A 132,613-nucleotide genomic window follows, 5' to 3' on the forward strand; every position below is an offset into this window, starting at 1 on the left:
GATTTGTAATGACCTTAACCACCTCCTATGATCCTAAAAATTCATACACACGTTCTTGGGGGCTGGTCCTAGACTCTGATGGGGTTTTTGTAATTGGGCGGGGCAAAATGGCTCAACGGCGCCCCCTTGAAGATTTAAAATACCCCTCTCCATATGGGTTTTTTTGGAATACAAAGATGAAAATCAGTACACATAAAGAACACTTCGGGACGCACAAAAAAGTCTCTTGACACCATGACCTCAACCCAGCAGGAAGTCAGCCATTTTGTTTTTGGCGGCCAAATTTGAGTGCTTTCCACCATTGGTATGCGGATGAACTCGTGCTAGGGATTTCACCCGATCGATTTCATATCTGGTGGACCTCACCTCAAGACCATGATGATCAAAAGTTATAACAGACTTTTCTCTAAGTTAAAGGGCGTGGCCTCTGTGGCTCGCCAAAGTTTGGTGGCGTTTGGTGAATTTGCCATGACATTTTGAATGGCTCTCACGTCCACATACTTTATCCAAACATCTTCAAACTTTATGAGCATGATCAGGGCTCTGCCCTGAACGCCTCCGTATGTCAAACTCCCGCCTTACTCGTGGCGTCCCCTGCTGGTAACAGGAAATGCCCTATTTTTACTCTGAAGTGTACTGCTCCTTAATAGTTGACACCATCGGCTTGGTTTCTGCTCTACAACCTTCCCAACTACTTGGTGAAGCTACATTATAAAGGCCGTGAAGCTGGGTGCAATGGCATCTGTGTGGCGGTGCGGCAACTGACGATCCCTCGCCGTGAAATTACGTTTGGATTTGTAATGACCTTAACCACCTCCTATGATCATAAAAATTCATACACACGTTCTTGGGGGCTGGTCCTAGACTCTGGTGGGGTTTTTGTAATTGGGCGGGGCAAAATGGCTCAACGGCGCCCCCTTGAAGATTTAAAATACCCCTCTCCATATGGGTTTTTTTGGAATACGAAGATGAAAATCAGTACACATAAAGAACACTTCAGGACGCACAAAAAAGTCTCTTGACACCATGACCTCAACCCAGCAGGAAGTCGACCATTTTGTTTTTGGCGGCCAAATTTCACTGCTTTCCACCACTGGTATGCGGATGAACTCGTGCTAGGGATTTCACCCGATCAACTTCATATCTGGTGGACCTCACCTCAAGACCATGATGATCAAAAGTTATAAGAGACTTTTCTCTAAGTTAAAGGGCGTGGCCTCTGTGGCTCGCCAAAGTTCGATGGCGTTTGGTGAATTTGCCATGACATTTTGAATGGCTCTCACATCCACATACTTTATCCAAACATCGTCAAACTTCATGAGCATGATGAGGGCTCTGCCCTGAACGCCTCCATATGTCAAACTCCCGCCTTACTCGTGGCGCCCCCTGCTGGTAACAGGAAATAACCTGTTTGTACTATGACGTGTACTGGGGAGAAGAGGAGAGGACATAGGAGGACTCTGGTACTCTTGGCTGCACCGGCTGCGACTCCCGCGGGTCGCAAGGGGTGCGAGGGCCCGTCATCGCTGCTTGCAGCTTTAATTATTATTATTATTTGTCCTCCCAAACAACTGCATTTTTCAACCCCTTCCCATGCTCTAAAACGCCTGAAATTTTGCACAGTCATCAGGTCTGGTGAAAAATTTGATATTTTGTGGTCGTTGTAAATGGGGGGGGCAAAATGGCTCCGCAGCGCCCCCTTGAAATTTTCAAAACCCCCCTCCCATTGGGCTTAGTTTGTCATAGGTGCATGAAAATTGGTACACATGTTGATCATACCGAGACACACCAAAAAGTCTCTTGACACCATGACCTCAACCCAACAGGAAGTCCGCCATTGTGGTCGGAAGTTGGCGATTTTGGCGAATTACACCATTGGTATGCGGACGAACTCGTGCTAGGGATTTCACCCGATCCACTTCATATTTGGTGGACCTCACCTCAAGACCATGATGATCAAAAGTTATCACAGAGTTTTCTCTAAGTTAAAGGGCGTGGCCTCTGTGGCCCGCCAAAGTTTGCTGGCGTTTGGTGAATTTGCCATGACATTTTGAATGGCTCTCACGTCCACATACTTTATCCAAACATCTTCAAACTTTATGAGCATGATCAGGGCTCTGCCCTGAACGCCTCCATATGTCAAACTCCCGCCTTGCTCGTGGCGTCCCCTGCTGGTAACAGGAAATGACCTATTTTTACTCTGAAGTGTACTGCTCCTTAATAGTTGACACCATCGGCTTGGTTTCTGCTCTACAACCTTCCCAACTACTTGGTGAAGCTACATTATAAAGGCCGTGAAGCTGGGTGCAATGGCATCTGTGTGGCAGCGCGGCAACTGACGATCCCTCGCCGTGAAATTACGTTTGGATTTGTAATGACCTTAACCACCTCCTATGATCCTAAAAATTCATACACACGTTCTTGGGGGCTGGTCCTAGACTCTGATGGGGTTTTTGTAATTGGGCGGGGCAAAATGGCTCAACGGCGCCCCCTTGAACATTTAAAATACCCCTCTCCATATGGGTTTTTTTGGAATACGAAGATGAAAATCAGTACACATAAAGAACACTTCAGGACGCACAAAAAAGTCTCTTGACACCATGACCTCAACCCAGCAGGAAGTCGACCATTTTGTTTTTGGCGGCCAAATTTCACTGCTTTCCACCACTGGTATGCGGATGAACTCGTGCTAGGGATTTCACCCGATCAACTTCATATCTGGTGGACCTCACCTCAAGACCATGATGATCAAAAGTTATAAGAGACTTTTCTCTAAGTTAAAGGGCGTGGCCTCTGTGGCTCGCCAAAGTTCGATGGCGTTTGGTGAATTTGCCATGACATTTTGAATGGCTCTCACATCCACATACTTTATCCAAACATCGTCAAACTTCATGAGCATGATGAGGGCTCTGCCCTGAACGCCTCCATATGTCAAACTCCCGCCTTACTCGTGGCGCCCCCTGCTGGTAACAGGAAATAACCTGTTTGTACTATGACGTGTACTGGGGAGAAGAGGAGAGGACATAGGAGGACTCTGGTACTCTTGGCTGCGCCGGCTGCGACTCCCGCGGGTCGCAAGGGGTGCGAGGGCCCGTCATCGCTGCTTGCAGCTTTAATTATTATTATTATTATTATTATTCCTCCCAAACAACTGCATTTTTCAACCCCTTCCCATGCTCTAAAACGCCTGAAATTTTGCACACTCATCAGGTCTGGTGAAAAATTTGATATTTTGTGGTCGTTGTAAATGGGGGGGGCCAAATGGCTCCGCAGCGCCCCCTTGAAATTTTCAAAACCCCCCTCCCATTGGGCTTAGTTTGTCATAGGTGCATGAAAATTGGTACACATGTTGATCATACCGAGACACACCAAAAAGTCTCTTGACACCATGACCTCAACCCAACAGGAAGTCCGCCATTGTGGTCGGAAGTTGGCGATTTTGGCGAAATACACCATTGGTATGCGGACGAACTCGTGCTAGGGATTTCACCTGATCCACTTCATATTTGGTGGACCTCACCTCAAGACTATGATGATCAAAAGTTATCAAAGGCTTTTCTCTAAGTTAAAGGGCGTGGCCTCTGTGGCCCGCCAAAGTTTGGTGGCGTTTGGTGAATTTGCCATGACATTTTGAATGGCTCTCACGTCCACATACTTTATCCAAACATCTTCAAACTTCATGAGCTTGATCAGGGCTCTGCCCTGAACGCCTCCATATGTCAAACTCCCGCCTTACTCGTGGCGTCCCCTGCTGGTAACAGGAAATGACCTATTTTTACTCTGAAGTGTACTGCTCCTTAATAGTTGACACCATCGGCTTGGTTTCTGCTCTACAACCTTCCCAACTACTTGGTGAAGCTACATTATAAAGGCCGTGAAGCTGGGTGCAATGGCATCTGTGTGGCGGCGCGGCAACTGACGATCCCTCGCCGTGAAATTACGTTTGGATTTGTAATGACCTTAACCACCTCCTATGATCCTAAAAATTCATACACACGTTCTTGGGGGCTGGTCCTAGACTCTGATGGGGTTTTTGTAATTGGGCGGGGCAAAATGGCTCAACGGCGCCCCCTTGAAGATTTAAAATACCCCTCTCCATATGGGTTTTTTTGGAGTACGAAGATGAAAATCGGTACACATAAAGAACACTTCCTGACGCACAAAAAAGTCTCTTGACACCATGACCTCAACCTAGCAGGTAGTCGGCCATTTTGTTTTTGGCGGCCAAATTTCAGTGCTTTCCACCATTGGTATGCGGACGAACTCGTGCTAGGGATTTCACCCGATCAACTTCATATCTGGTGGACCTCACCTCAAGACCATGATGATCAAAAGTTATCAAAGGCTTTTCTCTAAGTTAAAGGGCGTGGCCTCTGTGGCTCGCCAAAGTTCGGTGGCGTTTGGTGAATTTGCCATGACATTTTGAATGGCTCTCACGTCCACATACTTTATCCAAACATCTTCAAACTTCATGAGCATGATGAGGGCTCTGCCCTGAACGGCTCCATATGTCAAACTCCCGCCTTACTCGTGGCGCCCCCTGCTGGTAACAGGAAATAACCTGTTTGTACTATGACGTGTACTGGGGAGAAGAGGAGAGGACATAGGAGGACTCTGGTACTCTTGGCTGCGCCGGCTGCGACTCCCGCGGGTCGCAAGGGGTGCGAGGGCCCGTCATCGCTGCTTGCAGCTTTAATTATTATTATTATTATTATTAGGGCCCGAGCACCGAGTGGTGCGAAGGCCCTATTGTAATTCTAATTAGGGCCCGAGCACCGAGTGGTGCGAAGGCCCTATTGTAATTCTAATGTTTATTATTATTATTATTATTTGTCCTCCCAAACAACTGCATTTTTCAACCCCTTCCCATGCTCTAAAACGCCTGAAATTTTGCACAGTCATCAGGTCTGGTGAAAAATTTGATATTTTGTGGTCGTTGTAAATGGGGGGGGCAAAATGGCTCCGCAGCGCCCCCTTGAAATTTTCAAAACCCCCCTCCCATTGGGCTTAGTTTGTCATAGGTGCATGAAAATTGGTACACATGTTGATCATACCGAGACACACCAAAAAGTCTCTTGACACCATGACCTCAACCCAACAGGAAGTCCGCCATTGTGGTCGGAAGTTGGCCATTTTGGCGAATTACACCATTGGTATGCGGACGAACTCGTGCTAGGGATTTCACCCGATCCACTTCATATTTGGTGGACCTCACCTCAAGACCATGATGATCAAAAGTTATCACAGAGTTTTCTCTAAGTTAAAGGGCGTGGCCTCTGTGGCCCGCCAAAGTTTGGTGGCGTTTGGTGAATTTTCCATGACATTTTGAATGGCTCTCACGTCCACATACTTTATCCAAACATCTTCAAACTTTATGAGCATGATCAGGGCTCTGCCCTGAACGCCTCCATATGTCAAACTCCCGCCTTACTCGTGGCGTCCCCTGCTGGTAACAGGAAATGACCTATTTTTACTCTGAAGTGTACTGCTCCTTAATAGTTGACACCATCGGCTTGGTTTCTGCTCTACAACCTTCCCAACTACTTGGTGAAGCTACATTATAAAGGCCGTGAAGCTGGGTGCAATGGCATCTGTGTGGCGGCGCGGCAACTGACGATCCCTCGCCGTGAAATTACGTTTGGATTTGTAATGACCTTAACCACCTCCTATGATCCTAAAAATTCATACACACGTTCTTGGGGGCTGGTCCTAGACTCTGATGGGGTTTTTGTAATTGGGCGGGGCAAAATGGCTCAACGGCGCCCCCTTGAAGATTTAAAATACCCCTCTCCATATGGGTTTTTTTGGAATACAAAGATGAAAATCAGTACACATAAAGAACACTTCGGGACGCACAAAAAAGTCTCTTGACACCATGACCTCAATCCAGCAGGAAGTCAGCCATTTTGTTTTTGGCGGCCAAATTTGAGTGCTTTCCACCATTGGTATGCGGATGAACTCGTGCTAGGGATTTCACCCGATCAACTTCATATCTGGTGGACCTCACCTCAAGACCATGATGATCAAAAGTTATAACAGACTTTTCTCTAAGTTAAAGGGCGTGGCCTCTGTGGCTCGCCAAATTTCGGTGGCGTTTGGTGAATTTGCCATGACATTTTGAATGGCTCTCACGTCCACATACTTTATCCAAACATCTTCAAACTTTATGAGCATGATGAGGGCTCTGCCCTGAACAGCTCCATATGTCAAACTCCCGCCTTACTCGTGGCGCCCCCTGCTGGTAACAGGAAATAACCTGTTTGTACTATGACGTGTACTGGGGAGAAGAGGAGAGGACATAGGGGGACTCTGGTACTTGGCTGCGCCGGCTGCGACTCCCGCGGGTCGCAAGGGGTGCGAGGGCCCGTCATCGCTGCTTGCAGCTTTAATGTTTATTATTATTATTATTATTTGTCCTCCCAAACAACTGCATTTTTCAACCCCTTCCCATGCTCTAAAACGCCTGAAATTTTGCACAGTCATCAGGTCTGGTGAAAAATTTGATATTTTGTGGTCGTTGTAAATGGGGGGGGCAAAATGGCTCCGCAGCGCCCCCTTGAAATTTTCAAAACCCCCCTCCCATTGGGCTTAGTTTGTCATAGGTGCATGAAAATTGGTACACATGTTGATCATACCGAGACACACCAAAAAGTCTCTTGACACCATGACCTCAACCCAACAGGAAGTCCGCCATTGTGGTCGGAAGTTGGCGATTTTGGCGAATTACACCATTGGTATGCGGACGAACTCGTGCTAGGGATTTCACCCGATCCACTTCATATTTGGTGGACCTCACCTCAAGACCATGATGATCAAAAGTTATCACAGAGTTTTCTCTAAGTTAAAGGGCGTGGCCTCTGTGGCCCGCCAAAGTTTGGTGGCGTTTGGTGAATTTTCCATGACATTTTGAATGGCTCTCACGTCCACATACTTTATCCAAACATCTTCAAACTTTATGAGCATGATCAGGGCTCTGCCCTGAACGCCTCCATATGTCAAACTCCCGCCTTACTCGTGGCGTCCCCTGCTGGTAACAGGAAATGACCTATTTTTACTCTGAAGTGTACTGCTCCTTAATAGTTGACACCATCGGCTTGGTTTCTGCTCTACAACCTTCCCAACTACTTGGTGAAGCTACATTATAAAGGCCGTGAAGCTGGGTGCAATGGCATCTGTGTGGCGGCGCGGCAACTGACGATCCCTCGCCGTGAAATTACGTTTGGATTTGTAATGACCTTAACCACCTCCTATGATCCTAAAAATTCATACACACGTTCTTGGGGGCTGGTCCTAGACTCTGATGGGGTTTTTGTAATTGGGCGGGGCAAAATGGCTCAACGGCGCCCCCTTGAAGATTTAAAATACCCCTCTCCATATGGGTTTTTTTGGAATACAAAGATGAAAATCAGTACACATAAAGAACACTTCGGGACGCACAAAAAAGTCTCTTGACACCATGACCTCAACCCAGCAGGAAGTCAGCCATTTTGTTTTTGGCGGCCAAATTTGAGTGCTTTCCACCATTGGTATGCGGATGAACTCGTGCTAGGGATTTCACCCGATCGATTTCATATCTGGTGGACCTCACCTCAAGACCATGATGATCAAAAGTTATAACAGACTTTTCTCTAAGCTAAAGGGTGTGGCCTCTGTGGCTCGCCAAAGTTCGATGGCGTTTGGTGAATTTGCCATGACATTTTGAATGGCTCTCACGTCCACATACTTTATCCAAACATCTTCAAACTTCATGAGCATGATGAGGGCTCTGCCCTGAACGCCTCCATATGTCAAACTCCTGCCTTACTCGTGGCGCCCCCTGCTGGTAACAGGAAATAACGTGTTTGAACTATGACGTGTACTGGGGAGAAGAGGAGAGGACATAGGAGGACTCTGGTACTCTTGGCTGCGCCGGCTGCGACTCCGGCGGGTCGCAAGGGGTGCGAGGGCCCGTCATCGCTGCTTGCAGCTTTAATTATTATTATTATTCCTCCCAAACAACTGCATTTTTCAACCCCTTCCCATGCTCTAAAACGCCTGAAATTTTGCACACTCATCAGGTCTGGTGAAAAATTTGATATTTTGTGGTCGTTGTAAATGGGGGGGGCAAAATGGCTCTGCAGCGCCCCCTTGAAATTTTCAAAACCCCCCTCCCATTGGGCTTAGTTTGTCATAGGTGCATGAAAATTGGTACACATGTTGATCATACCGAGACACACCAAAAAGTCTCTTGACACCATGACCTCAACCCAACAGGAAGTCCGCCATTGTGGTCGGAAGTTGGCGATTTTGGCGAATTACACCATTGGTATGCGGACGAACTCGTGCTAGGGATTTCACCCGATCCACTTCATATTTGGTGGACCTCACCTCAAGACCATGATGATCAAAAGTTATCACAGAGTTTTCTCTAAGTTAAAGGGCGTGGCCTCTGTGGCCCGCCAAAGTTTGGTGGCGTTTGGTGAATTTGCCATGACATTTTGACTGGCTCTCACGTCCACATACTTTATCCAAACATCTTCAAACTTTATGAGCATGATCAGGGCTCTGCCCTGAACGCCTCCATATGTCAAACTCCCGCCTTACTCGTGGCGTCCCCTGCTGGTAACAGGAAATGACCTATTTTTACTCTGAAGTGTACTGCTCCTTAATAGTTGACACCATCGGCTTGGTTTCTGCTCTACAACCTTCCCAACTACTTGGTGAAGCTACATTATAAAGGCCGTGAAGCTGGGTGCAATGGCATCTGTGTGGCGGCGCGGCAACTGACGATCCCTCGCCGTGAAATTACGTTTGGATTTGTAATGACCTTAACAACCTCCTATGATCATAAAAATTCATACACACGTTCTTGGGGGCTGGTCCTAGACTCTGATGGGGTTTTTGTAATTGGGCGGGGCAAAATGGCTCAACGGCGCCCCCTTGAAGATTTAAAATACCCCTCTCCATATGGGTTTTTTTGGAATACAAAGATGAAAATCGGTACACATAAAGAACACTTCGGGACGCACAAAAAAGTCTCTTGACACCATGACCTCAATCCAGCAGGAAGTCAGCCATTTTGTTTTTGGCGGCCAAATTTGAGTGCTTTCCACCATTGGTATGCGGATGAACTCGTGCTAGGGATTTCACCCGATCAACTTCATATCTGGTGGACCTCACCTCAAGACCATGATGATCAAAAGTTATAACAGACTTTTCTCTAAGTTAAAGGGTGTGGCCTCTGTGGCTCGCCAAATTTCGGTGGCGTTTGGTGAATTTGCCATGACATTTTGAATGGCTCTCACGTCCACATACTTTATCCAAACATCTTCAAACTTTATGAGCATGATGAGGGCTCTGCCCTGAACAGCTCCATATGTCAAACTCCCGCCTTACTCGTGGCGCCCCCTGCTGGTAACAGGAAATAACCTGTTTGTACTATGACGTGTACTGGGGAGAAGAGGAGAGGACATAGGGGGACTCTGGTACTTGGCTGCGCCGGCTGCGACTCCCGCGGGTCGCAAGGGGTGCGAGGGCCCGTCATCGCTGCTTGCAGCTTTAATTTTTTTTTTTTTTTGATGAGTCTTTCATCAATCAGCTTGATTACAAGGGACGAGACAGGACCCAACCAGCTACTGCAAAAACCTTCTGGTCGTCTTGTCACCAGAAACTAACCTTTTGTTACATTCTTGATTATAATCAGCTCCAAATTTTAAAATCATAAATGCAAACAGCTCAGCTTTGACATTTAATTTCACTTCAAGGCTCACATGATACATTTAAAAGATAAAGACAGTGTCTGATACTGTGCTGAAATACAATATTAGACCTGGAACAATCAGTCATAGAAAAACAATAATATCAAACCTTATTCAGGAAGGAGTAAGAGCTTTGAATACTCTGTATGTGCTTGTGAATTCATACAATGTCGAGTACATGTCCCCGGTGCTTTGGCTGAGAGGCGACAGCAATGAGTCACAAGTGAGAAGTTAAGGTGAGGAGAGCTTCATCCAGTCAAATGTATTCAGGTGTAAAGTTGCCCTCAGGCCTTAAACACTGACTGTAAAGGTCAAGATACGTAACAATGCTTTTCAAAATGCAACCATGCAGCTTACCCTAACATGTTCATGATATACAGCAACGAGTTTGGGTATAAATCCATTCCATTCAGCTTAAATTAGTTTTAGATTTTTAGATAAATAAATGAAGAGATATATAGCTAAAACAATGAGTTAATTAATCAGTTAATCAATAGATAGATTATTTTTTGGTACTGGTAAGTCATGTAAATCTTCTAAAATATTTGTTTTTTATTTGTCTTATATGACAGTGAGCTGAACATCTTTGAGTTTTTGGAAAAATCGTCAACAGGCGGTTAGAAGATATCACTTTACACTCTTTGGGAAATTGTTATGAGAAGTGTTCACTACTTTCTGACATTTCATACATCAGTCGATCCATCGAAGTGTCACTTTTTGGTAAATGGGCTGCACTTATATAGCACTTTTCTAGTCGATGGTGCAACCATCAGGGGCAATTTGAGGTTCAGTATCTTGCCCGGGGACACTTCCACATGCTGACTGGAAGAGCTGGGGATCAAGCCACCCAGTCTACCTCCTGAGCCACAACCGCCCATGACGTTTTTAACATAATAGCAACAATATACCTGTTGTATAAATGCAAAAATGTGTACTGTACACGTTGATGAACTTAATGGTAACATGAGTAACTTTAGATCACAAAATATGGCCCCTGATGTGGGTAAGCTGTGAAGCTATATGATCCAGTTTATAAAAAAAAGTGTTTCCATGCATAATACCCTCATATCTAACTACACAACATATTAGAAAGATATAATTATGTAGCATGTGATGGTAGTGTAAGTGCATCCATACGTGTATGTGCATGCACAGAGCTTTAGCCTGGGGGCACCACAGATTAGGGCAGCCATAATTTGTCACAGACTGAGATCAGATTGTATGATGCAGAGTATGGCTGCAGTAATGAGAAGATAATTACCTGAGGCTGTGTAATCACACCACAACATGGAAACATCGGTAAATAATGAAGCAGATTTGATTTATGGCGGAATTTTTATATGAAAACAAAATGTGTGATTTGTTGTTTCTGGTATGTGTGTAAGGTTTGGTGCTGTGCTGAAAACACACTGAGGAAACAACTGGTGTTACTCATGGATGCATTTTTAGAGACAAATAAATCTAAAAAGAGCACAGAACAATATGCTCGGGTGCTGTCCTTATGATATAATCTTTCTCTGTCTGTCTCCGACATGTGATAAAATTTCCTCCTCTTCAAGGGCTCATCAGCACCTGATTGAATGGCTTCATCTCGCCTGTCTCATCTGTGTTTCTGTGAATGGAGGCACAGAGGATCACCTGTCAGGTCACAGCATGTGGTACCTGCCAGACTCCCTGCTTCAATTACACATTGTGTGTAAAATCTTTGAGCTATCGTGAAATTCCAAAAAAGAATAGTGTTTCAAGTAAGAATAAACAATTAAAAGTATTTCATTCTTAAAAATATCGATACATGAACAATATATATAATGTTTAAAGGGGGGGATTTTTAAAGAGGAGGTTACCAGGAGAGTCTGGAGAAATGTGGTATTGATTGAGAAAACCCCGCTTGCAGAATGATTAACAGCTTGACCCAGCTGAGCTTTGTGATCTAAATCATTCCCCTTTTGTGCTACAGTATATTTTGTTAATTGCCTCACAATTCGTGACCTACACAGTGTGTGGGCTGGGACTTTCATTGACCACATTTGGTTTACCCTCTCTCCTAAAAAAAGCTTCGACTGGTAAACAAATTTCAGTCAGTTTTACTAAAGGCATTTCCTGTTGCGCTTTCATTCAGAACAAAAGGCATCCGGATTGCAGTTTCCCTAAACATGAATTTTCCACAAATGATAGCAAAGGCTTTGCTTTTCTGAGGATTTAATCAGGAAGATTTGAATAGTAGAATTTTACACCAAGGACAATAAACTCTTATTAATACTATACAGCTTTGCTTAATGACAGCCAAAATGATTGAGCCTCACCTGGATGGTAAGTTTCCATCTGGGTATGAGATCTTCAAAAAGGGAAGCACCAAGTCAAAAAGAGAACTACATTGTAAGTGAAATGGTTCGTTGTAATTGTAATTATCTGTCTCAAACAACTTAATAATTGAATAATTGAATTCCATTTAGCTTTTTTCAGTTTTAGGTTGCTGCTATTGTTCATGCTGGCTCATATATCATGGGACACTTGAATAGAATTGGACCTCCATTAATCTTTAATCTTGCAAAACCGGTGTTGTTCCTACTATGACAGGCCAGGCTGTCTGTTGTGGAGAAAGCCTGTATTATGTGAATGATTTATTAAAAAAAAAAAAATAATAATCCTAATGCACCAAAGGTTTGTGTCAGAGATAACTTTGTGAAAAGCACAGCATAGAATTAATTAAGGTGTGAGACCAAAATTATGAGGTGGGTCCTCAGACTGCACTCAAGTCCTGTGTGGAGGTGTTTTGACAGCTGTGGTGGAGAGCACCATCTAAAGCCTGGTTCATACAAAACACATAACACAACGGACCAAAATCTCCCACAGGTGTTCAACTGGGCTGAGATCTGGTCATTGTGGAGGTCATAGCATAGGATTTACGCCATTATCATACCCATCAAACCACTTAGTGACCCCTGAATTATCATGAAGAAGAGGGGGCATTTTTATATGGGATGCCTTGCTGCCCCTTTGTGGTCAAATATGTACACATACACGTTCTGAATAGTATCACCACAATTGTATTGCATTGAAACCACAGCCTTAAAACCGTCGCCTCGGCAGCTGTATACCTTAAATTGAAATATTATTATTTTTTAAATTATTATTTAAAATATTAAACAGTAAGTGAGCTAACAGGGGAACTAGCCAAACGACATTCATAAATATTACAGCAGCATACGTCATCCTACCGACAACGCATGCGCAATACGGAGTGAAAACATACGCACTAACAACATGCTCAGCGTTACTAGTATCTAACTACTACATTAACCTTAACGTCGGAGAGATATGGAATACCTCGGAGGATATTATTAGAGCTCCGCAGTCAAAAAGAAACACTAAACCTAACGGAAACGGAGCTTTAGCGACAACGGAAGAAGAGAGAAGTGAAACCTCGCGTTTGGGCTGTAGTTTTTTTTTTTTTTTTTTTTTGAAGTTGCTCCAAACAGTTGTCAGACTCTGCGCACTTGCTTCCTGTTGTCAGTGAGGCGAATAGTTATCTAACAGCGAGGTACAATGTAAGAAGTATCGCGACAGGTTACTGAAAACAAGGGCAGGAAAACACCGTGGTTCACGACGTAAACAACCCAGCGGACCCCTCGCGTGTGTTTGTGTTAGTTTTCTACATGAGTCTGTCGGCAGGATGTCGCTGAGCTCAGGCGGTTGGACTCACACCCCTGGCTACACACCGGACCAGTCTGCTGCCCCGTCTAGTCACCATGGGGCCTCGCAGCCACAACTTGGCGGCCAAACCGTCCTCATTTCGGTTCGGGTGTCGGTGTGCCATTCTAGCATTCGGCCCCTGTGTCTTCCGGGAGCAGGTGATGAGTCACTCCGCCTGCAGCTCAGCATGGACCCGGGGAAATCCGGGGAATTCCGGCTGTCGCTCCAGGACAGCAGCGAGACTGGCCGAAGTGTGGTGAGTTCACAGCCGCAGGACAGCAGTTTTGTCTTTGGGAATGAACACTCTGTGTAATGAAAGATTTGACGTGTGAAAATATGGTGGCATACAAAATCAAACTTAAGTTTATTTATAGCGGTGGCTCCTGACCTTTCTGGCTTGTGATCAAGGCTGGATCTGCTAGGGGGCCCCCGGGGTAAAACGAAGTTGAGGGCCCCTTTTGACCTCTGTGTTCCTCAGATTTAATGTGCCTTTTGTATGTTTCCTGTTAAGACACCAATGAGGTAGTTTACAAAACAAAATATGGCAGTTTAATTATGTTTTGCATTTATATCTCTTTAAATCCATTACAAATGTATTTTGACATGTTTGTAATAAGTAAAGAAATGTATCAAAAGTTCAATGCAACTTTTATAAGACAAAAACAAAGTTTATTTCCCAGTGCACTAAACTAAAACTGGTTTAGTCTAATACAATACCTCTTCAGTAAATCTTACTTTCTTAAAGTTAATAATGTTTAGATTTTTCTTTTAGACACAACTTTACTGTCTTTTTTTGTCTGTGGTGCTGCTGCATTGCATTGCATTACTGTAAAAAGCTTTTTGAATAGTTAGTCTGCGCTAATTATAAATGGAATGGAAAATATTAGACACACATCACAGTATGATGCATTAAAATTCAGTGGCTTGGGAAAGTTCCATGCAAAGCCTCTATTGTTTTCCGTTAATTGCATTTTTTTAGTTAGTTCATATTTGTTCTGTTGTTTGAGATCTTCTTAGTTACGTACTGTAACAATGTGTGACTATATTTAAGTTTGTTACAATACAATGGAATATTAAAATGATGTTTTTACCAAACCATGTGCAAACATGCAGTGACACACATAGTTGCCATTTTGGCGTAACATAACCTGTGATTCATTTACCTTCCCTATTTCACCTTGCCTTTACCTAATCTCATTCTTGCTCTCTCTTCCTCTTGTTCCAGACCATCGCAGAGTTTGATTTGAGGACAGTAAACTATGAGGTGAAGTCTCCAAAGTGCCATGAACTGAGTTTGGCAGCACCTCCACATGACCGCATCAGCTTTAACTTCCGCTGTGAGCAGGAGGCCCATGAGTGGGCCACCGTGGTGATGTCATCCTTAAGAGAGGCACGTAAAGGTCAGTCACCTACCGTAACATGTACTCACATTTCTCTTAGATAGAAGCCAAAGAGGAAAGATGGGGAAAAGCTTGGATATTTTCTTGCAACAGGGTCATATGAGCATTTTCAAACCCACTTTTGTTGTGTATTCTCAAGTGGTGGAATTGATTTGCCCTGTAGTGAACTTAGCTTGTGCGAAATGAGCTTGGCGTACCAAACTGTTAAGTTATTTACTTTATGTGAACAGAAGAGCTTTTCACTGGCCCAGTCAATACTTGGGAATACCACTTGTGTCAAACTCAACCACTATAACAAAGCTTTATGTTTTTTAGTTTAAAGGGAATTTAAATGAATTTCTCTTACTTATATAATCTGACCTTTTTGCATGTATATAAGCAGTAAAGAAATAAGAAAAGTAAAGAAATAAGAGATAACAGATAACAGAAAGTGACACACTTGTAAATGCAATTGTATTGGTTATAAATCAACTTTTATAATCACTATGGGCCAACATCAGTTTGAGATTTATGTAGAACTGTGCCGTTTACAGCTGTGGATGACTATGGAAATCAGCAGCTGTAGCTGTAACACAACCCTAGCCCTTTAGTTGTCAACTATCTTAATATAGCTGAAAGTGCTGATGCAGGAACTTCCCCTGGGAATCTCCCTTCATAGGTAAACTGGGCTTAACCAGCTGAGTAGAGAACTTAAGAACAGATGCAGGACATGCATAAAGGATTATATTTTCTTCCTGGGCTGGGAGAAACCGAAGACACTTCAGGATGATATAAAGAATTGTATTGGGTACTCCACAGAATTATACTAGAACCATGTTGAGCTTATTTTCTAGCTAAAAAGTGCTTGTTAAACATTCTAGCTAAAAAGTGCCTGTTAAACATTCAAACTGACATAGAGAATGTGGAAGTTGGGGTGTAATAGACAAATTAGCCCAAGGGCACTAGAAACAGAAGCCTCTCTTTCAGATGATCTCATTAACACTTTAGTGGGAGCTGCTCTCGCTTTAGTTGTGGTCTAACTTAAATCTTTAAACCGTGAATTAGATGTATTGCATAGATGATCTCAGATAGATGAAATGAGATCACTGACAGCACCCAATGTCTCATTCAGATGGCTAAAAAAGTGAAAGATCTCAGTCTGAATGTTTCTTGTGTTTTCTGTTTAAACAATTTTTTTTTTCTGGTTTTCAACACTTTTCATTTGCAGTCGCCCCTCAAGATAATGGTCCACAGCCCCCAGTCGATGGTGTCCATCTTCACAACATGCTGGCCCTGCAACGAACAGGTATGTACACTGAACATCCTCTTGTTAATTTTGATTATTATCTGATGTAATTAATTAGCTCATTCGTTCACCCATTTTGCTCATTCATTCACTAAGTCGTTATGTGGCTCTGTAGTGGCTCTTTGGAGGTATGGAAGCATCCTCTGCGTGGGCCTGCCTGTACTGCATGTTCACCTGTGTGGGCTTGTCTGTGTTTCCTTGTGCATGTATGTATCCATCTGTAGAGGACACCTGCATAGAGCTGACCCGAGCCATAGAAGCAGGCGACATGCAGTCTGCTTCTTTCATTGCTGCCACGCTCGCCCGACAACATGCTGCGCTTAAGATTCAGCCCTTTTCCAAAGACTATGAAGACACAGAAATCAAGTAGGGACTTGCTTTCTAATTATGAATTTAACATGATTGATGGTTCAAGAATTGTTTTACATTTTAAAATGTGATATAAAGTATGATATAGATTTTTGGCTGATGGCTTGTATTTTGTGTTATTTAACAGTTTGGCTGTTGTAGTTGAAGATTCTTCCTCTTCCTGTTGTGTCACTGTGAAAGTTTTACCGCATATGACGACCGCAGCACTGAAACAACAGGTTAGTCTAAAGAATGTTTCTCCTACTAATTTTTCCTCTCACAATATCACTATTATTCTACCTTATCATTTACATTTCTTTCTTTCACTGTCATTCTCTCTTGTTTGCTTCTTTTTATCTTCTACCACCTCAGATGTTTCTTGAGTATGGCTTTCACCCACGGGTGCAGCGCTGGGTGATTGGCCAGTGCTTGTGCGCCAACCAGCGTTCCCTTGCCTCCTATGGTGTTCGTCAGGACGGTGACACGGCCTTCTTGTACCTCCTCTCAGCCCGTCATGCTCGCTTGACGCTCCAGGTCCTCCAGCAGGATCAGGAGAGCGCCCTTCTCCTTAGTCCTTCATCAGAGTCGCTCCCCACCCCTCCCCAGCCTTCTACCTCTGCAAACGGCCCCTTGTCTCAGGACAGGAGGCCGTACACCACTCTACCCTCTAGATTCCATACCAGCAGCAACACTGGTGAGTGAGGGCATTAATATGTGGGTTTGACTGATAGAAAACAGACTCAATAGAAAATGTAGGAATAGACCAAGTTAAATGTACTTTAATGTAGTAGGAGTGTATGTATCAAAGGTTATGTAACATTCACACACTAGGTTAATGGGAACTCGCATTCACTTGCAGATGGTACTGGCTGCTTGTTAAATTCCCCTTTATTCGTCTTAAATGTTTCAGGCGGCTCAGAGAGAGGACTCATCAGTGAGATCAGAGATCTCATCAACCTAGAGATGCCTCAACTCAGTGAAGCACTGAGCCCCAACACATCCTCCACCCAGGTAATTCACAGCAGCGATAATGTTGGCATTGCAATTATAGCATGTTTAAGTTTCTTTATAAACACACACTATTCAAAATTGTAGGTCCTTGGGTAAAATATGCCGTTTGATAAGGCAGAATGTGCGTTTCCTACATTGTGAAACATAAAAAATGTGTACTGAAAGATAAATAGCAAAGTTCAACTCGTAAGTTAAAAAAATAAAAGTGCTGATCTGTGTTTTCAGGGTTGGGCATGCCCCTCTTGCACTTACATTAACAAACCAACTTGGCCAGGCTGCGAGATCTGCAGTACAAACCGACCTGAGAGCTACGTCATCCCGGGGGGATACCGACCCGATGCGCTGGAACTCCGGCGCATCCAGCAAGAGAAGGAGGCGATCAGGCAGTATCAGCAGGTAGGAAATACACAATCGACTGAACATACCGTACACACACAGTCTTACATATACAGTCATACACCTGTATGCATGCAACAACAATTTGTGTCACCCATATATACTTAGAATAAAACCTCAGTATGAAAATTGAAGGTTTGGACATACCATTTACTCACAGTTACAGAGAAGGGTTACATCAAACAGGCTTAGGTCAGATGATATTATGTTTAAAAAAAATAAAAGGTTGCTAGGCAAAACAGGGTTCCAAATTGGGCAAAACATTCACAAAAATAATGAGAGGGAAATATGAAAATTGATTCAAAGCTGACATTTGAAACTTGCAGGCTCTCTCAGGTTGACTCTCTTCTCTTCTGTCTCTGTTTTTTTGAAGGAGAAAGGGAGAAGAGAGGTGCTGAGGAGTGCTGGGGCTCAAAACAACTCACTCCTGTATAACCTGGACCAGGACTACTGAACACACAGAGACACAGGCATACACACACTCAGTCACGTTCTGTTTCATTCACCGACAGTCTGAACTCGTTGCACTCTTCGAACACTCACTTTTAGATCACAGAAGAAATCATACACAACCCTACGTTTCTATGCATATCTACGTATATGCTTGAATTGAAAGCATATGGTACTGTTATTTCTAATATGAAGTTGAATGTAAGTTAACAAGCTCATGCACTGACACCACTGCACTCTATTTAAGCCTTATATCCAGCTAGTATTGGCCAAGTAAGCAATATAAGTGATGGTATGGGTGCATCCCCTGTTTCCAATGTTTTGCATGTTTACGATATCCTACAGTAGAGACACTGTATGAGAATAGACGATTTCACATTTTATGAAAATGTGCAGACACTGACATGGTGAAGGAAGACCAATCTTCTGATGCCATTATTTACATTTAATCTGATAAATATGGATATTCTTTTCTCACGTAAACAAATAATGAACTTATTTGGCCCTGGTGATAATGATCAATCAGGCTCTAATGATAAGACAATGAATTACTTTTTTTTTTTCTTTATACTGACCATCCTGCTGGATAATCGTGATCACTGTTGACTTTTTACATTGAGTGGCTTTTTGATGAACTCACAATGGGCAGAGGTTGCCACTAAATTGAATGTAATACCCTGGTTGATAATTTTGCACTGTCTGATTGTATATACTCTGTGAAACAGATAATAAAATGTTTATACACATCGTGTGTATCGGCATGTGTAAAGCATGCCTGCTGGTGTGTTTATGTATGAGTGAAAAATTGTAAAACTTTTTTTTTTTTTGATGTATTACCAATCTCACTGTGCCCCGATTAAAAAAAAAAATAACTGAAGAGAAGTTGTTTATGGAAAATGCCTTTAACTCTCCCAACAACACCACTCCTTGTCTCAGGCAAGGGAAGTGGAGCGCAGGGAGAATTTTGCACGGCTGGTGATGATGGATGGCCATGATCTGGTGCCTAACCCAGAACCTGTGGACTGTAGGATCTGCTACGTGGACCTGCAGCCTGGAGAGGGGGTCCTGCTGAGGGAGTGTCTTCACTGCTTCTGCAGGTAAGAATCTGGGAGGAATCTTTTAAATACCAAGTAGAAAGAGTGAAGATACACTCATGGTCAGTATCACTAAAATGTTGAGTAATTAAATATTTAAACATGTCATCTCTCCTGCATATTTTGCATTCATGCAACCCCATATCAGCACACTCCTACCAACATGTTTAATGGTTGGTACTGTAAAGTCACCTTGGTGGTCTTGGCCACATCTGATCCAAACAAATGGCAGCGTATACTGCCAACGCTCATCAGGCTTCTTTACATGCTCTTCTGTAAAGTTTGTTCTTGCAGCTTTGTGAGCAATGGTTTTCTTCTTGGTCGCCGTCTAGAGAGGTTGACTTCATCCAATGTCCTTCGCACTGTTTGATCAGTCACTGAAAAAACGTTTTCCAAAGATAACTGTGCCAATTTAGAAGCACTTTGACATGTCTTTTTCAATGTAAGGTTGCATAAATAGTGAATTGTGTGTGACATCATCTTTCCAGCACAACCACTGCACCTTCTGTTACTGGTATTATGGTTCTTTCTATACCTCCTAACCACTGCTGCAACTGTGTTTTGGCTTATGTGTAATCGTCTTCTTGCACTCTCTTCCGTCATTATAAAGTCTCACAATCAAGTTTCTTATTTGTTCATGCAGTTCCTTACTATGTGGAGCAAATGCCTTACACTTTAAATTAAAAATAACACAATTACTGTAAGTTGCTACATTTTTCATTCATTTAATGTTTTAGTGATTATTTTTTTTATTTGTATTTTTTGATTTTGATTAAATATCCTGGATGTTTCTCATGATTCAAACCTTTGTGTGTGTGTGTTTCTTCCCAGAGAGTGCTTACGCTCAGTCATCATGCTGAGTGAGGAACCCGAGGTGTCCTGTCCCTACAGAGATGACACATATTCCTGTGCCCGCTTTCTGCAGGAGAGGGAGATCAAAGCTGTGAGTTACACCAACAAATGTGTTTGTTCTGATACAGTACCATCTCTAACTGGTGTATTAGCAGCTAGTATTAGCATCCTAAAGCATCAGCGTGTTTTAATTTAGCAAGAAAATCTCCTTTCAGTACCGTCAGTTTCAGCCAAGAAACTGGAGCTACTGCTCCGCTACTTGTTTTCAGCCCAGTGTTTGACTTCTCTCCCTGTGGACAGCCTTTAGCTGCTCCAGCTGTGGTGAAGCAACAATTGCCCATATGGACACAGCTGCTAAATGTTAAGCAATAAAGTGTGATCCAAGCAGGACTGATGAAGACAGGCGGTGGTTTTAACTTAGTCTCTGTGTGAGGCGTGAAGTGCATTGTGGGAAAATGGCTTTGAAATATCACCCAGTCAAGCTGATTTGACAAAACATGTGGATTGGGTAAAAAGTCCAAGAGAAGAACTCTCACTCTTCAGAACATAATGTTTGAGTGTGGAAATCATCAATAATAAACTATATGTGTGTGTGTACGTGTGTGTGCTGTACAATACAGTGACACTGCTTGTATAAGTGTTCACTTACACAAGCAGTGTCAATGGAGATTACTGCAAACACCAGTACCATTCAAGAGAACAAAGACACCCCTTGTCCCATTGGTTTAGCCGATAGTAACCCATGACAGATTTACATCCAATATCCGGAAGCACTCAGCCTCACATATGTCAGACTTATGGAAATACCCCCATGCTTGAAATAACACACCAGCACATACAAGAATATAATAACTTGTAATAATATGAAACTAATACAAAAACATCATACTGCTGTCTCATGTTCATATATCATATGTAAAGAACAGATGTTATATAAGGATGTTTTCACAGTCTAATGCAAAATACTTTCACACCTGGTTTCGTGGCATTTGCAGTTTTCTTTCCTTTTCCGCTTTACAGTTAGTGCCGGCAGACGAGTATGAGCGCTGGCTGCAGAGAGGTCTCTCAGTGGCAGAGTCTCGATGCGAGGGCAGCTATCACTGCGCCACTCCAGACTGTCGGGGCTGGTGTGTGTACGAGGACACAGTCAATGTCTTCCACTGTCCTGTCTGTGGGAAACACAACTGCCTGATTTGCAAGGTAAGAATTATATATCCTATATACACAGAAATAATACAGTATTTTCCATAGTTTCTTGGAGACCCAGCTAGCCCTGGCCTGTCCACTCTCGTAATACCCCTTTTGTACCTCAAGAGGCAATAGCGAGTCACTGTAGTGTCCAGTCTGCCCTCAGTTCAAGATAAGAGGATGAAGAAGTAGTCCCTTTAAAGGCAGAAATGTTTGTCTTTATACATCACAGACTTTCACTGAAATTAAATCTACATTTTTTTTCTGTTTTTGTTTCTATGTTTCTCCAGGCTATCCACGAGGGTATGAACTGTAAGCAATACCAGGATGATCTTGCAGCTCGTGCCATAAATGACTCTGCTGCAAGGAGGACAACACATCTACTCAAGGTGAGCTGTACTAGACTCTTGTTAACATGTGTATGTTGTGAAGGAGAGATCTCTTCTAAACTGTCTGTCTCTGTTTTTGGAACTGCTATCCTAAATACAGTACAAGTGAATTTTATACATGGTATGGCCAATCCATGTCTAAGTGTAGAGATGTGTTGTAATCCAGAGATAGATGGCTGTGTGTACTGATCAAACCAATACTGGCATCTACCACGTCATCTCATATTCTCTGATTCTTCCTTTTGAACTTGTGTTCTCCATCTTACACTCACTTTCTGTCTCACAAACAGACTCTTGTGCAATCAGGGGAGGCAATGCACTGTCCCCAGTGTGGCATCATTGTGCAGAAGAGGGATGGATGTGATTGGCTGCGCTGCACCGTCTGTCACACGGAGATCTGCTGGGTAACCAGAGGGCCCCGCTGGGGGCCTAGGGTAAGAAATCCTTCCTTTGCCTAATTTCTTTTTTTTTTTTTTTTGCCCAAATCTATTTATCCTAGCTCCTACACCTTCCGGATTTATGAACAGTGATTTAGGAACCAAACATTTTTGGTCTTCTTCTGTGGAATGGTGGTATTATTCATTCATCTTGGTCAGACAGCTACTCATAAAAATGTATTTTCCCAAAATGTCATTTTTTCAACTCATTCTGTTCCTATCCAAGGGTCCTGGAGACACCAGTGGAGGATGTCGTTGCAACGTCAACAATCAGAAATGTCACCCTAAGTGTCAAAACTGCCACTAAGACACTCAAGAGTGGGCAGATTGAAAGAGGAAATGAGAGATGACTTAACTTGGAATAAACTATTCTCTAAAATAGGGGAAAGAAGACTGAGGAGTATAAAAATGTATATTTAAGCCAAAACTGACTTTGCAGGATTGTTACATACAGTGCATCCCGCTTGTTACAACTGGAGACATTCTCAGAAAATTTCTAACCATCACTTACTGCCAAAATATATTCACTTGGCTTTTCAGTATAATCAGACTGACCGGAATAATATCTTGACATTTAGCTCTGCTTCTCACAAACAACAAAATACAAGCTGTGTGATTTTAGCATAAATCAGTCGATCACAATTGACTGTAATGATGAGAAGTATGGTTGGAAGTATGCAGGGAAAGAGTATTAACTTTTTTTTTGTGCGTGGTGCCTTTTCAAAATGATTGCACTGCAAATGTAGCAATACAGATGTTTTGTCCTCTGTTTTGGTAGTTACATACCAGGATGCATTAAACTGAAGTGACCTTATTCTTGTGCACAAAAGCTGTAGCAGGGTGTTTGTGATGACATTTTTCTAGGAAAAGTGATAAAATCCTTGTTGTGTCCTTGATATGCAATTTTCTGCATTGACGTAGATTGTGTATGTTATATATTGTTAGTATGTATTTTGTGTCTGATAATGCCATTTCATGTGAGCCGTGTTACCAAAGACGTTTGAAATGAGTATGTGTCTGATCGTTAGTCTGATTCTGATTTGTTGTTTTTAACACCCAACCTAGAGTGGAACAAGACTGCGTTCTGTTTGTCACTTACAGGCTTCCGTATTTGACAAGAAGTGCAGGGGAGTAGAGGTCACAGAGGCAGTATCTCTACCGCACTGCTGACCAGCTGTGTATTGTATGGCAGCATTGTCAATAAATGGGACAGTGTATTGATTAATAGTCAAATATTCATTGTAATACTTGAATATTGTCTGTCTGGTTGATAAGCTCATACTCCCATTAAGGAACTAAAGGGTACACATGGTGATATTAGCCAGCACACTTAACTGCTTTTATAATGGTATGTGAAATGCTTGTATCCATATTGATATTTAGAATATTTTCTAATTCATGTATGCATGAATTTCTTATTCTTAGATGATCATGGATTTTCACAACATCATCACCTTAACTAGGATAAGAGCGAGTATCCTGACCACACCACTGCACTCTATGTTCACCATTTAAAAAATAAGATGCACTCCAAATACCACAGTATGCCCTCAACTACACTACTACCCCACGCTGAGAAGCCACAGAAAATTGTTCACTGTTACTTGTGTTCAAATGACAGCACTGTGTAGCTGATGTTCCTCTGTGCCTTAATGATCTATAAACAACCTTTAAACTCACAGATTCTTTGTGTGTGTTTTGATTTCTTGTTGGATGAATTTAAAAACTGCAAAACTGCGTCATCACGTCTTCCTGTTGCTGGAGTGACCACAGTTTGGGAAAGTGAAAGTTGGAGAACATCCCCGCCATGGGTGGCTATTTCAGCAGAATCAATTCAGTGATTGTGAGACCTTCCTTTCTTAGACAAAACAAGGAGAACATTATCTCAGTTAAGTCATCTGAAATCCCTTTTGGGGGATTTTTAGAAATACTGGCTTCAGTGTTACTAAGATCCTGACTATGGCCCTAAAACTATCCTGTATTCTAACTTAGATTTTTTGCTAATAATCCATAAATGTTACAATTTACCTTCTTTTAATACAAGGCATAGCATCTGCAAGTGTCATATTCAGGAAACCTGACCACTGCTTGACTTGAGACCTTGTAGCAAAAAAGTAACTATCAAAAACTTTATAAAATAATAAATATCATATCCATCATATTAATAAACAAAGAAATAAATAAATATATAAATCAATCAATTATGAAATAATTACTTTGGATAATAGCTGATGGATAAAAGGTGATTGGGGACAGCTATATATATATATATACAAGGTAACGAATTTATTTGTTTGTTTGTTTGTTTTTTTTGTTGTTTTTTAATGAAGCTTCTTATATTAAATAGCAGTTGTGCCGTCTGATGGACCCACTTTCACCCAGTTTCATTTAAGCATTTGAAAGAAACAGTTCTCGGCGCATGTAATGCTCCCAGCCACTTCCCTGTGAGCACAATTCACCTCAACCAGACAGCGCTGCTCAAATTTCAGACCACCGGCTCCTCGCAGCTGGGCGGAGTTTAAACTCCAGCTAGCGTCACATGCAGGCAAGAGACGGCTGCTTCGATGTGGTTACTGCTGTCGTAACGTGACCGAGCAGAGACAAGTGAAGTGAGGTGGATCTGACAGTCACCGGATTATCAAAGATTAACAGCGCAGCACCGGCGGACAGGTGAGTGTAAGATGTCAATGTCAGCCCTGTTTAGCTTTCCGTTGCTTCGAATCGGGCGATCTGCACGCTTCCCTGCACACAGACACAAGTGCACGGCTTGTAGCCACAGCACGCACACAGGAGCTGAGTCGCGTTGTAGCCTTATTGTAGAGGTAATTTCGATTGAATTGAGCCGGTGCATTTTTTTTTAATTCTCGTTTATACACTCTGTCATTGTTTGTTGTCTCTGGAAAAGTTCCTGCAGGATCCGCAGAGAGATGGAAGATGCGCTTATCTTACTTTATGGTGGCGGTCTGGTCAGTGATAATCCTGCAGGATTCCTCTGGGATTTGCATGTTTTTCAGTGATGCAATGTGCCTTTAAAGTTGCACGGCTTGTTCACTTTGTTTTAAAGTCACAGTAGCTTCTACATGTGTAAAAACGTAGAAAACTTATATAAATAGTAAAAAAAAATATGGACTAAGTATGTGACTACAAGGGCAGACAGGTCAAAAAAAAGGAGGGCTGGTTTACATAAGCTTGGTGGGGGTTGATTAGAAAGGGTTGTCACAGGCTTTCAAAGCAGTTTGTGAATGACAAGCATTTCTCCCCCTTTCAACAGGTATCTCACCTGGTCCCTTATCAGTGTTTACAGAGTGAATACAGTCAGTCTCTTTAATTCTTGTCTCACTGTTCTTTCTCAGACTCCACTCAGTCCCAGATTCAGGAGAAGCTGCTTTGTCTCTTTTCACTATGGCTGAGACTAAGGGGAAATTCGACTTTGCCATCGACCGGGGTGGCACCTTCACCGACGTGTTTGCCCGGCTGCCCGACGGTCGCGAGAGGGTCCTGAAACTGCTGTCTCGAGACCCCCAGAACTACAAAGACGCACCCACTGAGGGGATCCGCAGAGTCCTGGAAGAGGTGAATAGATGTATTGATACACACATACTGCAATATTAGAAAGCACTTTATAGTTATATTTAATTTCATCATTTCATGCAATGGGTTTGCTGGGATTAAAGGTTAGATGGGGGTTAAGAAATATGGGTGATGGTTGCCTGAAGCCTTAAAAGTTATGCAAGTTGTTACTGGAATGTTATTACAAATGTTATTAGAATCTGGATTTTGATTGGAAAAACTTTGGTGTGGTTGAGATTGAGATCTTCAAGAACTCTGTCTTCCAGCAAATAAAAATTGGGGCAATTTCTTTAAATTTTGAGATAACTTGTCTGATTTTGAGCACATGACATAAGAGTAAAATATGGGGATTATTAGATTGTGTATGATATATACATATTTGTATGCATTTGTTGACAGGAAACAGGGCGGGCCTTCCCTCGCGACCAGCCCGTAGACACCTCCCTAATTGGCTGGATCAGAATGGGCACGACGGTGGCGACCAACGCTTTGCTGGAGCGAGAAGGAGAAAGGACCGCTCTCCTGGTCACGAAGGGCTTCAAGGACCTGCTGCACATTGGCACACAGGCCAGGCCAAAGCTCTTTGATTTGGTTCGTAATTACCGTTTTCTAAAACCCAGGAGTATATGCATAAGTGTATAAATTTAAAGGTGAAGCGAGTGCAGACATTAACAGAAAAGCCAGCTTGTGAAAAAGTTCACAAATTATTTACTTGACCCTGAATTGCGAGTTTATCCCACCACCTGACCACAGATACCAACTCATATAGAAGCAGATCAGCATCCTTATGTATTTGTAACTGTTCTGTACATGGTGTTAAAGAGCGGCGTGGATACAGGGCTACTGTCCCTGTAACAGTAAAAACAACGGTTTTGTTATTATCTTGTGTTGCAGAGACTGAGGGCAAGTCTTGGAGTTTGCCCCCAGACCAGTTGTACCATTAGTGGTTTAAGTGGTCACCTGTTTTGAATTCCTGTAACCTGTGTGTGTGTGTATATTAACAGGAGGTTGCAGTGCCCGAGGTGCTGTATGAGGAGGTAATAGAGGTGGATGAGCGAGTCGTCCTTAGGCAGGATGGCTGCCAGCTGCCCAGGAAGGATCCCAAATGTATTGTCACAGGTGTGAAACACAACTGTATGTTCTCTTTTACAAGTGTATTCGAATTTCAAGATGTGGTAGAATCAGACACGTGTTTGCTTTGCATTTCTTTTTTTCCACTAAGTCTTTTAACAGCCGTCCATCACTTTCCTGTCTGAAGCATCTTAGCAACTATTTAATGAATTGCCATGAGTTTTTGTGCATTGTTTCTGTTGCAAACTGCAATATACTGTATTTTTTTGGTCTGCAATATAGGAGTGCAAGCTCAATCCACTTACCATACATGTGGAAAGCTGTTCTGTATGATAGCATTGCCAGATAGATTTCCTTAAATAATTTGAAGCAATGCGTGTGTGTGTGTGTGCTGGTCTTTCCCAGGCAGTACCGGGGATTCTCTGGAGGTGTGGAGGGAGCTGGATCTTGAGCGTGTGGAAAAAGACCTAAGAGGAGTTCTGTCTCGCGGGATCACCAGTCTGGCTGTCCTCCTGCTGCACTCATACACGTCAGTAGCACCGCTTGTTTCTGTCCTTTTAGGCACAGAGGCTTATTTACTCAAGCTACATTTAGTCATCTGTCTTCCTTTCACATCCAATCTCTCTGTGTCTGGAATAAGTTTGACTCTTGGGAGTAATGGAATGTACACTGATTATGTTAATGTAGTCTGGTGTCCAATTGCCTGCTTCTATATTATGCGTTGCCCACGTGGTTTACTCAGTGGAAGTTCAAGTTTTTCTGCCTCTTTCCTCCCTTTGCTTCAATTCTGCTCCCATTCTTTCAAATCCATTCACACCTGAATAAACATCTTACGGCAAGTTTCTAAAAATGAAAGCGAACAAAGAGGTTGACTTCAGTTGACTTAAAAAAGACACTTTCAGTAGTTAATGTTTTTTGCTTCATGCCACATGTCACAGACAAAGCACATGGATATTTCGAAGGCTTTTAAGTGAAAAGACAAACACAGTATACGATAGGGCGTTGGTGAAATTACATAAGAGCTTTATGTTTGACTTGCACTCCAGCTCCAGCCTCCACCCATTCCCTCTCTCTCTTTCTGTCTCTCTCTTTCAGATGGTCCGATCATGAGAAAGCGGTGGGCGCTCTGGCGCGTCGTCTGGGCTTCGCCCAGGTGTCTCTGTCCAGCGAGGTCATGCCCATGGTGCGGGCGGTGCCTCGGGGCTACACCGTCTGCGCTGACGCTTATCTCACACCCAAAATTCATCAGTATTTAAAAGGCTTCACCTCTGGCTTTAAGGGTGGTCTGAAGGTGTGTTCTGTGTGTTTCTCACATGTTGTTGTTGTGCTGAGGCCAAATACCTACCATGGAGGCATAAATCAGATCACTCGTGCCCTCCACCCTACAGAAAAGAGGAAGGATTTTCCAGATGTTCAAGCAGCTGGACGTCAGTATCAGACCCTGAAACAGAAATTGAAGTGATCTCTTATTTCCCTCTGAACTCAGGATGTGGACGTGTTGTTCATGCAATCGGATGGCGGTCTGACTCCCATGGAACAGTTCTGCGGTTCGCGGGCCATTCTGTCTGGCCCAGCCGGGGGTGTGGTGGGATACGCCATCACCTCTTATAGCCAGATGGAGAAAAAACCTGTGATTGGCTTTGACATGGGTGGTGAGTGAGGGGGAATGTTGAGGAGTTCTGGCTAATACTTTGAGCAAACACAGAATCCACCGGCTATGTGAGGAACTTCCTGCTATTGTTTTGAAGTTCTTTGTTGTACAGTTTACTGTTCATCTAGACTGTCTCAGATGTTGATTATTACACTTGATAGTTTCTGTATTTCCAACTTTTTAATGGGATTTGTTGTTTGAGTGCTGAAGCTAGTATTCAGTGTTTTTATTACAGCTTAAAGAAAAAGAAAACAAGAATCGAAGGGAAAAAAAAACACTTTTATAGACTTCAGTGTTTTTTTATTCTTATCGTCTTCCTGACTTGCTCTCTCTTCTTTGTCCCTCCAGGAACCTCCACAGATGTGAGCCGATATGCTGGCCAGTATGAGCATGTGTTTGAGGCTACCACAGCCGGAGTCACCCTGCAAGCACCTCAGCTGGACATCAACACCGTGGCAGCAGGAGGAGGGTCACGACTCTTCTTCAGGTCAGGGATGGGATGCATCAATGTGTTTCTGGCGTATTTTGATGAGATATTTTCGATAGGTCCAGTTCAATTTGCTGTTAGTCTGTCATCAAGAAAAGTAAATGTATTCAACAGAAGTTTTGAACAGTGACTTTTTAATTTATGCGCTCATCTTATTTCCAGTGGATCTTTAACTCACTGAGACACTTGTAATTAACATGTTAACATGCATAATTCCTTTGCCTCTTTCTTCCTGTTCTGTGACCTCCCTCCTTTCGCTATACTTGTCTTCTTCCTTTCCTTACCTCTCAGATCAGGGATGTTTGTGGTTGGACCAGAGTCTGCAGGTGCGCACCCAGGACCTGCATGCTACAGAAAAGGTAACAGACAGCTTGATTTCCTCTACCGTTCTCCACCTTTTCCATTTAATTTCTGTTTCAGCCTTCATTCATCCACGCAAAAAATCCTGCCATAGAGTGGGATTGGATTGATAATCAGATTTAGCTGTGTGAAGGCTTGAAACTGGCGCAAATCCAAGCTTCACATGATATACAGTAACTGCGGCTTGCCTCACAGTTCTCTGCTGGAGCTGTAATATGTGCTAACAAAAAGAAACTCGACTGACTCCATTGTTGACGTACCCTGTTGGAGAGTTGGGTAGTGGTTAGCTCTGTTCCTCCAGTGCCTTTCCACGGTTGTACTTGAACATTTATCATAGAATGACCTAAAAATTTTATTTTAATACAAGACTGAAATATCAATTAAGCATCTCACATAAATGCTGCCTTTTATAAACATGTACTTCGAACTACACAGTTCTGGAGAAACAGAATTAGAATTTATTCACTGGTGGATTTTTTTTTTCCTAGGTGGCCCTCTGACTGTGACTGATGCTAACTTAGCCCTGGGACGACTCCTTCCTTCCTTCTTCCCAAAGATCTTTGGGCCCGGTGAGAACGAACCTCTGTCCTTGGACGAGACCATGAAGCATTTCCGTCATCTCACCCAAGAGATCAACCTCTTCTTGTCTTCTAACCAGTCACAGGCAATAATATTTACTGAAATACTGAGTAGAACTCTAATTTTCATTTTGTTATAGAGTAATGATGAGGCTATTGGGTTTTTTTTATGTTTTCATTTGAAGGTTAGCGCAAATGGGGCTAACCACTCGCACAACAGCACGTTGCCAAACAGCCAATCAGAGATGAGCATGGAGGAGGTGGCCATGGGATTCATTCGTGTCGCTAATGAGGCCATGTGCCGGCCAATCAGAGCTCTGACACAGGTCATTTGGGTTGTTGCTCCAGCTTGTTGAAATAACAGCTCGACATTTGGTTAAGTGTGTGAGACATGTAAAAGTCATACTGGTCTTTCTCTCTCTCCCATCCCTCCCCCATACACTACTCCCTCATAGGCCAAGGGCCATGATACATCTCAACATGTGTTGGCATGTTTCGGGGGTGCAGGTGGCCAACATGCTTGTGCTATCGCTCGAGCCCTGGGGATGAAGACTGTCTTTATACATAAGTAAGGCTGACAGACTGTGTTTCAGTGTTGTTGTTGTGTGTGAGAATGAAGGAGTTTGCAGGTAAAACTTGTTGTTGTTTGCTGTTTTAGTAATTTGAAAGAAACCTGGCTGGCCTGTTTGCTAACAGTAGCAACAACTGTGTAAATGTGTGTGTTTTGCAGGTACAGCGGCGTGCTGTCTGCCTACGGTCTGGCTCTGGCTGACGTGGTGGAGGAGGTGCAGGAGCCATGCTCACTGCAGTATGAACAGCATTGTTTCAGCAAGCTCGACCAAAGGGTGGAGCAGCTCTCAAAACGCTGCCACGACACGCTTTGTGCACGTGGCTTCACCAGGTCAGCCCCCACAAAACACTACACACTTTGGGGTTAACCTCCTGCCTGTCGAGGTGGGTTAACCTACCCTACCTTTACATTGTTACCAGAACCACTGATATTCACTAAATACATGCATATTTAACATATAATGACACATTATATGTTAAATATGCATGTAACATATAATGACACATTATTTAAGTACACCAGGCTAAAGCAGTCTTGTTTTTCTTGTCCTCCTTCAGCAGTCAGATAGCTACTGAGGTTTTCCTCCACCTGCGTTATGAGGGCACCGACTGCGCTCTCATGGTTACTGCTGCCGGTCACCCCACCAACGCCCAGTCCTGTCGAGCTGGAGACTTCCGCAGTGCCTTCACCAAGCGGTAAGCTCTGTCTTCAGTAATTTCTTCACATATATCACCATACACTGTCCTCACTCAAAAGTGAATAAGTTATTGCCTCACACGCTGTGGCTCTTTCGTGCCTTATATTTACAGTGTGTAAGCAAATGCACCATTAAGTTAATGGGTCATTTTCCCATAGGAGATAGTACCAGTACTCATGGTTTCTTATTTTCCCTTTTGTCACACACCTCCTTTTTTTATTCGTAGTTACCTGAAGGAATTTGGATTCACCATTCCAGACAGACCTATCATGGTTGATGACATCAGAGTCAGGGGTTGTGGAAAGTCTGGTATCAAATCGGTTCATAAAGCAAAGACGGGACCCTGTCAGGCCAAACCTGTCACGGTATATGGACTTCAATTCACGCAAACACAAGCCTGAATATTTCATGCATGCATACACGCGTGGACTGGTCTGGAAACAGTTATTGTGTGGTTATTTTATCTCTGTTCTTCTCTGTAGATGACCAAGTGTTACTTTGAGGATGGTTACCTGGACACCAGTGTGTATCTATGGGAGGAGCTGCCATGTGGTCACAGCATCCAGGGACCAGCCATCATCATTGACAAAAACAGGCAGGCATTTTTCACTTACTATTGTTAATAGCTTTCAAATGAATCATGAGCAACTCTTTTTTTCATTATGGAATCTTTTTCTTAATATTTAAATTTGCTTCACTAAATTCAGAACATTGAAATCTGTTAAATATCATAAATTGATGCCTTTGAATTTATATTTTCAGATATCTTAAATGCAGTTGTCTGTTTTCACTACTTTACTTCCAATAGATTTTTTTACTTTCCTGCATTGAGTTTGATGTGAACTTGGTCTTTAAAGTGCTTCACACGGCAATACTGTCTGTATTTACTCTGCCTGAACAACTGTGCTTGAATACATGTATATAATTTCTCTATCAGCACCATCCTGGTGGAGCCGTGCTGTGAGGCCCGTCTGACAGAGGGGGGCGATGTTTGCATGACTGTAGGCTCTGACCCTCACTGTGCCCTCGGCACCGAGCTCAACACTGTGCAGCTCTCCATCTTCTCCCACCGCTTCATGAGCATAGCAGGTACATCAACAAAGAAAAGAGGGTGGAAAGGAGAGAATGAGGAAGACAGAAAATGTGGGAGCCTGGAGTGAAGTAAAGTGAAGTAGGGATTGTTCCATCTATCTTCCTCTACAGAGCAGATGGGCAGAGTTCTCCAAAGAACCTCCATCTCCACCAACATCAAGGAACGTCTCGACTTCTCCTGCGCCGTGTTTGGACCAGACGGCGGTCTGGTGTCCAACGCCCCTCACATCCCTGTCCACCTGGGTGCCATGCAAGAGACTGTGCAGTACCAGGTGAGGGATGTGTAGCGGTGCATGTTTCTGAGTGCGGTCACATTGCTGAGGGGTGACACAAAGGAAAGTTCCTTTTTCCTTTTTTCTCTTCGCAGATCAGATCACTGGGGAACAAACTGAAAGAAGGGGATGTGATTCTGAGCAACCACCCGTGTGCTGGGGGCAGTCACCTTCCAGACCTCACAGTCATTACACCAGTCAGTCTGTCTGGTTTTCTTTCTGCATCCTTGCTCTCCTACCTCTCCTTTCCTCTCCTATCTCTTTTTCACTGCCTTCTTTCTCCCTTTTCTCACCCCAGGTGTTTAGAGAAGGGGTGGGCCGGCCGGTGTTCTTTGTAGCCAGCAGAGGGCACCATGCCGACATCGGAGGCATCACTCCAGGCTCCATGCCCCCCCATTCCACCTCCCTTCAGCAGGAGGGTGCTGTCTTCACTTCCTTCAAGCTCGTCACTGGCGGGGTCTTCCAGGAAGAGGGTAAGAGATGAGGCGATGAGCTGACAATAGAAGTGAGAAACAAATGAAAGGAAGGAGCAGACATAACACAGAACTTTATCAACAAGTCAAGATAAAGAATCCTTGCTTCATTTTTTTTTCCAAATCATTTGTCTGAGAAGAGGTGTTTCTTTGCAAATACACTATGGATTTAACAAAGACCATACTGTACCAATCAATTTGCATATTAGAGTCAAGACTGAATATTTACTGTAATTTTATATGACATTCATTCATCACTTTCTTCACTCTTTGTCCCCATGGTGCTTTTCTCTTTGCCCCCCCCCCACTGCATTCCTCCCTCTGCGCTTCCTTCCTTCTCCATATCAGCTGTAACTGAAGCTCTGATGGCTCCGGCCCAGTACCCAGACTGCTCTGGGACTCGTAATCTCCATGACAACCTGTCAGACCTGCGGGCTCAGGTGGCAGCCAATCAGAGAGGCAGCCAGCTGGTGGGGGAGTTGATTGACAGCTATGGGCTGGCTGTGGTACAGGCCTATATGGGGTACATTCAAGTAAGTGTGGCTCCACGTGAAACAGTATTTTAAATAAATAAATATATAAATATATAAATATATAAATATATAAATATATAAATATATAGTTATATAGTTATATAGTTATAGTTATACTGAACAGTATTAGGTACTTGTGTTGTACTGCTACAGCCGTTGTGTGCTATTCTCCCAGAGTAACGCAGAGCTGGCAGTGAGGGACATGCTGAAAGACTTTGCACGTCGTCGACGGCAACAGACTGGCTCTTTGGAGGTGGAGTCGGAGGATTTCATGGATGATGGGACGCCAATCAGATTGCGAGTCCAGATTAATGAAGAAGAGGTAAGCAGAGGGAATCTCCGTGGGATCATTATAATTTTATGTTGAACAATATATTACAAACATTACTAGCTTGTATGCCAGACCATCAGTAAATATTTACATTAATTAAGTTTCAAAAACCTCTGTCATTACAGGGCAGTGCGGTTTTTGACTTCACAGGGACTGGGACAGAGGTGTGGGGGAACTGCAACGCTCCACGGGCCATCACCCTCTCTGCGCTCATCTACTGCCTGCGCTGCATGGTCGGACAGGACATCCCCCTCAATCAGGTAATGATGTTTTATTCTAGGAACCCATGGGTGGGTTCAAAGAACTTTAAAGTTTTGCTTGTGTGTAAAAATGGGTTCCAATAGCCAGTTCCAAAAGGTTTCAGTAAGGATGCAGATTCAGAACTGGATTCATATTCCATGACATTCTGTCGAAGTCTTTTGGCAGGCACACTTAATCAGGCAAGAAAATCTGTGATTTTTCACATCATTTAAAAAAAATTATGTATCTTTTACAGGGCTGTCTTGCACCGATCAAAGTCATCATACCCCCTGGCTCGATCCTTCAGCCCTCCCAGAATGCTGCTGTGGTCGGAGGAAATGTTCTCACATCCCAGAGAGTGGTTGACGTCATCTTTAAGGCGTTTGAGGTGTGCGCCGCCTCACAGGTAAGAAAGCCTGGATGTGTCCATTTCATGTCCATCAAATATTTAAAAAAAAACAAACCATTTTTGGTGGAGAAATTCTTATTTCATTCTTCTTGCCATCAGGGCTGCATGAACAACATTTCATTTGGCAGCGAAAGGATCGGTTACTATGAAACAGTTGCCGGGGGAGCGGGGGCCGGGCCAGGCTGGAAAGGGCGGAGTGGAGTTCACAGTCACATGACCAACACCCGCATCACTGACCCTGAGATTCTGGAGAAGAGGTGGGACATGAGTTCAAGTTTTAGTTAAAGAAATTTAAAGTATAAATTTGTTGTGCTGTTTAGTCAGTATGATTGATCTGTGCATTGGCCCCTGGTTGTCTGGTGTTCAGGTATCCAGTGATTTTAGAGCAGTTCTCTCTGCGGCCCGCCTCAGGAGGTGCAGGGAAGTACAACGGTGGAGACGGTGTGATCCGGAAACTTTTGTTCAGGAACAAAGTGGTTCTGTCTGTATTGACAGAGAGGCGATCCACTCACCCCTATGGCCTCCAAGGTAAACTCTCAGCTTTTGAACCTGCCTTTAGAAGTCCTCAGCAGTCATTTTCATATTTGTTTCCTTCTCTAAATTAGGTTATTTATAGTTTATTTTTTTAACGTGGTTTTGCATTTTTCCTTGCAGCTAGTAGTCTCTTTCTTTCTTTCTTTTTGTTTTTGGAAAAAACTTTGCCCTCACTTTCTTCCCTTGTCAGGGGGTGAGGATGGTGCAGCAGGGCTGAACCTGCTCCACAGGGCGGATGGCAGAATCCTCAACCTGGGAGCCAAAACCAGCGTCACCCTTCAGCCCGGGGTAAGACTGCACAATGTGAATGTGAAAAGAAACACTGTCAGAATAACAATAAGAGCACTACATATTCCAAATACAGGAAAGTCTTGCTGAGTTTTGTTATGCTGCATGAAAATGTTAAGCCGTAATGTGTAAGAGTACAAGGACTTTTTAAATTTTTATTTTGATTAGGTAACTGTTGGTGTTAAAAAGGCTGCAGAATGAGAAGGCAGGGCTGTTTATGTTCTGTGGTTCTGGTTTTCTGTTTTATAGATTGTCATTTGTTCCACCAATCATGTACAGCTAAGGTGACGGCACATGGCGCTGCATTAATTAGTGTTAATTAAGAGTGTTAGCAAATTGTAGGCCCCAACCTATTGCAGGCAGAGAAACGTAATATAAGCTAGCCTAGCATTTAGACTTAAGTTCCCAGTGCATATAGTAACTTGTGATATATTTCTGTTAATAGAAACTGAGAATTCAGCTACTGGATATCCTGTTTTATGTCTGTGTGTCTCCTACAGGACATGTTCTGCCTCTACACTCCTGGAGGAGGAGGATATGGAAAAGAAGAGGAAACCAGCAGCAGACCTCAGAGCAAGCGCAGGCGCTTGAATGAGGCTTTCCTTGAGAGGGGCAGCGTATTCGAATACCGTATGGCGCAGGAGGGAGTGTGAGGAGAAACAAGAAAGCGAAAGAGAGTTAAGCCAGAGGAGAGGAGGAGGAGAAACATGGGGAAATTACAGGAACACAAGCACAGAGAAAGGTGGAAAACACAGATGGAAAGATTCTTTGATATGAGCGAGGAAGGCAGTGGTAGCAACAATCGTATGGTCATACTATGAGAAATAAAGACCTAGACGTAGGCGAGCAAATTTTTTTTTTTACCAGTTTCTGCTCGTACTAACAGCATCAATAGTCAGCACCACAGGGACATGCAACATTCTTTTGCAGTACTATCTGTGTGCTAACAGATATTTCATAGACCTTTAACACAGAGAAGTGTCATATTTTCAGAGTTAATGAAAAATACTGTAACTCTGTGCTTCCATTAGCAGGCAGTGACTTAATACTAACAGCTCAGGTTAAAGTTAAACCTGTCTACAACAAACTATATATGGGCACCAAAATTGTTTCTGTGATTGTGTTGTTTGGTTAAGTGTAACATTCCTCTTGTTGCCTGGAATGTTTTTCTTGAGCGTGTTTAATAGTCCCATTTTGATAAAAACATATTGCAGGGTACATTTCCAAGAACCCGTATTTTATGGAGACCCCAGATCTGCCATTGTAAGTTAGACATAGTGTGTATTTTTTTGCCTACTGAATCGTTTTCCAGTTTTGACATTAGATAAAGTCGACCTGTTTTAACTTGAACAACCACTTATCTAACAACTCGATAACATGGTTACTCTTCTTCTGTTATTTTAACAGGACAGACAAATACACCCTGTTTCTACTAATGAGATTAGTCTCCTTTCTCTCTTTTTTCCCCTGATCATGTCTTTAAAAGAAAACAGTAGTTTCACATTTCCTGTGTAGGACAGGAGGAATCTGTTTATAAATTTAATGACTTTTGTGCAAAGATTTATCAAATCAAATTGACTAATTCAATGTAGCAGTTGTGATTTTGTTTGGTCAAATTGTCATCATGAACATCTATTTGGCTCATTCAAATATATGTATGAGGTTTGTAGAGGAGGATAATTCAGATAACATTCTTCTGCCTCCCAAGTGTGTGTTGTGTGTGTGTGTTTGGGGGATGGAGACAAAGAGGTGTCCCTTCCTCCCATCTCTTGGTCAGGAATGGTCGGGGAGCAGAGGATGGAGTGCAGGCATGCGTAGGCAGCTGATAAAGGGATAGCGGCCACAGCAGTGGAAGCAGCAGGAGGCTGACGGCTGTTGGACTGTTGATGTAAATCAGCTGTGGGTTTTTGTGTGTGTGTGTGTGTGCTGACAACTCCAATGCAGATACCATGGACTGTGGATCAAAGCTTGTTCCCTTGTTTGTGGATCACAATTCCTGTGTTAAAACAATCTATCATACTGGGAGGATATGAGACACGCTGTCCATTTCATGTTACTTGTACCTCTTTACATTATAGGCACTGAATGACCACAGTGCAAGGACAATGAAAGACATGGCAGGCTATTCGGGAGGTTTTACATTATGTTGTAAATTTCTCATTTATTTCTTGTGTTAAAACAGTCGTTGTTGATGTTGCTGCTTCAAGTTTGACCCTGTCAATTTCTTTGATGTTGCGATTCCTGTGAAAATAGGCAAATTCTAAGTCTTGGACCATTTACTATCCATTGATTTCTGGTAACACTAAGCATGTTAGTTGAATTGTACAGAACCACTATAGTCCAGCTTTAAAGACATAGGGCCAAGCAAATAAACCAGTCAGGACGAAACAATTGTTTCATTAAACATGCCTAAACCAAGTAACGTAAAAATGATAAAGTAGAATTCAGCATGCACCAAAGCAGAAGATTGTGCAGTTTCAGTTTAGTTATGGCTATATAATGAGCAGCACAGTTAAAATAAACAGCATTTTATTACATAACCTGTTAAACTCCATGATGCTCTTTTAATACTTTAACCCCTGAGCTGACTTTTAATTTCAGCTCAGCACTGTACAAACCTTTAACAAGAAAAAAAACTAATGAAACATTCACCTGTCAAGGTAGGCAGACATTTATAAGCAATTTCCTTTGGAAGATGATTATAATGACATTAAAATAGTGCAAATAACCAGCAGTGCAAAGTCCACAGGAAACCAGGAATGTACCAGCCTGAGGTAGTTACTGGTAGTAGACTGACTCCAGTTTCATGAACATATACAGCATTTTTACAGCTTGACTAGAATAAAAAATGGACACCATTTTTTATGCTAAACCTGTCATGTTCACAAACACAAAAACTGAAAAAAATTTTGAAAAAAGATTTGTAGCTGCAGAGGACCAATTCCAAACAGTTCAGACTGAATGGAATTTAAGACAGTAAAAACATAACAGTAAATGTCTTGTCCTGTATATTTAAGTATCTGAACAAACTAAAACCCACAAATAACACAAGTGTGTGGACACACCCTAACAAAGGATAAATGTTTTCACTGACATTATGCCACATTTTAACTACTTGTATTCTGTTTAAAATGATGGCAGGACAAAGGACTGTACCAAAAAAAAACCTTGCATTGGACACTGTAGGTAAAATTCAATACATTCAGGAGTCACAATAGGCAGACAACATTCAAAAGCAAAATTCATGTAAGAAAGCAAATTTGTGCCAATAAAAACAGTGCAAAATAACACATTGGCAGTGCAAAGAGCTTGAAGTAATACACACTCTACTTAACTGACAGACTGAGGTAGATACTTGTTTTGCTGTATAGCTGAGGTAGATTTGTTCCAAATGAAACCCTGTAATGTTTCACAGATTGCCAAGAAAGTATTTCTTTAAAAAAAAAACCTTGAGCTTGAAAAAATAAAACACTGGCTTTTCATCTTACTAAAAACATGAATCCATCGATAGTATTGTCTGCAGTTTAGCTTTGCCTTTGCATATTAGACAGCAGGCATGAATTTACTCCGTGGACCTCGATTAAACCTCACCCCCCTGCATTCTAGTGGTTTAGCATCTGTGCATGTTTGAGTGACAGTATTGCTCAGTTTGAGTGGCAGTAATTCAGAGTCAGTCAGTACTGAGGGTACCTGTTTAGGGGAGGCCCATTCTGCAGGGCGTACTGACTTGGTGGCTGATGATGTGAGTGAGAGTTCTGATTGGCTGGTGCTAGGACATCAAACACACTCTTATTTGGAGGCACAGACTGCAACATGTTGTCCAGGTCCATGATGAGGGGAGGGGCTTGGACTGAAACTCGTCCGCTGGGGAGGATGGGCCAATATGCATGACTTAAAAAATGACTGGGTGCTACAGGAGAGCCGCCATAGCCATAAAGAGGAAGTCCACCATGCAGCTGCATTAGAGGACCTCCGTTGAACCGCATACTGGGTGGGGCAACAGCATTGGGGGGGGCATATTTTGCATAAGATGTAGGGAGCTCCCATGGAGGTGCAACAGCCTCCCGTCTGGCCGATTTGTGCAGTGGTGGCCTGTAGTCCTCATAACCATCGGACCCTGCTTCACCATCTGGAGGAACACGCTTCCCAGACAGGGATACCCCTTTCCATTCTTCATCAGAGGAGGAGGAAGAGGTGGATGCTGGGCTGGCAGAGCTGGCAGAGGCACTACGTGCAGAGGACGCGTAGCGTGGTCGTGGAGGAGGAGAGGGTCGAGGGTGCTCCACCTCACCCCAGCAGTCTCTGGTAGTCACTTCCACATTCCCGGAAGCACTAGTTGGCCGTAGGCTGTGTAGCAGGGAGTCGATGGCAAAAGATGAGTCCAGCTTAGGTCGGAACAAGTCCTCCTGCGGCGGGGAGGGGTTTCTGGAGCGCATGGGAGGGAGGGAGGTCACCGGGTCAGAGGTTGGCTCAGATTCTGGCTTGTGTCCCTGTAAGATGTACGGGGCCAGATCCTGGGCAAAGATTGTCTCATCCTGGCGTGACACAGCTGTGTTCTGCCTCTTAAGGAGCTCCAGGGGAACACGGCTCAGCTCCACTGTCCAAAAATTGCCTTTGCCCTGGGGTTTACCTGGGTCCTTCAGCACCTACAGGTGGAGGGAGGATGGACAGTGAGATGAGTGCTTGGGTTGACAACCAACATACCTCTGACCATAGTTCCTTCAAGGCCACTGATGTGACACAAATTCAGGGATTTGTCCATTAAATTATTATAAAGTTTCAACATACAAACCTTCACAAAGCAGTCATAAGAGGAGAGGTTGTGTCGCACTGAATCCCGCCAGCCCTTGTAGTTTCCCTTGAAAAATGGGAAGAGGGTACTGATCTCCTTCAGGATCTAGATATAAAACCAAATAAAATCAGTATGGCTGCCTGTTCCTACATGAGCACAGAAGATGATGCTTCTCATACAGTGTTTTAGAACTTAAGATGATGTAATTAAGGCACAGTACTAACTAAATGCACAATGATTTGATGACTGATGAGATTACACAGATCTACCAGGGCTTAAAAGTCGATGTAACTGTATCTGTATACATTCAGATATTTGAAATCAAAATCAAGCAATGTGAATAGGTAAATCAAATGATTAAAATCGCATATACAGTTCCTTTACCAGCTTATCACTTTTCCTGTTACAGATCAGTGTCTGGTTTCACTGCAGTCAAACCTTATCAAAGCAAACCAAGAATGGTAGGGTTGGTGGCCACTCAAGTGTCACCAAGAGGTGGCTGGTTTGTGTCACTTTGTAAACTGTAAAACAGCAATCTGTCCATGCATTGTCAATGCGATTAATAGAAAAAAATATATAGATAATTCTTTTCATGATAGAAGAACACTACAGAACCTGGGAACTGAGTGATTGTCCTCAATAAAATCCAGTTGAAATAAAGTCAACACCATAAGCAGCACCGTGCCTAAAACACACCATGGACCATACACCAATCATAGTACTGTGCACTCATACACATTAACTAAGTATTTCCATAGTTACCTCAGATAATGTCAGTTTCTTCTCTGGGGATCTTTGGATGACCATAGCGATCATAGCAAGATATGAGTACGGTGGTTTTGGATACCGCTGATAGTTCTTCTTCTTCCCTTCGCTGGTGTTGTTTTTCTTCCTTTCATTGTTCCATGGGTCCCTGCTAATAGTTTCCTGTTTGAAGTGGGCATCTTGAGCGTTCGGGTATGATGAACCCGCCGGTACGGTTTTATCCATGAATGCCGTGGCGCTGGTGAGATGTTCGGGACGCGCGGTGAGTTTCTCCAAGCGCTGCGGCTGCTGGGGAACCATCTGAGCCGTGTGGTGAGGCCACTGTTGGGAAGGAGGGTTCCTCGTTACACCGCTCGTATGAAAACTCTGCTGCGCATTTCTGTGGAAGTCAAGTTGATGGTCGTGGTGTTCTCCAAGGTGGGACAGAGCGGGTGGTGCCAAGTGGCTCTGCTCCGGCCAGTGCTTTGTCATGCTGATCAGCCAAGGGGGGAAGATCGGCCCGCACGTTCGGACAGGAGTACGGAGAGGGGGAGGGAGGTCAAAGAGTTGGTCCTTAACTTCTGGCAGACTGCTGGCTCCAAGCTGACTCTATTTGAAGAGCAAACAATTAACAGTTTCATGTAAATCCCGCTGCGTAATCGAGGAGAGAATGACGCGTTATCTGAGAGCAGAATGACTGATCGCCCCGGGGGGTGGGCGGAGGGGGCTGAGGATGGTCAGTGTACGAGTAGGAGAGAGAGAAAGAAAGACACTAAATCTGTAAATAACTCTTAAGATAATATCAACATGCCACTTACAAGGCAGATTCCCGGTTTGCTTTGGAAACAGCGCTTAGAAGGTTTACGCACGGAAGCTTTCTGTAAAGTGCGTATTTGGGGAAAGTAATACACTTAAAACACACAAAGTTTATTTTTCAGCCATTCCAGAGACGAATGAACAATCACAGTCTTATTTTCTCTAAAAAAAAAACTAAACTAAACTTTAATATTTAATAAAACTGAGAACTTTCCTCTCGAGAGTGACATTTTGGCGCAGGGGCGAAAAGTAAAACTCGTGGGGGATGGGGTGTGGGTGTACAAGAAAGAAGTAATTTCGATTGAAGCTTACATGCAATCAACAATTTTTTGGCGAGCAATATACATTAGGAACGGCTAATATACAAACACTAGAAAGATGAGAAGTTGTCAAGTGCAATAATTAGGGAATCGTTGCTTTAAATGGGCTGCTTCAAATGAATCATCCGTCTTTGGAATTTATTTGAGATTGCGACAAATTCAAAGCATCTGAGTTTGTTTGTTTGTTTTTTTTTTTTTAGGTTAGTTAACTTTATTCCAAATAGCAAACCATGCATGTGCTAACTCCTCAAAAAGTTTTTTTCTAATTTGAAGTCAGTTCACAAATTTAAATTTGGTCAGCAGAAGCAGACTAAATAATTTGGAGGCATTACTGCAGAGCTCTGGGAGCGCGCAACAGTCGGGCGGGGGATATTGTGCGCGCAGTAGGGTCTCCCTGAGACTTTGCAGGATGGCATTCAGCGTTGAAAGACTAAGTTTCGGGAATGCATGTCTTTTGTTAAAGTTAACGCAGTGCTAATGTGCGAACCCTTGCTTCCCAGCAAGACAGTGAAAACAAGTTGGATTAGAAGGAACCCCCCAGAGGCAAGCTGGAGACTGTTCCTTCGCAGAGAAGCTGCTTAGCATGTGACGAAATCCAGGGGCCATTAAACACCATTTCTGGGTTTTCTGGCTGCTTACAAGCTGCAAAGTGTTGTAGTTGGGTAGGGCATTCACACCTAAAACAGCCCCCCCCCCCCCCCCCCCCATTGGAAACCGCCTCAAACAAAAACTTACTTCACTTAATCTGAGAATCAACAACCTCCAGCACCTTTCTAATATTGTGTCACATGCCATAAACTGACAGTAACCTCTAGAAGTGTATTTATTTAACCCTTTTAATTCGCCAACTGATATTACACCTGATAAGAAAATGAAACGCGGCTGTCTTGAATTCAGTGATTGTGCCACCAAGATGTGTCAGCAGAAAGACACAGGAAGTTTCACATTGCACGGCTCGCCTTAGTGATATCACACAATTTCAACTGTGCTGTCATCACGATGTTAATTCATATTCACGCAGTAAGCATGGCATTTAAATTACATCTGGCATACTGTGCAATTCCGTTTAAGTGCAGTCTATTTTATTTTTTGTTGTCTGGCACATAAACTCTGGCATCCTTTTCCTAAATAATTTCCCTGTGTGGAGGAACAAAAACTTACCAGGTAAATTTGCAGCTTTTGTAACTTTTGCACTAATACACAAACTGTTTGGGCTTGTTTTCCAGGTCAGAGGTCTTTCCTGACATGATGAGCAGCAGACCTCCTTCACCTGCTAGAAATTGCACGAGTAAGGTTCTTCTCTATTTGCCTCACACTGGTGCATGGTCAGAAAGTTTGCCCCCTCTAGTGGTTTTACTGAAAACTCAGTTTGAAGCCCTTTTCACTCAAATAATACACATCACAGTTTTCCAGAAGTCAGTCATTTAGATAAAAATAAATGTCCTAGTTCTCTTGATGCATTTTATTGTCAGTGAGAGATGTTTTTCCTACTCATGAGCTAGAAAACTAAACATGTACAGGCAAACTCCTCACCCACCATGCACAATGTTTAGATCCTAATTTACATGAGTCCTCACAGTGAAATACTCAGTGCCAAACACACTGATTTAAATACAAACTGCCAACCTATCTCTTCCTGTCTGCTGGAGTGCTAGTTAATAGGTTTTGCCTGGATTAGTGAGCCATGCATGAGAAGAATGGAAAACCAAATGAATAGGATAGCATCCAGGACAAGGCTGTTCACATAGGCTGATTGTGTCTGGACAAATCCCCCTCTAAGCTGTCCTGGATGCATCCCGATACTGAGATGGAGGCATGAAGTTTGGTTTCTCTGAGACAGAGAAAGTTCTTTTTACAGTTACTTAATTTTAACAATACATTTAAAAAATCAAAAGCAACATCTCTTTCCTGTAATAGTGTCCCAGTTCCTCCGGAGAGAGTCCACAGAACACACAGTCCAGCATTTTCCAAGGGACTTTTTTTTTCCAGCAGTTAAAAGTTCCAAGAGAAACAAAATAGAAACGTAAAACCCAAACTATGTGCACAAATAGGACTTAGACAGCTTGATACCACTAGAGGTTGATATTTAGCTAACTATTGATGTTTTCTTTGCTCTTTTGTTTGAAATCATATGGTGACATTTAGTAAAATCATTATGATTAAGACTGAATTATAAGTTAAATGAATGAAATATTTATTTCTTTATTTCATATATTTATATAATGCAGTAGTGCATATAATACAAGGGCTTCACATTATTGGATACACAGTGCATTTATAAAACACATTTAAAATAATTAAAACACTGGCAAACAGCATTAATATACAATAAAAGAGGATGGAATTATACAGATACAAGTGAGAGTTAGATGTTCCTGGGATGTAAAAGGAGTGTGTGTTCAGGCTTGCGTTGAGTGAATTGTCAAGAGAGAGAAAAACCACGAGAGAAAAAAACACCCCAACAGCTTTCTGTGAAAAGACTGCAGTGCATTCATATTTGTCAAACTAGATATCCTGTTGCTAAAACAAACTCTGGCACATACATAAGTGTACATACAAACACATCCTTTACATTGGACTTAAAAAAAAAAAAGCCTAAGGTGCTTTTACACTAAGGCACATCACACTGACTTGTTTTTACAAGGTTGGTGTGTTTTGTTTCCTTACCTATAAAAATTAATATATAGGTCATTGTTAAATTTTTTATTGTATTACTTTTATATTGATTACAAATAGTCTTTTTTTCTATAGTTTGCACAAGTATAGTGTCTAGCCCTTTTGCTGATACATGATAGCTCTGACGTCATATGGTACTAAAGCCCTAATGACTGCCCTCCTCAATATGAATTGCATTCAGTGCTGTAATCAAGGAACTGAATGCATGCAAGATGTCTATTCTACCAATTCGGATACCTTTTGAAGAGACAGAATAGAGCCTTATTTAGAAATCTGCCGGCATTGTATGTGAAAAGCATAGTGACGGTTTCATTAGGCCTTCATCCAGTGATACCTTCATTCTTTTGCTGTGTAAGGTAATATTTCATACATGTTGAGGACTGCGCTAAAGATAGTCCTTTGACCGAAATGTTCACTTTTATTCACATTTTCTCAATGTGTGTTGCTTTTCACACATGAAATAATTTTACTCTTTTTGCATCTTTAGAGCCACTTTTACTTTTTTGCCAGTGTGCAAGCTGCTTTCAATGAACAGGACTGAATATTTTTCATATGTAAGATGCACTGACCAAAGTTGCCTGTCCTGTTTAATGTCTAATAATTGTCCTTGAACTGTGTGCGTCTAATATTCATTCTACTGCAGAAGATTTTCTTTGGTATACCTACATTTTAATTGTGATGCTGCAGCACACTGCTATGGTGCTGGAAACGGTGACATAACAGCTTCATCAGCCACAAATATTTTGTTTTTGATCCATAAAAATCTCATTTTACAATCCAGTTTCTTTTGATCACTTTTAAACCCCTATTTCTAATCTTTTAACAACTTATTCTGCATCCATACCCCTCAGGTCTGGCAGCCAAATGCTGTGAGCTGTCACATACGTCCAGCCCGCAGACCTGCGCTAAGGTTTGCAGACTTTATCGCCCTCTGGTGGACTCTGTCCTGTGGGAGGAGAGGGCGCAGGTCCGGTTGTTATGGTGAAGCATTCTCCCTAAGGGCTGGCTGGAGCAGGAGCAGGGACAAGGGACAGCGGACAGCAGCTGATTCAGTTTCACAGCCGCAGACCTGCACAGGAGCCACCGCTGACAGTCAGCTCCACAGGTAAGATGTCTCCACGTTGTTTTCTATCACTTATATTATACTTTTCGCTCTATTCACTTAACTTGCGTTGTACCGTTTAATCTATCGTTGAGGCGACATAACATTTAATTCACTTAAACACTACTACGACTTTAAATGTCGTGTAGTTGATAAGTAAGCTAACCTGAGGCTAATGTAACGTTAGCACGACATAACATCAGTGGTAGCCGACTTTGTCGCTCCTCACCAGACTTCCTTACCATTTTTAACAATTAAGACTCAACCAGCTTGGATAAACTCGCTTGTGTTGACTTTATCTGCTACCGAGGCGCGATGAATGAAGCCAGGTAGCTTAAATGAGCTGCTTACGTTACCTGTCAGACTAGCCACCTGTTGAGCCCGTCTGTGGACCGCTAGGTAGGTTAGCTAATCTGCTGCTCACGGTTAATCCTTCACGGTAAGGGACAGGCGATAACTCTTCCGTTGTTGCTGTTAAAACTGTTTTTTTTTTTCAGCCGCCATTTACAGCGATTCCACCAAACGTTTAAAGTTAGTATTTACAGGACAGTTTATCGTTGAAGTTGACCTTTGTGGCAGACTGAACACATCACCGCTCCATAACGTAACAGGTAATAGGACAACAAGTGCAAAGTCTTGTAGGTGGACATAAATCTGTAAGACACTTATTACAGGCTACAGCTCATAGTTCATTGTCCAATAGATTCAGTGCGATCCAGGGCTATAGTTATATTGATTAATACTGTAAGCTAGGTGGACAAAGTAATATGAAAAGTAAAAATGAGTGTAATACAACAACATACTGTCTACCTCTAAACTTTACATAGAGTTTAATCAATTCGTCTTGGCATGCTTTTAATGAAAATTAAACAGCTTTAGCATCACATAAGCAAGGTAAATTACATTAGTTTGTACACCTTGTCTTGTACCAGCGCCCACTACATAGCACTACATGCTTGTTTTCCATCTCACAGTCACTTGCTGCAGGATATACTTTAGTCCACCAGCTATCTTACTTCAGCAAACTTATTAACTTAAATAAACTCACAGTCATTTATTCTTGTCATGCCAACCTTGCTGGTCTAGCTCACAAGTATTGCAACCTATGATCAAAGTACTTCTTCAAAAAGCATTTCCTTGGTATGTATGATCAAATATTTGCAGGTTTCACAATATAGACCAAGATTAACTTGCAGGCTCTTTGACACTCAACGTGACCATACACACACACACACACACACAGTCATAATACCAAGTCATGAAGTCAAGAAATAGGAGGAAATGCAGTACTTGTATTCTAGTGGACTATAACCCCTATGATCTTGCAAGGGGGCACGTTGACTGAATTTAAATTCGGTGTGTGCATCCTCATTTGCAGCAACTGAACAAGACAGTATACTGTAGAAAGACAGTGTGTAACTTGAGGTAATCATTATAAAAAGCTTTCATAATTGTCCCAACATATTTTTTTTTTTCCTACATGATAAGATAATTCCAACAGGCCAGATGACTCAAGCAGTTATTTAAAGGTCAAACTTTATTTGAGTTTGGCTCTCTGTTACATTCCTTTTCTTGTGCATACTCTCCCCCTTGTTTTTCTGCCTTTTCTTACTGAGGCATCATGTCTGTATGTTTAAATGTGAGAGATTCTGCGGGTGGATGTCATATACATCATCTCATCCTGTGGGTACCATTTAAAGATTCTTTATCCCTGTTTTTTCTCTCCACCTCCGTTCCTTCATGACATGACCCTACTTCCTGCTTAGGAGCAGTTGGTGGAGTTAGCGTAGGCTAGTCTGTCTGTCTCCTCCCCATCCTTCCTCCTCCTCATAGTCTCTTCTATCTCCACATTCTTTCCTCCACATCCTCTTTCCCTCTTTATCCATATCCTGTCCTCCAGAAAAAAAGCAGCAGCTCTTTCTGTTTGTCTGTATATTTTCAAAAATGTCTCTGCCTCCATTACACATTTACACATTTGTGTTTTCTTCTCATGGCCTCTTAACCTCTGCCTACTCTTGTGGCATTTCTGAGATTTCTAAGTGATTATATGGAGCAGCTCAAACCTTTACACATGACAGGACTTAATGTGCCCACCTCTTCTCAAATAGATCCCCCTCCCTCTCTCATTTGTAGTCATTCTTGTTCTGTCCTTCCTTCAAGGGCTGCAACTAATGTTCAGATTATTTTCTTCGTTAATGGAATAAATGTTTCGTCTACAAAATATCAGAAAAAAAAACATGGCCATCATATTTTCCCACAGTCCATGGTGATGTCTTCAAATATCTTGTTTTGTCCTACCAACAACTACGAAGTTCATTGACAAACCTTTTCAGCTCTGTTTTCCTCATAAGTGATATTTAAGTTGCAGTGTGGCAGAAATAAAGGCCTTTTCTGAATATTTGGCAGGCAGTTTAGGTCATTTGGCATTGTTTCACATTGCAGGCGGGATCATTCCTGAATCATCAAGCTGCATTGACTCAGCATTGTGTGTTTCAGTGAACGGGAAGGTCCTGCAGGTCACATCAAACAGCAAACTGGGCTGGTGGGAATACACAACAGCTGAACAATGTCATTCTGTGATGGCAAACCATTATTGCAGCACACAGCGCCGTCTGCCTTTTCCCGATGTATCCAGATTTAACGCTGAGTTTGAATTTTGGCTGTGTTTTCTGCTGTGTGCTTGTAAGTTCATAAGCTTTTACACTTAGGTACCACCCACTTGATGAATGTATGAACTTCTGTGTGTGTGTGCATACATTCACAGTAGTCTATTCATTCCAGCTGTTGAATGAAAGTTTATGTTCGTGAGCAGCTGCCGACAGCCCTTCCTGTGAGGTCATTAGGTGGAAAAAGTCAGGTCTACAAATGTTAGATTGATGCAGGGACATTTTTCTAAGCACGCTATATTTAGTCATATTTCTTGTTGTGTGCTTGTGCTGCCATGCCACAGTTTACAATATAAGTGACTTCACCTCATCTTTTCCTGTCTGTCTGTCTGGTCTCTGCCTGACTCAGAGAATCACAAGGCTGTTACACAGTTTAGCCACCAACAAATTCCCCATAGGTCACTGCATCCACTGATAGCAGACAAGAATTACTCAAATGGCCTGTGGTGGTTCAGTCTGTTGATTAGAACTAAATTTGCAAAGCACAGATGCATCCAGATACATCAATGAGGTAAGATCACAAAATCATAAATTAATGCAAATTGTTGCTGTATTTCTTCCTTTCATTACCCGCCATGACAGCGTGAATGATATTGTTCTCACCTCGTGAGTCTCTGTGTGTGTGCATGCTTCTATGCTTTCAGTTTGAGGTTAAGACTCTACAAAGTGAGGACATTTTTGCTAGCCTGCATTTTCTGACATGTCTTCAAAGGGCCGTTTAAGACTTGGTCTTAGTGTTTGTGTCAGAATTAGGTTTAGGTTAGGGTAAGGGGCTGTGGAATGCATTATGTCAAGGTGTGTATTCAAGTTTGTGTGTGTGTCATCATGGCAAAAAGTGGTCCTGGAGACATCTACTGTAGTGGGAACTACCACATAGGTGGGTTTGGGTACTTTGGCAGGTGTTTATATCTGTCTGTTTGTCCGTGGACAGAATTTGTCACAGCAATAGCATCAAAACCGTGCAAGGTGCAGCCACGAAACTTTACAGGTGTATAGTTGAGATCAAAGTAGAACGTCAACATGAAGACATGATCCCACTGGAAGATGATCTCTAGTCTCTTGCTTTTTGTTTCTTAGCAACTGACTCCAAAACATGATGTTAAAAATGTCACTTTAATCTTTGTTGTGCAACATTTGGTACAACAGCTAAGCTACAAGTAAGCCCAGTAAGGCAATACATTATTTACCAGTTACTGTTGATCTTTCACTCTTGCTCTAAGTTCATTGATGGTTAGTGAGGTAGTCTGTGACTATCTGAGCTTCCAGACTGATCTTCTTTTTCACCACACCCTGCCTTTTAGTTTTATTTGGTTACGTCCAAATAATGACCCCAAACTACACTGTCCAGGAGGCTACTTTCAGATTTGTCTCCACTCTCAGGCTCTGCAGCATATACTGAACTGAAAGGCTATAGTTAAGAGAGAGTAAAATTTAAAAAAAGAACACATGGCACTCTTGACTGTCTGTTGAGTATTGGTTTACACGGACAGAGTGCAGACAGTAGAGAGGAAGTAGGAGTGGTGACTGACATTTACTCGTAAGGGACTCCTTCGCTTAGCAGGAGTGTGTACTAACAAATTACTTAGATACACACTTGCAGCCTGCCTTCAGGTAGTTGTCATCTCAAGTCAGGATCAACCCCAGCTTCCGCATACTGCGTGTTATTTCTATTTTAATATATTAATTTGCTATATTTGTTTGATTTGCTGCCTAATTGTAAGGAACAAGCACTTATTTCTCTAATGCTCTTTTAATAGTAATGATAGGAACATACATGAGTTAGAAATGCCTTTGCTGGAGAGCTCCATTTCCACTTCAGTGCGGTCAGTGCCAGAAAGCAAGCACATGAATGTAACTGACTCTTCTAATACCTGTGACATGTGTATGTGCATGTAATCTTAGATATCTTAGATTGCTGACATTGTGAAATGTGTGGTGTACAGGGATGTTAAGTCATCCTGCTATGTGCACTCAACTATATGCACATAAAATATGCAAAATAGTCAGTTTCCCCTTTCTTTTAACCACCTTCATTCACTTAAGCTAACTTGTAAGCCCATGAGATGATACATCTTTAGTATACACACTGCTGAAAGTATTCAGAAAGTATTTGATATTACTATAATGTAACTTGGATGCAGTTAGGTAATATTGGATTAGTTTGGTAGTGAAAATTCTGGGTTGGGTTGCTGAATCAGTGTGGGTTCCTTTAGAGATAGTACTGTTTAAGGCATGACAGGAGAGACAATGCCGCAAATCCTGGACTGTATAACTGTGTGGACCTGACAAGCTATAAGGGTGTTTGTTTCAACCTGTGTCCTTAGTGGCACTTAATGTGTCTTCCATGTTCGTGTACCGTGACTAGTCCGGCTCAGGAGTAAACATCTAGTGTCTGAGCCTCTGCCTCAGCTCCTTTCCCCCGGTGCCCCTGATTGGCTTTGGTTGAGATTTGAGTTGTCTTGCTTGCTCTGCCAAGACCGCTGATAAGGAAAGACTGTCCTGTGCCCTGAGCATGTGCGTGCTTGTGCATGTAAATGTATTATGAGTGGGAGAACAAGAGTATCTGTAAGCTTGCATTTGCATGTGTGTATGTGTCAGCCTCGGTCTGTATTTAAGGAGCGCCTAGATCACAAAGTAGGCTAATTGTATGCAACTTCTGTTTGAGCAGCAAATGCAAATTCCCTGGTGGTATGATTGCTAATTTTACTAGTATAGCTGTAAATCTTTATTATCTTTATTGACAATGTACCACGCCATAGCAAATCAAACGCATGTCATTTATTCACTGACTTACCACTGCAGATCTGGCGCCATCACTCCAATATTTGCAAGTGCATATTTCATAACAGCTTTTTTCCTCTTTTGAAAACCTCATGTTATGTAACCAGTAAGGCTAATTACTGTTGCCACTTACCTAACCAATGACCCATTAATGATAATAAAGACCCACATTCTGCAAAGCTGATCTCTCACATTACATATGACAGTTTTATAGCAATAATAAAAAAAAAAGAAGTCTTGTCTCCACCAAAAACAGTTTTGGTAACACTGTCATTTCTGTTTGTGACACCGTGAACCTGGACTTGCAGCTCCGTACACAATGTAAGAGTCACAACACAATATAGTACCAGGCCAGCACAGATCCTGCAGTCAGATGAGGCAGTATTTTCTGGGTGAGGGTGGCAACACAGTAAACCGGTTTTTATTGTCATGATCACATGATCAGATTGGTGCTAAAAGAAAATGGAGATGGAGACAAAGGGACACACACGTTTTGTCTGCTCAGTCAGGGACCTGCATTGTAGTCTGAAAGGTGCTTTACCCATGGATGTGGCTTTTTATTGATGTCGTCTCAGGTTTACATACACATAATTTCACTCACCTCTCACAGGATGTTACCAGTTTCCGATGAGGGCAGCCTTTATTGTCACAGTGTTCTTTCAGGCTAACATTACAAATCCAGATCATGCTGATTCTGTCTGTGTAAGACCATGAAACTAAAGGTCTTTATGCTTAAAATTGTTTTCTCTGAGATGTGCACTGTCATCAAATTGAAGCTGAAAGAATATTAAACACTGCTTGTTTGTTACGGCCTATTAAGCAAAATGCTAAACTCCAGTCAAACAATATAATGAACGTTTGAAGCATCGTTTGCAAAAAAATTAAATATCCGATATGTACAAATCAAAAGAAAAAGATAGCAACATAGCAACACACTGTAAGCAGCTGTATTGTAACACGCAAATGGCCCACTTGATCTTTTGACTGTTTATGTCTGGGTCTATTCGTAAGCCCCTTAATATAAAGTTACAGCCTTATAAGAATGAAAACTTGATAAAACTTAGTTTCCTTTTAGAGCCACACAGAACTAAAGATTTTTATTTCCACTGATCTTTCAGATTGTGCCTAGAATTATCCCACTAATACAGCAGTTAAGTTCCTGTGGGGATTTTCCTTGTTTCTTTCCAGTCCTTTTACCCTTTAAATCCCCTTAAAATACCACTAAACATGTTTCATTTGTTAACTGTGGTTGACCAGAAACAGGTTACTAGCTCTAAATGGCCTAACCATAATTGTTCTTTAAAGGTTTAGTATACAACAAGTTAGTTTCCTGTTGACCTTTAACATGAACAGGGTTTTTTTTGGATACCACGGCTTTTTCCTGTAGGAGGAAAACAGGTTAAATAAAGCCACCTCATGGATCGCTGGTATCTTATAAACGAACCTAACATTCATCATTCATGTCTACATCTTGTAAATTCCAGGTCCACGTTCCTGTTTGTATTGTTTGAATGAAGGATCCATGTAGTTGCCAGTCTGTGGGGGAATGTAAGGTTATTACCTAAATCTAAGGAAATCCTTACATTGTAGCTTGTGACAAAGGGTGACATGTTAGGTATCCTAAAAATAGCAACGGGCACTGTAAAGGAACAAAATGGCAAAGCTGTCTTCTCCCAAGGCAGTGACTTCTAAGATTTTAGTGTCGGTCAAATAAAAGGCCTAATGCAAACTGTGACCAGACAGTCTAGACTTACTTTGTAATAATGGTAGTTATGCTGCTAATACTACATTTTATTCTTCAACTAATAATAGGCTGTAGTATATTATAGTACTGCTTTTTAAGTCACCATTTATCAAGGTGACAAGGATTTATTCATGGCTAAAGCATACTAATGCTTTATCAGTATATATTAGTTTTAAGATTTTTTGTTGGTGGTTTATCCTCCATCATCAAGACACTTAGTTTATTTTTTTAGGTTGTTCTTAACTTTATCAGGTACACACCCTAATGGCCCACACCCTTTGAAAAAAAACATGCATCATATCTGGAACAAAATCCATTTATAACTCTAGACTTGATGGCTCATTGGAGAAGTGTGAAATGCACCAGCCTTTATTAATAGATTGCCAAGATTTATAACTGCATAATTATCAAATAGAAAGGAATGTCCCAAATTACTTAATTGTCTTTAACCTGTTACTGTGACCTTATTGACAAAAAAAAAAAAAAAAAACACATAACTGCTACCTGGTCATTATGATTCACTGTTGGCCATCTAATCAGCTGATTCATGGGGAGCTGTAGTCTACCCACCACCCACCTTTCCAGGTAGTTGGCTGCTTGCTGCAGTGGCTTTGTGGCCCAGGACTTCTGTCTTGTCAGTCACTCTCTCTATCTCACTGAGTGCCTCTAGTTGACCTTCCTCTCAGCGCTCACAGGCCCAGGCCTAAATAATAAATGACCTGCCTGGAAAGAGCCCCAGTGTGCATGAGCCACATAACTCGGCTGGGAAGTTAACAAAAGGTAATGAGAGCGATCTCACTGACCGAGGTTAGCACTTGCACTGAAACATGTCACATAGCAGCTATTTAACCGCTTTTCCACGACATCATTCGGCCAGTGTCGGGCTTGTACGTATGCCAGTGACTGCAAAGTGTGTGTCAGGCTGCAGGGTGTGTCAATCATTAATGAAAAGCCTCCCACCGTCTCAAGTTTCCTTCGGGAGAGGAGTGGGAGAGGAGGGAGTAGGGGGAGGGAGCTCAGGGGTTAAAGATAACAGGATTAGGAGAGCAGCGTGCCTACATTATACTGTAACACAGCACTCACGTTTTCTCTCCCTGCTTTTTCTTCTTTTTCTTTCTCTGCTTACAGTTGGAGACAGAAACAATGTCACTGGGCACCAAGTCACTGAAGTCATCACACCTAACTTTCGTGCATCAACAGCGACAAGTTGACTTTGGAGAAGTCGCCACTTCACCACCAGGAGATATCTGAATGCTGTCACTCACCATTACCTGAAGTAGACCCTGTGGGAATTCAACCTTGTCCCTTGTTATTGTCATTGCTTAAACGTCCTGGTTCTTCCTACCTCATGGATTTTTCATTTACTATGGATTGTCCTAAACTTGTTGCTGTTTTGGATCCAAGTCTTGGACACAGTTTCCAGCGCTATGAATTAGACGATAAACTGGAGCATCTGACCTGGAGAGTGGTTTGACTCTGCTTTTCGAGCGAAACCTTTTCCAGTTCTGTCTCTCTTAATCCAGAGGATCATTGGCCAAGTTGCCCACAGTTGACATGGATGGGAGAACTGACAGTTGGTTACAAACCTCAGCTCGGATGCTTATGTTTTGGACACCTTTCTACCACCTTTTTTCCTTAGCAAGATAAAAGATCTAAAAGATGGGAAAGAGACGTTGCAACAATTTTATGTGTTGCTTACTTGTGAAATCATGGAGATATCTGGCACCTGATGATATAAATTAAGTTGTTTTGATTCATCATTCATCAGACATTGTTGCTGCTTGCTTTAATTTTTTTTTTTCATGAAAGGATATTTTGAGAGAATCCGTGCTCTCCCACAGGCGTAGGCCTGTTTGGCCTCTTTAAGGGGCACAAAGGAGGCATATGAGAAATTTGATTTAATTTCTTTGTGGATTAAAATAAATAAACAGGAACAGAGAAGCGAAGACACTGTGGCAGTTTGTCGTGTTGTGGTGACATGGCTGCAGATCACAGCGAGCTGCTGGCTGAGATGGCCACAGTCGGGCGTCTGAGTGCCACCGAACGCCTGAAGCACGCCCAGAAGCGCCGCGCACAGCAGCTGAAGGCTTGGATGCAGATGGAGAAGGATGCTGGACGAGGGTCAAGGGCCAAAGCAGATAAGAAGAAAACCCGCACCACCAAAGTGACATTCCCCAACACCGTCACCCTGCTTGACGCAGCTGCCCGCAATGACCTGGAGGAGGGTACGTAGAAACACTCACAGAGAACAGTCATGCTAGATAGAGAACCTTTGATTTTTTTTTTTTTTTTTTTTACTGTAGAGCTCTGATGTAGGAGAACTAATACTCTAATACTTATTCTTAGAACTAACTCTGAACTAAGTCAGCCAAGTGTATTTGAAGGAACTCAAGACAGGATGATTTGAATCTATTCTATATTAGTCTAATCTGGGGACCCCTCACCTAGTGAAATTACTAAAAGTCAAGGGATGCCATGAGCCCTGTGTTTGTCTTCTTTGTGATGTATTCACTTGCCATTGGCCTTTTCTGAGACATGAACAGTTATAAGGCATAGCACTACAATTAAAAGGAAGCGATTTGCATGCATAATTTATACTGGATAGGTCACACATTAATTGTAATAAGCCAGGCATTTTGTTTTCAATGGCTTTATTCAGCCATAGGATCGGGGCTAATTATAGTTGCAAAATTTTCAAGTTCATTTTTATTCTAAACACACACGCTAACTTGGTATCATGTGTTATATCTATTTAGAGCAGACAGATAATTGCCAAGTGTTGTAACGTTTATGTGGAAAGGACTCTGCCCAGGTGGTCATAATGTTGTGTGTGTGTGTTTATGTGTGTGTATGGTTGTCCTTCTAGTGAGGGAGCTGCTTAACAGTGGCGTCAGCCCAGATCTGGTCAACGAGGATGGACTGACAGCCCTACATCAGGTACACACACACACCTAGTGTTGGGAGTCACTAGTGCAGTGACAATGACTTGACTATCTAAGAAAAATTTCCCCACCTAATTATACCTTTCATGTTCATCTAGCCTCTTACTCACAGTACATCAGGGAAAAAAAAAACAAATGAACTTGGAAATATATGACCTGTGGCATTTTTACAAAGCAAGATTTCAAAGATGTTCTCAAACTCTAGCATCTGGTAATAATCTGGTTATGGGTTCAGATTTAGAATCGTAATTTGGTTGTCGGAACCAAAATAACCACCTACCCACATCTTCGAAACAAATTCCACATGTAAGCCACACACTGTACATACACTGCTTCCAGCATTAACGCCATTGAAGTGCCTTCCAGTTACACACACACACAAGTACTCGCTCCCCTATGTGTTCATCTGCCTGCCCAGTTTTACACACAAGGCAGGTCACCTTTTGTGCAGCCTGTGTGTTTATGTTGTGTGCGGTCATAGCTTTGTGCTCACCAAGTACTGTTTGCCTTTATTTCGTCTGAACCTTAACTTATCTTAACTCAGTTTACATAAACACACTGGTTCATTCCCACCATTTTAGTCCGATGGCCAGAGGTTGGAAGAGTGAGGGCGACTTGCTTAGGCTCCACATTCCTTTCCTGAACTGTTCCAGTCACATTTAGAAGAAGCCATCATAAGATTCCTGTGTTTTGGGACCTTGAAACGCACAAATCTAAAATTACAGTGCAACCTTTCTAAATCAGATGGGCAGCTTCTCTCTGTTCCTGTTTTGCTCCCTGCGTTTGTTTATTTCTCTTTCTAAGTTGACACATACTCTTGCAACTACAGACTCATGAGAGGGGTGTTTTGCGAGCACAGAGAGTTCTTTATAAAAGCAGTTGACTCTGCTCTTCCCCTTGGAACACTAGGTGTTTACACAGCAGAAGGCTGGGACATGCATGCAAATTTTTTTTCTGTTACACATGCCACTGTATTGGTTGACGTAAATAATGATGCATAGTTTTTCATTCTCTTCGTGCATCTTTGTGTACAGTACACGTTTTGTGTGTTTATCTGTGCTTTTTTTTCTTGTGTCTGTATTCCCATTTATTTTCTTACGTATTTACTTTTTCATACATACCTACATCTGCCCTTTCTCCTCAGTGCTGCATTGATGACTTTGTGGAGATAGTGCAATGCCTGCTGGATGCTGGTGCCTGTGTGAACGCCTGTGACAGTGAGTTGTGGACACCGCTGCACGCTGCTGCCACCTGTGGACACACCGGTCTGGTGCAGCTCTTGATTCAGGCGTGAGTTTGGCCATGACTGTTTATAACCTTACTCTGGTTCAGTGCTTCTCTTTTATGCATCTTTCCACCCATAGCAAGTTTTTCCTACAGTCATAGTAGTTACAATGTTAGGATGTTGAAATCCACAAGCTGATATTGTGGATTTTAATATTAACTGTGTGATAATACATGTTACTTAATCCTTTTATTGAAGTATAAACAGACTGAGAGCCTTCTTGGCCAGAGTATCTAGTTTACATAAACAATGCAAATATGGCTGCAGCTTGACTGTCAGAACACTTTGCAAGTAAATAAATACACTTAAGTGGCTTTGTACGCCAGGGTGTGTCACCGTGTAGTACTCTAATCCACTTGTTTTTGCATATTTTTGTATGCATGCTTCTAGTGGCGCTGACCTGCTGGCTGTCAACGCAGATGGCAACATGCCCTATGACCTCTGTGAGGATGAGGCCACCCTCGAGCTGCTGGAGATGGTCATGGCTGAACAGGGTCAGTGAGCTGATGGTGGAGTTATGCTTCTGTATAAGTATTATTGACATGTCAAATTGTTGTAGTTTCTCTGTTGCCTTTTGCACCTTTTAAATCAGCTGTGTGTTATGTGTGTGCAGGGATAACTCAGGACCGCATAGATGAATGCAGAGCGGCTAAAGAGACGGCCATGCTAGCTGACGTTCGGGCTCTGGTTCAGAGCGGGGTCGACCTAAACGCTCAGGATGATAATGGAGCAACGCTGGTGAGTCAGAGGGACACGTGCAGATAAAGACAACTTAGGGTAAAAATTTAAGCTGCCTACGCAGTGTGGCGCGATTAAGATGTAGCAGCTCGGGGATTTTAACTCTGTGTGGTTTCAGCGTGCATTCACAGTTAGTGCAAAATCTGGTAAAATGTGCAATATTAATGGCACAGTTAAGTCAAAGACTGTTGTATTGCTCTGATACCACTGGGAAAAAAATTAAAGGGTGCCAACCAGTACAGGAACATTCAGCAAAGAATAGAAAGGTCTCAGGACATTCAAATTACAAATGGAAAAAGGCAGAGACCGTGTATTTTGGTTTGCTTTTTCATTTGCCTAGAGTGGACGTTCCATTATAATATTGTGTGTTTCACTGTGCGCTCTTTGTTGAATTTCTCTCCCAGCTCCATATAGCATCTGCTAATGGCTACTTATCTGTGGCGGAGCTGTTGCTAGAGAACAGAGCTCAGGTGGAGGTGAAGGACGCTGATGGCTGGACACCGCTACATGCCGCCTCCTGCTGGGGACAGGTGAGTGCTGCAGACAAACCAAACCATAAGAACCTATCGCTTTTCAGAGTGGACCTATTAATAGTATAGTGTTGTTTTTATTTACGCTATAGATGCAAATGGTGGAACTGCTGGTAGCCCATGGAGCCAGTCTTGACACCAAGTCTGTCCTGGAGGAGACACCTCTGGGTAAAAGCAGAAAGCCTTTTTGGTCCTCTGTCCTCATACTAAAATAATGTGGACAATAATACCTTACACCTTTAATGATGTAATACTTAAGTGTAATAACAGTCTCTGTTAATAGAGGCCCCAATTATCCAGACCCATTTCTTAAATGTCTCTCAGTGTCTAACCTTTTGCTACTGCTGTATTTTCAGATGTGTGTATGGATGAGGAAGTGAGAGCCAAACTAATGGAACTAAAGCACAAACATGATGCCATCATGAAGAGCCAGGACCGGCAGAAAGGCACACTGCAAAGACGAGCGTCTAGTACTGGCAGCAGAGGGTGAGAGGGGACATTAGTCCAGAATAAAGAGAGCTCAAGGAAGCTGGGGGCGGTGGGAGGGGGGCAAAGTGCCAGACGTTATGGTGAGGAAATTTAGTGATTTACTGTTCCCATCTTTCTGTTGTTTATACAGTAAGGTTGTGCGTCGGGTCAGCGTGAACGAGCGCTCCAGTCTGTACCGACGAGAGCACCACAAAGAGGCCATGGTGTGGCAGGAGCGTGGCCGACAGCCTGATCCGCAGGACGACGATGAGGACAGACAAACAGACATTGAGCTGCACCAGCATGCCACTATGGTGAGTGAGCTCAGTCATGAAGACATTTTTTTTTTAAGAAAATGTGTCTCATTATTACTGTTTTTTTTGTGACATTTTCAAAATGTGTACTCTGATTAAACTACGGGTTTTGTTGAATGTTCTTGTTGTTCAGGTTGCTGGTGGTACATCGGTATCACGTTTAGAGGAACTGGAAGCTGCAGACAGGAAAATAGTGTCCAGCCTAGGTAATGGAGGGACTTCTGTTTCCCTGGCCGCCTCTGTGCCTGGAGAGCTGTGGAGTGGCGGAGGTCTCATGGAGCGCAGCGCCTCCTACCAGCTCAGCCCTGCATCTGGACCTGGGTTAGCATCTGGGTCTGCGGAGGGCGAGGGGGCAGACAGTATGACTCGAGAGAAATCACACCACACGTTGGCTGACCTGAAACGCCAAAGGGCAGCTGCCAAGCTCAATAAATACCCTGCACCTCCGCCACCCCTGCCCCCTCCCGTAGAGGAGGAGCCTTCTGTTGCAGCGGCTGAGGTTACAGCCACTCAGGCCCAGCCAGAGCTCCAAGCAACACCCGGTACAGAGCAGGTGGCCTCCCCGAGCCAGGTGTACTTCACCCCAGCCAGCGGAGATCCTCCGCTTCTGAAACTTCGAGCCCCCGAGGAGGACCAGTCTAACAGCAAGGAACCTTGCTGTGGACTCATGTAGACAGCCTGACACACTCCACACGACGTATACAAAAACTTACTGCCTACAGAGTAGAGGAGCTAGGCATGTTACACTCCAAAGTGGCTAAAACATTTCAAAACAAGACATGTTTGAAATGAATCATTGAAGACTGCAAGTTAAGGCCACATGCCAATGAGGGCTTGATCTACACTGCATTTCAGATGAAGTGCAATCTATGCACTTATTCTCTCTGTGCTTATCTTTTTTTTTTTTTATAAAATCAATATGATACACTTCAGGTCCCAGCATTCCCTGATGCTCCCTCTTAATTACAGGTGGCATGATGTGAGGGACTGATGTAAGACTCCAGGTGTCCATCTAGTGACTCTTAGGAGAACTACAAGTTTCAGTAATACAGTCACAAGCAAAGATCTGCTTTACTCAAAGTCTTTATGGTCATTATTTTATTCATCGCTTACTTAACTACTCAAATACCGTAGATTCATTGAAAAGCCTTAGAATCAGGTGAAAGCTGAATTATCCACGTAAATTGGAATGAAATTGAACTGATTTATTTAAATTAAGAATGAGTGAATGAGGTGAAAGTTCTGTTTTCTTTGCGGAGTGACTGCAATGAAGGGTACGATATCTGCATCTGCATACGTTTATATGAAAAGAAGGTGGTTTTGTGTGGTTGGGAGATTGCTTGGTTATGATAGTTTCATTATACCATATAACTATTCTGAATTTACATTTACATTTTCTTGTTTGATTTTTTTTTTTTCGTGGACTGAAAGTATACTAAATCATTTTCTTTTGTTACTTTTCCAGTGCACAAAAAAAAAGCCTAAATTTCAACGTGTAATTGTGCAATTTGTAAATTAAATGTTCTGTCTCTCTATTTCTATTTTTTCTACCCTCTGAATGGAATCACATTATTTATTCTACTTTATTATTCTGAAGACGGCTCACAGTGTACAGTTACCGTACCATTTTGTAAAGATAAATATAATTCTATTAAGAATAAAGTGAGGGCAAGAGAATTTTTTTTTGTGCTAACAAAAATATTGAAGAGGTGTTAGATAGTTTTATTGTCAAACCAAGTCGACTTATCATTTGATAATTTATCATATTTTGGTGCCTTCTTTAGGTGGCAGATTTCATATAGGTTTGCAATACTTGCACAAAGTCCTACGTGTAAATTTGGTGAGCAGTGGGATTAAATGATCTATAAGACATAGACTCCAGTTTGATGTACTGTCAATGCACTCCAATTTCTGTATTGCATTTCAGTTTTTTTTTAGTGATTTTTACTGAGCCCTGTTTAGAAAAGCAAAACATAAAAAACATTATTTATGTTTTCACAAAGGATTTTTGTTTTTTTTTTTTTCTAAATGCAATGTTCTTATTTAATGGACTTTATGAGCTTTATGAGTCTTTATAGGTAGCTATTGTTTGAAGGGAGGGAAATCAGGTGAACATGTTGCAACGAAACCCTATATTGCAACTTACATTTTCATGTTTTTTTATGTCTTTATACATTTAAGTTTTTTTTGGATATATAGTGTATACAACACTATAAAGTTAGAAGCCAGGTCAGGGTCAAATAATGGGATCATGGTAAGAGAAGGAGACCAGATACTTACCTTTATCCCTGAACTGACTTTTACAATCTGCCATGTGTACCTGAGGTGTTGAAGATGTTTTCCCCCTTGTGGCAAAATTGAGCTGTTGCATGTTTACATGCTTAACCCCCAATGCCTTCCCTCTTCCTCCTACGTCATACTCACACACTGTCAGCACATCTCGAATGTCACAGTCCGTCCTGATCCATCTGCCAGGGCACCACATGATCCACATTATAAACAGCTGAGTGCACACAAGTTACAAAAGTATTACAGTTGTACAGCAGCGTGAAACCCTTGTTTCAGGTTATTATAACATTATAAGTTGTTGATTTATCTTTGTAAAGGTGTTTTAGTGGTTTTCCTTTAAGATGCACTCACAAAAATTCCACACACACACACAAACATGCTCTTACATGCAAAGACAGAGCTTAGTACTGTCCATAACCTGTTGTATGTGGCCTTTGCAACAGTTGTGCATTGGGTGTGTTAAAAATGGAACCTACTTATGTTCAGACATGTTCTGAGTATACGCCAAAACTACTGACCTACTAAGATTGGTCCTGTAAATCTTCAAATCCTCACATTTTAGTAATTACGGAGCCATTTTAAGGTATTATTCGTTCTTTGATGCTGATCTGTCATTTAAAATTAGGGATAGGCTAAACGGAACAGGCTGTGTTGTGTGATGCTGCCAAAATACGCACAGCATGACACACTAAAGTCACCAGGGCGTCACATGCTTGTATGTGAACTGTTTTAGTTTGGGATATCAAATGTCTTTCCTAAGCCCTTTCCAAGACATCTAGGGGGGGGTCTTCTGTTTCACACTCTCTCCTTCTCACACACAGACAGATTTTTTTTTTCTTGCCCAAACAAAAGAAATGCAAAGAAACATGTTTTGCATATCATTCTTTCATGTTCTTCCCTCATTTACCCTCTGCACTCCATAGGTGGCTCTTCCGGAGCGACATCATTCCCTTTGCTGTTTCTCTTATGCAGGTTCAACATCTTTGTAAGGGTAAGCGCTGTGTGTGACATCTTACACAAACATTTGGTCATGGTGACTGTTATGTTCTATAACTGCTTTAATAAAGGCCTCAGAGATGCTGTGAATACAGAGATAGCAGCAATAAACTGCTGACTTCTTCCAAAGTCTGGTTCCCCTTCCCATATGTTACACCCAGCCTTTGCCTCAACCAGCTGTCTTGGCAACTCCTAACCTCAACCACAAAGTACAGCTCGACAGCAAAGACGGTTTGAAGGGGAAACAGACTTTACTACAAAACTTGCTTATATAACACGTGAGCTACAGTTTTTTGTTTTTTTTTTAGCGCAAACCTGCATTAACCATTCAATTTAAGGGTCTTTGTCTAAAATCCCCTTGTTCATAATGCGGGGCACATGATAGATTAAAGGGCTCCCTAACAAAACATGCTGCCCAAGTTCCTCATGAGACCACTGCAACTCCCTTGAAATGTGCAGAAGTCTGTTGTAAGATAGACACCCTTATCTCACAGTGGCAATGGTCCTTTTCATGGAGGACATACTGACATGTCACACTAAAGAAAGCCCAGATGTAAATGATAAAAATGAATGATTGCATTCATTACTCCAATGAACGAAGCCATAAATTAATGACATCTATGCTGCTGCTTTCATTTCAGGGTCCTGGTATTGTGCGCTTGGCTACCTGTCACGCTTTCAAGGCTTCATGGGACTCTTCAAAAGACCGGAGCAACTCCTAATCTTACTGGTAGTACCTATGCTTTTACCTACTAATTAATTATTACTGGCTTAATGTAGAAGTTAAATTTAAATTGATAGTTGCTTGATGGCCTGGAGGGGTCTTCTTAATAACTTATATGTGTGTGTGTGTGTGTGTGTGTGTGTGTGTGTGTGTGTGTGTGGCATTTGCTTTGGCAATTGGATCTCATTACCACTACTCACTACTACTAAAAGTTGCCACGCTAAGGGCCATTGCGCTTAAGTTTACTTTTTTTTTTTTTTTTTTTCCGACAGCACGTAAAGGCGTCATTTGGTTCGCCGAAGCCGAGGCGAAGTGAGCGAAGAATCCAACCAACCATGAGCGCAGACTACCGAAGGCGTGGCGGTCGGGTGGGAATATGAACACCGAGGGGCTCAACTGTCAGTTGGAGTTGGAAGGAGCTGCAGGAGAAGTAAACACACGAGCAGAGCTCACTCCTGCCCCACGATCCCCGATCCCTGCCGAACAACTGGTAACTGCTGGTACACTTTATAAATCCACGTACAGATGCGTTTACTGTTCTTGCTGTTTAATCTTGATAATCCTCTCTTATGTTTCAGAAATCAGCCCAGTGCGTGGCATCCGCAGCGAAACAGCGTGACATAACAACAACAGCAACAAAAAAAATGTCCCAGCAGGCAGTGAACGGGGTCTCCCACCGGGGCAAGGTGCTAACTTTGGACAACATGAACCCCAATGTGAGACGGGTCGAGTATGCGGTCCGGGGCCCCATAGTCCAGCGAGCGATGCAGATAGAGAAGGAGCTGAAAGAGGTAAAGATAAGTGTGGGGGCTGCAACACGCCTCGGCGCACAAGGACCCGAGAAAAGTTTGATAGTGTGCGTGGAAAATCAGAGTTACACGAAGTTATGAAAGACTGTTTTTTTTTAATGTGACACATCCCCTTTTTTTGGTATCGTTTTTCTTAGGAGTAAAAGCACATATACAGCAAATGCAAAACTGAAACGAATTAAATCGTGTGTGCCTGTGTGGGAAGGGGATAGACTCTGTAGAGGATGAATGAGTAAACCGCACAGCTGTTGATTCACAACAGCTGGAATCTGACTTAAGCCAGCAGGCCAGATACTGCTGATTTTAAGTTTATAGCTGGAAATTTTTCTCTGATCTTTAAAAAAAAAAAAACCTTTTGGAAGTTCCATTTTTTTAAATACTCAATTTAAAAAATATATTAAAAGTGACTTTTAGGGCATTTGGCACATACCAGCTACTGTGGACTGAGGTGGAGGAAAAAAAAAAAGTTATTTCCTTGTTCTGTTTCCTTCAGATAGGGAAAGAAATTCAGAAGAGTAGGAGATTTAGCCGTGGAGGGAAAAGATGCTTGTTATGGACAGGTTTTTGCTGACGGGCTGAGAGAGCAGAGAGGCAGGACGGAGTGGCCGGAGGTCAGCTTTTAAAAGTCCTTGGTGTGTCAGCCGTAGTGTGTCTGTTCTGTTCTGCGTCTGCACTGCTTTGCAAAACAACTCGTGTTACATTCTGCTGAGGTAATATTGATCTGCAGTGCTCTCGTAAGAAAGGGCAAACAGGTTGAACGGGGAGTCTTTTAAAAGCTGTAATGCAAACCTCTCTGCAGTTATGTCCTCTTCGCAAGACATGCAGTGAGCCGGAGGGGGGCAGTTTGAGCCGGCTTCGAGTGCATTTGGCTCTTCTCTAGCCCGAGGTGGCTGCAGGATTGTGAGAGTGGAGGATGTGTATACTGTGGATGCTTATTACATAAGAAGAGAGGGTACATTCTCTGTCCTCTTTTGTGTCTCTGGCTTTTACCCACCTCCCTCCTCCCCACAGGGGAGAGAGTTCATTGGACTAAGCTGCAGCTGTGAGGCCTTTCTCTGCAAGGAGGTCCATTACAAGCAGCCCCAGTTCTAGTGAAAGCGCTTGAGTTCTTGGTATTCTTTTTTTTTTTTTTTTTTCTCCTTCAAAAAGGGAAAATCAAAAACAAACCTAATGCTTAATGTTTGACTGGAATAACTAAAATCTTTCTGTCATACCATAAAAAAATTTTATTCAAGAATTATAAAGGTTTATGTTCAAAATCAGGTCAAAGTCCAGAAAAAGAGAGAGTAATTGTAGACACCACCATTATCTTAGACAAACCTTCTTAATGCAGGTTAGTTTGTTTGAAATCTAAGTAGATAATAGTATGTTAGGTTAACAGGAGTTGCCTGTGAAAGTATGTTGACAAGTGTTTTTCCTGAGAAAACACGAGCATGTGTTTGAAAAGCAAACATCAAGTTTCCTCTTTCCCTTTTACTTTCACCTGTCACTTTCAGCAACGCAAATAGGATTTAAAAAAGAAAAAGAAAAGAAAATCTGAAATGTAAACTCCAGGAGGTTTTCTGAGAGGTCAGGAGGGGTTAGGGTGGCTGCAGTTGCCCAGTCATCTGGGGGTTTGCTTCCTGTCAGAACTGTGACTGGAACACTTTTTACTGATGGCTCAGCAGATTTTATGCAAGTGTGTGTGTGTTTGTGCATGCATGCGCTGGTGTGCTGATGACCCTTATAAATCCTTACCCCAGACATCTGGCGTGACAGTGCCTGCACTGCGGTAAGCTAATTCAGGCTCGGATCTCAGCTGTTGGCAAGTACGCATTGTCTGTGACAACAAAGGGGTGACAATAGAGCAAGAGATCAGAAAAAGAATCCACCTGGTATTTTCATACAGTTCTTCTGTATCCTGTGACAGTGATTCTTTTCTTCCAAGTGAATTGACAGAGCTAGTTACATCTCAGTTGGTATCTTGTTAGAAATAGCATTGAGTTAGACAAATCACGCTCACATGACCGAAGCAGCAGTGGTTAATTTTCAATTTGCAGCAGCTAGAGATTGAATTAGTACAGCTCCAGTTATTCTCAGCCTGCCTGAACAGTCTCAAAGGGAAGACTAGTTTTATATATTAAGACTTAAGTGAAATGTGAAATCAGAATGGTCGTGAGGCCAGGCTCTGTTCAGCTTGGTGGCCCACAGGGTTTCTTGGCCTGGTGCACTGGTCCGGGCACTGTGTAATCAGTGCCTGGTGCTGACTGAGCAGGAGAACTCAGCGCTGAGCCGGGGGAAGCGACTGGCTTCTCTCTTTCCCCCGGAGAACAGCAGCCTCTTTGTTGCTCGAGTACAGGCAGGGGACCGCGGCTAAAAAGGAAACGCGCAGCATCCATCCAGTCACTTAGATTTCAAATCTAAGCTCACATCTGACTTAACCTTGTAGGTCTTACTCTTGCCGTCATGCAAGGACACAGAAATAATAAATATTGACCCAGTTAAACGGAAAGTTCTCCCTGTGGCCTTGGAGGCCTTTTGCCTGGTATTTTATCTTGTAAAAACACTCTGAATCATAACAAGGATCATGCGAACAGCATGATTTTTAAAGAGACTCATAAATGAGTATAATTTTCCTATGTCCTCAGCACTCAGGTTAAGTGAAAGTAATTAAATGTGGGAAAGAAAGGCATGGGATTTGCATGTAGGAGAGCAGGCCAGTTGTGTTTTATTTCAATTCAGAATGGGAAATGTTATGTTCTGTCCTGTAGCTCTCCATGGGTGTAGTTCAGTGAAATAAGGCGTCGGTTTGAGAACCACCCCACCAATCCTCAAACACCCGAGGCAGGTTTCGGCAGAGAACGTGCTGGCGAACCACAAGGAGACATGACGAGATTCGCAAGGGGACTTTCAGCGAGGTGTGCAAGAGACTCACAACTATCGGGGCACGATTTTCAGATCCATTAAAAATAACAGGGACAAAAACACAATGTGAGGAAGGTTCCAGGCAAATGTTTCTTTCGAGCACTGCTGTGTTGATGGTTTTTTTTTATGTGTGTAATTTAATTTCGTGGCTTTGTGAAGCTTTGCCCTGACTTGATAAGAGATTATAAAGTTGATTATAATAAGGCCAGATTTGGACATAACACTTCTTTTGTACACTAAAGCAGCTAACTACAGACAGAGCTGTGTAATAACTCACATTTATCATGTTTCATCTTTGAATGGAATGAAATTACGAGATGACTGTGCTGATGAAATTGTGTTTAAATTCAGGATGAGTCCCAGTTGTATTCTAAACTGTTAGTTTAACGATGCACAAACCATGAAGCCACAAAAGAAAATCCAGATGATTATCACCATATCTTTTCAAAGCTCATTGCTCAGTTGTTGTCACATTACCTCGTGTGATGAACAGCAACAGGTGCAGGATGTTGTGACCAGAAAGCAAACCTACAGGCACCAAACCAGAGCTTGCTGGATCCAATTTGGTCAAAGAGATTATGATAGAGGACGTGCGGATTCAATAGGAAAGAGGAGGGAGCGGACTGAAGGAGCAAAACGGTTCAGATGAGGAGTTGAGGAATAAAACCAAACAATCCCAGCTCATTATGCAATTTGATTTAGCCAGCAATTCTCATATAATACCCCCAACCACAAACAGCGTGGGGGTTTGTGTCTCTGTAAGCCCCAACAGCAGCAGCAGCGTCGCCTTTGCCCAGACCAACAGCTCCTGCTTCACAGGCCAAACCAGACTCCAAGCTAGGGTCTTTGTAAAACAAAAGGGTGCTAATGAGAGAAGACGCACGCACGGGTGTTTAGGGGACCAAAGGGTACATCTGTGTGAGATGAATACAAGTGGCTCTGATTTGATTTACATGCTGAGCCGTCACGTGGTAACAGCACAGAGAGGGTGGGAGATGCGATGTAGCTACTAGAACTCTGTCTCCCACCGCAGAGAGCCTGTGAGCCGGGGACAATTTGAAGCTTTAATAATGCAAAGTGTTCCTTATCATGAGAACATTTAAAATTTGACAAACAGGTGTTAGAAAACATCTGAGGCCTGCAGCCAATACCAAACCTACGATCAGTGATGTAGCCCAGTGTTGTACAATCTTGAAACTGCAGCTGTGTCATGACTCATGTGTCTCCTTCGCACTACTCTCTCCTTTTGTACGTGTCCAGGCACATCCTGTATGTTGAAAAGCCTGACATTATAAGTAAGAATGAAACATCAGAATGTCAACACATTCTGATTTTGCCCCCCCCCGCTGTCTCCAGATTTTCTACACTTGTTCCTTAACTTACCTGCCTGGGAAGAGTGGTTCTTACACTTCTCTGTCTTTGTCTTTTCAGGGAGTCAAGAAACCTTTCACAGAGGTCATCAAGGCGAACATAGGAGACGCCCATGCCATGGGTCAGAAACCAATCACATTTCTCAGACAGGTTGGCCCACGTTGTTCAGTTTTGCCTCGAGTCGTTTGAGCGCTTGTGTTTAGTAACAAGGCAGCACCGATCATCATAGTTGTACGCGAAACTGGATTTGCTACTTTTGTATACGTGGAATGTGTCAAATGTCTCTAAATGTTAGGTATGTTGTAATTTATTTATTTTGTCCTCCTCCCCCAGGTCTTGGCTCTGTGTTCTTACCCTGAACTTCTGGAAGACAACAAGTTTCCTGAGGATGCCAGGAAAAGAGCGCGGCGTATCCTCGAGGCCTGTGGCGGCCACAGCATAGGTCTTGACAACTCCCCCTCATTTGGCCAACCACATTCACGCATTCCCCTCCTTTCAGCACGCACGTCACTCGCTTCTCCCTCCATTTGCATATTCATTAATAATTTATAGGGTCTGTACACTGTTTAAACAGAACACCAGCTGATCGATGTGGCATGTTCTGTTGAAATCAAAGTTCAATTTCATGCGTTCTAGGGGCCTACAGTGCCAGCCAGGGGATCGAGTGCATCCGTCAGGATGTGGCACGCTACATAGAGAGGAGGGATGGTGGAATCCCCTCCAACCCTGACAACATCTACCTCTCCACCGGGGCCAGTGATGCCATCGTGGTATGGGTTACACTTCTTATTTTCTCTTTCCCCACAAAAGTGCTGACAAACTTTTTGCCAAACGGGTTTATGAGTTGATATGTTACCCGAATCCAGCATAGATCAGGGTTCCTACGCAAGTATGGAAAGTATGGAATTTGATTTTATACATTTCCAGGTTTGGAAAAGTATGGAAAATGGAAACTATTGTATGGAAAAATATTCATATTTCCAAGACTATTACCACTGTTCTATTTTCTAAAACATAAAATTATGAATATCTAAAAAAAAGAAATGGATCGATCTGTTTTTAAGGCCCTTAGCAGCGCAGCTAAAATGTTTGTGTGAGAGCACACAGTAGGCTGTAGACTGTATAAAACAGCAATGCGTTCATATGATAGATCCATGGCTACGAGTCCCAGAAAACAAAACAAGTTGAATGCCCAGCCCTCTACTCTTATCCTCCTCCAACCCATTGGCCCGCCCAGGTGTCATCAAGTTTCACTGCTGCTTCCACAGACGGGTGATGTCCACACCGAGAGCGAGCTATTCAAAATGCCTGTTTATGATCGTTGACAGAACTCGTTATGGGTAAATATAAATTCCCTGACGACTGGCTCATGATTCCCAAATATAAAGATTGGTTTGATAAGGATCCCAAATGGATAAAGAAAGCTAAATGCAGACTTTGTGTGACATCGTTTGACATCTCCAACATGGGGGAGGTGGCGGTTGTGATTTGAATTTGTCTGGAAATTATTTGGTGACATAATGGCATATATATTCAGAATAATGAAAACAAACGATACATTCCATAATTTATTTACATGCTACACATCTATTTACTCAAATGTCACAAATTATTAGATTTTTTTTTTTTTTTTTTTTTTACCGAGAAGTCTGGAGATTAGGGTCTGGAAAAAGTATGGAATTTTGACATTTCAAATGTGTAGGAACCCTGATAGATGATCTAATTTAGCCTTTGAATCTGTTCTGGACTCAACTTTTGTTAATTATATACTCAGCTGTACTTTGCTCATCTGTGACTTCACTCCACCCACAGACCTTTGTCACTTGCAATACAGCATTCTCTGGTTTTATGCAGCCTAATCAGGCTGTGGAATGACCTTAAGATACACTGGACTACAGCGTTACAGGAGATCTACTGTTGCCTGCGATGTTAAACTGTGATGTTTTTGACACAGAGTGTATACATATAGGTGTGTCCATTTACTCTGCTGTCATAAAGTAGCTCCGCTTTGCACTTTGAGAGCTCCTGTTACATGTTGTCCTCAACCTTGTGTTCTGTACCTGTCTCGTCATGTCTGGTGCCAAATAACCAGAACTGACTGGTTGAACAGTTACTCTTCTACTTTACATGCCAATCTATGTGCAGCACATTTTCCAAAATAAAGGTTTTCTGTTCCTCCTATGTTCTCATTTTTCTCCCCACGTCTTCGAATTCCAGACCATGCTGAAGTTGCTGGTGTGCGGTGAGGGTCGTGACCGTACAGGAGTGATGATCTCCATCCCTCAGTACCCTCTGTACTCGGCCGCCTTGGCCGACCTGGGTGCCGTGCAGATCAGTTACTACCTGGATGAGGACAAGTGTTGGAGTCTGGATGTCACAGAGCTCAGGAGAGCCCTCAACGCAGCCAGGCAGCACTGCAATCCTCGTGTCCTCTGCATCATCAACCCTGGAAACCCCACTGGTATGTCTGGCGTTAGTAGTTTCTCCATGTGAAAAGAAACAGTGGCTCATATTTTGTGTGGTCCTTGTGCATTTTGAAATTTGGTTTTCTCCCTCTATCTGTACACATCTCTTCTAATCATCAAATACTACGGTTGTCTTTGTTTGACAGGTCAAGTCCAGAGCAGGCAGTGCATTGAAGATGTGATCCGATTTGCTAAAGAGGAGCATCTCTTCCTCATGGCTGATGAGGTAAAAGTTTCTTCTGTCTCAAAGAACAAATGAACAGTATATCACACATTTTAATAATCTTTCAATCTTTTGCGTGTTGCAGTTCAGGCTCCACCTCAATCGGTTATGTCTAATATTCAGTCTCATTCATGTTTGTGCTCTAAACAGGGGCTGAAACATACAAAACATAGACAGACCTCACAATATAATGTAGTCTAGTACAGCACCAGTACGCACTACAGCCTTAACTATGGTCATATAGACTAAAAATGTAGAGAGACAAAGACAACTGATGTATCATCCTTGTATATGACTGAATAAATTAAACCCCTTTGATCCCTTTAAATAATTCCTTTGTGTATAGGTATTTTTTTTAATGTATTATTAAAAAAAACGTCTTCTGTATTGAAGTTGTTTTTTCCCATTTTAGGTCTACCAGGATAATGTGTATGCAGAGGGCTGTAAGTTTCACTCCTTTAAGAAGGTGTTGTTTGAGATGGGACCAGAGTACTCCAGCACAGTGGAGATGGCTTCCTTCCACTCCACCTCCAAATGCTACATGGGAGAGTGAGTATACAGACACACACAGACTTGTGTTTGTCACATAGATCAGTTTTTGTTTTTTTTTTTAATACTTAAAAGTAGAGTAGAGTTTTTGACCTCTAGTAGCCCTTGGGAGCTGGCAGTATGTCCCTGTTTTGTTTATCTCATGCACACGCGTGTGGGTGTTAGAGTACAATACAATACAACTCTGCCAGTGGTTTCACCGGCAACTTCAGCATGGCGATAATGTGCCAAGAAACATTGGCACTGTCAACAAATGCAGGGAAGAAGACCGCAAGCTTAAAAAAAAAAAAAAAAAAAAAGAGGGCATAGTGGTTGAGGGCATAGTGGAGAATGGTGTTATAAACTACCCCACCCAAAAAGTTAGTTAGAAAATTAGATTTTGATTTGATCTTCAATATGTAATGTATATTATAGTGTTGATGAATAAACATTTTCCATGATTCTTTGTGTTTGTATATGTGCGGGGCTACATTTTTCATGCTGCACCCCTGCTAATAATCGTGGATGTAAACAATACAGGATTTGAAATGTTTAAAAAAAAAAAAAAAAAAAGCGTTGCAGACGTTTTATGATGAAGGAAATACGTTCACCTTGTTTGACCTCAAGGATACACACAACCGGTTTTGTGAGTAACAGTAAATGTAAACATTTGTTTACAAGAAAACTCCTTTAAATGACCCATGGAGTTGCTACTTCTGTCAACTATGCGCCTGTTTTGCGGACGTGTCCATCACCTGCACTGAGAGCGTACTTTGTGTTTGCCTTTTTCCATTCCCCTGTTTGTTTTTTTTGTCAGGTGTGGATTCCGTGGAGGCTACATGGAGGTGATCAACATGGACCCTGAGGTCAAGGCCCAACTCACCAAACTGGTGTCGGTGCGCCTCTGTCCCCCCGTTCCCGGACAGGCTCTCCTGGACCTGGTGGTCAACCCCCCGCAGCCTGATGAGCCCTCCTACACCACATTTATAAAGGTCTGAAAAACACACAAAGCACACCAGTTAGCACACATCCTGGCAATTCTCTGATCGTGTGCAAACAGAATTTGCTTATGTAAATACTCTTAAACACCACACTATGTAATCTTTGCACACAAGCCTGTATTGAACGCGGCCGGTTGTGGATAATCGGCTTTTGAACACTGAAAAATGTGATTACATGTGTTTCTGTTACATTTTAAAACACAATTTAGACATACTTTGTCACATCTTATAGAGTAGGACAAGGGTTTAGGCTTTGTCAAAAGGATCATATGTATTGTACTTGCTGTTGTAACGCTCCCTCATACCCACAGTTAGGCAAAATATGTGTGGTTTAAGGAAGCCACGAGGTTGACGGTTATTTGTGTGCCAAGCTGCAAAAGATTTATTGTGGTATTTGTATTCCGCTGCACAAGTAGGAATAAACACATATTTACTTGCGTGACTGACCTGGCAGAGGATTTGCTTACAGCCTGTAGTCACTAGAACACCTCGCCTCGTGTGAATATTTATCAGTCAACTAAACAGAATACAAAAATGTTCAAACCCAGTACACCCAAGTGTACTGTTGGTTTTTTTTTTTTTTTTTTTTGGAGTAAATATGTTTTCGGTAAATGAGTAAATGAGTTTTGGGTAAATATGTACTACTCCTTTCCACCTGCAGGGGGTGTGATGTTACACTGGAACAAGGACATACATGCCCAGTTCAAGGACTGGATTCTCTGTATTCTCATTATCCCCCAGTTTGGTTCTGGTGGTCATTAATCACAAGTAAACACTTCACATTAACCTAATGTAAATAATGGGAGACAGTCATTCTATTGTAATTCCAACTGGGGCAACACTTTAAAACCACAATAGAAGTTATATGGGTGCTTTACCATGAATTTGGTGCTCTGGAGATAAATGTTAAAGCATAGACTGATATCATAAAACTTGTACCAGTTCACGATTGTTATCTAACTAGGTTGCCTCTTTTTAGCAGTCAGTCTGATGATAAACTCAGAAACTGTTTGACTTAAACTGAGGATCATTAACTAATGTAGGACGTGCAGGTTCAGCTCAGCCTTCAGATCCTCTGAAAGACCTGCGGTCACTGAGATCATCCAGCACCTGAACTGGGACACACAGCAAGTTTCATTCACCCATGACCAGTTTACTGTTTGATTTCCTTGCAGGAGCGGACGGCGGTGTTAGCAGCTTTGGCGGAGAAGGCTAGACTAACAGAGCAGATCTTCAACACAGTACCTGGTATCACTTGTAATCCGGTCCAGGGAGCCATGTACACCTTCCCCCGCATCACACTACCTCAAAAGGCCATCGACAAGGCCAAGGTCTGCTATACACACACCCAGCATTACTCTGATTTATTTATCCACACAGACAGTTACATGTACAAATGTGTGTGTGCCTACAGGAGGAAGGCCAGGTCCCAGACATGTTCTACTGCATGAGGCTGCTGGAGGAGGAAGGAATCTGTCTGGTGCCAGGTAGTGGTTTTGGGCAGAAAGAGGGAACCTTCCACTTCAGGTTAGTACAGCTACTCAGACTATCATCATGAAAAAAAAAAAAAAAAGAGAGATTTCTTCTGGTTAAACTACAGAACTGTTATGTCTTCCTCGGTTCAGGATGACCATCTTGCCACCCACCGAGAAGCTGAAGGTTGTGCTGCAGAAGATCCGAGAGTTCCACCTGCGGTTCACCCAAGAGTTTTCGTAACGATCCTCCGGGCCTGAACAGCAACTCAAGAACCAACTCATCCGGTGCCAGTATCTTCCAAGTGCCTTTGTGCAAATGAGGTAGCAGTCTTAGCTTCAACTCCTGCAATACCCACATCTCACTAAGGCCAGATTTTTAAAGACGTTTTCACTGTTCTGTATCAGTGGGAAAAAAACCCTTAACGTTTCCTATAGATTGGTAGTGAAAACATGTGCAGTCAGATTTCCTGCTTGTATGTATATACAGCATGTTAAGATGTAATGATTTTCATGATGCACTTTCCCCAAAGCATTACCCAGCCAGGTTTGTAATATTCAGAAGATGTTTTAGATGTTATTATCTACAGTGGGATCCAAAAGTGCCATTTTACCGTTCTGGGACTCAAGACTTTTGGATCCCACTGTCGATAGTGTTACAAGATATTTTATTCCTTGTCACAGATGCATCTCTCTCCTGCCAAGACTTTTTACTGCCAAATTAATTTAAAGTATCCATTTAATAACATGTTAGGTGATTACTTGCTTAACCTGACTGGCTGCAGAGGATGCATAACTAAGTACCGCCAGGGTAATCCTTGTGTCTCAAAACCTTTCTCAGAATGTAGCCATTTGTATTACTAATGTTTAAATTGTTCTTAAATGTGATTAAAATACTTGAATTTCTAAAACACCTGTTTTCTAAAAAGGTATGAAATACAGACCTGCTGTGATTTACAGTAACAAAAGAGTCAGGTTTTGAGTGTTGGCGCACAAAGCCGCCATCATTTTGAGATTTTATTTAAAAAGACATAAATCCTCAACAGTGCTTACATGCTTTTAGAAACAGAAGAAAGCTGAATCTCTCGGAATGAACAGAAACTAAAACGATGATTGAACGTGGTAATCATCTCAGTAACACCGTTTAACTCCACTGCCTTCCCTTCACCTTCCCAGAGCGCCCCCTCCCGTCCCCCTTCAGCGTCCTCCTAGACTCTGCCAGAGCACATCAAGAGTTCTTAGCTACTGGTCAAGAGAGAACATTTCAAAGTTCATCCCTCTTCTGTGATATTTTTGTGGCGTGCTTTTCCAAGAACTTGCTAAGCCCTTCTACTGTTCTGTCTCCACCTTCAAATTTAACAGGGCTCTGCTTGCTGTTGCTTGGGGCAAAGTATATTGTGGGGAAACCTTCCACTTTGTAGCTGTCATTTGGCACATCGTTGGCTGTGGCGTCCATCTTGGCGATCACCAGGTTCTTCTCCCCTTTGTACTTTTTGCCCAGAGCCACATAATCAGGCTCCAGTTTCTTACAGTGGCCACACCAGGGGGCGTAAAACTCGATCAGGACGTCCTTCTGGGTGTCCATGACGATCTCATCAAAAGTCTTTCCCACCACAACCTTAACTGGTCCTTTGTTGTTCTTTGGCACTGGCTGGGACTTGATGATGGGTTTGAGTTTTCCTGTGGAGAAGACAAAGATGTAGTACACATACAAATCCAAGAAAAACATTGTTGCAGCTGATCAGCTTTGTGAGCTGCAAGGTTTCATATGCTGCTATTATATAATGTGGAATATTAGTTTATAATTACAAAATAATTGGATTCTCTCAAGACTTAGAAATGATCAAATGTACCACTTTCAAAAGTGAAACTTCAAAAAAATAAACACTACAAGAAAAAAAACAACCAAAAAAAAACAGAACATATCACTCACCTTTCTTAAAAGCGATAACAAAGTCATGTAGCACCTCCGAGTCAAACTCCTCGGGCTCCATGGCGTACTTTTTGCCTCCATCTGCCAGGATTCCTACGTTAACTTCCTCTCCGCTCTCACTCAGGCCCAGGCTCTTCAGCTCCTCTGCGTAGTCTTCCTCATCAGCGATGGCAAATGTGTACTCTGGGAAGTCTTTCGCCACCTCGAGCACCTTTGACCTCCAGAACTGTGTGGCTAAAAAAAATCAATTCAGGATGAAACAAAGAGCTTTATTACCAAAACATTTCTGAATTATCCACAGGTATTGTTGGTTGATAAAGAATATGGTATTGTACTTGGAGAATATAAACGTATACTTAAAGTAAGAACTTAGAACAAATCTAGCATTAAAGTTGCTCTGTAGCTGTACTGAAATCTTTTTTCTACATTTTAAACAATTACATCTGTTGAATAGGTGTATTAAAAATTAAAAATCCTTTAACTGAGACCAGACAACAGCATTTTAAAAACTCACCTTTCCTGTAGTCAAAGCTGAAGTCAACACCATAATACACAACCACCAGGGGTCGTTTGGTGTAGCGCTTAGCATCGTTGCTTGGTTTCCTGTGGCCCACCAGAGGAATCACATGCTTTTTGAAGAACTCCTGCACCTCGGACACTGATGTAGAGTCCTATGCAATTAAAAAAAAAAGGTTGTTGAGTTCAAATGTTGCTTTTTTTTTTTTTTTTTTTTTTTTTTTTAATGTTAGACACCATAGATCCTTTTTAGAGTTGGATAATAGCAGGACTTAAAAGTAAAAATGGCTGTTGTCAAGTGAAACCTTCTATTGCTGATTATTTGTTTTCACACTAATATTTAAAAAAAAAAAAAAAAAAAAAAAAAAGACGACGGTACCTTCACTGCCAGTGTTTGGGACGCCGGCTCATGCTTGGAGTGGAACTTTTCAGGCTGAACAATGACAACCTGACCAGGTGACGCTTTGAGCACTTTAGCCACTTCAGAGCTGAAGGAGTGACGGAAGGTGAAGTCTTCCCTCAGCGCATTACCTGCCACACAGATAAGCAACAGTGAGTATGAAATTCACAGGTCTATTTGCTTGTGTATTCAAAGACTATCAAAAGAGACTCTTCATGTTTGACAGAAAAATAAAAGGTTCATGTTCATGTCACTACACAGAGATAAGATAAAATGCATAAAACTACATGTCCGGAACATTAAAATTTGACCAATATTTTATTTTTATTTTTTTTAACTTGCTGCATCATCACAAAGATCAGTAACTACATGGTTGTTTGCTGTCTTGGTGGCTTATTGCCCCAGAATTGTAAACCATACCATAATAAAATCTGATGACGGATCATAGCCACTACTTACAAGCCTCGATGTAGATCTCATAAGCTGCGTCCTGTTCGCTCTGGAACACACCGACGATGACAGCGTCATCGCCGTCCTTGATGAGCTCCTGTACTTGTTTGGCTGCCTGGACCTGTTTGGATGGAGGCCCTGCCTGATCACCCATGTAGTCAACAATACCTGCAGAGAAAGCAACAGTGGTGGATCACCGCTGATGGATGAACAGAAATGAAACCTTAGCATACATGGACACAGGTCAGGTGACCTACCATACTTCTCTCTGGGTCCATTGTAGTCAAACACCTTGCCCTTCCTGAAGATCTTGAGGGTGGGATAGCCTGTAACTCCGAAGCGTGTGGCGATCTCGTTCTCCACAGTGGCATCCACCTTTGCCAGAGGAATTGGAGGAGAGCGCTGGCTCAACTCCTTGGCTGCCTTCTCGTACTCCGGAGCCAAACGCTTACAGTGTCCGCACCTGGAGGTCAGATATAACAGGCAAATAATGAGAAACTTCTAAGATAACAAATTTGACATTTACAGTGACAATCAAACCATTTGGATTTTATAACTGACTAGTCAGTTGACTGACCATGGGGCATAAAACTCCACCAGGATGATGTCTGCATTGTTCACAGTCTCATCAAAGTTGTCTTTGGTCAGCACCAGTGTCGCCTCAGGAGGGGGCTTCCAGTCTGGGTGAGCCACCTCTTTCACCCGTTCCACAATGGCTGCAACAAACAGACATTCACCATATTAATGCAAATTATTGAATTAAAAGAAAAAAAGAGAGAGGACGTATTTGTGTTGAAAAGTTGTGCAGACACTTAAACTTAATGAACTGTTCCTACCCTTCTCTGTCCTTTCTCCATCGTAGTCCACAGGCTCCCCGTTTTTAAGGATCTTGATGGTGGGATAGCCCGACACTTCAAATCTGCTCGCGAGCTCACTGGCTACTGTTGCATCCACTTTGGCCACAGGTATGGGAGGGTCATTCTCCTTGAGAGTCTGAGCGATCTTTTCATACTCTGGGGCAAACTGTTTGCAGTGGCCACACCTGAAAGGATAAGCAAATAATACAGAAATATTGGAAATTTGCAAAGATGTAAAAAGAGGCATGGTGTAAAAATTTGCATAGGAAATGGCTTGGACACTGAAACATTCTCAGTTTCTTCTTCTCCTCTTCTATGTACTATTTAGTTCTGAGTCAGGATTCTCTACTCATTTTTACTGTAACCAAGTTTAAAATGCATCACAGTGAATGAACTCTAACATGATTAAACATACATATATATCAAACTTCTTCAGATGAGAAAGAGCAAACATACCATGGAGCATAAAACTCAACTAAAACTGTGTCCTTCCCCTCCATGAACGTGTCATAGTTGCTGTCGGTGAGAATCAGCACCCCGTTCTCCTCTTTCACCTCTGTGTCATCATCTTCATCCTCATCCTCCTCCTCCTCATCATCACTGTCCTCTTCATCAGTCTCCTCCTTCTCCTCTTTAACATCTTACACCACACAAGAAAAAGACATAGGTTGATTTCAGAGGGGAGCAAAGGTTGGACAATGTGCTACTGCCACCAAAAATCTGCTTGTTTTTACTCCTATCTGATTACTAAAGCAGGGGACCTGTGGACATAACATTTAGAAGGTGATAGCAACACATATCCTGTCAGTAGCTGAGTGATATGCCTGCACTAATAATGTTGCACACTGATAATGCATAACTGAAACAGAACTGACAAAATTCATGTTTTGGGTGAGCCTATTGTAATTCTAACACTCGGGAGCAAGGTAATTGCATATCTGAGGGTGTGTGGGTCAGTACTGTTGACATTAGCTGACCCATCTTGTTAGCTAGCGTGCTAACAGGAGTAGCAGAGTAACTACAGCAACTTAGCTAGTTTGCAGTGTAGTAACCTGAAGAAAACACACAACAGCTGCAGTATAGCCATACTTAAACAACTCATTCAGTTGTAATAATCACACTGGTTTGTAAAAAAAAAAAATTTAATTAATTAAAGGCTCAGTCTTACCATCTTCACACCTGCTGACAGTTGCAAATAATGCAACGCCGAGCAGCACAATCAGGAGCAGAGCAACCTTCCTCATTGTCCACAGACGATGCTACCACGCACTGACGACGTGCTTTTTCCGAAGTAGCCGGCTAATTAACTTAGCTAATAACGCTGATGAATGTCATCAAAATACTGTCGGCTTCACGGACCCGCCGCCCGGATCAATACTGATTTGTGGCTGCAGGAACTTGGAGCTCTTAGCTCCACACAAACTAATTAGTCCTGAAATCACTTCCACCGCCTCCTCCTTCGTGTGGAACTTGTCTGACTTGCCACGTTGTGATTGGCTCTCATCGTGTGCTTTCCTCCAATCACAAGTCGCCACTCAATTCCTCAGTCAGATACGTTGAAGGACGCTATTGGAAGACTTCTGTTTATTGTTTCTCTCTATGGCTTGTACAGCGATGGGGAAGGATTCATGTATCACAATTCATCTTTAAAACTTACAGGTCAAAGTGTTAAATATGTAGAGAACAAATCAGAAGATATAACTGCTTTCTGTGTGTTAGTCCGTATCCCTGAAGGACTAATGAGAAGGTTTATCATAAAGGACACAAAAACCTATTTGCTAACAAAAAAAAGGGCTTTTGCAAAATAATAAAATGTCACTAAAATACATTAATAAATTAACAATGAAAATGTATTTTACCCACAAACTGGAAACAAAATGCATGTTCATTTATGGATCACAAAGGCTTATTTTTGTTTTATAATCCATTAATAATTAGTCTATTAATCAATTACAAAGTCATGAACTACTTGCCTATCAGGTATTAAGTCTTCTCATCTGTGATCTTCCTCTTTATCTAGACCTCTACACCTCCAGGCTCCTCATGGACCAGAACCTCCACTACCACTTCTGTATGGGTGGCCTGAGTTTTACTTAACCAGCAACTGTCATTTGTTCTAGTCCACTGGTCAGCTTGCTTTTCCAGAATGTCTTCTGTCCAAGTCCTGATGAGTGATGCTGACTCTGGAAGGGACAGGCAGTCTTGTCCCCTTAAATCTCTGTCATTTGGATCTTCTTCAGCTGTTTTCCCAGTTCGATGCGGATCATCAGGTGTCAAAATAATGTCTGAGGAGGTATGTTTTCTCTGTTGGCCTCTCTGCAGCAGCAACCTCAGCATCTCAAGGTCAGGCTCGGGCCTGGTGATGCAATGTCATGCAGAAAATTCTTAACATTTTATAATTTATGATATTTAAATATTGCCTTAAGAATGGTCCGCAGCCTAGATGCTAGACAAATTTTATTACCTGATCAGGTGAGATGCAGGTAGAGTTCCTCCACAGCCATTGACATCTGTGCAATCATTCACCATCGTCTCATCTGTCATTTGTGTTCTTACAGAGTCCTGCAACAGCGTAACAAAGTGTCCAAACAACATTGGTTTTCCAGAAGCCACCTTTTAAAAAGTATGTAAAAGCACACACACACACTACATGACAGATATTGTATGGGTGCATACACTCCATACATGTGTCTGTGTGGCTCACCTGTGTGTCCATGCTGGAGGGCTCCTGTATGAGTGATGTGACAGGACTCTCCTCCTCAGTGTAGTCATGGGCTTTCGGGGGTAGAGTGTGGTGCAGACAGTTAGAGAGGGCGTTGAGCCTGAACAACAGCTCATCTACCAAGCTTTCAAACTCTTCGAGGTAATACGTCTGGAAAAACAAAAGAGTCAACAGAGTTTTTTTTGGGAAATGTGGTCTTTAGGAAACACTTACAGTTCTATAGCATTGCAAGTGGAATTAGACAGTCTATCAGTAACCCTAACCATAGTCACCAAGGTAATTTGACAATGATATATATATTGTAGATATTCAAAATGCACAGCAAAATGAGATGTAATATGGTTAACTTGATAAACTGCTGGTTTCAAGGCCTCAGCAGCTTTTTCCTCACCTTTCTCTCCACGTGTTCATCAGACCATGTTGGTTGACGCTGCCCAGTGAACTCAGAAATCCTCCGCCTGATGTAACTGGCTAATTCTGCTACGGTGAAGACATCCCTCCTGCTCTGAGATCTTTTGGCACTTCTGACCAATGAGGACACCACACACATCACCTACAAGAAAGACAAATGGGTGTAAGAACAAAACAATGATGTAGATTCTGACAGACTGTGTCTTTTACTGAGTGTTTGCAGCTGTGCAAAATCGGCGAATGTCTTATCTAAGAATAAAAAGCTTCAAATGATACAGTGTACATTTACCACTGCTGTCCACACCACAGTGGAAGACAGATAGAGAACTCCAGAGTAGAGGAAATCACGCCCAGAGAGGAGGAGGCCCCTGGCAGGTCTGAGACCCCAGTAGTGACAGAGCAGAGTCTGAAGGGAGCGGGGAATGGAGCTGAAAGCCCAGGAGCTTTGTACAAACAGAAGATTCCCTGCACAGGACAGCGCCACCAGCAGGAACACACCTGAAATCTAGAACAGTAGAAGGTTCAGTTTTTCAGTCTCTGAGCTTAGCTTTTGTTTCCAACTAAATCCACAATTTAGAATCAGAAAAGTCTAACATTTTGGTAGGAAATAACCACACACACAGGTCTTAGAGATTTGCTTTAACAGGATGAAAATTCAGAAAAATAATACCAGCATTACATGTATGGATTTTCAGCTTGTACAGTAATATCATAGGAGGTAGTGCTTGAAATTCACGTGTTGCTGCCCTTTGTGTTTACCATTGGCCAAAAGAGCCTGGAGAGTGAGCGGGTCAAGAGTGTAGCAGAGGTAGCCAAGGTCCTGTTCACCCTCAGCACAGTCACACACTTGATGGTGAGAAGGAAGAGTGTAACACCATGCAGAGTACGAATATCCTGCAGAGAACAAACATTTTCATCACTGACAAGCACTGTCATCCTCTTTAAGTCTTGTGATGTGATCTCTTACACAACAGGACTTCTGAACCTCAAAGTTGTGTTTTCCTTGTGTATTTAATAAGGGTGTGTTTTGCAAAAATAACAAACCTTATACACTTGTGACTTCTTAAAAAAAATACTATAACTACAATGTACTGTTAAATGTAAAGTTTTAATAAGGTTCTGCTTATAAACTACTCCTAATTATCTTATTATGTTAAAGATTAGGGCTCTTTCATATTCAGGGGAAGGTACTGAAATAAATGAAAGCAGGAGAAGCAGTGAAATGTTTACTGAAGCTCTAAGTAACCTTAAATATTTGTTTCCCTATCTCTCCGTTCCTCCTCTTTCATTTGTCTCTTTCTCTTTCCCTCACTTGTTCCCAGGTAGCCAAGAAGCTGACATCAACATGTCCTCTGTGTCTCTGCAGCTGCTCCGCAACGTCCGTGATAATAATGGAGTGATAGATGTAATAAACATAGTAAACCAGGGTCGCTGTCAGCAGAATGACCTGCAAAAGAGGGGAACAAAGAGAAAGTGAGGTACATTTATACAACAGTAAAATATAATCAGGCACATTTCATATACTGTGTTAAAAACCCTGCTGTGTGCTTTGACCTTCAAATACATTTTCTGTGTGCTTTACTCCACAAGTATGTTAGTTTAAGAGCTACAGGTTACTTTACCCTTTTAGCTAGGTCACTGTGATCTTGATTGCACTGCTGTGTGTACATATGTATGTATGTGTGTGTGTGTGTGTGTGTGTGTGTGTGTGTGTGTGTGTGTGTGTGTGTGTGTGTGTGTACATGCTTATGCATGTGTTCCATCTGTGTATGTGTAAGTTTTAATCTTTTTAGAAATGATTGTGTTGGATTTTTTCCCCCCGCCTCCAAGTGTTTATGCATATATGGTAGACTCACTTCCAGCCAGTTGCAGGGTGACCTCCAGTATCCCATCAGGCCTTGCTGCCTCACAGTGCACAGCTGATGACAGAGTTGCAGCAGAGACAAGAAGAGGAAGAGGAGCTGGAGGGGAGGAAAACATGAGGGACATTCAGGTTTATGACAGAAACTCTAAAATAAAGTGTTAGTGCAGAGTGAGAATATTATGCAATGGAACTGAATCATCACAGTAGTTTGTTGTGTGCATTTATTGCATATAGATTTTACTTTCTCAGCTGCTGAGTGGCTTTATGATGGTAATGTAATGGGGTATTTTACCTGGCAAACCATAACAACATAGTCCCACACAGCAGGAGTGCGATACACCCTAACTGAATGGACTTTGGAAGAGGGGAATAGGACACTGGTGGGGCTCTGCTCAGTAAGCAGGGTCACACTGCTGAACAAGTTGGGTGCAGGGCTGAACACGGTGAACTGGACCTTCAGGGCCACCGTCTGTCTGCCCAACCAGCCAGCTGAGTGCAGGAGATTCAGTTTGGATGCAGCGTCAGACCTGATGGTGATACTGAATGTTATTGACATGAACTGCACTTGAAATTATTTTAGAAATCTGTGTAAGGCTGTGCAACGCTCACTTTGTGCGCCCCAAGCCAACTGTAGTACTTGGCCCCGAGTAGCAGCCCTGGTGACCACATGTCCTTGAGGGCGTTACCGTGGGAACCATGACAGCGGATCGTGGGTAAGTGGATGTTTTGCTTCCCAACAAGAATAAGCGAAGACCTTCTGGTACAAGAGTCACACCGGAGTCCTGAGAAATCCCAGACAGAATACACACACAGTCAGAACCACACATCAGATTTAATCAAACTGAAGTGATTGTCACTCTGTGGTAACTTCAATAAACATATAGTACACATAAAGTTTAAGTTAAGTTTAAGAAATCTGCCTTCTGAATAGTCTACATGGAATCCACCATGGGCTCCTCTGTCTGTTTTTTGGCCTAGGGCCCATCGTTGTTAAACAGCACTCTCTACAGGCAGGTTTAGTTAAAAACACAATGGTTTAATGACGATGAGAAGTGAACAATGTAACTTAAAATGCCGTATATGGCATTAAAGCAGCAAAATAATAAACTGGACTATTCAAAAAATAGTCCAGTAAGGGCACGTATCTGTAATAAAACAAGGCAACTAAGGTGAAATAAGTAGTAAAATACCACATGTAAAGGCATGTTTCTTTTGGTTACCTACCAGATCCTCAAACGAGCTGGATGCCTCCACCTTCCACAGGACTGGCTCTCCAATCAAGGTACGTGACTGCTGAATGATATCAAACGATCAAGTTGTGATAATTTCTTTAATTTGGCTTTTTATTAATAAAATATGGAATAAGATCATTTTTAAATGAAAATCAAGGAGATTTTCACATGGTCAAGGTAAATTATTTTCACATTTTCAGAGCATGACATTTCAATCCTTGATAGGGTAAGATTTAAGATTCAAGATTTTTTTTTATTGGAATTTCCATGTAAACGCAACCAAACGAAATACAATACTCTGGCTCGGTAGAGCAGCATTAGTAATACTAATAAAAACAAAGAAACTAACTAATAAATAATGACTACTAATGGTAATAAGAAATAATAACAAGGTTAAAAATAAAATAGATCTAAAAAACTTTAGCATTCCCTGAGAGGGAGAACCACAACTGTTTTACCAGAACCTTTAGTCGATTCTCTTTAGAGGTTTCAGTCATTATTTACCTCCATTTTGGCTGATGAATTCATGTACAGCAGATTTAGCAGACTGGTCCGAGCCCACTTCCACCAGTCCTCTTGCTTTTGTATGGACATAAAGTCATTATCATCATTCCTGCTGAAAGATAAAATATATTTTTTAGATGGCTTGCAGTGTTTTAATCGGAGAGCGAGACCAACAAAGTGAATGAGAGCATGTGTAAGTGCAAGTGTTACCTTGTAAACTGTTTTCTGACAGCTTTATTGAGGTGGTAATGGTCACTGAACGAGCTGCCATATGTTACACACAGCATCAGGAGAACCATGGAGACGCAGACAGACAAATCCCTGGATGACAAAGAAAAGGAGATGATTCCTTATGCAGATTTGAATCATATACAAATAGTTGCCCACACACACAGAGACACACACACACAAACACACACCTGAGGGTGTTATGGATAAGAGTCTCTCTTCTTTTCCTCCCACGAGTTTTCCTCAGCTCCGCTGGAGTCGGCGGGCACACGAGACGCAGGTATCGAGCTCGCTGACGAGCTGCGAGAAGCTGTAAATCACAAATAACTGACTTTATGTTTCAATAAAAAAAAAGAACAGAAGAGGTTAAGAGGAAATACGTTCTGGCTATCACCTTTTCAAGGTATGAGCATCTTTCCTGAGGCAAAGCAGATGCACTCAAGTGTTCTTCTGGTCGAGCAGCACCATTGTAGCAGCACGGTTTTGAAGCCTCGATCTCAAATTCTTTTATTCTGGAGAATGTGTGAAAGTCTGGTCTTTTCCTGTACCAAAAGGAGACCGCCAGTGCTACAGTAAATATCTGAAAAACAAAACAGCAAAATATTTCAAATTCAAAGATCATTAAGAATTAAACTGCCCTTATTTTGTTGGTCATTTTAGGTATTGATTTACCAGGGCTGGCTGGATGAAGAAGATGCAAAACATCAGGGAGAAGAAAAGAGAGTGTATCCAAAGCAGAACTTTGCTGCTGCTGAATCTGACACATCACACACAAACACAGTTACAAAAGTCAGTATCAGTAATTGAAAACTAATTATTATATATTTTAACAATCATCCATTTAACACTGTCACACAACTACTACCTCGTTCCCAGCACTGCAGAGAGCACCAGGCAGGAGAGGGACAATAGCAGACACAGGGACCAGGCCAAATACTGACACCGCTGGGATGTTGGTCCAACTTTTCTCCCCCTCAGTTTGTCGTTTACGTGACAACCACTGCTGTGATCAGACCACGCTGCCTGACGATGGCTGCCTTCCTCAAAGCCACAGCTCAATGAACATTTTCCTTGAGGACCTTTCTCTTCCTGAAGGGCTTGATCTTCTTGCTTCATACTGGACAAAAGCTCTTCCTGGGTTCCAAGACACAAGCTGCTTGCACTTGAAGGATCGCACTCTTTTCCCTGCGTTGCGTGATCAGCATTTCCCTCCCTTGAAATGTGCAACAAATTCTGAAGCACTGGCCCCATTCTGTTCTCAACTGCTTGATCATCCTCTTTTCCAGTGATCACATCTGGTTGGATTACAGGCTCTTTGTCTGTGTCTTTATTTTCCAGAATCGTAGAGGACACTGAGAGCAGGTCTGTGCCCTACAACACAAAAAGAAGGGTCAGGCTGGGATGAAAAATGGTTCGAGAGCAAAGACACGGAGAAAGGAAAAGAAAGAGAAAACAGAAAAAGATTGATGCTCTAAGTGTAACCTGATATTTCTTCCTCCAGGCTTCCTGTATCCACTGCTTAAGACTCCTCCAAGAGAGATGGAGTACACTGTCATTTACTGAAAGGGCATCTGTGAGGGCACAGAACAAAAATAAAAATGAGGGAGAAAGAGAAAGTGGGGTGTGGAGATCTGAATCTCAGACAGATCGCAGACAAATCTGCAGAAGTTATGTGATACTGTTGCTTTGACATGAACCAGAACCTCAAAAGTAGGTTTCCAACACCTTGTGGAACCCATGCCATGAATAACTGAGGTTGGGCTGAGAGCAAAGGGAGGCCCTACAGAGTATTAGTGTAGGAGCCATGAATGTATTATGTATTTTTTCTATTAGTAGTAAGGTTAAGGGATATTGTTTGTTTTTTTTTTTTGTTTATTAGGATATTGTTTATGTGATCATGTTGATTGGAGGGTTAGTGGGTCACATGATTATGGGCGTGTATATTAGTTGATCTCACCTGTTGGTCTGTTTTTTGTGTTTGAGAGAGAGAGAGCGGGTGGGACACCGTATTTTTTGTTGACCGCTAATTTTCTTTGATCACTGAGATTATTTTTGGTTATATTTTGGAGCACGTTATCACGAGTTGATTATCTTTTGTTTGTTAATAAACTGTTGGATTTAGGTTCGAAGTCTCAGTGATTTTTTTTAGGTAGCGCGTCAGACAATAGGGCCCATCCTTCTGTCTCTCAGCGGCTCTTAGGACTGCGAAGTCGCTACATTTTGTCAACAAAAAAAAAAGGCATTAATCTCAGTCACAGTCATAAAGCATCTGACGGAGCAACGGAGCCGAAATCAAGAGGACGAAAAGAGGGAGAGGATGAAATACAGACATCGGGGACAAAGTATGGAGGTAGGCGCTGGTTGTGAAAGTGAAGTTTAAGGAGCCGCTGTCCAAGCGAACTACTGCCAGGTGAGCTCACCTGTGGATGTGCGCGGGGAGGCCGCGTATCAATGGAGGGATTGCGGCCTGTATGTTGACTGCTGGTTGTTCATTGGGAAGGATTGTCTGGTTGATGGAAGGATCATTGTTAATTGGGAATGATTGTCTGTCTGGTTGATGGAGGATTGGATTCTTAGGCGCAATGTATTCCGATGCTGTAAATGTAAATCTGCGCTCTGTCTCCGAAGTTGATGTTGCTCCGCTGCTGCGTTCAATGTGGATGATATGTGTTGGATAAATGTAGCTTTTGTCTGTGGATGTGTTTTAAATGCACGAACAATACATGGGTGGAAAATCAAACGGAAATTAAAAGAGGAAACGTGTAAATAAATGCTGATGTTGCAAGTTGTGGAATGGATGTGTTTTAAATGCACAAGCTGAGAAACAATTAAAAGGAAATCAAGGAAAATGAGTGAATTAAATCCTGCTGAAATGGAGTGTGGGAAAAGACAAAGCAAACTCACAGCCAAAGCCAAATAAAATCGAAAAGCTTCAACATGAACGTAAAATCATTGTGAATAAAATGAAAGCACTCATACCAGAAATGAAGTCTCTTATGAAAACAAAGGAAAACGTTTCACATGTTCAGTCCTATTTTGAAAAATTAAAACAACTTTGTGAAAATGCTACTGTGTCACATGAAGTTTTGATTCCTTTGCTCATGGAGGATGAACAAAACAGACAAAATGAATCGTTTTCCAGCATCATGAAATACAGCGACACATTTAAAGAGGATGTTATGAACTGGCTGAGTGAATCAGGGGAATCACAACAACATAACATCCTCAACCCACCTCAGTCTGATTCAGCTGCAATAAATGAGGAAGTGCTTCAATGCCCAACAGAGGATGAACCTCAAGTTCCAATTCAGGCTGCATCAATACTCAGCACAGAGGACATGCAAGATGACTCTGCTACTAGAAGAAAGTCTGCTGTTTCTACTGCTTCTTCTGCACGTCTGAAGGCCGAGGCTGACTTGGCAGCATTAATGGCAAGACAGAAACTGCTAAAAGATAAACATGAACAGGAGGAACGTCTGAAAAGGAAAAAGGAGCAGCTTCAAATGGATGAAGACATTGCAGCACACCTGGCAAAATTAAATGTGTTAAGGTCTCAGAGTATCCTTAGTGGAAAGAGTTCCACAAGGTGTTCAGATGGAAGGAACGCGTATTTGGGAAAAGGAAAATCAAAAGCTCTCAATGCTAATGCAAATTCCTTTATTCCATGAATGCCGGAGAAACAAAGGGAAGCTAAACATGACTGTTTGCGTCCAGGGAAAACTGCACCTTCACTGACTCAGTATGAGTCAGTTAAGGAACCCAAACATCATCCAGTGAATCACCATGCAAACAGCAATGCCTCTCATCATTACCAAAAAGAGAAATCCTAGTTTTTGATGGGGATCCATTAAAATATCATGCTTTTATTAAAGCTTTTGAGAATGGTGTGGAGAGAAATACGGAGAACTACAGTGACAGACTCTATTTCCTGGAACAGTTCACTAGGGGTCACCCTAAGGAACTGGTGAGAAGTTGCCAACACTTTGGCCCAGAAAGAGGCTATGTCAAAGCTAAAGTCTTGTTATGTGAGCACTTTGGGAATGCACAGAAAGTTGCTTCTGCATACATGGAAAGGGCTCTTTCATGGCCTGCTATTGAGACAGAAGACATAAAGGCTCTCCAGGACTACAGCCTTTTCCTTAGAGGCTGTTCTAATGCCATGGAAGGAGTTGAATATCTGCATGAGCTCGATCTGCCTGCCAACATGCTTACCATTATAAGGAAACTGCCTTACAAGTTCAGAGATAAATGGAGAACTGTAGCCTGTGAACTGCAAGAGAGACTCAACCAGAGAGCTACATTCAATGACATCACCGATTTTATTGATAGGCAAGTGAGAATTTTAACTGATTCAGTCTTTGGGAACATACAGGATGCACCCTCAGTGACAACTGATAAAGGCATGAACAAATTCAAATCACAATCTCATCCTGGAGCCAAAGGAACAAGTTTTGCCACCACTGTGGCTTCTATGGAGAACAAGACACAACTAGGGATCAAAAGAATGGAGCACATTCAGCCAGCAAATACAGCCAGGAGGACATGTCTTTGCTATGGAGGAGGACACACTTTGGATGCGTGCCCCCAGTTGGAGAAAAGAACCCACAAACCGAAGATAGGCTTCTTAAGAGAAAAGGGTGTCTGCTGTTTGTGTATTGGACACATCAGCAAAGATATTTTCTGTGTAAAATGTGGTCTCCAACATCCAAGCATACTTCACATTCCTCCAAAGGAAAAGGAAAATAACTCCAGTCAAGTCAAAATGGAACCAGAGGTGGTAGTGGACAGCACCTTGGTGTCAAGTGGGCTCACCGGGGCTGGTGGTAATGATTGTAAACTCCCTATTGTTCCTGTGCAAGTTACGTCCAGGAAAAGCAGCATGATTATTAACACATATTCGTTTCTGAATCAAGGGAGTACAGCAGTTTTCTGCACTGAGGCACTGATGTGCAAACTAGGCCTTACAGGAAAGAGATCACACATTCTCTTGTGGATTATGGGCCAAGAGAAAGTTGTAAGAAGCCACATTGTTTCAGGACTGGAGGTTGCTGGTTTAGAAGGTGACAACTTTTGTGAACTGCCCAAGACTTATACGCAGGAGCGTATGCCTGTTCACAAGAGGAATATTCCAACAGAAAGGGATCTTCATGGATGGCCTCATTTGAGATCTGTGCACTGCCTGAGATAGATGCAGATGTTGAGCTGCTGATTGGGACAAATGTTCCAGAGGCCTTGGAACCACTGGAAGCCATTTGCAATGTAAATGGTGGACCTTATGGAATCAGGACAATGCTGGGCTGGACTGTGAATGGACCTCTAAAATGGAAAGTGAGGGAGCACTGGATTGTGAGCAACCAGAGTTATTGGTAAACAGAGTTTCAGTTGTGAATTTGGAGGAACTTTGGCTGCAGCAGTTCAAAATGGATTTCCCTGAATGCAGTGTGGATGAACAATCTGGAACATCAAGAGAGGATCAAAAGTTTATGGAACTGGTCACAAACTCAGCAAAGATTGTGAATGGCCATTAAGGAACATGGATCTCAACATGCCAAACAACAGGAAAATTGTTGAGCAGCGTGCTTCATACCTGAAGAGGAGGCTGCAGAGAGACTCAGCATTCCATGCAGACTACGTAGCCTTCATGAATGACAATTAATATGGCATTCCCAAAAAAAGTGTATGTCACACTGTAAAAATAGTGGAGAAAGAATTGCTCCTCTTCTGAAGACATGAGAATGGAAATTTTGTGCTAAAGCTAAACTCATTCTATCCAAGTTCAAACCTCACCTTCAAAATGTTCCTTTTCGGTCTTTCTACCCGTTGCATGTTGGACTCCTGACATCGTCAGTTTGACCCCGTGCAGTCGAAACAGAAAAGAAATCATTGTTGCTCCGGGTAAGACTGCCACCACACTTAATACTCCTGTTGTCACGGACACAGCTGATACATCAAGGACACCCAACTCAAACAGCAACTGGAAAAAAGGGATTAGAAACCACAGCTTTAGGGGAAACGTTTTAGAACGTTCGTGCAGCAAATTTTGAACTCTGAAGAACTTATTAACCCACCTGATCATCCATTTGCGATATGATTACTGTGTTAACGCATGCGTACCCCAACAGCAGGAGTAGGCACACACTGAGTCTTTGCGTGTGTGTGAACAAGTTAGGGCAGGGGCAGCTGTACACAGATATCCAAATGTGGAAGTCGGCCAAGTAGTCAGATAACTTAAAACACGACATCTGCGAGTATACAGGTGGAGACGCAAGGTCACATGGGAGTGGAGAATTTTTTTTTTTTTTTTTTTTTGTAATGTATGAGTATTCACATGTGTACATTACCTTAGTAAAGCTTAATCCTTGGGTGCAAACACGCAGCATTCTCTCCACCTGGCCATCACCTTTGTTCACAGCCAACCAGCACTGACCGACAAACAGCCAATCACGTCCTTTCACATGCCCTCTGTTCACCTGAATTAAGATTAAAAGGAGACAAATAATCTATACCCGATAGTCTAAGCACAGAGTACATTTACAATCACAAAACACGTGGTCCTTACCTCAGACACCTCCACTTGTTTGAGGTACCAGTTCGGGGACAATCCAGAGTTGTCATGCCAGATGTGAACCCCCCACACAGGGCCCAAGCTATCTGCTGCACTGTGGTGTTACAGACAAAGATTACACTGAAGCAGGTGTTTAGGAATGAGCAAATCAAACGTAACCATTTTATAGCCTCCATAAGTAACATATTAAATAGTAAAATGTGCAGCATAATGTCTTTTGATTTTATGTGTAAAACCAAAAAATAACACCTTTAAAAAAAAAAAAAAAAAAAAAAAAAAAAAGTTGTTGAAACTGATATTTGAAGGTTTTGGAGGATTTTACCTGAGTATAAATGTATCTTGTGAGTTCCTCCTGAACAGAGTGCACCCTGGGACCTGTAGCTCTCTTGTGTGTGAGAGCCCATCTTCACCATACAGCACTATGTAAACCTGATAAACATGCAATGAGACGGATTCAAAGACACACGTAAGTACTGGACTTCACAGTTTTTTTTTTTGTTTTTTGTTTTAGCTTTGTTCAATCTAAATCTGGGAAAGCAGCCCATACACACACACAGACACACACTTCCACTTCCACTTAAATTCAATAGTTTAGCCACTAATGTTGATATTTTGAAAGGATCTTTGGTGTTATATTTACATTTGTTATCACAGACATCTGTTTAATTCTCACGCAGCAGTTCAGTGACCTGTCTGGCATGTATATGAAGACAGGAACTTAGCTGGACGTGTCATACTGCATCTTGCTTTCTAAACAGGTGATATTTCAGAATGAGCGGTGCTGCAGCTTTTCTGGCGTTGCTGCTCTGCCTGCACTGGACATGGGCTCAGGGTGAGAGTGGAGGGGTGGATGAAGAGAACAAGAACCCGGAGGTTCAGTCTGAGATACGGGGCGTAAAAGCAACTCATGATCAGAGCAGCAGACAGACCGGCATCACCCTCGATATCTGGGTTGAGCTTAAGGAGCTGAGAGACATGGCCGTCGAGCAAAAGGTGGAGCTGAGGAACAGTAAAAGCAAGATAGATAAGCTGGAACAAGAGAACGCAGGTGATGCACATATCACGAAACTGATACTGATTAATGTCAGTCACATAGTGCTAAACACTTTCATGTAATTACTTTTAGGATTCACCTTTTATTTTAATCCCAGACATAAAGGCCAGACTGACAGCCAGTGAAAGCAAGAATGCAGGTAAATATTTACATTTTATATCAAGTTGTAAAATGAATTCATATTTGTGGTAGTTCTCTTTTGTGGTCAAGACTCAGAGTAAAAAGTAACGTCTTTAGGGTTTTAATTAAACACATTGTTATTTCCCAAGCTAAAGATCTAAAGTTCATAATTAACCCTTTTGCTGGAAAACGTCATATGTTTTTACAGTTTTGGAGGCCAGAATAAGCTTTAGTGAACATGTGGTGGAGGAGCTCAAGAAACAGAACGCAAGTAAGCTACACAAGTCACAAAAAAGTATAAATGGCATGGCAAAATGGCATCAACAATATATTTACTCAGACTGAGATCAAATTGAATTTCACGGTTTCTGTTTTGATATGAAAATTTGTTTCGCAGTTTTGGAGGCCAGAATGAGTGCCAGCGAAAATGTGATCGAGGAGCTCAAAAGAGAGAATGCAGGTAATCTAAAAAAATCTTTTTTTAAAGTAATAATTTAATATTATGCTATAAAATATGTTGAGTAAAACTATCTGCTTTACTGTGACTAAAGAGGAGTGAAAAGATTTTTTTTTTATCAACTTAAACAAGTTGTACATGCTTCATATTGTCTGTTTAATGTCTATTTATTTAGTCAGTAACTTTGCCCTTTAGTGCAGAGCTTCTAGAATAACAAGTGAAAATAAGAGCACAGGTAGACCTACAAAAACACATCATGGAAAATTGGAAAAACGACAGCAGCTCCATGCTCTATAAAAGGTCAAAGTGTCAAATTAAGATCGTGAGTGGGGATGGTAAACCAAGCAGCGTTTCAATACAGGTTGAGGTCAGGGTCAGAAACATCTTTGAAAAATGTTCAACATTGTTTTAAAAGAGGCACAATCCAATTTAAATTGTGCTATTTTCCATCTGCGCACCCTCCTACATTCTTGCAGACCGTCCCAAGGTGGCGTTTTCACTTGGACTCAGACGCAGGACAAGTTGGACCCTTCAATACTGACATTACGCTGAAGTTCAGTAAAGTTTTCACCAACTTTGGCCAAGCCTACAACCCAACTACAGGTACTTCTTCACTGTTTTATTGGCTTATTTTATTGACCCAATAATGCTACTGTTACAGAGTGAACTTATTTTTATTCTGTTACCCTATGAATGTCGTCTATTTACCACATCTAATAGATGGATCACCTTCAAATTTGGTACATACATTCATATCCACCTTAGGATACATTTTATTAACTTTTCCTTAAGCACCACCATTGGGTTAAAGTTGGTATTACTCATTGGTTATTCACCAAATACCTACAAAATTAATGACATTCCCATCAGCCTGAGTTGTACTTTCGAGTGAAAATTAATATTATGAGGCTGTGTCCAGGAACACTAGGGAAAGGACCCAAATGCAGACACACTAGGTGGACTGATGAGTGACTTTTAATAACAAAAAATATATATATATATATCACTGGCATAAAGAGTCTGTGAGGCCAGGAAAAAAAAAAAAAAAAAAATTCCCCTTCAAAGCAACTGGGACAAAAACTCAAAGGAAAACTTATGGATTTTTACGTTGGGGCAAAAACAGCAAAGGAGGTAAGTCCAAAGTGACCATGAGGGGAAAACACAGGAGGCAAACTCAGGATCAACCATAGTCCACAAAGAGTCCAAAACAGTCAATCATGAGTTCAACAGAAGTTCAACACAGTCCAAAAAGAGGAACAGTGGACTGAATTGAGGGAAGACATATTTCAACTTCTCTGGTCTTGTCCTCTGATGCAGGTATCTTCACAGCACCAGTCAGAGGAGCCTATTACTTCAGATTCTCTGCATGGGATGACCGGGCTTTTTCTTCGATGGGTGCTAACCTCTATCACAATGGCAAGAGAATGTCATGGAATTCTGATTACAATGATGAACACGCCTATATCTCTATTACTAATGCACTGGTTCTTCAGCTGGAAAAGGGGGACGTAGTTTACATGGTCCTGCCTGCAAACCACGGTGTCTGGGATGATATCCATAACAGAACAACCTTTAGTGGATTTCTGCTTTTTTCACTGTGAGCGCAGCTGTAAAATACCCACAGTATCTACGGACACTTCTCCAGACCCATTGAGGTTTATTTGATAGTAGCAATAATCCCATCACTTTTAGTGGATTTCAGCTTTTTTCCTCTGAGAGAGAGGCTGGAAAAGAGCATCTAATCTAATAAAATCTTTCTGTATTTTGTCTGGTTAAAGGAACTAGACACAAGCCGGAGGATGAGAAAGTCCCCACCAACAATATCAACTTTTAAAAAAAAGTTTAGTGTTAAATAATATGAGGAGGATATTTGGTGTATTTGATTAAAACAAAAACAAAAAAAACAATTCAATAAAGCGTTTGAAGCAAAATACAAGTCCTAGATATGAATGTGTTTGTCTGTGTGCTATCTTGTGATAGACCAGCAACCTGTCCAAGCTTGCACAACACGTTTAGTTAGTTCTCCCATAACCCATAACAGCACAGGCAGATGGACAGATAGACAAAAAGACTCAGAAAATAACATGACCTTCCAGCATGTTCTCCTAAAGCATATTATTTTGCTACAGGGTTTTTCCTTTAATTTTTTTTAACATTTTCTTTTTTACTGCAGGGTGAATGTATTTGACAAGTGAAGACATGAATATAGAAAGTCTTGTGATCATTTACGGAGAGACCTTTGTTTCTATTTCAGTGAAATTAGTCATGAATACAGGTGCTGGTGAAGCAACTGGCTTAAAGGAATAAATGACAGCCTTACCTTTGCGCTCATATTGGCTGCAGAGCAGAGACCAGTGTGGATGGTCACTGCATAAAGATACGGCTCAAATGGAGAATTGTCAGAAAGGTAGTGGACTCGTCGATTCTTCTCAGTGATGTCATCAGCTCTCTTACACGCCAACAACCCCGGGATGTACAGGCACACACACAGCACCAGTACTCCCAGCACAGTCAGATCACGGGACACGCTGAAGTGATAGAGAGGAGGAACACACTTAGATGTTATTAAGAATTTTGTTAAGTATGTCATTCAAGCCTCAGGAGGATGAGGTCACCTTAGGAACGGGTCCAGATTGGCTGTGTCGTGGCTGCTCTGGATCTGATGCTGCACCACGGTCAGTGGCCTCAACTGATGACAACTGAGACAAAGAGCAAATTACTTTGATTAATTTATGCCTTTTATCTCCAATTCTTTCTTGCATATCAGTGTGAGTGTTTATCTGTGTGAAGGTTTTACATTCTTGTGTCAACTCATGTCACTCAATCCATGCCTTACCTGCAGTTGACAGCAGTGCTTGCGTCTGCTTGCTGTGTCTTGCAGTCTTGATGTGTCCAGGCCCCCTGGTGGCCATCCAAGGACAAGCACAGGCTGCTGATGACTGCGAGTCTGTAGCTGACCTGTCCACTCAGGTGCTTGTGTTTGGGTGCTTTCCCAAAATCAGCATTCAGCAGTGCCAGGTGACCAACCCCTGCAGCTAGAAATGTCAAAGCAAGTAAATAAACTGACACTGAGTGAGTATTGTTTTGGAAACTTAGAAAGTGTGACGGGGTGACTAATACTTGTCAATTCTCTGATATGATTTTTAGTCTCATCATTATCTTTTAATTCAGTTCAATTCAATTTTATTTATACAGCGCCTTCCACAATCCACAATCAAAACTGTCTCAAGGTGCTTTACAGAGACCCATAACCCTGACCCCAGACCAAGCACTTAAGGTGACAGTGGCAAGGAAAAACTTGAGCAGAACTGGGATAATATGGGGGGACCCTCCTGCCGATGGAGGATGATTCATTTGATATGTACTTTGTAGAATGACTAGTAATTTAACAAATGGAAACACCAGGAGGGAGAAGAGGTTAGAGAGCTAAGAACCGATGTATCGAATCATGAAAGTTTTTACCATTGAGGTAAGATGGAGGCAGAGTGATGCGTATGGTGTTGCTCTCCCAGTGGTGGATACTGTGCAGATGGTGCATGCTGGGAGTTGGCCTCTCAAACATCCTGCCACGATAGAGACTCTTTGTGTCACATTCTTACCTTTCATTCATAATCACTTTAAAATTATTAAGTCATGATAAGACTCTTACTATCAGATGATAGCAGCCGTAAAACAACAACATAAGCTACTACAAGTCTCTACCTGAAGAGCAGCATGATGGGAAACACCTTGTTGGGCGGCGGTGTGAACACCACGCTCAACTGGATGGCCTGCTGCAAGTGGTCCTGTGTAATGTTGAAACTGTGGTAGTTGATCTGGATGCGGGAGAGGACGTACTCACGCGCAGAGGTTTCCTGCAGCCAAGTCATTTCAGAAGTTCGCCGTTAGAGCTCAACAGTCACGTCATACACACACAACGGATGAAAGATCAGCTCCTCATAGTGTCCCTGGGCCAACTTTCATTAAACAATGTGCTCTAGATGTTTACCACAAGTGCGGTTAATGGTACCCAGTGGAGTTTTTGACCTCTCATAACCCTATAGAGCAAAAATTAGCTTTGGAAGGAAGTAAATAAATGAATGAAGTACATTCACCGCGTTTGTTAGACCTCAGGGATGCGCACGATACTTCACAGGGCACCTTTAATTTTCTGCAAACTACAGAAATAAGAGGTAGTAACATACGTTTCTTGGTGGATGTTGCAGCTCGACGTTGATTGGCAGAACGAAGGAACGGACAGGGATCTTTCTCCTCACGCTGCACTTGTACAGACTCAGGTCAACCACTGGTCCGCTGAGCTGGAAATCAGCAGAGGAAATAAGAGAGATGCCTTGCCTTTAAATCACTGAATGTACATGTATCAGCTGCTCTCACCTGTGGAGGATAGTGGTCGCTGGTGTAAGGGATGTGGGCGAGCTCAGTCAGCAAGCTGAGCACACATGGTCGATGCTGCTTTCTCTCAGTGTCTCCATTGTAACCACCAAACAGAAGCTGGATCAGAGAAGCGGGCATGTAGAAGGTGGCTGAGCCACTGCTGATGACTGTGGAGGTTTGGTTTTGGCATGTGGCATATAAGGAGAAGAGACCTGTGCTGACTCTGTGCTCCTGGACCTTGTGGAGCAACATGTACTTCTGAAAAAAAAAGAGAGGGGATATCAGTAGAGCAATAAATGAAGATGATGATGATGAAAAAGAAACATGTTTTTTTTTTTCTCTCTCACCAGCATCAGGTCTGACGCAGTCTGCAGAACATCAACCACAAGCTGTACCCTCTGCTTTGTTGATGCTGATCCTTCCCATTTGGTGTGATCACCTGTGGATGAAGCTGGTATGCATCCATCAGGAGAAGCAATGGCGGGTGAGTCCGATTCCAATACCTGTGTAATATTATCTATATCGGACCTTTCAGGTGTGAAGTCATGATTTGTGACAGCACCCTGCAGGATGTATGAGAGCATCGCAACCAGGGTGTTCAGGATGTTGTGGTCTAGATGATACCGGACTAGAGCACTGGACTCCAGAAACAGGTCTGAGATGGCCTGAATGTAAACTGTCACTCGTCTGACACTTGCTACTGTTACCTAAAAAAAAAGGATAAAGCAAATATATAAAAAAAAGATCATCTTTCTTTCTATTAGTGTCTTTTTGTCCATGAAAGTCCATAAGAGGGAATAAACTTCCACCAACCTGATGTGTAACTTGTAAAAGGTCTTTGAGAATAGAGATGCTATCCACCATTGATGCCTACGGATTCAATTACATGATATTACAATTTTGTTGAAATAAAAAAAATGTGGTTCTGTGAATCTTGAAGCACAGTGAAGGCCTATATGTGTGTGTGTACCTGTTCGCCGCTCTCGAGCTCACACACTGTGCAAATGAGCACATTGCGTGTGAGTCTCTGTGCGTGTGCATTGGCCTCAGTGTCCAGGCTGAGTCTGTTCAGAATGCTGGAGAGGAGACTGATGTAGTTACGAGTCTCCCTACTGTTTCCAAGCTGCACCAGAGCAGACACGTTCCTCAGACCTGACCTGAAACTGGAAAGAAAGGTTTACTAATACCACAACAAGGACAGTTTTTTTTTTTTTAAACTGGGGTGCACCTTTAATCAAACCCTGTAATATGAACGTGACCCTAATCTTCTAACATGGTGACTGGTGATTCTTACAGCTCCAGGTCAGGATCGTGACGGGAAGAAGTGTCTCTGAGGAAGCTTGGATGGACTTGGACGGTGACAGGACAGGGTTTGGTGGCTGTCCCATATGTGCTGCTTCTGACTTCTGTGTAAACAGTTACTGTGGAAACAACAACAGTAAATAATTTCACTTAATTAATCTCTGCCATAACATGACACAATGATGTACCTTTGTGTACTTTACTAGTCATAAATCAATGTCTATGAGCGTGAGCTTTTCTCTGTGTGTGTGTATTTACCTTTATAGTCATCACTAGGGTCACCTGAAGGAAGGCTGAAGTAGAACTGGAAATCTCTCCCCTGGTACAGCACCCTGGGGGGTCTGCCTCCTACACTGAAGCTGTGCTCATACAGTAAATCCTTTAGGATGCACACACACACCACACACACACAACTTGTGAGGGTTGACATGCAGGGAAAACTATAAGAAATAAAAGCTGGATAGAAATGGTTGAGCGCTTGCACATTAACTGTACTTTGTGTATGCATGTGTGTGGGTGTGTGTGCGACAGGAGATACCTCTTTCCCTGACGTGCAGAAGATGCTGAAATGTGTGTGCACCTCCATCCCCCTGACCGGCTGCACCTGACATGTCATGCCCTTTGGAGCTGGCTTGGATTCTAAAAACAGCTGAGTCCGGCCGTAAAAACTATTCAGAGATTCTGAGAACAACAGGTGACAGTCAAGATCATGTTCTAGATCTCCATCCCTTCCGTTCATTAGAAAAATAAATGATGGGACTGATTTTGTCATTATTATTTTGAGCCGACTGCAGACACCGATGGTTTTAGAACTTATTCGGGACTGTACAGAATCTGTATTTCATCACGTTCATTAGACATTCCACTTGTCATAGTTCAGTGTACTTAACACATTAGATCTGGGCAAAAATACCTTTGTCATTGTTCTTATTATTGTTGAGAAACTTACTGGCAGTGACCTCCAACATGTATATGCCTCCCGGCCTCAGACTGAAGGGTCTGAAACTGAGCAGAGAGGAGGAAATTCCTATAAAGATCGAAGGAGAGAGAAAATGACTGAAGACTGAGATACAGAGTGAAAGAAAGAATAAATGTACGTAGGTGAGTTTCCTCAAAAATGTACCTGCATGAGTGTAGGACTCAAAAAGGCCTCTGTCTACTAGGTCTCGGGGCAAATCAAGCAAAGTGGGCTCCTGGATCACCACAGACGGTCTGGAAACCACCAGGTTACTCCCCTCATCTTTGTGTACTGCTGGATCAAACACTGAGTCATCTCCTGGACTTAAGGTCTCACCCTCCACACCTGAGAAAACATGTGAGTAAACAGACGACCTCTCACAGTAGCAATAATTACAGTAGCAAACACAAACACAGCACCTGTGGGTCTTCCTGCTGAAATTCCCGGGTCTCCCTCCTCTGCACTTGGGAATGGAACATTGTAATCTGAATCTGTAATTGAATCAGCTTTATTTATATAGAGCCTTTCTTAACAAGGTAATGTGATATACAAGTAACAGCAAAAAAAAAAAAAAAATAACAACAACAGCAACCAAGTGAAACCATAAGTAATACACATTTAACAGCTAAAGAGCCAAATATTTCTCTCAAGAACTGGAGGAGACCAAAACCAAAGCTAAAAGAGTGAACAGCTAGGCATGTCGGCCTTATACTCATTATGTGAACACAAATATGACTCTAACTGCTCCATATTTGCAATTACAGAGCAACTGCTTCATATCTGTAAACATATAAATATCTCTATTTACATATAAATACACCCTGAATTTACATGTAAATAAAGGATGTGTAACTGCTGGCTACTAAAGTTGGCCATGTCAACTTTATGAGTCAGTGTTGTGTTTACAGCTTGTTTCTGCTGCCTCCAAGTGGTGCTAGGTTCAAAGACACTGCACATTCTATCATTCTTATTAGTATGTGTAGTTTATTAACCTGTTCCCAGTAAAGCTGCCCCTAGCTTCAACCTGATCCAAAATCAAATCAGTGACTGAAAACACCTTTTATTTTACCATTTAGAGACAAAAATCAAGCTCAGTATTTTTTTACTCACCTGGTCGACCTCCCACGTCACCAGTCTCCAGGACAGGAAAAGGAAATTCCCACTCAGCAGAGGAATCATAATGAATTGGGAATTCACTGTTAACGTCGCTTTGGCCAAAGTGTTCTGGATACAGGACTCCACTGTTGTCAGGGGTGAGTGGTGGGTATTCAGTGGAGGGGTGATGCTCTGGATGGTCAAACTTTCCCAGGGAGTGATGAAAGGGCTCCTTTCCTGGACATAAAGAGGATAAGCTGTTAAATAATTCATAGACTGTGCACCACTATAACCTTTCACAGTATAACTTATTATTAATTTCCTCATTGATGTCCAGCACTCAAATGCTTTTGGGATTCTTAACATTGTTAACATTCATTTTTAAATTATACATACACCATCTTACACTGTCAATAGATAGCAGCCCCAGGGCAGAATGGTGCCTGGAGCTTAGGCAGCTGAGGGCGCAGACTCACAGAAAGAAAGAGAAGAAGAGAAGTTTAGAAACAGAGTGGTACTTCAACACATTTAAAAACATACCAGCTTTTCTTGACATGTTTCTGCTCTTCTTTGATGATGTCCTTCTGTCAGTCAGTCCCAGATTTTGCTTTCTAGCTATAGATTTAGAAATAATCTCAGTCAGGAGAACAGGGTCTGAGGCATGGACAGAACTGGTGTAGTGGGAAGCATCTGTGTCAGATGGAGGCAGGGTGGAGGTCCCAGGAGTCTGAGGGGAACTGGCAGGACTGCTGATGATTGAATAAGGAGCACTGAGATCCACTGTGTAACAAAATGGAACTGGAATAGAATAAAACAGAATTAAGGCAAAGTGTTGTTTTTTTTTTTCTTTTGTAAATGAAACCCCTCAATCAATCAGTTTTGAACCCAGTCCTCAACTGGATGAAGTTGTCCTTATTTTACCTTCCAAGACAGGCCTGGAGGAGGCATTGACCAGGTACAGACTCCAGGTGTACTGGATGTGTTCTGGGGAGACATCACAGTCTTCACACAAGGCACTGACAGAGAACGGCTGCCCCCAGTTCACCTGATCTCCTTGGCAATGAAGACAGTAAACAGACACTTTCCTGGATTGGAAAGGTTTACATGAAGGTTGAAATCATCAGTTAATGTTCATTTATCAATCAGTTCAGTATAGTTTAATCCTCAATTTAAATTCAATAGAGTGAGTTTTTATAACTCTCACCCAAGCAAGTTTGGTGTTACTGTGAGGAAGGTTTCTGATGAGGCTGAACGCTCTCCACTGTGTATGGTGAGCGTGAACTGGAACTGGTCGAAGTTGGGTTTTAAGAAACTAACTGGAAACACAAGCACAGGGAAGGAAGTGGGAACGTGCTGGCTGAAACAGGGAGTGGTGATGGAGCTGAGTGGTTTACACGTCCAGCTGTAGCTGCAAAGAGAACATTTGCAAAAATATTAAGTTCCAAAGAAAAATGAATCAAACTGGATGCAAAGACTTGAGTGCAGGTCGCAGTTTCCACCTGAGTGGGTTCGTGGGGAAGTCAGGGTCGTAAGATCTCCGCCCGTCCAGGGTTAGCACGGTGGTGTTCCTGTTGTTAATGAAGATGTTGGTACCACCCTGGATGACAGCCACAGGAGGGCTTGGCACCACCTGAACTCTCACGCTGTAGTTACTGTACACCACACTGCCAATGACCTGGACCTGCAGAGTAAGTAATGATTATGGAGTCAGACCACAGTCACTTAGAGCGACAGTTTGATTCCTCCTAATTCTGCAAGGGTACAGCTATTAAGGATTTTTTTTTTCTCTGAGCAGGAAGATTTATAGATGAATTGCTTTTAATTGCTTGTGACATGAATGATAAGGCCAGAATAAGAAGAAGTCCAAATATCAAGTTTAAAGATCCAGGCTATGCAAAAGTGATGTGTTCCTCTGCCTCCACCATGCATGGCAGTTTTCAGCTACTTACCCTGGCTATGGCAGTGTAGGTGTCATAGAGCAAGAGATGGCTCTGGAGTGTGAGACTCTGTCTGTGTGTGTCTGTGAAAGGCAAATGGAAGGTCTGGCCTGCAGAGTCAAACAGGGTCCAGGTGTACTGAAGGCCTCCTGATATGTCACAGTCAATATCAGTCTCAAAGGTCACCCCCAGACATATAACCTCGTATCTCCGGACCTGGAGAGAGAGGAGAATTTTTTTTTGCGAGACTTGACTTGTTAATGTTCAGGTCAAGGTAACGGCCCTGCTGGTGATGTACCTGTGGTTTGAGAGGACCCATGTTTTTGACCGGTGGAGGCTGACAAGGACAGTCCACAACAAAGATGTGACTGCTCAGAGAGGCAGAGCTGACCAGGTTAGACGCACTCACTTGGACTCTGAACTCTCCTGTTCTGCAGAGAGAAACACTTACACTAAATATACACAGGCACAAATACACATTACAGTCAAATAAACGGGTTATTGACAATTTATCCATGTAACCATGTTATCCATATAACCATAAAAATCAAGTGAAACTCTCTGGCTCACTTTTTGAAGACATGCTGTTCTGTGCTCTGTCCCAGCCTGGATGATCCATCTCCAAAGTTCCAGAGGAAGGTGAGGTTGGTCCCAACATTGACCCGGCAACTCACTGTCACCGTCTGATTCTGTAGGACTGACGCCTGGTGGACCAGCCTGTTGAGCTTCACTGCTTTCTGCACTACCAGAGGGAACACCTCAGAGGTGATGGATGAGTGGCCACCAGACATGACTACAACCACATCAAACCTGCATTGAAGAGAGATTTGAATTGTATTTTGTTTTAATTGATGTATATGCACAAGCTCTTAAACTGATAACTTGAACATTCTGATAAATATATATGGAAACCCAACATCTAAATGCATCACTCACACTGCTTCTGCTAGAAAACAACACATTAATCTTGAACTTTTTGTTATTAGGAATACAATAAAACACACATTATTACAAGTTTTAAAAAAATAACCCACCTACTGTACACTGTATCATATATTTAGTATGTGTCTCGTACCTGCCAGGTTTATGGTATCTTTTGGTGACAGTCCTTGAGGTGGTTCTGGTTGATGTGGAGTCTCCAAAGTGCCAGATAAATTCCAAAAGATCTGGTACATCAGTCACAGCCAGGAAGGTTATATCTGTATTTGTGGGATAAGCTTGCTTTGCTGCATAAATCTGCACTGCAAGGACAAATGATGAAAGAAAATAATGTCTTAAGAAAGTGGTAAATGATAGAAGAACTAGCATGATGTCCCATCACAAACAAATGAGAGGACTAGATAGTAAACTCTAAACTAATAAGTCTCCAACAGCTTGACAGCATCATAAAAGAACTAAAGCTGTACGTGGTGTCTGTTCCATCTGAAAAAATCAAATTATGATTTTTATTCTAGAATTGGTTAGAACTGGTTGGTTATCGCAGGTCATAAAACCTGCACGCCGATTAAAGATACACTTTTAGTTTATAGGTTTATAATATGTTTTCTTAGCATTTACAAGAAATGAAAGACAAACTCCTTTTGAAAAAAAGGTTTGATTCATGATCTGATTCATTTTGCACCACTCAGTGTCATTTAAAAACACTTCCTTACCAATGTCACCCAGGCTGTGAACAGGACTTTGACTGGTGGGTGGCTGCCAGTTTGAATTAACTCTAACTTGCGGTGACGGCTTCCTGTTCCCCTCAACACACACTCTGACGCTTTTGTTCTGAGAAGACACTTCATTCTCAGCTCGAAGCTCAACCACAGCTGTCCCTGTGTGGTTGAAAAGCAAAACCACCGTTGCCTGTTCTCCTGTGGCGTAGCTGCTGTTTCGGTACTGTAATGTTGCATTCACCAGCAGAGAGACGGTCATGTTTGACCCTGCTGCAACACTAAATAAAAGGGATTGTTTCTGTTCTGTTCTGATCACACTGGGAACATTCAAAACCAGCTCCCCAACTATGTCTTGAACCAGGATGTGTGTTTGAAATGAGGTCCAGCTGACTGGGTTACAGGCCTTAACTGTGACATTATAACGTCCTGCTAGAGGAAGAGACACATTTATGTTCCATTCTTCAGTTGTCTTGCTGATCACAACAGCATTTTCCAAACTAAAAGTCCAAATTATTGTTGACCCCAAGCGGCCTCCGTGGCTGACAACCTCCAGGCTAAATTCTGAGTCTGCTGGAAACACTGATGTCCAATTCCCAGATGGCCTCAGGGCACAGATATGCTCATACACCATCAAGACTTGAGGCAGGACAGTGGAGATTAGCACTGATGAAGGATCGGGAGTAGAGAAAACAGATGCTGTGAGGTGATACCGTCCTGCTGTGGTAGGGAGGCGGCAGCCAAGGTGGAGTTGCAGACGGCAGCTGGACTGATTGGAGGTGTGGAGGAGGTGGAGAGGGATGAAGTGGTGGGAATAGGAGTGGGTGCCACCATGACAACGGATATTACTGCGGCGTTGATTGAGATTGTGATCATGGGTGATGTTGCCATGGTTACTGCAGTTATAGTCGTCATCATTGCTGTTTTTCCAGTCGGTGATTGTGCTTGTATGACTCTCAGTTTTGTTAAAGTGAGTAGCGTTGGCACTGATTTCATTACTGAAGACACTTCTGTCATCATTTGTTATATTGTTCTTCATGTCAGAGCTGTCAATACTGCAGCAGTTATTGCCAAAGTTGCCGCCGCTGCAGCTGTTAATGTCCTTTCCTTTGCTGCTGAGGTCGACACTGTCCTCGTATTTGTGGTCATTCTCAGCGTTTAGTGTGAGGTTGAGGACAAGCAGGTGCTTCATGGTGGTGAAAAGCTCCACATCCACAGAAATGCACCCTCCAGCTCTCAGATAATTCCTTGAAATGCTCACTTTAAGGTCAGAAACAGCGAGACGCACAACTTCCTGCAAGAGCACACAGCCACATTAAGTTGCGAGAAAAAAATATGTACAAAAACACACACAGTTTTGAGAATGAAGGATTAGTCTGGTTACAATTGATATTTTTCTTATTGTTAAGAAACTCCATGAAAATTAACAAAACCAACGAGTTTAGCCAAACCTGATTTACCTCATTCCTCTGTCAAAACACAATTAAAACACTATTTAAAAAAACAATAATAATTTATATTCTTGCACTGGGTGACATGTCCCTGCATTGGAATGACTGATGAACAAGGGGAATGTAGTTTATTTAGATTTAATTCAATTTAAAAATGTACGTCTTTAGTAGGAACCAATGAGAAGTCAGAGAGTATTAACACGTTGTTGGTTTTGGTCTTTATATGGGATTTGTCGACTATAAGATAAACTTAGAATATCACCATCATTATGCATTGATCATTAATGTCACATTAGGTTAATATTTTTTTTTAGTGAATGAAAGCAAAGGTACTCACAACATTTATTGTCTGCTGTGTCCATCCATTTAAACTGGAGGCATTCACTGACACCATGTGAACTCCCTCTGTGTCAAAGGTCCAGTTCTGAGAGCATATAGAATTCAATTTTCTCAGTTGTTGATTAAAAACATGAAAAAATTACTTCTGTCGAATTAAAGTTACACTTTGACAATTTTTTAATCTAACAAAAAATATTTTTTCAGCAACATGTGCATCAGAGTTTGGTTACATCCCTTTCTCAAACAGGGAGGAAGAGGCTATGAAGAGTTCACAAAGTAATTCAGCAAATAGTTAACTATTGGATATGATGCTGTTGATGCTGAAGTGTTGACCCTTGACCTCTATGAATTCTGAATGGTTAGAGACCTAATTTAACTTGATTAAAACCTGAGTTAAAGTTATATTAAGAAATGTTTGTTTTGCATTTTATACATTTTCACACATTATTTATGGGTCAGTTTTACCAAAATCCTCTCAGATTTAAGTGATTCAAGTACAGCCTTCAATGCTCAAACCCTTTAATTCTAAGATAAATACATATTATGTAATATAGTAATATTTTCTCAGTCCTACATACCAACATGCTGATCAGACAGTCAGAATTGGGGAAGCAAGTTGTCTTTACGCCTTTTTTCTCTTCCTCTCTCTTTTCGTGAATAAACCACCAGCAGAACTCTGTTGCCCGACCCTCACCCACGTATGCCTGCAGTGTGACAGGGTCGCCCAGGTGTGCTGCTTGCATACTGTGCGAGTCTGTCTGTTGGGGGTGTGTGCAGGAGGGGACACCTAGGGGCCCATGGAGCACAGAGATCACCAAGCTATTTGGAGGAGGCTGCGAGACGGAGAGGTGGAGGGTGGAGGACAGTGTGGAGAGGAGGTTGGAAACACTGACATCTAAACAAAAAAAAAAAGAGAGATTACATAATAATACACATTTTATTTTTCTTATTAACTGATTAATTATTCATTGTTAGAAAACATTTTCTCATGTTGACTTACTGATTACATATTTTCCAGGAGTTTCCAAAATCCAGTCGGACGACATAACAAAAGAACCGTCATCTAACAAGCTGACATGATGTGAATTTTGACCTTTAGGGGTCCTGTCCAGGAACTCCACAGTGACATAAGAGAGGTCCTGCCCTCCCAGACTCTGAATCCCTGAAAATCACAGAAAAAAAAATTAAAAGAAGAAAAACAAAACATTGATGTATATATATGTATGTGTATATATATATATATATATATATACTTTGTGAAAATTGATCAAATAATCTCAGATTTTTTTCCTCTATGTGTAAGTAGATTCTTTTATGTAAAAACTTATTAAGAAGGACACAAAATATTTTCTCAAAAATTATTATTATTTTAGGATTAGATCTGGATGCATTATGTTGCATTACATCATTGTTTATAATTATATAGTTGACATAATTTAGAAAAATATAACTAAATTATTTATGATCATGTTTTAACCACATTAGACTTTACATCTGCAGCTGTTATGACCCTATAATGGATTCACATGAATGAATACTGAACTTTATGTAGCTTGTTTCTCCTTCATATCCAAATACTGACAGTAATTTTTTTTTTTTTGTGAAGTGGCTTTAACTGTTTTTAGAAAATAAAATGACTGAACCTTTAACAGTCAAAACTAAAAATTAGATAAACACTATATAAACTATATGACTATACAAATGCTGCCTTTCTAAAATTCACTCTACAGTTGGAGTCGCTCTGCACATGATTAGAACTTCTCTTTGCAATAATTTAAATGATAATAATAAGTTACACTAGTACATCATATGACATAATTAATATAATCATTGAAAATGTAATTAAAATGTGTGTGTGTGTGTGTGTGTGTGGCTAATTGGTGCATAACATCCTTCCTTTCAACCAAAAACTCATGTGCTTTATATAAATCTATTAGTAATATGCAAATATGCAACGGACAAAAAAATGAATTTCCACAATTACAGACAGTTATAAAAAAAAAATAAATGAATGTTCAGGAAGCAACATACCATTTAAACTATATTTTTAAAAATGCATTCACTTTTAAGCACAAAAGAAAAAAAAACTTTATTTAAAACAAAGCTCTTTGCAAAGTCAGAGAGTATTAATAACACAAGTCAACCTCTGTGCAAACTTTAGAGTCATATTTCCATGAACCTGTGTATAATGCAGTGGCAGCTGACCTGTGGGTTGGTTGGGGCGTCCAGCCAGGTTTCCAGAAACCACCACAACAAAAGTCTTCCCAGCCTGCACTCTGTCTGAAGGAGCAGATAGATTGATGGTGTGCAGAAATGGTCCTTCAGTTCTGTAGAGTGCCACAATCCCCTGTTCACTTGCAACAGGCAAACTTGAAAAGAAAAGAAAAGAAAGACGTATCCAGCCCAGGTCAAACACAAAAAGCTTCAGGAACTCTGACACACACAACAGCTGTAAAATTATTAACTGACTTGAACTCTAAATGAATTTTAAATATTTTACTCAGACTGCCTTTAGTGGTTTTAAGGAGATAGTAACACTTTAGGTTTGTGCCTTCATTCATTGTCTTGTGGATCAGGACATGACACAAACCTGGAGAAGTCATGGTTAGATGCTGGGAGAAAAATTAAAAAAAAAAAAAAGTCTCTCTCACCTTTGTCTTTCACTTTCTCCTCTGACATCTGACCCTCCATTGGAAGATGTATTGAAACACTCACTAAAGATCCATCCCTGTAGCTGGTGGTTACCACAGTAACAACTCTCCAAGGTCAATGCTGCAACCTGGTACCTTCAATGGCAAATAGTGAAGGTTGGTGTAATAGTGTTTAAATTACTTGCTGAGTGTTATACATGCATCCAGCTCATCCAAACACACCTATACAAAATTGTGCGTTCATGTTAACATGTTTTGTTAACAGGAACAGGGTGTAAAAAGGTGTATTTCCAAAATAACGTTGAAGTTTCACAAAAGCCAGGCAGTCTAACTGAACCCAGAGGCCAAGTTTCATGATTTAAGGCTTTTTGGTTCTTGAAAAATGTGTTTTTAAATCACTTTATTTTCTGAATTTCCTCACAGGAAGATAAAAATGCAGGAAAATATTAACTTCCATGACGTTTATTTTATATAAGAAACTAGTCTGGTGTTTGGCTTTAAATTCTCTGGTGTATTTCAGAATGCGATTACAGCTGCACAACTACAGCTGCACAACTACAGCACAAGTGTTTGAGGAATTTATAAGAATACTGTTTTCATACTTATTTATTTGGCTTGTTTGTTTGTTTGTTTATTTCACGGAGGCTTACTGCATGAAAGCCAGTTACATCCCCCTTCCTTGTTAGGCTTTGATAGGAGATTACTCTAACACCAGATTATTAGTGACACCACTGAGAAACGACATGGTCCCAATAGGAACAAATTTAAAAAATAAATAAATAATAATAAATGGATTTCCAACGTAATTCTACATAATAAATATCCCAGCTGGTTTTATCCTAAATGCAATGGCCTCAGCTGCTCTTTCACCGAATCCCCCAACTTACCCTTCATCCAGACAGCTTGCAGAGCAGGTTACCGGGTCAAGGTCATGGGCACCTTTGGGTAAAGAAAGTCTGGAGAAAAAGGAGTCGCCGGCGTTGACGCATCCCACGAACCACGCTGAATTCTCGTGACCTGACGGATGAACTGCTGCAGACAGAGTATTAAAAAACGGATGCAGTGAAATAAACACGTAAACCAAAGGACTAAACATGTTTGATCCGGGAAGTTTCCGGCCAGAGGCCGCAACAAAGAAGAGGCTCGGGATGAACAGCTGGATGGACAAACTGCATCTGATGAGGACGCAGAAGTTTAAGGCTGAGGAGAAGAAGGGAGGAGAAAAGCGGCTGCACTGACAACACAAGCTCTGCATACAAGGTGAATGGGAAGTGAGAACTCTCGGAGGCGACTGTATGCAAACCAAGGAACCAGAAAATGGTGTGAGGCAGGAGGAAGCTGGTTTCAATGAACCGGGATCAAACAGAACATTTACTTACAGACCTGTTAAAATGATGCCATGCAGTAAAATATCCATTCCATAAATAAGTTACAGTGCATTTGAGAGCTTAATTAGTTTAATTTTAGTGAGAATGCATGTGTTTCCTTATAACTGCATTCCATTGGATGCTGCTGAGGGTGAATGGATCACTGGTTGTTTTTACTAATGCCTTTTAATGACTTAAATAAAACGCGCATATGTCCTTTAAATATGGTTTTGATCATTCAAAGTTAATATCAAATTTTAACGCAGCGTGTTGTGTCTGTTTTCATCGCTCGTTCCGTGAAAATCACAGTTGCAAAGGTCGCCCAGTCAGACACACTAAGTTGACGCAGTGTTGCCGGAGTTTGGGCTTTTACGCGCAAAATAAAGCAATTTCCAGAGGAACAAAGGCCGATGTTGCGGGATGAACTGCTGGTACTTTTGTCACAAGGACTGCGAAAAATAACGTGGCCTGATGAGGGCAAAGAAAATCGTGAGCATTTTAAACAAAACAGGAGAAAAACTGCGCCGAAAAGATGAGCAGGGGGTGTTTCTGTTATTTTGTCTAACCCCAATCTAAAGATCTGTCTGTAGAATTATCATCAACTCAACTGAAACTCAACTGGCCTGATGTGACCTGGCCACGCGCCCCACATGCTTCAGGTAGACTTACAAACAATATCACAAAAAGTAGATTATTATTATCATTATTATTAATAAGAAGATTATTTATTCATATCCTAAGATTCTGAGACTAAGGTCAAGCCATAGAGGAAATCACATCACTGGTTTGATTCAGTTGTTGTCAAACAGCCTATTTCAGCCGTCTGGACCATTTGAGGGCCAGGAACTGATTTATATTCTTTAGTCAACTCTAAAAACAAAATCTGGAATCTGCAAAAGAATGTAAAAGTAATCAAATCTGCGTTTTATTATGTCAGATTTTTAAAAAATGTATGTATGTATTTATTTATTTTCTTTAGGAACCAGCCTTGAAACATCTTCCAGATCTGACCTGAATGATCCATTAGGTTATACCAAATCATTGTCCAATACAAAATATGAAAAACGTTAATCTTACCAACCATTTGATTTTTATTCTGAGCCCTGATTTTTTTTTTCCTGGCGAGTCAATGCCACCGGAATGACACATGCTGCAGTAGCGTTTTCACCTGTGTGGATCAGTGTCTTTAATGTTTCACTCTGCTCTCGAGCTCGAGCTCGGGCACTTATTTGGTTGATTCAAGGAAATTCTTCCAAAACGTCGTTTTAAACTGGAAATGAGAGGAATGATCTCAGTAGCACTGGTTATTATTTTTTTTCAGCTGGGTTTGACAAAGGTAAGACTGTCAGCCACAGCTCGAGACTAAATGGCTCCTCACGAGGCGCATAGTTTTTGGCTGAGCGAGTCTGAGGTGTCGGGGTTTAGAAACGCAAAAACACAACGGCACCGGGGAAAGTCTTCAGTCTGAGTCCCGGTTGCCCTGTGAGCCCTTTGCAGGGGAATTGTGTTTTTTAGGGGAAAAAAAACCAAACCAAAACAAAACAGGCGCTCTCGTCGTGCAGCTAACTCCACCGGTCCACCTTAAAAACCTCTTCCGCTTTTTCAGACATCCCCTTTAAGAGAATTTCCCCACTCCCCCTTGCGGCCAGCAGGGGCCGCTGACAGACCGCGTCATGTCCTCAAACTGACTGTACCAGAGAGGGGCACAGTGGGGGGAATCAAACACACTTTCTCTGTCCATTTTTTTTAAAATACGGAATACGCGCAGATTTTTTTTTTGTCGATTTCGTTTCGTCTGTCCACACGAGGACTCGCAAACGTCTTCACATCATAAAAGACACCACCCACACTCTGCATGTGTGCCACCACACAAACCCAAACATATCTTTTGTGATTTCCAAAAAAATCGAAACGCTGGGAATTTAGTTGATTTAGTACTAATCCAACTGCAAATATGAAAACAAAACGGCTTTGTAAGTTAAAGCTATATTTGAACCCCATATACATATTAAATTGGGGTCATTTCATGTGCAATTAATTCATACTGAAAATCCATAATGCTTTATTTGCTGCGGGACCCCCTCCCCCGAGCCCATTCGAGGACCCCCCTGGAGGTCCCCGGATCAGACTTTGAGAAGCATGATCTTCCCAAACCCTAAACATCAATATAGAAAGCGCTGTGGTCGTGACGGTGCGTAAAACCCACCTCAGGCCTACATGAGCCGGAATAACCTGCTTCATTCGTTAAGCGCGTGCTGTGTTGTCGGCGTGTGCGCGCGGCGACACAATTAAGGAACGATCAACTCAACGAAATCTTTAAAGAAAACGAACAGAAAAGAAGTCGCCGGTTAAGAGTTATGGCGCTGCGTAACGGAGAGTCGTTATAAACAGGCGAAGCGTTATGTAAGCGCCTGCAGTCTGAGCCTCTACCGAGGACACAGAGTCCGCTCCGGGGAAAGAGTTAGCCCACAGCTGACTCCGGGGTGACCGTGAAGCCGCTTGAGTTGGAGCGATTCCGAAAATAGACGCTGTCCTAATGACTTTGTCATAAGAGGAAAAACAACATAAATAAATATTTTAATCACTTTTTTTATTTGCATTATCTTAACGAGTTTATCAGCTGATGTTAAACCCCATGCAAGGAAATCGTTTAATATACTAAACCGCGTATTGATGTCACATCCATATATTTTCTTTTGAAGAAGGAGATATTTTAAAAATATAATGTTAAATGATGGTCACTGACTGGAGGTCATGTTTGACCCACCCTGTTCCCTCCAGTCAAATCCCATCATCTGAGTATCAAGTTGTTTAGATATTTTCATAATAATGATAAAAAAAAAAGTTTCCTGATTCTCCCAAAAGTTTATGTTCTGCTGTTCTGACCATGGTGACTGCAACTTGCTCTTTTCTAACCCAATTAATTTGGGTTTTCTGGAGTAATATTAACTCTTAGCACCCGTCCTTTTGCTTTACTCTCCTTTCAGGACTTTCTACAAATTGAATTACATCATTTGACACTTTCATCTTCAAAACAATGAGGTCTGATCTCACCAAACTCCATCTTCCATTTAACAATATTAACAAATAACTTGGTGCATAGCAGCTTGTTCAGCAGCCCTTTCTTTTTAATTGGTTCATGTTTTATTTTAGGCTTTATTGAGGCAATGGTTTGGTGATCAATTTTCAGTATAATTTCATGATAGTGTTTCTGAAAGCCAGAAATAAATGCAGCACACACAAATCCTTCTGAGCCAACCCCACTCACCCAGTTTCATTGAAATAAAACATTTGTAAATCATGTTAGAATCCTAAAGAAGGCTCAGGTGTGACCACCGAGGTCTCTTGTGCCCTGTTCAGGGTTCAACTTTGAGTGAAACTTTCTAAATGTTTGCTAAAGAAATAAACCTCTCCGTTCACATATCAACATTTTGGTTTTTTTAAAAAAAAAAAAAGAAAGAAAGAAAAAATCAGCTTTTGGTAAAAGTCAGGTCAGGATAAGAAAATGCTGCATCACGCTGTGAAAACACAAGTAAAACAACAGATCAGATTAGGCAGCAATGGAGAGATTCCACATGAGAAAAAGAAACAACTTCATCTTTGACCAACACAAAAACTGATGTAAAAACTTAAGAAATAATTTTGTTTGAAGACAGAGTGGGAAATGCTGAGTGAAGCAGGCTGTTTCAGCCCATTTTTATTTCTGTGTTTTCATGTTTTAACAGCTTTTTTTAACAGTTCAGTTTCATTCACACAAACATATTTTCCAGTCTACTAATATGTATACTTTGTATTTCAAACAGCTGTTTATTGTTGCCATGCAGAAGTTTGAGTATTTTTGTATATTCTATAAGGCACAGCTTTGATATTTCTATCTAAACTAACCTGCAAACATAACTGCATGTTTGATAGGTAACAAACCAATGGCTTTGCATTATATAAACAAAGAATTCAAATGTAAAAAAAAAAAAAGAGACTCCCTCTGTCTCAGTATTAACAGATGATTGTGTGATACTTGTCATATGGTGTTCATTAATTAATGAAGCTCAACTCACAGTTGAGATGCATGAATTAACATGTTGTCCATAGCTCCTCAGACCTTTGTGTCTCTGATGATCCACTGAAAAAGCAGAACAGAACCTGATTCTCTCTCTTTGTGCACACAACTTGTTAAAGGGGCATTGGCCTGCAGCACAAATGAGCCACTGAATTGCTGCTTGCCATCAAAGTGTCTGTATCTGGTCCTTGTTCGATGAATTCACCGATTCATTCACAAGCTGCTCGACCACGAATCCATAAAGGAGGCCTAGAAACATTGTGGAGGGTCATGATAAACCAAAAGTAAGCTGCAGTTCTGGGAACATATGTGAAAGAGGTCAGAGAAGAATGACTGTCTGCTGATTCAGGATTTAAAAATCACCTTAAGTTCAGTTAATATGTAAATTAAGCTAAGAAGTGTGTCAAGTAATCACATAGAGAAACAGTGCGAGCACTACCTGTGTTTTGTGATGCATTTATTAAATCCTAAAGCTTTATTAAAGCATAAATTGTGCCCCTTTAAAATAAAGTGCTAGTCCTGTAACGCTGCCTCGTTTGAGTCACCACTGAGCTTAAACATATAAGTTAAACATCCTTATTTAAGAAGCTCTTTGACAGCCCTCTGTCGCTGTTTTCCCTGAGGGCTGGAGGAGCTCTGCAGTCTCAGGTTACTCTCCAAACAGTCCTCAATCAGGCCAAATTAATAAGGAGGATCCACTGTAACAGTCAGATCTTATCAGAGCTGGATCAGCAGGAGCAGTGTTTGACAACAACAGCTTAACAAGAAAAAAAAAATAGAAAGAGAAAATTTGTTTTAGCAAGAAGAAAAATCAGGAGATAAAATCATGAAAAAGAAATAAATACCAGCATATAACATTAGAATAAATATTCTGTTTATTCTAAGACAAATCCACAAAGTATGATTAAGTTAGTGAGACAAAAACCAGTATGAACTCAACACTCTCTTTGTGAGTCTTGATACAAATATGAATAGTAACTAATGGAAGAATCTGTAAACTAACCACATTTTAAATCTCTAAAGAATACAATTTACCAATAACTTTTTCACTGAGACTACATGAAAAAGTTCCTGATTTTTTTTTTTTTTTATTTCAATGTGAATCAACCTTCCGACTACACAACGGAATTTGGCCTAAATAAGAAGTTAGTTACAATGAGTCTTGAATCCCCAGCTTTCCCCTTTGTCCCACATCTTGAATACCCGATATAAAGAAGTGGGTGAAAAACATTGGCTGAAACCTTATCTGACGAAGGCCCGGACAGCCCCCAAAAAGTGTCCTATTATATTTCTCACCCACCCAATTTAAGAAACTTCAGGAGAAGAGGAGAAGAAAGCGAGCTCGTCCGCTCAAATCTGCTTTCTGACACATCATATCTCCTGCCTGCGTGCCCTGCAGCAAGGTGATAGGCTGTGTTTTTCATCTTCACTGACGTTTGACGTATAGGTTTCTAGGTGAGAATATCTGTCGACTCAGGCAAGGGGCAACGGCACTGACATGCTAATCAATAATCAACAAGCTGTGGCCTGAATACATGTAGGTCACTCGCAGAAACTCGACTAATTTTACGCAAACATCAGTAGATGCATTTTCTTTTATGTGTCTTATTAATACAGTTACATTTGTGTGTCTGTATTAGTGTGTTTTCAGCAGTGGAGCAGATTCTCTGTTTTGTGGTTTTGTATGTGTGTGCCTGTGTGTATGAGTTGGTGGCTTTTATCCCCAGTCCAGCCTCGGCTCCTCGTTCTAAGTCCCTGGTATGAGGGGGTCAAAGGTCACCACTGCTTGTGGCCTGTTCAAATCCCCCTATAGTGTGCAATGTTCTCAACTGACCCGTCATTTTAGAAAAGGGAACCAGTGTCCAGATATTAGTTTTCAGGCCTTGGAACATTTTAATCAGCTGATCTGTGGCTTAGAATTGTCATTTCCTTTTGTTCCGAGATAGGATCTGTTACTTTAGGAAGGCTAATTTTTTATAGATGTTTATTTCAAATATATCCAAAGCAACTGAAATACATGCATTTAAAATTGTGGTTATCATAGTTTAATTTATTATAAAAAAAAAAGTTCTGGGACATTTTCTTTCTCTTTTTAATGACATGTATGTGTGGAGGAGGGGTCCAGTTCAAAGGCCAATATTTTACTGATTTCAGTTTCTAAAAAATTTGAAGAAAAGGCCTTGATAAATAACACTTTATGTCAAATTCAGATATCTTCGCAAAGAAGATTTTTCCTATAGAAAATGTTTATAATCCAGTAGAATGGCAATGATAATATTAACAATCATAGTCAGGATGATCCTTGAAATGTGCTAAAACATGAAACATGTTCAATCATTCATGTAATGGGATTAAGCCATTTAAAAAATAAAGAAAGAAAGAAAGAAAGAGCAACAGGAATGTCAAACTTTAACTTTACCTGATACCTAAGATGTGGGTCAGTGACAGTCAAATGACAGTTTTGAAGTAAAAACATAGATGTTGCGGCTGAATTTTGTCTTATTTTACGCCCACAGAGCTGACACTGTTTCAGTTAGGTTGCATGTTCTTGACCACATTCCTATTTTCAGCTGAAAACTACAGTTTTCCACATCCAATTGAATAACACTGTGAGTTTTTATTATTCCTGAAAGTTCAACAAACCTGACTTTGTCTGGTTTTTAATTTAAGTGGAGCGTCTGGACTTTAATAAACTGAATAAACTAACAAATAAATAAATAAACAAATAATAATATTAATCTTGACAAAAACCCACCAGTTTGGGAATGGTGACACTTTTAGAAATGTGAAAAGAGTTTCCTGTGCATCCATAAATTATTTCCTTGTTAAATGTGATGAATAATTCATAAATAAACCTCTAATAGGAGCTGTAGGCTATATGAACACCACACAGGCCAACAGAAAATATAAACAAATTGCTTTTTTTTTTTTTTTTTTTAAATAAAAAGGCTTTAGGAATAAGATGCCTATGAATATGTTGGTATGTTGATAAATGGCAGGGTAACAGCCTGAGAGAGTAAAGACTTAATTTGGCCTGTTGGCATAAATACCTTCCTGGGAGCTGGCTTTTAGTTCCACTCCAGGCCAATACACGTCATTGAACGGGGCTTGCCGATAACTGATTGAATTGTATGTTGAAAGTTGCTGCAGTCTCCATGCTCCATTCAACATTAGGCTACATCTGGCTCTCTCCTGTCCGCAGAAAAGCCTTTACAAATGGAGTTGAGCTCCATGACGGAGCAGAAGCCCTCTGGTGCTGGTTTTCCCCTTCCTCCCCCCATGCAGTTCCTCCGGGCGAGGGAAATCCACCAGAATTCAGCTCTTTGGGCTCCCTGTGTCTTTTCTAAATGTGTTTGCAGCGCTTCGGGGTCAGTTATTAACTCGAGAGCATTTAAATTTAATTGACACATGCAGGCTGGAAAATACACGAGATTTGAGTCACAGTAACAAAGATATACTCACTAATTTGGTAATTTTAGTCATTAGATATTTTACTCAGTATGCTGTTTTTGGTAAACATCCATTCTACACACTACAACAACAACAAATAATAATAATAATGATAAGAAATAATAGCATATGACGACACACTTTTTTATCAATGGATTCTAATTTGTTGCAGAGGGCTTGGGTGCTATCAAGAGCCCAGGCAAATAGATGTATAGAGCTATGCATGAAGTAAATTTCAACGGTACATTTAATTTAGCTGAATGCTGTGAGGGGTAAAGCTCCTAATATATATATATTTATTTATTCCTGTGAGACGCTGATTAATATCTAACTCAGCACTTTGGAAATACACCATTTTTTTTTAACTGGAAAAAGTTTCAGTGGCATTGTTGTTCCCGCTTCCTTAAACAAACAGGCCGACATCTCTCACTCTGACCCCGGGCCTGCGCAGGGGGGATGCCGGGTAAAACCCAGCAGAAGCAACGCTGTTTCCTCCTACATGTTAAAGACGGACGCTGAAAAATAAAACAAAAGAAAAGTGGAAATGTGAATGTAAATATGGGAATGTCGGTTAGGATCCAGTGACTTTAAGTTCGGGATAGAAAGATCGAGAGCAGATTAAAATCCCCTATAGTTCCTATGTGTGTTTTCTTATGTAATGGCTATATGATATGAATATTATCATGGATATATAGTCATGATACTTTGTGGATAGATATATAGTCATGGATATATTGGACTTTTACGCGTATTGATTGATTGCAAGTCACCATACACTTAAACATGCAAAAGTAACACGGTCAGAGTCTCTACATGGGGGTCTTGTGTTGAGGGATTACAGTTAAAACCGTATCTGTGTGAAATGAGGGTTGCGATAACAACTGGAAATCTTGGCACACACACTAAAGCTCTTCATAGTTTTGCTGTCAGTGGCCCACCTCCATACATTAAACGATGGTCCTTCGTGTGACTCAAACTGTATTTAAGTCTAGTTAAAGTCTGTGCACCTTCACAGCTATTGAAGTGTAAACGTGCCTCCAGGTCATAACTCGTATAGGTAAAAATAATAATAATAATAATAAGAAGAAGAATATTAATAATAATAATTCCAAGAATCCTTTTAATCCACGCTGTTTCCTCAGATTTGCCTTGCGTCGATTCATGTAAATAAATAAATACATACATAAATAAGGGAAAAGGACATGGGCCAACACAGAGGAGTCTTCGCAGTTCAGCACATGGAGGAGCCATTACGTTACACGAAGTTTTCTCTTTGTTTTGCACCTTAAACAAGAAGCTCTACACTCTGTGGAATCAGGCTCATGTGGGGACACAGGATGGAGTTTTACTCAATTAAAGGATTAAGCCTTTATTTTGAAACTGACAACATCAGAAGAATCTATATAGAGTCAAACTGGTGACTGGCTGACATAATTGTGAAACGTATAGCATCTGTTTAAATAGTGCCGTCGCAACAACACATGTAGGCTACAAGGACACATGCGTGGACACACTTAGACATATAGAGGTGAATGGGCTGCACCATTATAATTTCAAAGACAGTGGATTTTGATATTTTTTCTTGTCATAATACGATGTAAATTTAGACTGTGTAACTTATTGTGCACACATGGTGTCAGCATGGGCCATAAAAAGTCTTTGTAAGTTATCAATGTTCTTGCATCAGTGCAATGTAATTGTGTTTCTTTTCCCACCAGTGTAGATAGGCTAATGAAGGGAATTTACTGTTGTGCATTTTGCAGTCTTTCAGCATTATTTTAATTTTCGGTTAAAATTCTTTTATATTTGGCTGCACATTAAATCGTGGTAGCTTCTCTGTTCAGTCTGCATGTCAAGAAAAAAATATATATAAATAAATGCACCGTTCAACAGAGAGGCTTCAGTGTTAAGTCTGTGGCTCGGGCAGTGCCGTTTTATCATGCAGAGCCCTTTCAGGGGGCTCTTCTGCTCCCTGAAACCCTCCTGTTTTCACAGAACCACAGGTCACAAATTCATTCACACTCACACTCACATACACACACAGAGCACTGCAAGAAAAAAATGGTGGTAGGCAACGACTGAGAAATTGTTGACGCATTGAAGGCGGCTTTAACGCACACGTCTTTTACAAATTCCACCCAAATGGCTTGGAAAAGGCGACGAGATTTCTTCTGTTTATTAATGTCTGACAGCAAAAATATTATGAGCTTGGGGCTTGACCTTGTGTGAAGCGGCGAGTGCAGGCGAATACTTCACAGTTGAGAGATTTAACGTAAAAACGTCCTGACAGCTTTTAGCGGCCTGCGTGTATTTAATTGTCTCAAAGATCAATGCAAAGTGCTGACCCTAACGCGGCATGTGTCTGTCAGCATTACCCATAACTTCACTTTGCAAAACATGCAGCCAGCGACAAAATACAAATCTGAGCGCTACAAATCGAGCTCTTTAGAAAATGTTATTTATATATTAATTGATTATTTATTTATTTATTTATTTTTAAATTAAAACCAAATTGCGTGAAGGCTTGTTTTCTTCTTCCTATTGTTATTCTATAGAAGTTACAGTCTACTGGTTCCCAATCCGCACTGGAATTTAACCCTGAAACGCCAGCAGGAGGATAATGGCTTGTCCCTGCTCCCGGTATGGCCCCTCCAGGCTCCAGCAGCAGCAGCAGCAGCAGCAACAGTGCCGGGGCCAGACAGCCATACCAGCCCTGGCTTCTCTTATCAACCTCGGGGCTTTGGCCTGGACCATATACCGCTGTCTCATTAATCAAAGAAACATCAAGTCAAACGTGGCAGACTGAGCGAAGGACAAGTCTGGTCAAAGCTTCTTCGAAAAGTTGCATGGCTCTGCGCTGCACACAGCATTCTCACAGTCGAGAAGCCATGGGCGAGTTTATCTGTACTCCTGTGTGCCCATACCATACGCACATATGAAGTGGCTGTGAATTTTTAGTTTGTTTTATAGTATTTTACCCCCCTGGGCAATCACTTCAATCTGGATTTGGCCTTTTCTATAGCATTCAGGTACAGCTGTGGTTTTGCTGCAGGGTTAGCACTTATCTAGTTGTTTATCGAGGAGAACAATGATGCTTTCATTTGGCCATCTCTGCACACAAGCTTCCTGCAAACGCATGCAGACTACAATACTGTTTGTTTTATGAGTTGCTCGAAGGCTCCGTGTCCCTGCAGGAGTGTTGCTTGGTTCAGCTTATTGAGGTTTCTCTCTGCTTCATGTATAAGACCGAGCAAGCTCGCACCACCTCATGTGCAGTGGTTGGAAATGCTGCATGCGTAAATGTCTGCGGTTTGCCTCTTGTTATTATTGCAAGGCTCTGCGGGCCTACCACTTCTTCCGTCACAAACCCCTCTCTCTCTCTCACACACACACACCGGGGGAAGGGAATCCCTCTCTACTGTAAAGAGTTTCACCAAACTGAAGATACTGTGTGTGGTCATCTTTCAGGGATATTTACTACCAGTCATCATTAATTCTATTGTTACTATAAACTGCCCACAGTGTGGATAAGCACTACTGTAAATCTATTTGAGGTCTATTTCCTTTCAGATGTTAAACCTCTTTGCCTCAGGACAAAATACTTATCTGGTATTTAATTGAAAGCTGGATATGTGTAATTTTCCTTAAACGCCTTTAAACATTTATGAAATTAATCCTGGTACAGAGTAAGTTAAAAGGCTGAGGACATGTGATGGCAAACTGGTGTAAGATACAGCAAAAGATGAAAAGCAGCTGTGTTCCCAAAATAAAAGATAATAAAAAAGAAAAGGGAAGCCCCATAAAGAAAGTTTAAAAATGACTTCAAGTCTCTGTTTTCATAACCCTCTCCTGACGCAAATCTCAGGCCAATTCCTCTATCATTAAATCCCTTTGACCCCCATCCAAAAACAACAACTGATTGTCCAACTCCAAAGAAAGAGAAAGAGTCTGATAAATACACTCAGTCGCGTTTAATGAATGCTTCATAATTAAAAAAAAAAAAAAAGAAAGGGAAAGTGCTTCAGAAATCCACCGTTCAAGTTTCCATTTCGAGTGCAGCTGTACTATATATATATTTATATATTCACAACCCCAAAAACAGAAAAAAAAATCAATATACAAGAAACCCCAGAAAAAATTCACAAAAATAAATATTCAGTCTCATATAAACAACCAGTGACTTCAAATTCCATGTCAAAAACCTGACCTCAAGTATTGTATCAAAAAAAGCGAAGTGAATGAGTGAACGAGGAGGGCAGGGTGAGGGGGAAAGAGGGGGAGGTGGGGAGGGGGGTGGTGGTGGTGGGGAGGGGGGGTGTGTGGAGAGGAGAGTGCATGCAGCCTCTAGCTGCTGCACGATGCAATTGTTTACATTGATAGCGTCACTGTCAGAGAGCTATTTGTCTTAATGGTGGAAAGGCCCTCCCAACAGGCCATTACCACCATCTCCGTGCCTCAGCAGTGCATTGTGAGCGCTGCGTGAGAATAGGCTGGTGCGTCAGGGGGGCAAAAAAAAAAAAAAGAAAAACCGCACAGCTTTGGGCACAGGCTATTCCTCTTCTCCCTATGCCGTGCAGCCTATGCTTTTGACATGCGGATTAAAGGTTGAAAAGCTTCGCTCTTGCAACACAGCGACTCCCCCCTCTCAACCCCATGAGCGTCACTCCCCCCCCCCCCCCCCCCCCCACTCCGTTTTACTGCGAGCCTGCTCATACACCGGCTTGTGTTCATCGAGCTTCAGAAATAGTCAGTTTGCAGGCTGAAAATATTAAGTTCAAGTTTGAATTGCTGCTCCAGCCTGGAGAAATAAGGCCCATGGTGAGTTTGGGCTTCATGACTGCAGAGTGGGTGCTTTAACAACATGGCTAAACATCTACCATATGTATCCACACTGATTTTGCCAGAGTGAAACTTGCTTTTTTGTACATTTTTTCCCTCTTTTTTTTTTAACAATCACCCATTAAATAGTTTCTACAATCCTTTGAATGAATGCACCCTTTGCTGTGCTTGTGAGGAGGCTGACATCATTCACGGGCTTTGGGTTTGTTGTGATCTGGCTCGCCATAAGCTGGGCCTCTCTTTGTCGCCGACAGAAAAGCCTGCCAATTAGCAGAGCGCGTCCTGCGCTGCCATTAAAAAACATCTACACTTTGACTTCAAATATCCACATGTAAGTGCAGCTTTGACCACTTGATTTACTCCTGGTTTTAAGGGGTGTACATTGAAGTCGGTGGAGCTACAGTTAAACCTACAGGGGCTAAATGAAACAGACCTGGGGCACTACATTCACTGAGCGGCCATATTCAAAAAGCTACATGAAAGTAACACAGTAATGTGAGATGGTGATTTTTTTTTTTTTTTTTTTTTTTTGGCGGGGGGTGTCTCAGCCAATAATGGGAAATAAAATGACGTTGTTTTTTTTTTTCTTCCAGCTCAGATAGTGACAGCTGATTTGAACTAAAAAAAAAAAAAAAGAATAATGAACAACACTGGCTTCACGGAAATGAGCATATTATTAAATTATGGGAAACCGGAAAACTATCATGGCGTGGTTAGAAACGCACACATGAGTGAATACTAAATATACATATCGAAGAGCAGGAAAATGAATGCAGATTGACCTTTTTTTTTTATCTGCATCCACATTAAACAGTCTTTAGTTTGTTTTTCTCTTTAAGCATTTCTCCGACATCATTTCTCACAGACTAGTCAGAAAACCCTAAAGCTGCAAACAGACCCCCAACAGTATCAAAGTGCAATGCATTGAAGCCTATCACTTGTGCTTTGTCGCATTGTTTCTGAGTAGCCAGTGTAGATAGAAGGTGTTTCACGCTATTTTGGTGCTGTTTCCCCCCCCTACTGTGACTCCTGATTCACATCCCACCGGTAACCTATCTTGGACATTGTCATTTTGTCTGTGTTTTACATTTTCCTGACTTATGTTCATGCCCTGAACGCAAATACAGACTCATTCTGGCACAAAGATGATGTGCAGAGGAAAAATCGGTGGCCAAGTGGACCCGTGGAGGGATGTGGGTGTGTGTATGTATGTGTGTGTGAGGGGGGGGGGGGGGGGGGGGGGGCACAAATCGAGTCTATCATGGAGACTTAACGTGCTATGAAGGTCTGAGCCTTTTTTTTTTTTTTTGATTGTCTGTACATAAGGCCTGTGTTGTGTCTGGGTGTCTGGGCCTGCGTCTGTGCACAGTCACACACACACACACACTTTTGCAAAACCAGGAAATAATTCGCAGAAATAAAAACAAGACTGAAAACCAGATTTCAAGCACTCTTAAAAAAAAAAGCCACAACCACCAGGAATAAATTCCTGTCAAATCTAATAAAGGCTTAGCTGTGAGTATGTATAGACAGACATTGATAAACCCATATTTAATAATTCTCTGAAACTGAACACTTGGACACATGGGCCAGTGTGGCCAAGCTGGTCAGCGTGACAGTCATGAAAGAAAACACAGCCTTGATATATAAAATATACCAAGTGGCACAGAATGGGAACCCTGATTCTTTTTTTTCTCATTTACCAAATCGAACTTGTTCTCACTTCCAGCTAAATTAAAAGTAGCCTCATCCCAAGGAATGCTGTGATTTCTTTTTCTTTTTTTTTTAACCCCCCCCTCTTTTCAGACAAAGCACAAACCACTGAAACCCTGGCACCATACAATCCAACAGGTCGAGCATAGGAAAGCGAAGAAGAAACAGTCGAGCTCAGGAAAAAAAAAAAATAAATCAAGTAAACAATAATGAGAACCTAACAAATTGCTTAGGATTGATAGCTTATTTTAAAACAGGAGTTTTTTTAAGCATAAATCCACGAGCGGTGTCTCACAGTCCTGTGGGCGTTTTCTGAGGCTCCAAAAGGGGGGATCTTGTAGGTTTTCCTCGATCAAACTTCAAAACAAAGCGGAATGTAAATCCATTCACAGAAAAAAAAACGAGTGGCGGAAAAAAAATAAAAATAATAAAATAACACACCGATAAAGTTTGGAGCAATTTGGTGGTCTCTCGTTAAGACTCAGGCTACGATTGGGTTCTAGATTGACACCGTGGGGGCTTTTGTTGTTTTGCTTTAAAAAACCAGCTCAGTATTTCCTAGTTCTCTGAGCGTGTGGGGGAGGGAGAATCTGGCCGCCTGGCTGCCACCTCCACACGGGGTGGGACGGAGGGGGAGGCCCGGGGCCCCTCAGCGAGTTTAGGGAGTAAGCAGGGCACAAATCCCCGTCGCTGCCAACAACCAGCGACGGCGGGGATGGGAAATTTGCCATCAGGCTGAAAGGCATTTTTGCAGGCGATGCTGCGGCGCTCGCGTTGCTGCGTTTGCGTCTGCTCGGTAAATCCTCCGTGGATGCCTCCTCGCTGCCCACGGGACGAGAAAAAGAAGAAGTAGAAGAGGAGGAGGAGGAGGAGGAAGAAGAAGAACAAGAAGAAGAAGCAGCCTTGTTGACCCTGGGTGCGTTTTGTTTTGTTTGAGTCCTGGAAACTCGGGGTTTCTTATTCCCCAGCACCGGAGTCCTGCAGTTTTTGTTCCTGTGTTCCCCCTCCTCGATACATGGGGTGTCCTGGGTGCTCCTGCATTCCTGAGGACCATACGGAGACCTGGGGGCCACATCAGGGCTCTTCTCTGTGGCTTTAATTCCGCTATTGAATAAGTCCCCTTGTTTGATGGCTCCGCTGGGATACTGGCCATTGCTGCTCTCTGCCTTATCTCCTTTACATTTGACTACAGTGGCCTGGCTCTGGTATTCATATTCATCACAGCTTTCCTCCACTTTAACTTTCACGTTGTGGAGGTTGAAGGGTGGTGTCCTGGCTGTCCTGCCGGTGTCCGAGTGGGGGGTGGCGGTCACAGAGGGCTCCTCAGCCTCGGTCTTAATTTTTTTCAGCGGAGTGGGCAGTTTAAGGCTGTTGGCTTTCGTCTCCCTTTTTTCGGTACATTTGGGGAGCTTGGCGTCTTTGTCCTGCTCACACTGTGCGCTCAGTCCCGGGGGACATTTGGTGGGATAACTCGGTGTTCTGCGCGTGGGGTGGAAGGCCTTGCTCCGGTTCGGTCCCGGTGAATAAGAGGGCAGCTCAGCCACAGGGTCAGCCCTGCTTGGGTCAGCCTCAGACGCCTTTTCCTTTTTGGACTCAGTGAAAAAGCTCTCACCCACAGCAGCTGAGTTAAATTTTGGTAGCTGTAAAGGTCCCAAATCCTTTCTAGTTTCACTGCAAATAAATTCACTTTTTTGCCGTTTCTCCTGTCTACTGTCCACTGTCTGTGAAGTGGCAACATGGCACAGTGTCCTGTGTTGTTTCTCTTGTTGCTGCTGGTTGTTGTAGTGAAACGTGGGCTGCAGGACCAAAGGTGCTTTACTAGTGTTGAGACTTTTGGCGAGAGAACCGACCCGGGCCCGTCTGAACCGGATGCTCTGGACCGAAACACGGCTTGAAACCGAGCTAGAATCGGACTGAGAGGAGCTCTCCTCCTCCTCTGAGCTGACCTCTGAACTCTCTGACTGCGAGTCATCTTCATCCTCGCCCTCCTCTTCTTCCTCTGAACTCCCGGAGTTGCTGGTGGTGGAGACGCCGGAGCCAAAGTCCGAGTCTGGGTACGCACGGTCCGAGTAGGTGCTGGACTCAGTGTCGCTGCTATAACTCTCCGGGAAACTCTGTTCGTGGTGGTGGTGATGATGATGATGGTGATGCTGGTGGTGATGATGATGGTGAGGTCTGGGGTCCAGATAGAAATCCGGACCAAGGTGGAAAGCACCAAAAGAAGTCCCGTGACTGCTGGACGATTTGGGTTGCACTAGCAGCACCGGTGGTGCATGATGGTGCGCGTGTCTGCTCCTGCTCCACGAGTGCCTCGCGCTGTCCCTGCCGCCGCCCCCCTCGCGCCTCCTCTTCCTTTTGTGAAGTAGGTCACCGGCTGAGCGCGAGAGCCTGGACTGAGCAGCTATGGCGGACTGAAGCACCACCGGCTGTCGGCTCACTGCGCTCCGGAAAAACGAGTGCCTTTGGCTCAAAGTAACGCGGTTCCCTGTTATTTTTGCTGTTTCATAGTTTTTAAAGTGTTTGTGACTGGACTTAGTCGCAGAACGGTAATCCCGTCCGTGGGTTTTGTGGTAAAATTGAGGTAGTTTGGAGTCGGTAAGGCAAGGAGTCAGCTCTCTCCGCCTGCCCGTTTTGTTGTGAAGTGTGAGAGTCTCTGGGACGCCGTGCAAACTAAACCAAACTTTTTCCTTCCACAGCTCGGCGTCGGCACGGAGGAGTCCCGAGGACGCATCGACATCCCCGGGGGAACACACAGCTTTCGCTTTCCTTTTGTTGGACTTCAACACCCGCTCAGTCTTGCAGGAGAAATACAGAGCCTCCACGTCCTCCCGCGATATGAGAGTGCATTTAGCGGCATGGAAAGCTATAGAGTTTATTGCTTTGAGCTTCCGCAGCTCCTCCAGGTCGCAGTGGTGCTTCTTCACTTTCAGGTGGTCCATGCGCTTGTGCACCGTGGTCCGAGGGATGTTTTTCAGCAGGTCGGTGAAGACCTGAGACAAAGCAAACATTTGCTTGCCTTTGATGAGCAGGTATCCCAGTCTCACTCCTTGCATTTCCTCAAAACCACACTCCAGGTCTCCCATGTTTTATATATCCGCTCCAATGTATTAATCCATATAGTCACTCTCAGTATATTATGGATTTACCAGTAAATGGCAAGGGGTCGCGAGCTCAAGACATCCTGCTCATACCTTTAATCCATCCACACTGCTGCTGCTGCGTCATGAAAATGTAAACTTTGACATGCGGAGTTAAATGGAGCTGCCGGTGTCTAATAGGTTGACTGAGCCGACAGCATCCACTCGTCGCCTCTTGCCCCGGTCCGGCATGGTGGAGGAATGCGACGGATACGTCCACCAAGCCGGGGCTGCTGCTACCTGCCTCTGCCGGCTCCACTCCCCTCTGGTCGGCAGCAGGACGAGGGGTAGGTGTACACCACTGCCTCAGCCAGAGGGATAAAATAGGGAGAAGAGAGAGAGAGAGAGAGAGAGAGAGAGAGAGAGAGGGAGGGAGAGGGAGTAGTGAGGGTGGAGGGGAGGGAGAAAGAGAGAGAGAGTCAGAGACAGAGAGAAACAGAATAAGAGCTAAAATGCAGCTGCTATTCTGGCTGCTGGTTGAGCCACAAATAAAATGACAGAGAGGGGAGGTGCGCCAGTCTGGAGACACCTTCATCAATTAATGCCCTCAGAGTCGACGCCCATTGGACGCCGCTGACAGGTGATGCAATAAAAATGGATATTCCGGACCCCCCCTCCACCCAACACGCACACGCACACACACACACACACACAATCCACCCTCACCCTACCCTCCACCTCCCACACCCTAACCATTACAATAGTTTCCAATTGTGCCCAGAGTCTCCGCTGTTTGAGTAAATAACGCAGTTATGACAAGTTCATATTTCAATAGCTGAATGAAAGAGCAGATGAATAATTCTGCCCAGTTCATGGCGCGAGTAAAACCAGAATAGGTAGCCTGAGCGTGCAAAGTGTCGTGATAAGTAAGACCGGAACGTATTTTGCTGTTCCCTTTCGGTCCACATCAAAATGCATGCGGTATACTGGTCCTATATGCAATCGATTGTGTGCTGGTAAAATGACTCCACGCTCCGGGCATTTTAGACGGCTTTAATGTGTGTGAAGTCAGCGCCGCTTAAACAAAGACATTTGCTTTCTTTTTTTTTTTTTACATTTGGAGGGCTGCTTTTCCACGTTCAGGCTGCTGCCCTGACCAAGGCTCAACTCATCTGCTTTTGTTGGCTCTAGCTTTCCTCCATATGATTTTTTCCTCGTTGGTTTCCTATAGACTGACCTACTTATCCTAGGCCTACATTGTTTGTTCAGACCATGTAGGCCTGTGTTTGTCTGGCTATACCGTGATAAATTAATCCACATTCTCTCATTTGCCTCATTTTGCTTTACACCATTTACTCTCTCTCTGTGTGTGTGTGTGTGTGTGTGTGTGTGTGTGTGTGTGTGTGTGCGTGTGTATGCTAAATAATTTGCAATGTGCAGTAATGCACAGTGTAGCCTTCTTTTTATATTATATATTTGCGCATGCAATTGTTATAGATGGTGATTTTTTTTAAAAATCGCAAAAATTAATTAATTAATGTAAATTTAGTGGAGTCATACTAAACCGGCAAATCCGTTATACTGCACTCCGCTTCTCACCGTGGTAAAACAACGTGGACAGTGATTGGACAAGCTAAAAGTGCAGAGTCAGGGTTGCTTTTCCCACAAGATTGTCTAGACAACGTAGGTTAAAGCCGTGGCAAAATCTACCATTAATGAAAATAAATAAATAAAATAACAAGACATATTGGAGCAACAATTATAAAATATAGCATTCCATATATTCTACAAATATATATGCTAGTGAATTGTTATTTTGAGAGTATTATAAAAAAATTATTACATCTACGTGTAGCTTATAAAATGGTGGGAAGTCTGGGCTATTGTGGGATTAATGGACATAACGTAGTCATCATGTGGACGATATTCTTTCTAGGAATCATTTTTGTGTCTGGTGTCATATGGACCTACAATATCTTGGACACATGTTGACATTATGTTTATGCGCACGTGTGTATTGTCGGTGCAAACGCACACAAATCACTGAGTTTTCAAGGAACGTGCACACAAGTGTACGCACGCACGCTCAGAAAGATAAGGTCAGTCTGAATGCACGCACACATCTAATTGACACAAACACACACGTGCACATGGGCTACACAGAAAGCGGAGGAGACACTGGCTGAGGCCACCACCCACAACGCTGTCCAAATGATGTGACTATGTAGTATATTATATAGGCTAATTGTTTGAATTACCAGTAGGCCTACGGAAAGCTGTTTTGACTGGTTATTGTGTTTCGCCTCTGAGCCATGTTTTTTCAATACTCTCATCGTTATGTTCCGTCTTTGTTATACATAAAGCACGTGAATCCCCCCGTGGCCCGTTCCTCACGGGCAGCACTGTGCGTGATTGGGCCAAACTCAAGACTGGGCATGTTCATCCCCACAACTTTAAGCCTGTTTACCTATTTACAGACCTTTCACTGTATGTTGAATAGCATCGATGTTACCTCGGTGTTACATCAAACGGCGTGTTACATGTGTAGGCGTTGTTATTGTGGCCTCCTTGTTAAACCTCTGAATATGATAATATGATTGGATCGTGTCCACAAAATCCACGCAATATTAGAATGTGCAGTCTAATCACTAACGTGGTGGATACCAAACCAGACAAGCAGAGCAGTGTGTGTGTGTGTGTGTGTATATATATATATATATATATATAGGGTTGTACATTACTCTGCAAGGCACAAAACTCTGTTACGCACCGCACGTTTCTAGCGGACATTAAGTGATAGACTCAGTATTTCAACTGAAACACACCACGAGAGATCACTCCTTGTGTGTGTGTGTGTATTGGTGCCCCTCGCCTCTGTGCAACTATCAGTGTGTGTTAGTCTTAACACTTTTTAATCACTTTAACTTAGTTATCTCCAGTCCAACTTCAATATAGGTCATCTGACCTTCTCGCCGTTTTAAATACAAACCCAGGACCTGCACGTCAAGCTCCCCTCGCTCTGTTTGCAGCAAAACTCGCTTTTCACGTGCTGATTCTGTATGACAGTATTAATACGTGGAGCATGTGGAGTTTCACGGATGCAGCAGAGTGAAATGAGAGGAGGGGCAGCTTACTGAGGTCCAGAACCCCGGGGGAATAACTCCCATAGCCACGGTGCACTGTGCCCGGCCTGGGAAAGAGATGCAGGGAGGAACAGACAGTCAAGGATTGTTTCATCCCACGTCCGGACCAATGCATGTCTCACTCCTTCGGGAATCTTGGTTTCTATTCTGTTTGACACAATACGTGCTTATTGTTTTTCTCTGATCACAGACACTTTAGCCAAGGGCTCTCGGTAGAATGTAGAAAATTTAAACCAATGTAAACTGCTAACCAATTCTCCCCTACTGACTTAAATTACTCTACATCCAAACTGATCAGTCATGTATAACATAGTTACATCCTGCATCACAAAATTATGAGATCGCACAGAAATTATAGGTAAATGACGTTTATAAGGCTACTGCCACAGAAATTAATAAAAAATAAAATAAACAGGTCTCTTCGCTAATGTTGATGAGGAGCCAACATGGTTTCAAAGTTAAATCAGTTTTAAGAACAATGAATCCATATGCGACACTAAAAGATGCCGCTCTCTCACACACACTCATACACACACACACACACACACACACGCGCGGTTAATTTAACGATAATCTGGAGCAAGCAACAATCGCCTCTTTACTCGCAAATTGTTCAAGTGACAAATCCATGAGTGACACGCCATATTGTTTTTATTTATTGACTGATTGATTTATTGAAGCAATGAAGCCACAAAGAACTATGTAGAACAGAACGAAACTCGCTCAAAATTTATAACAAAGTTATTTACCTGCTGAAAAAAAAGACAAATAGAAAAATTGTTACTGTCATGAGCCAAATCATCTACAGAATAAGTTTCTAGTCTCTCCCACACTGTTCCTATAGACTTGCTGACTGCATTACAATGTTTTTTTTGTTTAAGTCAAGCTCTCAGCTTATTCCAAGGTTTGAATTGCGGACTATTAAAAAAAACATCCTAAAACAATGACGCAATCATGTAATAATTAATGAATAAAAAATAACCTTGTGTATATACATATATTTGATAATTTCCAATTAAGATCAGGGATTCTTTGTTATGCAGATTTTGGATGCACCAGATGCCACAGGGCACTTACACCCCCCCCCAACCCCCCTTCACCCCCAACTCCTCTCCTGCGCCTGGATGTCTGCCGGGACCGGAGGGGAGGAGAGGAGACCGACAGACCGAGAAAGAGACCACAAGCGCGGTGTAGATTTCTTGCAACAGCCCGCTGTGCTGGTGATGCAGGGGGGGGGGGGGGGGGGGGGGAAGCTGCAGACAACAAAATCTTGGACTTTAGGCTTATTCCAAGTGGTGCACCACTGTTGGCATGATTTGTTGCATGGAACTAAAACTGATTTTAATATATATCGTACAAATAGATATATAAGATATGTTAGATCCAGGACAACAAGAAATACCATGGTCCTTAATGTAGCCCACATAGTAGTAATATTAAAAATATACATAAATAACAAAAAAAAGTGTATTTTATGGCGACTTCTTGCTGCTGTTTTACCCTCTTTACTTTGCACTATACCTCACTGTAGAAGACAGACGCTTAATGTGGAAGACGGACACATTACGGTAAGAAGGCACACACAAGCACACACGACCAGTGCTCCCCAATTTTCAACCTAAGTTTTAACAAGAGTGAAATAGTTTGAAATTTCAATTACCAAGTAAAACAGACAAGTTAAACTTTTCCAGCACCATATATGAAATATACATCTCAGTTTATTTTAATAATCCAGGCTTTCAAAAAAATTAAAAT

General features: G+C 42.1%; 8 protein-coding genes and 1 pseudogene across 8 annotated transcripts; 5 read left to right on the plus strand and 4 right to left on the minus strand.

Moving 5' to 3' along the window:
* The first annotated feature begins 12,980 nt into the window (after positions 1 to 12,980).
* shrprbck1r (sharpin and rbck1 related) lies at positions 12,981 to 23,953 on the plus strand. The gene is made up of 14 exons (XM_041065876.1): positions 12,981 to 13,686; positions 14,656 to 14,830; positions 16,038 to 16,115; positions 16,340 to 16,481; positions 16,612 to 16,702; positions 16,836 to 17,157; positions 17,374 to 17,474; positions 17,700 to 17,870; positions 19,257 to 19,417; positions 20,246 to 20,357; positions 21,287 to 21,466; positions 21,745 to 21,843; positions 22,134 to 22,277; positions 22,507 to 23,953. The coding sequence occupies exons 1-14, from the start codon at positions 13,411 to 13,413 to the stop codon at positions 22,585 to 22,587; spliced, it is 2,133 nt and encodes a 710-aa protein (XP_040921810.1). The 5' UTR covers positions 12,981 to 13,410; the 3' UTR covers positions 22,588 to 23,953.
* A 901-nt stretch (positions 23,954 to 24,854) lies between these two features.
* Positions 24,855 to 36,969, plus strand: oplah (5-oxoprolinase, ATP-hydrolysing). Its single transcript, XM_041065918.1, has 28 exons — positions 24,855 to 24,950; positions 25,634 to 25,853; positions 26,250 to 26,441; positions 26,855 to 26,969; positions 27,327 to 27,450; positions 28,017 to 28,212; positions 28,408 to 28,573; positions 28,921 to 29,059; positions 29,351 to 29,418; positions 29,908 to 30,082; positions 30,179 to 30,323; positions 30,453 to 30,565; positions 30,728 to 30,898; positions 31,126 to 31,263; positions 31,492 to 31,630; positions 31,748 to 31,860; positions 32,203 to 32,354; positions 32,469 to 32,629; positions 32,725 to 32,826; positions 32,928 to 33,102; positions 33,451 to 33,635; positions 33,811 to 33,957; positions 34,092 to 34,226; positions 34,463 to 34,612; positions 34,715 to 34,872; positions 34,983 to 35,143; positions 35,340 to 35,437; positions 35,938 to 36,969. Exons 2-28 carry the CDS (start codon positions 25,683 to 25,685, stop codon positions 36,088 to 36,090), a joined length of 3,942 nt encoding a protein of 1,313 aa, XP_040921852.1. The 5' UTR covers positions 24,855 to 24,950; positions 25,634 to 25,682; the 3' UTR covers positions 36,091 to 36,969.
* Positions 36,970 to 39,111: 2,142 nt separating this feature from the next.
* On the minus strand, positions 39,112 to 41,465 carry foxh1 (forkhead box H1). Its single transcript, XM_041065917.1, has 3 exons — positions 40,992 to 41,465; positions 40,230 to 40,334; positions 39,112 to 40,083 (listed from the first exon to the last, which is right to left on the minus strand). The coding sequence occupies exons 1-3, from the start codon at positions 41,463 to 41,465 to the stop codon at positions 39,112 to 39,114; spliced, it is 1,551 nt and encodes a 516-aa protein (XP_040921851.1).
* Positions 41,466 to 45,745: 4,280 nt separating this feature from the next.
* ppp1r16a (protein phosphatase 1, regulatory subunit 16A) lies at positions 45,746 to 60,890 on the plus strand. The gene is made up of 11 exons (XM_041066352.1): positions 45,746 to 45,890; positions 54,207 to 55,303; positions 55,945 to 56,015; positions 57,165 to 57,310; positions 57,696 to 57,799; positions 57,919 to 58,043; positions 58,448 to 58,573; positions 58,666 to 58,741; positions 58,930 to 59,059; positions 59,193 to 59,355; positions 59,489 to 60,890. Exons 2-11 carry the CDS (start codon positions 55,057 to 55,059, stop codon positions 60,026 to 60,028), a joined length of 1,728 nt encoding a protein of 575 aa, XP_040922286.1. The 5' UTR covers positions 45,746 to 45,890; positions 54,207 to 55,056; the 3' UTR covers positions 60,029 to 60,890.
* Positions 60,891 to 63,709: 2,819 nt separating this feature from the next.
* si:ch211-217a12.1 (alanine aminotransferase 2-like) lies at positions 63,710 to 74,548 on the plus strand. The gene is made up of 12 exons (XM_041065456.1): positions 63,710 to 63,854; positions 63,943 to 64,155; positions 68,509 to 68,598; positions 68,782 to 68,890; positions 69,085 to 69,218; positions 70,666 to 70,909; positions 71,060 to 71,139; positions 71,549 to 71,685; positions 72,482 to 72,656; positions 73,841 to 73,996; positions 74,080 to 74,192; positions 74,291 to 74,548. Exons 1-12 carry the CDS (start codon positions 63,741 to 63,743, stop codon positions 74,379 to 74,381), a joined length of 1,656 nt encoding a protein of 551 aa, XP_040921390.1. The 5' UTR covers positions 63,710 to 63,740; the 3' UTR covers positions 74,382 to 74,548.
* Positions 74,549 to 75,113: 565 nt separating this feature from the next.
* Positions 75,114 to 79,749, minus strand: pdia4 (protein disulfide isomerase family A, member 4). Its single transcript, XM_041065455.1, has 10 exons — positions 79,462 to 79,749; positions 78,750 to 78,933; positions 78,273 to 78,478; positions 78,014 to 78,152; positions 77,694 to 77,899; positions 77,446 to 77,604; positions 76,966 to 77,117; positions 76,585 to 76,741; positions 76,071 to 76,304; positions 75,114 to 75,817 (listed from the first exon to the last, which is right to left on the minus strand). The coding sequence occupies exons 1-10, from the start codon at positions 79,535 to 79,537 to the stop codon at positions 75,402 to 75,404; spliced, it is 1,929 nt and encodes a 642-aa protein (XP_040921389.1). The 5' UTR covers positions 79,538 to 79,749; the 3' UTR covers positions 75,114 to 75,401.
* A 196-nt stretch (positions 79,750 to 79,945) lies between these two features.
* On the minus strand, positions 79,946 to 111,603 carry LOC121200811 (polycystic kidney disease 1 like 1). Its single transcript, XM_041066316.1, has 54 exons — positions 111,591 to 111,603; positions 110,100 to 110,244; positions 108,767 to 108,930; positions 107,655 to 107,723; positions 107,260 to 107,456; positions 104,769 to 106,065; positions 104,192 to 104,357; positions 103,687 to 103,926; positions 103,415 to 103,547; positions 103,129 to 103,332; positions 102,679 to 102,860; positions 102,384 to 102,587; positions 102,101 to 102,264; positions 101,720 to 101,977; positions 101,195 to 101,416; positions 100,504 to 100,575; positions 100,250 to 100,429; positions 100,076 to 100,153; positions 99,665 to 99,807; positions 99,385 to 99,505; positions 99,119 to 99,245; positions 98,795 to 98,987; positions 98,638 to 98,694; positions 98,172 to 98,531; positions 97,825 to 98,082; positions 97,635 to 97,748; positions 97,153 to 97,304; positions 96,913 to 97,013; positions 96,287 to 96,485; positions 96,066 to 96,149; positions 95,771 to 95,978; positions 92,142 to 92,248; positions 91,814 to 91,913; positions 91,596 to 91,724; positions 91,323 to 91,496; positions 91,042 to 91,228; positions 86,737 to 86,825; positions 86,120 to 86,625; positions 85,927 to 86,011; positions 85,649 to 85,834; positions 85,446 to 85,564; positions 85,237 to 85,347; positions 85,027 to 85,135; positions 84,515 to 84,583; positions 83,900 to 84,072; positions 83,583 to 83,817; positions 83,283 to 83,387; positions 82,739 to 82,873; positions 82,186 to 82,320; positions 81,719 to 81,931; positions 81,407 to 81,568; positions 80,998 to 81,165; positions 80,758 to 80,855; positions 79,946 to 80,649 (listed from the first exon to the last, which is right to left on the minus strand). Exons 1-54 carry the CDS (start codon positions 111,601 to 111,603, stop codon positions 80,310 to 80,312), a joined length of 9,840 nt encoding a protein of 3,279 aa, XP_040922250.1. The 3' UTR covers positions 79,946 to 80,309.
* On the plus strand, positions 92,158 to 95,237 carry LOC121200563 (annotated as a pseudogene).
* A 13,245-nt stretch (positions 111,604 to 124,848) lies between the features above and the next one.
* On the minus strand, positions 124,849 to 127,830 carry skida1 (SKI/DACH domain containing 1). The gene has a single exon (XM_041066042.1). The coding sequence runs from the start codon at positions 127,719 to 127,721 to the stop codon at positions 125,187 to 125,189; it is 2,535 nt and encodes an 844-aa protein (XP_040921976.1). The 5' UTR covers positions 127,722 to 127,830; the 3' UTR covers positions 124,849 to 125,186.
* Positions 127,831 to 132,613: the final 4,783 nt, after the last annotated feature.

The sequence above is a fragment of the Toxotes jaculatrix genome, chromosome 20 (genome assembly GCF_017976425.1).
Source record: "Toxotes jaculatrix isolate fToxJac2 chromosome 20, fToxJac2.pri, whole genome shotgun sequence".
Taxonomy (NCBI): domain Eukaryota; kingdom Metazoa; phylum Chordata; class Actinopteri; family Toxotidae; genus Toxotes; species Toxotes jaculatrix.

What these genes read in the sequence shown, in the direction of transcription:
- shrprbck1r (XM_041065876.1), top strand. Translation starts at nt 13,411, where the DNA reads ATGTCGCTGAGCTCAGGCGGTTGGACTCACACCCCTGGCTACACACCG. An exon ending in TATGAAGACACAGAAATCAA is followed by an intron (nt 16,482 to 16,611) that starts GTAGGGACTTGC and finishes GTTATTTAACAG; the next exon opens with TTTGGCTGTTGTAGTTGAAG. An exon ending in GGACAACACATCTACTCAAG is followed by an intron (nt 21,844 to 22,133) that starts GTGAGCTGTACT and finishes TCTCACAAACAG; the next exon opens with ACTCTTGTGCAATCAGGGGA.
- oplah (XM_041065918.1), top strand. Translation starts at nt 25,683, where the DNA reads ATGGCTGAGACTAAGGGGAAATTCGACTTTGCCATCGACCGGGGTGGC. An exon ending in GCTTTAAGGGTGGTCTGAAG is followed by an intron (nt 28,213 to 28,407) that starts GTGTGTTCTGTG and finishes CTCTGAACTCAG; the next exon opens with GATGTGGACGTGTTGTTCAT. An exon ending in ACCTCACAGTCATTACACCA is followed by an intron (nt 32,827 to 32,927) that starts GTCAGTCTGTCT and finishes TTCTCACCCCAG; the next exon opens with GTGTTTAGAGAAGGGGTGGG.
- foxh1 (XM_041065917.1), bottom strand. Translation starts at nt 41,465, where the DNA reads ATGACAAAGCACTGGCCGGAGCAGAGCCACTTGGCACCACCCGCTCTG. An exon ending in AGAAACTGACATTATCTGAG is followed by an intron (nt 40,335 to 40,991) that starts GTAACTATGGAA and finishes TTTTATATCTAG; the next exon opens with ATCCTGAAGGAGATCAGTAC. An exon ending in CTTATGACTGCTTTGTGAAG is followed by an intron (nt 40,084 to 40,229) that starts GTTTGTATGTTG and finishes CTCCACCTGTAG; the next exon opens with GTGCTGAAGGACCCAGGTAA.
- ppp1r16a (XM_041066352.1), top strand. Translation starts at nt 55,057, where the DNA reads ATGGCTGCAGATCACAGCGAGCTGCTGGCTGAGATGGCCACAGTCGGG. An exon ending in CCGCAATGACCTGGAGGAGG is followed by an intron (nt 55,304 to 55,944) that starts GTACGTAGAAAC and finishes TTGTCCTTCTAG; the next exon opens with TGAGGGAGCTGCTTAACAGT. An exon ending in GATGGTCATGGCTGAACAGG is followed by an intron (nt 57,800 to 57,918) that starts GTCAGTGAGCTG and finishes ATGTGTGTGCAG; the next exon opens with GGATAACTCAGGACCGCATA.
- si:ch211-217a12.1 (XM_041065456.1), top strand. Translation starts at nt 63,741, where the DNA reads ATGAACACCGAGGGGCTCAACTGTCAGTTGGAGTTGGAAGGAGCTGCA. An exon ending in CAACCCTGGAAACCCCACTG is followed by an intron (nt 70,910 to 71,059) that starts GTATGTCTGGCG and finishes TTTGTTTGACAG; the next exon opens with GTCAAGTCCAGAGCAGGCAG. An exon ending in GAGGGAACCTTCCACTTCAG is followed by an intron (nt 74,193 to 74,290) that starts GTTAGTACAGCT and finishes TCCTCGGTTCAG; the next exon opens with GATGACCATCTTGCCACCCA.
- pdia4 (XM_041065455.1), bottom strand. Translation starts at nt 79,537, where the DNA reads ATGAGGAAGGTTGCTCTGCTCCTGATTGTGCTGCTCGGCGTTGCATTA. An exon ending in TGGAGAAAGGACAGAGAAGG is followed by an intron (nt 78,153 to 78,272) that starts GTAGGAACAGTT and finishes TGTTTGTTGCAG; the next exon opens with CCATTGTGGAACGGGTGAAA. An exon ending in CAGCTTTGACTACAGGAAAG is followed by an intron (nt 76,305 to 76,584) that starts GTGAGTTTTTAA and finishes GATTTTTTTTAG; the next exon opens with CCACACAGTTCTGGAGGTCA.
- LOC121200811 (XM_041066316.1), bottom strand. An exon ending in GCGACCACTATCCTCCACAG is followed by an intron (nt 97,749 to 97,824) that starts GTGAGAGCAGCT and finishes GCTGATTTCCAG; the next exon opens with CTCAGCGGACCAGTGGTTGA. An exon ending in CAGCCAATATGAGCGCAAAG is followed by an intron (nt 92,249 to 95,770) that starts GTAAGGCTGTCA and finishes CATGTTTATCAG; the next exon opens with GTTTACATAGTGCTGTATGG.
- skida1 (XM_041066042.1), bottom strand. Translation starts at nt 127,721, where the DNA reads ATGGGAGACCTGGAGTGTGGTTTTGAGGAAATGCAAGGAGTGAGACTG.